Genomic DNA, 142,996 nt, shown 5'->3' on the forward strand with positions numbered 1-142,996 from the left:
CATTGTAATCATTTTTTTGTATTTCACATAAAAAAACATCTCTTGCCAAACACACTAAATCAAGAACTGAAACTAATTAAACTGGAAGCAGCATGCTCTGTTCAGCACATTTACACAGAGGATGTACACGAATCATCATGTTCCAGTGAGTCATCTGTGACCATAAATGACCTCATAGGAAACGCGAACTATAATTACTGAATGCATACAGAAAAGTCAAACTCAAGATAAATGAGTGATATATGTGTTAGAAAATCCAGTCCTCTGGCTGTAAATCAGTCGTGCCTGGTATACATCTTCCACCGGCACCGGTGGTGGCAGATCTTGCAACATATGCAGCTGCCAAGGGTGCCACCCAGACTGGGGCCCCCAATAGGAGCAAACCAAAAAAAAATCAAACAAGAGGAAAATAAAGGAGTGGAGTGTGCAGGGAGAGCAATGAAGTAAGAGAAAATAAAAAGGCAACAGCCACACATTGTACTGCATATACCTTTTTTTAAATTACTTATTATTTACAGTGGTGGATGAAGTACCCAGAAGCAATACTTAAAGTAGATGTCTTGATAAATAACAAACAAACAACAACAACAACAACAACAACAACAACAATAATAATAATAATAATAATAATAATAATAATAATAATAATAATAATAATGACAATAATTATATAATAATAATAATAATAATAATAATAATAATGATAATAATAACGATAATAATAATGATAATAAAAGGGAGGTCAAGGGAAAGTTGCCTAGGTCACTGAATCACTGAATGTGCTTGATCTGGCACTGTGCACCTGCTGATGTTACAGATTTCAGTGAGTTATAGAAGAAAAATTTCACTTCCTCCATGTCTAACTTAATCTATCCTCCCTGCTCATCTTTAATCACTCAATTCACTCCCTGTCCTCTGTGTTTTTTTTTCTCCATTTTACTCCAGAACCCACTCCCTCTTGGCCCTTACAACATCAAATCCCACTCTAAAACAGAAGTCCTGACGGTAGTGAATATATAATTCATCCCTGTGACCACACATTGCTGAATATTTCACTCTGACAGTCATGTATAATTATAGTTGACTCTATGTCAGGCTGTCAGTCCAGTGCCCCCCACTGTGGTAGGTTTTCCACACAACCCTTCAGGCTTTTAAAAAAGAAAGAAAGAAAAAAAAAACATTTCCTTGGCAGTGTGGGCTGCCTTTTCGGAGGCAGTGGATTGCTCAATTACTGTCAATCGTTGACTGGCAAACCACCATTCACACCTGGTCCCGCCTCCAATGAAACACATAACGGCTCCTAATTACTGACAAAAATTGTGTTGCACCAGGCAGACATTTACAGAATGCATACTGTGGTGTTTAGGAAATGAGATAAAGCAAGCGGTAACGATCCTCACGAGGGTAATAATGAGACTTAATGGGAGTTAATGGGGTTACAGTGATTGGGAGAGCAGAGAGACCCCAGGTTAATACAGCTACTAACAGGACAGAGACTGAGTGAGGGGGGTTTAACATACACACGCACATGCACAGAGCCAATATAAAAGCCTATCTCAGTGCTCGTGCAGTAGCCTGAAATCATTAGATCGCTATAACTATCCTCAGTTTAAGAATTATACATGAGTCTTCTGGAAGGTTCCTGTCTTTGATTCTCTTGTCCTATGCTACCGTTAGGGTTATACAAGTGTGTGTGTCTGCTTCTGTGTGTGTCTGTGCAAGTTTGAGACAGTGTGTTCTTTCAAGTCTTCTGCGCTTAGCAGCAGTTAATGAGATCAGGGTGAGTGTTACCTGTGAGGAGGCCTTTGATGAAATATGTTCAGAAAGAGAGGGGGTCGAAGAGAATGAGATGGGAGGAGAGAGCCAGGAGGAGTGAGGAGGAAAGAAAAGTGTCAGACTATGTGTGCATGTGTGTGGGGAGAGGGGGGTGATATATAGAGATGGTTTGAAGAAAATAGAGAGGATATAGAGCGGATAACAGTAAAAAAAAAAAAAAAAAGAGGGAGCCGGAGCAGAAAAAGCGACAGAAGTGAAGAAACGTGACAGAGAGCAGAAGGGGGGACATTCATTTTTAATCGAGAGGAAAAGTCAGCTTCACTGCAAAGATGAAGGCAGATAGATGAGGCCCATTCACTTACATGCACCCGTGCCCAATACACACACACACCTGTGAACACCATTACTTGCTTAAAGCAAACACACACGTTCACAGCTTCAAACAGTTAACAGCAAATACTGTTTAGTCTGTCTGTTTAGCGTATTGTGTATTTGAGAGAGTGTACTGCACTGAAATTTTAGAAAACCCACAAGGGAGTATTTGGATTATAGTTTTTCCTTCATCATAATCAGACTCAAATCCTCCTTTTTAACTCTAATACTTTAATTCTAATTACTCCACACAGGCTTCAGTGAGCTGAAGACTGGGAGGGTCGTTATCCCCTGGGAGAGAAAGAGGGAGAGAGTGTAGGAGACAAAAGCAGACAGACGTAGCCAGAAAGCAAGGAAAAGAAAGTAAGTAACACAGAGTTGAAAGTAGAAAGAGGAAGGTAACATGGAAGTAAGGATAACAGTATTGCCTTGCTCAACACTATTTCACTCATGGCTAGCTTTAAAATGTTTTGTTTTCTAAGTGACAGGAGCAGACAAGCACACAAAGCCCCAACAACAAGATGAAAGGCACAATTTATTTCACAAAGTACACAGCAGCAAAATGACAAACATGCATTTTAAAAACCAGCAGGTTGAGTTGGGCTGGGGAGGCCAAGCACTAAACCAAAGGTCACATTTGCAGACCTTGCTAAAAAGCACTGCTCTGTACTAGTTTTGCCACAATACTGGAATACATAACTTCGATACAATACCTTTAAATTTATCTAAAATTGTTATAATTTTTTATGCCATTGTGAAAGAGGGCAAACACTTAAACACATTAGTAATAATGCATTAACAGTTAAAGAGAGCAAGAAAGCTCAGCTGGTATCAATGTATCAGTACTTTGGAAAATAAATATTGAAATTGTTTCAAATATTCAGAATCAATATCCATCATCAATATTTTGACAACAATGCTCTGAACTGCTGAGACACATACCTGCCATATTAATGTGTAACTGTTGACAAACCACCCAAAAATCTATATTTATATGTATTAAGATATGCGGAACAAAATGATCTGTTATTCATTCCCAAAGCATTGCCTCAAGACAATTTTCTTCTGCAGGGTTTTGTACTTTTTGCATTTTTTAGCTGCTCCTTTAAACCCTTTTCTGCCATATTGATGGCATTTTTTGGGTATGTATGTCCCAAGAGGGTGTAGTCATGTCTGCCAAACAGAAATAATTTAACACAATAGTTATTCTTGGTCCAAAAAGGTGGGAGGGAGAAGGAAAAAAGTGAATTTTTGAATACTGCCTGATTTTGAAATAATGTTTTTAAATGAGTATTGGTAAAGCTGAGCAGAATTAAATCAATTTTTTATAGTAATTGTTAAGAAGTAGCAGAAGGTAGATTTGCATTTATGTGGCATTGCCACCGTGACAACATTCTCCTACACCCAAAGGATGATTCTTTTTTTTTTTTTTCTTTTCCTTTGTCTCTTCACAAAGGCACCATTTGAATGACCCACACGTGTCCCATTGGTGCCAGAAATGGGAAAACACATGCTAAATACCTAACACATTTACAGCTATGTCTTTCGTACCTTTAGTGGGAACAGTCTTTAAATGATTACCCCCAGGTATTGCCAACCTGTGCAGAACACAGACAGATGCTCAGCGGGATCTAATAACACTTTACTGACCACTGGCCCAGTGGGAATCGAGTTCAAACCAGACCTGAACATAAAAAAATGATACAGGAAGGATGTTTCATTTTCCCCAGAGGGCTCTCTCTCTCTCTCTCTCTCACACACACACACACACACGCACACACACACACACACACACAGAGGTATATATATACAGACACAGTGGGCCCTATTTCAGGATGCTGTCAGCAGGGGGACAGAGGCTAGAGGAAACACAGGATGAATTCTCCCCTGCCTCATTCCATCACACTGCCATGACACCCCTATTTACCTCCCCCATCTATCTCCACACCGACTGTCTACCACCTTGTCTTGCCTGTGTGTGTGTGTCTGTTACTGTGTGTGTGTGTATGCGTAAAAGGCGCGTGCATGCCGTGTGGGTGTCTCTGCCCATGTGCAAGCCTAAGTGTATCAGCGGATTCACAGTGATGGAGTGAGGTGAGGTGGACACTGCGTATTGTGCTTGATGGTGTTAGAACATGCTGTGTTGCCCATCAGCGTTTGACAGAATTTTGTTTAGATGGTTGTAATGCAGGCTCTCAGTCCCCCATAGGAGAGACTCTGGGAAGTTTCTTCATTAAAGTTTACAGTGGCGCCAGACCAGAGGTTTCCCAAGTAATCTTCTCGAATGATTCCCCCTTAACTCAGTTTCAGGGCTTTTTTCCCCCTTGTCATCTCTTCAGGCTCGCAAGCATTCCTCTCCCCCTGTCGTCATCCAATGGCTTTGCTTCACACCCCATATGTTCTCCCGCGAATATGAGAGAGGCACTTTCATTGGGGGGAACGAAAGTGTTCTATCCAATTCCCCAACCTCATTTTGGCTCTGAGAGAAATGGTCTCTTTCTTTATGTCTCTCACACATGTACACACCCACCCACACACACACCCACACACACACAAATGTTCGCTACCGTGCTGTCCTTCTCCTCCCCAAGGCTACGGTCATGCATTTTCGCTTCATATTAAAAAATTTTTGTTTGCTCTCCCTGGCCTTCTATGATCCATGACCAAAAAAAGAGAGTGAACACACAGCGAGAGCAAATAAAATGAATATTAGCTGGACAGACATGCCGTACTGAGCTGTCCGATGGCTTTATCCCTCACTGAAATACAAGCACGTACTTCTAAAGGCAAACAAATAAAAACAATTTAATTTCTGCTCTTTTGTGCTTGCTCAGTATTTTTGTAGACATGTACATTCGCTCTTTAACTTAAAGGTGTAGTGCAGGACTTTTGTCTCCCCCCTCTGACAGTGAGTTACTATACAAACACCATCAGTGTGTGCTTTCATTTATGCCTGCAAGTCTCATTCCCAACTTGTCAAATACTGACGCTTGGGCAGTGACCCTCTTAATCAGATACCAAGGCATAGAGGCACCCATAGAGTCTGTATGAGATGCACTTAGTGTCTGCTGTAGTATAAAGAGCCTATAGGTCAAACAAACATTTGACTTTCATCTAAGACACCACTGTGTGTTTCCCTTTAGTAACAATTGTTACTAATGTTTCCCATTAGTAACAATTGTACTTATTTTAAGCCAAACCGTGATATGTTTTCTAAACCTAACTATGCACTTTTGTTGCCTAAGCCTAGCAAGTTAAAAAAACTAAGTTTTGTTTTTTAAATATGATTTAATTTGATTTGATAAACTTTATTAATGCCCAAGGGAAAATTAAATTTTTCACTCTGTTTTCATACATGCACAGTCCTGAAATACACACACATGCAGAAACAGGACCTAGACATGCATTAAATGGAGAGATGAGCCCCCTCAGAGAGAGGGTGCTGCCCATGAACAGGAGCCCCAGGCAGTTGGGGGTGTGGTGCCTTGCTCAAGGCACCTAAGATGTGAACATAAGGTGAACTGGCACCTCTCTAGCTATCAGTTTGTGCTCCATACTTTATCCAGACTTGATCCAGCGACCCTCTGATTCCTTAGCCAAGTCTGTATGGACGAACTACTGCCGCCCTTTTACCCACATTTTAAGTTTATTCTGAAAGGAAACTGCATGCAACAAGCGTAAATTGATACCCCACCCCTAAGTGTCCAGAACTGATGCTTAGGGGTACCTAGGGTGTCATAGTTTGATGTGTAGGGCCACTGTCCAAGCATCAGTGTTTGATAAGGTAGGAGTTAGAATGTGATCGCAGTTAAAGTTGATGCATCTTCCCCACCCCCGGATGCGCTCTTTTTTCTTACTTTAGTTGTTGTTTTTTTTTGTTTTTTTGTTTTTTTTTTAAATTTTGATCTGGAGCGTTCTCTACAGAGACTAAGGATTTTCTACCATACCAGGCAGTGCAAGAAAATCACCACAGATACCAGACACCAAGACTCCTGTGAGATACAGAGAGCTTTCCCTAGCAGCAATGGGCTCAACCAGTATTGTGTAAACTCATACGACAAGGTTTTGAATGTACCAGATTCAGTAATGGATCATTTCTGTGTTAAAGTACGGCACTCAAGATTTAATTGTCCTTATAAATACACACTTATACGCTTATACTGAAGGGCATATTGTGAGCTGCATGACTCTCCTGTTCCCTTTATTTATACCTTATAACGTTCACATTTATCCACTTGTAAAGCCTCCTAAGGCTGAATGAGTCTAAGACAGTTCATTGGAGTCAAATGTACAATACATCTCTGTAGAAAATGGCCTATAGGGTAGAGAGAAATGAAGCTGCAATAGCCAGGTGTCACTAACTCCAATCATCAGTGAGAGCCCACAGTGATAGACACGTCTTTATATCTGTTGAGAGGTGGCATGATAGTGCCAAAGATCACATCCTCCCAGAGATGACTGCAATTATTGTGTAAATGACATCAGCAAGCTGTTAATTCAGCAACTTTCTCCGCCTATTTAATCCGCTTCAGAGCCATGAGGAGGCTGTCACTCAAACAGAGTAAAGCATAGATATGGTTTCACATTTACTGAGTAAGATCATCATTTCCTTCCAGTCACCAGAGTAAGATATTTCCTTAAATGAGTAGCGAAATTTCAGAGGTTACTATTTTCATCATTAAAAATTCATTAACATGTTATATTCAAATACCTCAAGGACATATGTATGAATTTTCCAAAAGTGCTTACTAGCTGTAACATGGTTTAAGCTGTGGTTCCTGCTGGGTATGCAGCAGCTGATATGATTAAATTCAGTGCACTAACCCAGTTCATAATATTCACGCTGTTCATCTCGACAGCTTAAACACCGCACAGTGACAAATTGTTGCTCATGTGACAAGACTTACTGTACACAATGGTATATGCATTCTTGAATATGCATGCATGCTGGTGGATGCAACAGACCAGTGGCAGAAAATACCTTTCTTATCTCCATCTCTGTATGAGTCAGTAGTTGATGGCTGTATTTCATTCTTGTGTGTGTGTCTGTGCATGAAAATGTGCGTGTGGTGTGTGTGTGTGTGTGTGTGTGTGTGTGTGTGTGTGTGTGAGGATGGTCTAAAGCCTGCTGATGGGCTAACACATTTTTCCCAGACAGCCTATTCTCTTGTATTGTCACGTCAGAGCAATGGAGTCCTCCCCAGCATGGTAAACAAAGCGCACAAAGGCATACACACCCACACATATTCATGAGCTCAATCATGCAGTTCTTATTTAACAGATAGCTTCATTATATGTTGACCCAAAGCAGCAGCTTAGAAGTCCCAAGGATAGGTCAGAAAATATTACTTAAAGGAACAGTATGAAAAATTTAGAGGGATTTAGGGGGACTCAGTGGCATCTAGCGGTGAGGATTGCAGATTGTGACCAGCTTAACTTTCTTCCACTAAGAATACCTTCAGTGTTAATGTGTTAGGAGTTTTATAGCCAGAGCTGAATTGGTTGCAGAGGTCCCCTCATCTCCAATACAAAAAAAAAAAACAGTAAAAACACTGAGTAAAGCCATTTTATGTTTAAAAAAGTCAATTTCTGACGCTCTGTACGTCGATGGGCTGCCAACTACAGTGGCCACCGTAAAAGTAGAAACATGGCGCTGCAACGTGGCGATCTCCATAGGCAAGGACTCACTCCCTATGTAGACATGATGATACAACAATTTTTATTTTCAGGTGATTATAGACTAAAGAAAAACATATATTGTATTCCATTAGTGCCAATATATCCTCTTAAATCCACAATGAACCTTGAACAATACAAACACAGCAAAAATAGACCAAAAAAGGCACCATCCAGAAATACTAATTTAGCTTGCTGCCCAGTCCAACAACAGAAGCCATCCCAGATGCTGAGAAAAGCTCCACCAGGGGCCCATGCATAACGCTTAAGGGTGGTTAGTTATTTTCAGAAGCAATAATTAGCATCCATAGTGTCAAAATTTCTCTCTGGCTCTGCAAATAACATTTTGTATGACAACTATTAAACAGCATTAAATCAGCTCAAAGACCTTATTAGTTACACTACTTGGACATAGCTATTTAAATTTGAATATACACTACGCAGAGTAAGAAGGGAAGAAGATTTGAGGAAACAAGCAGCAGATCCAAATGTAAGTAAGAACTGAAGGACCTATGTAAACAAATGAGAGAGAAGAGGAAAATTAAAATGATGAAAGAGTGCAAGGAAATTCTGAAATGTTTTAATGTTCTTACTATTTTGGGGATTTTGTACAGATCACAGGGAAATAAAATAAAGAGTTACCACCTCGCGATTGTATGCCGCCGCCAACCACTCAGGTTACAGTTTTATTGCATGTCTGTTCAGACTCATGTAATATATGTTGTGAAAACTTTGAAGGAATTTCTTTAAAAAAATGAATGTTTGTTTTTTGCAAAATGTAAATGTATATCACTATATTGTCATGTATAATTCCAGTGAAAGATTTCCAGTGAGAAACATGTTGTTTTCACTCAGAGACCATTTTTACAGATGACACAGGAGTGAGCTTTGTCACATGGTGCAACTACAGTCACCTGAAGCTCAACATCAGCAAAAGCAATGACCCTGTGGTGGACTCCCAAAAGACCAGGAGAGGACACAAAGTGCCATGTAGCCACAACAGTTGACAGTGCTTCAAAGATGGATGTTGCTGAAAAGAAGCTACAAATAACTCTAACATGTGATTACTTCACACATGTCTCCAGTTCAACAGTGCAGAAAATATACATTTAGCACAGTTTCAGGAGACACAGATATGCCCAATTCAGTATCTGACTAAATGTCTCCACTTCTGTTCCTAGGCTATGGTGTTCAGCAATGACCTGAAAACATTATGATGTCACAATGAAGTTGAGCTTTGTCCTTTTGGATATAAAATGTCATCACTTTACCATTTTATTCCATGAGACATTTCTTTGAAATTTAATTGTAAGTAATGTTTTAATTCATGACCAAAATCTTGATTTATGAGGTCACAGTCACCTTTGACCACTAAAATCGAATCAGTTCATTAGTGAGTCCAAGTGGATGTTTGTGCCAGATTTAAAGAAACACCCTCAAGCATTCCTGTGATATTGCATAGAATAAGATGGACCAAAGGATACGTGGACAATCCATGAACATAATACCTGCAGCCATGGCTGTTGCCATCACAGAAACATAGATCAAGTGGAGTTGTGTTAAGCTGCTAAGTTCAAGACAAATTTTCTTGAGAGGAATGCCCTTTTTGAACCTAAATAGACATACTTTCTTTGTTTATCTACTACTGGAAATTTATACGCATCAATGTTGATTTGCTTGCCTGTCTGGGGACCAATTGAATACTGTCTCCCCAGAATTTGTCGGACTAAAAGACATTACTTCTTTGACCTAATTCTTACGCGTCAGTTCTTTTCTAAGAAATATAGGAAACTATAGGACCCTTCAAATTAAGTGCAACTAAGAGATCTAACAGAGAGGAGAGACCACTGACTCCGTCAGAGAATCGCTCATTTGTCCTCAAATGGATTCATGGAAACCTGCAGTATGACTGACATGAAAACAGCCACCAAAACATAACACGTCAATCAATCTCAAGCTTAAACAATACTGCAGTTCACTAGTGCTGAGATCCCACATCATTATCGATATTTTATCATTTATTTTGTCAGGATACAGTTCAACTAATATGTTATGTGAACATGCATGAGTTTATGCTTGCATGAGTGTGTGTGTGTTTAACTATGTGTATGTGTGTCTGTATTCGAATGAGGATGTGAGGATAATTTAATTATGGACCAGATAGAGCGGGTTACTGAGGTTAATATCCTGTATGCACTCTGCTCCTCTCCGGACACAGTAATTGCTTTAAGCACATTAGGAACTTTATTGACTGCGATGGCCTTTTAAGACATTACGTTTCTGCTGCTTAGTGTCAGACAGGAGTCGTCCGGCTCTGCTTACTGTCTCTGTCTTCCTCTATCTCTGTCTTTCTTCCTTTTCAACCCTCCCAGCTTGCCCTCTGCTCGCCCTGTCACTCGCTCCTCTCTGCATGCCCTGCTTGTCTGTTTCTGCTTAATTGAAGGCTCCGTAAATATGATGAGATTTGTACAGAGCCTCATCCGTAGAGGCGGCTTGATGAGGTTTGATTGGCAGGTGATTAACTCCTCTTAACCCGCAGAATCATTTGTCCTCGGTGGAACAGTTACACTAATGACACCATAAAAGACTTCTTGATGTGTCAAATTCTGGAGCAGAGCTCTGGAGAGAGAGCTTCCAACAACTCCTTCGAAAAAGTACAGCCCCCTCACTTTTCTTTCTCTCAGTTGAGATCAATCCTCTCAACACCCCCCTCCCCCATTTTCACTCAACTAGACCTCTTAATGAGGATAGAGGTGAATGGAAGGAGTTATTAAAAAGTCCTCACCTTCCTCCTGGGACCGCTAAAGAGGAATTATATGCAACGAAGTGCACTTACAGCCCCAGTTAGAGTTATTTCACATTTCTGTTGCCATAAATCCACATCCACTTCAGTCATGACAGGAGTGGAAAATTATTTCTGGCCCAGAAAGAATTTTGTGTTCCTTTCTTTTTATAAGGGATCTGCTGGAAGATTTTCATTAGGGGCTTCAGGTAAAGAAAAAATGAAAATTACAGATTGGATGGAAGGCTGGGAGGGGACGAGAGACAGAAGAAAAGTGATGGGGAGGAGAGGAGAAGCGAAGGAAGAATGTCGCAGCTGACAGGGAGGGGAGCCAAGCAATAAGTACAGCAGATATAGCCAATGTGCAGAGATAAATGATGTAATATCTGCATGGATCGATGTCTGTACTGTCCCTCTAAAAGGGGCTCTCTCTATAAATCACATCACCATCCCTCCGACTGCATGTGCACACACGCGCACTCAAATACACATCTTCACACTGCAGATACACACAAATACACACACTCCGCAATTATTTCAATTAGTATGAATTAAGATGTATGACTGTAAAGTCTCAGTGTCTCAAGACCACTATGTAAATGTCTTCTTCCAGCTGTCCAGTCCCATCACTATGCAGATGGTAGGAGGAACCAAGGAGGAAATCAATTTGTTAAGATAGCACTATCCAGCTAATGAGAAATCAAGTGGCTTGACTTTTCACATGAATCCCATCATGTCCTCTCATATTATGAAACTAAGATGTCATTAGTTGCACTTAGTGTGACTAATAGTCAAACCACATCCTTGTTCAGTGTCTTTGCTAACAGTCCCATCTTGTGGCATTCTCAATAATTACACTTAAAAGGATCACAGGCAGGAGGTCAGGCAGACAAACACCTCACAATGCAAAACAAATTTTCAAAAAATGAAGCTCATAATGTTTGTTTCTTTTATTGAAGTGGAGTGGATTAAAACCAGTGGTTGACCCCATGGGAAATATTTGTCTCACTCCCATTTGCCCCTTAGATGATGTATGTACTGTACCTCTACACAGTGTTACCCACATATGAAGTCTTTTTAATCCAGAGTGGCACACACATTCCCAATGTACTTAATGTTATGTTAAAAAAAAGGTGCTTTAAATGATGATGCATTAATTAGTCTTGCTTAATCTCAGAATAGACTTTTACTCATCTTAATATTACTTCTGACGTTCAGCCAAAAAAAAAAAAGGAAAGGGAAAGCTTCTTTTAAGCTACTAATAAAGTATAAATGAATATTTAACACCCAGGAATGAATGTATATGTGGGCCGATGACTGACATGCTGCTTTTTTTAGACACTTCCTTCCTTCTTGCAACACTGTGGTGTTGTGGTGCAGTGATGCATCAGCATCAGACAGTGATTATATGCTGTCTTTGTGGGGGGTTTAAGTTGCCTTATGATGACTTAAGAAATCACATATAAAAGCAATGATTGTTGGACCTCTTATAAAGCTGACACATATACTGCATACTGGCATCCAGCTTATAATGACTCATTTATGAGGCTGTCTTTGAAATTATGATTTCCTGTGTTCACAGCATGAATAGCTGCATCTGTTGCCAAGAAAGCAAAATTACAAATGTGGTATAAGGGGAAAAGACACAACAAGACTGAGAGTTTACAGCCATGGTAAATGGTGTAATGCCTTGCATCTAGGGTGTTAGCATGCAAAGAATAAAGGAAGATGATGGAAATGTAATATTGGTAGTCTATGTTATTGTAGACCAAAGTACTGGACAAAGTGAGATTTTGAACTGATTATTGATATCTCTACAAAATGTCATGAGATATTTCAGTCTGGACCATAGTGGTAGCCATTCTAGCATAGCTATGCAATGTGATCATGTCTCTTCTAGTCATATTCTTCCACTTCAGCTGAAGCCCTGGATATTGCTTAAATGATGCCGGGGGCAACCTCTTGCGTTGTAGCTTGACAAAGAAGATGCCAGCAGTAACAAGAGGTCAAGGGTCAGGTTATGGCCACAAAACTTGGTTATGGTACAGAAAAGCCAGCAGATGTCGCTACAAATCTCCAGCTTTTGTTGCTACAAAACACGTCTTTGAGTGGCACAAATTCAGCTGGAAAGGCAGCGGTGTGTCATTGAAAAACACCCGTCTTTTTAGAAGCAAAAATGCAGCCGGAATGGCAACGGCATATTACCAACAAACTCCTAGCTTTGGTTGCAAAAATGCATCCGGAAAGATAGTAACGTGTCTCTAAAAAAATGCTGACTTTTGAGTAGCACAAAAGCAACTGGAAAGGCAGTGGCGTGTCACTAAAAAACACAAGACGTTCAGTGTCACAACCACAGCTGAATGTATGTCAGTGGACTTTCATGCGCTTTAAACAGTGTTTGAGTGTCCAGTAATGACGCGGATGGGTTTTCATTGGAGTTAGTATAAAGCCCATTACAGTGGCGTTGGTGGCACTGCCTAAGAAGCGGCATATTTTGACAGCCTGAGAGTGAGACCGGGCTGTGCTACAAATCATTGCCTAGCTGTAGTATCTAGTGTGTGTGTTTACTGACCTTAAATTTATTCAACCCTAACAAAGTGTTGATAAAGTCACATTCACAACTGAGAGATTAGCAATCAACATTGTGCTACACATTAAGTAGTTTCCTCACAGCACTTTGGTGCTGACACAATAAAGTCCTATTGATTTAGAAGGTGTAAGAAAGGGACATTTTTCCAAAGGAATCAGTCTTTATACAATCTGTACTCTGAACAAAAAGTGGAGGGACAATTTCAGGAGCTGAGTTATGAGATGTACAGTAAAATATGAAGTAATCCATTTTGAGCTTTTGTTTCACACCATCCCTCCCTTTGTTAAATCAGGTGTCTTTTTTTTTTTAGATGATAGATATCCCAGTTCAGAAATACCATTAAAGCACAGAGGGAAGCATACCTCATACAGACAAAACAAATAGTAGAAACCTGTTCTGCAGCATGATGAATGGTGATTCTGCCTCTCCCCGTGTGTCAACTGCAGTACGCGAATTATTCAATCATTGCTTATTCATCCCAAGTGGAGGAATCACTCATTTACAATAACTTTGCTAGGGGTAACTTATAGATCCAGGCGTTACTGAAGAAACAGAGGGATGGATGTGGAGAGTTTCCTGTAAAGTTTTAAAGAACCTTGAAGCTATCAGCATTTGTGAAAGTGTGTTTTGAAAAAGTGTGAAATGTCAGTTCAGAAATAACAGAGAGCATCATGAACACTGTGCACTGTGTGGGCTGTCTCAAAGTTTTCTATTGTCTTCAGTGGCCCAGCACAATGCTGCATCATGACAGCGTGGATTGTGAGGAAAGCCACTGTCTGGGTAACAGTTGCTAAGAGTAACATTCTCTTGTCCATGGCGACTAAGTTCCAGAATACAAGAATGCCAGAGCCATATATGGGCATGTGTCTCACAGAGATGATGTCACTAACGTCTGCATGGGCTCCCCTTTCAGTTGTGGGAATGTAAAGACACAGTGTGGGTGTGTGCTTCTCTGACACATAAAGATAGACGTAGGGCATGCAGATTAGTCGGGTGTGTGGCTTCAAGAGAGACAGGCAGGTTTAGTTGAAAGAAGTGAAAGAAAACTTGAGGAAGAAGCATGTTACGTAATGATCTTTAAAGACGAACTCTGCACGACTGCTGTAAATTCGTGGTGGAGTGAGACAGGAATTGAAGGAAAGGCCCAAAAAAATAAAGGCAGCTGTTTGAAAGCCTCAGTGGTAGATAGACAGCACTAAAGAAAGAGAGAGAGAGGGAGCAGCAGAGAAAGAGAACAGGAACAGAAAACAAGACTGGAGAGAGGCTGCTTTCGTTGAGTGCTAAGCCTGTTACTGATCTCACTGAAGGCTTCCTGTGTCAGCACCATGGGAAAGTCAGGTAAGTGGAAACTGGACCCTGAGGATATTAACTCTGATTCCCCCAATTTGGCCTGAATTAGAACTTTGCCCCCAAGAAACTGTGTGTGTGCAGGCTTGCTTGTTTACTGTAAGTGTTTGGGCTTTGCTATCAAAGTGTGATAGAGGAAATACAAAATTGCACAAGAAATAACTAATTTAATAGTGTCAAAATGGCTTGTACTGATCCTTTGTTAAGATTCATCCTGCAGCACGCTGAGTCGATGCTGGCTGTTAGGGCAGCATTGGTAGTTGTATTGTTTGTGTGTGGCTACTTCAATGTGCCTATTGTGTGAGCACTCGAGAGATTGTGGGATTTATGAAAAGACCTGTGAGTGATAGGCACCGGGCAGAGTAGGGGTGATGTGGATGACGTTTTCTACTCCATCATCTGTCATCAAGTTGCACTCGCTATCTGAGGTCAGTCAGTCTTCAGGTGGTGAACTCACATTTCAGTCTGTATTCTGCAGCCATGTATGAATGTTCATATTGCATCATCACATCTCCTCTGTCAGATTTCTCTCTCTGGCTGCCCATTAACCCTTCCTGTCTCTCTCATCCCTGTCTATCAGCCTCGAAGCAGTTTTCTGAGGAGGTGCTGCAATGCCATAATGAGTACAGGAGGAAGCACCAGGCTCCTCCACTGAAGCTGAGCAGCAAGTTGAGCAGAGAGGCTACCCGGTGGGTTAATGCACACACAGATTAAATTAGAAACCTAATTAGCGAGGACTATGCATACCAGTCATTGTCAGCCTGCTCTGGATAACCCTGACAGTTCCAGCCTAGCCTGTCACATGAAATAACCACAAAATATAATAAGATATTGACGGCCTTGGTTTGTTTTCATTGTGATTACAAGTTGTGTTGATAATTTATTGTGTTGAGTGAATGCAAACTTGATCAGTGCTATCAGGGAGGACAGAGGCAACTAACTGTCTGGGATAACAGACTTCCAATTCATTTCCTCGAGTATTTTTGGTGGTACAATAGCAACAGCATCATTAATTTGCTGATAACCTTAAATTTTATTACCCCTTATATGTAAATGTGCACAATATAGTGTTGGGGGAAAAGTTAATTCCTCTGATATGTTTATAACATTTATTTAAAAGAAGAGACCAAAAGCTATAGTATGTCATAACTTAAATGATGAACATCTACACGTCTGGTTGTGTGGGTGCCATTCAAATAATATGTATGCTGTTAATATCCATGATGGTAAATATTTGGGTTTGAATTTCACAGTAATTTGGAGCTTGATGAATGGTGCTTTCACCTATTCCTCTATATTAACTGGCATTTAAAAATGCTTACCAGTGGTTATGGGCAGACCAAATCTTTTCACAGTATCGGTTCCTTCAAGTTGATACATGTAAACGTATCAAACCTTTTGAACCATTTTAATACTTTTTGCTAATATGGCATCAATGTCTTTGTGACATTGCAGCCATACCATCCAGCTTGTATGTAGGAGGGCTGTGCAAAATCGATATGATGTTACAGAAATGTGACTGATCAATGATTTGTTGGTCATTGAGTGGCAAGTAGCAGTCCATAGCCTTTTGTTGCATTCATGTGGTGTGGGAATAATCTGAAAAATGACTTCCTGATCATATTTTATGGCTCACCTGATTGGTTTCCGTTGCTCATCCTTATCAAAATGTTGTTTAAATGCTCTGAGCAATAAAATACAACACATCTTCTCTGCAGCATCAATATTACAACTTAAAGCTCATGAACACACCAAAGTCAGATGAACAACCATCTGAGGAGTATATGAATATTGACGTTGGCTGGTGGAGGTGGGACTCAAGTCGGATTCAATCACTTCTGGTTCACTCACTGTAGACAGTGTGATCAGTGCCATACGTTACTTGCAAGAGCAGAGTTGGGGATTTATGAGCACTTGGACAATTGACAGGCTGTCCAGACACTTAAAGGAGTCATTCAACAAGACTAGGTTAAAACCTAGTACATGGCTGGACTGTGTACAGTGGTTACATTTTCTCTTTTCCCCCCTCTGCAACTCTGGTTGGAATCCAGGGATGAGCGTCCCTGTGTGACCAACTGAGGCTGTGTTGCCTTTGGCTGCTATCACAGCCAAGCTCTGCTGATTACAACAGATTGTGAACCGTCCTTTCGCTGCTGATTACCAAACAGAGAATTCTGTCATTGCAGCGCCTCCCGGTCCAACATGTAATATTCACTTCAGTTTCAATCAGTGTCTTATTTTCTTCTTCTCTTTATAACGTCAGCGGCACGCATTTTGACATTGTAGCACGTATTTATTTATCACTATTAAATAAATGTAGGGCTCATGTCATGCAAATACAGCTCCTCCAGCAAACTGAGGTGATCCTTTCTCTCCTCTCTCCAGAACTAACATAAGGACTGCAGAGGCAAGTTAGCTGTTTAGCTTGCAATTTCTACCATGCCACCATGTTACAGAGAATGAGCAATACAGCAATGCAGGACTGTCAGCATTTGTCAGCATGTCCACCGGGTCAGCGCCTATTTATTTTGAAATAACAACAGCCAATGGGAAAACGGCAATGTCACATCATCAGTCACACTGACCAGTGCTGCAACTTCATCACTCAGTCAGTCAGTCAGTCACTCACTCACTCACTCACCCACTGACAGAGTTTCGCATTTATGGGCTGGCCTCACATACTGCAGTCCAGCAACAGATTCATTGGTCTACTTTTACCCATCACTGTTTATCAGAATTATGCAAATGCTTCACTCTTGATCAAGAGGACCGTTAAGGCATCATTTGCTCATTAACAGCTGCATGTTTTCGGGAATAATTTGCAGATTTAGAACATAATACAACCAAATAAGTAACAAAGCTTCCTGGATGTCTAACTGCAGAGCTAAATTTTGACTTTCATCCAACAAAAAGCATCATTAATTCTTGTGATGGGGGACACCTCAAGCATTTGACATCTGCATTTTTTTCCAGGGTAACATGGCAGGCACATGACTGCCAATAGTCTTTCAAATAAAGACATGAACAAGTTAATACCAGGCCAATTTGTTGAACCTTGTCTCCGTACAACAATTGGAGCAAACACCATGTTGATAAAACCAACAGGCTATCATATTCCAATGGTTTCTGTGACTGCTGTGCATATTTACACTTAGTTAAACAAATTTATTCACTGTTTGTCTTAGTGGGTGGAGGCCACTACAGTGCAGCAATTTTTTAACAACTGAGAGATTTGGGAAGCCTAAATCTGAAGAAATTATGTGCTTTTGTGGGGTTCTTTTTGGGGAGTTTTTTCTTGGGTGATGTGAGGGTCTAAGGGCAGAGGGATGTCGTACACTGTAAAGCCCTCTGAGGCAAACCATGTTTTGTGATAATGGGCTATATAAATAAAACTGACTTGACTTGACTTTAAAGCACAAGGCACTCATAATTGCAATCTCTCAAGTGCAGGAGTGGATTTATTTGCAGGACATAAAGAAGACAATTTCAGCAGTGCTATCCACAACTTTGTCTCTTTTTGCAGTTATGCTGAAAGTTTGGCCAGCACACGGATCCTTAAACACAGCCAGGAGTCCAGTAGAGGGAGCTGTGGAGAGAACCTGGCATGGGCCTCCTATGACCAATCAGGTACATAAATGTGTATATACATATATATATATATATGATTACTAAGAATATAACTGATTATTGTGTATATAGTCCCTTTTTGTGGTCCTCCAGAGATACACATCCCTCCATGCATACAATAGTTTAGTCTATGGGGCTTGAAGTAGACTGTCCTCCCCTGAACGTGAACAGCTGGGATCTATTTCCCCTCCACTTTGTACTGTGTTTGAGACCTCAGACACCATGACTCACTGCAGAAATATGTCAGCGCAGGACGGTGTGATTCATAAAACATCTCCCACAGTGCAGCGCTGGGTGTCAAAAAGTGCAGCATTGTAAACATGTGCCAAAAAGAGATTTGCAGCTCCAGGGTGCAGTCTTCTTAAATCTCTGTTATTTTAATCAATATGTACGACATACGGCTGATTTAATTGTCCTTGAAGTTGAGGTTACAATTTGTCCCATGCACACACAGGAAAGGATGTTGCAGACCGCTGGTATGATGAAGTGAAACAGTACAACTTCAACCGTCCTGGATTCTCCTCTGGCACTGGTGAGAATTACATGAAAATGTCTGTCCATCTCTCTCACTTTCTTTCTTATCTTAGTCAGTGGCAAACCTCTTCTAACCTACACTATAATAACATCTGGCTGGGTTAAATTCAATTTCAGGATAATTATAAGTAATCATTAGAACTTTTCTGATGTTAAAGGAGCTATACGATGCTCAGAACATTAGAAGAAGCAAGCACCTATTAGCTGTGTAAAGATATAATGGAATAAATGCATCCTGAGCAGAAAATGAAGTCACACTGCCTCTGTGTGTTGTAATCCGAGCTCCTCTGTTCTTTGTTTCGGTAGACGGTCTGGCTGCTCATACATTTTTGTGCCTGTGAGCCTGTGTGTGTGTATTCCTCTGGCTAGTTTATCGCTGTGGCACTGGCCTTATACAGTGATTAGTGCTGATATTAGCATTAACCCTCCATTGCATGTGACGGTACTTTATTCATTAATGCCAATTGTGTACTTTCACACACCAAAGTGCATTGTAGCCTCACATCTATGTCTGAGTGAGAATGTGAACTAAGTCAGTCAAAGGAACAGGCTTAACACATTTTGCACGCAGAGAAATTGCTTGTCAAATGAGAACGCTGCAGTGCTGCGTATGTTTTTTGTACTCTAATCCGATTGTACTTTAAAGGTGATGATTGTCAGAAAGGAATTTTGCATCTGTCTGGGCACGCCTGTTTCATCTGTGTCATCTGTTGAGTGTCATTATAAGAGGGTAGAAATGGACCATAATGGGAGTTTTACATCATAATGACACATCCACCTTTTTTTCTAGTACAGTCTAGTACAGTGCTGGCAAACACCATGTAGTGGGAACATTTTAGACAATGTAAACACAGTTAGCTTTGTCAGCACTGATGGCTGATTAATAATTTATCATTACAAAAATTACCCAACTTTTGTGCATATCTTTGAGGTTTGGAATGAAACAAGTCTGGCTTTAAGAATTGTGATTTGTAGCAATTTTCTGATGCTTAATTTTGCAGATACAAATCAATTAATCAAGGGAGAAAAATCAGTTAATACTGAGAATAATCATTGCCAGAAACCCTGACTTGAAAAATTTCAAAAGTGACATTTTCAGTCTAACCTGATTGTACAAACATTGATTTAAACATCAGTATTTCATATCAAAAGTAGAATTTTCCTTTTTGCCCTGCCATATTATATCAAACACTTTCCTTCTCATGTGTTTTCATGTCTTATCTCATCTCATTTCTCCTCACTTTTTTTTATCAGTGCATTCATTTCAATGTATTTATTTCTTGCTCTGTCTCTCTTTGTCATTTTCTGTTCACTCATTGTCAGTTTCTCTGTCTCGGTGTCATGTTTACCCAGGCATGGGCAAGGTTGTTGTCATTCCCCTGCTGATGTCACACCTCAGTCAGTGTGTGACTGTCTGAGTCAGTGACCAGCCATGGGGAAACTGAGGGGAAATCACAGTCCTCTGTATCACTCCTCGGCCTGCATGTCATTTTCAGTCTGGCCTAATTCCTCCAGATGGTTTTCTATAGCCTCAGACCCCAAGTATGCATGAGTCTGTTAAACTTAATCACACATAAAACAAATCATTCCTTGGAGCTCATCACAGTGATTCACACTGATTCATATAAAGTTGCCTGATAGAGAAAGAAAGAAAGAAAGAAAGAAAGTGTGCAGGGAGGTTTGGGGCCAATGAGTTAGAGGAATTAAGATTCCTTCATCTGTAAATATTTAGAGGAACTGCACTCAGCCATGTCCTAACACTCTGGTTTTACTCTGCTTTTTGTGCCATTAATTCTTTCTCTTTTTTATTTCTCACACTCACCACCTAGGCCATTTCACAGCAATGGTGTGGAAGAGCACTAATAAGCTGGGTGTCGGCAAGGCCATCGCATCAGACGGCTCTTCCTTCGTGGTTGCCAGATACTTCCCTGCTGGGAACATCACTAACCAGGGACACTTTGAGAACAACGTCCTACCGGCTAAAGTCTCCACCTAATGATGTCTAGATTCCCAACACTTGACTCAAGCCCAAAGGCATTTTTTAAATTTTTTCCAGGAGAGTCTGAAGTTATCCACCTGCACTTCTTCGAATGATACTCAGGAGAGCGCCACTTCTTGCCTTGCAAAAACTCATACTGCTATCTTGTATGGATTTTAAAAGATGAAATGCACTTAGAGTCCTATGTTTGTCATTTGAAAGGAGACCCCTGTATGAAGCACCACTGTTTTACACTGTTAACAAAAACACTTCCAGTGATCATTTAGATTGTTTAATCTATATTTTTGATGGTTGTTTATATTGTTTGTGACAGTATTTCAGTCATTAATGCCAATACTTTTTATATATTCACACACTGAAATACATCATTGCCTCAGATCTACATTTGAGTAAGAATGGGAACTAAGTCAGTTACAGGGACAGGCTTTATGCTTTTGCATGTGAAGTTATGAAAAAGTCATTTTAAGGTGCTGACTCAACATGTCTTTTATAAGTTCCTGTTCTTGCCAACAAATGTCAAAGCAGAACTCTGACATCCCGTTTATGTGTTATTGAATCTGTCTTGTACATTTTAGGTGGACTGTTTAGCATCTGTCTGGGCACGCTTGTCATCCGTATTGAGTGACATTATAAGAGAGTGAGAAACAGAGCAGAATGGAAGTTTGAGTTTAAGTTTTTAATTTCATAATGACACATCTGTCATATCTGAGTCTGACATAGTGTTGTAATTCTGAGTATAATTACTATAGGAACATTTGTGAGGTTTACATTAATAAGCTTTTCACTCCAGGGTTGGTATTAAAGGTCTAAATATTTATGAGACTTGCAAAAATTTTCTGGCCACCAAGTTTTTTTTTTTAAATATCTGCAGACTACTTCTGCCAAACACAAAAAATATATGCAATTTTAAAATGCAGCATATATGCATTGTTTCCTTTAAAAAAACATTACCAGGACCCATTTTTGCCTTGCCTATATTTCACCCAGCCCTTGGTGTTTGCCACACATGAACAGCATGTGATGATATAGTATGTCTTTCACATTAAAGGTCCAGAGTGTAGGATTTATGGGGATATATAAATATAAAACTATGTTTTTATTAGTTTATAACCAGGTGAAAATAAGAATAGTTGTTCTTTTGTTACCTTGAATTGAGCCATTTACATCTACATACAGAGTGGATCCTCTTTCACAGAGTCTGTGATTTTGTTTCCACGGTAGCCCGGAATAGACAAATCACACACTGTCTCTCGATAGGGCCAATTGCTTTTTCACCTTGGTGCTGCTGGTGTTGTTCTCTAAATGCTGAGCAGCAATCAGCTTATAGTCTGCAACTTCACCACTAGATGCCACTGAAGCCTATACACCAGACATTTAAATACCTAATAAGAATATATCATGACCAGATAAATAACCTTTTTCACATAAAGAGCTTGGAATATGGATAAATAATAAGCCTTCTGTGTGTTTTTCAGTTAGGCATGCTTGAATAAATATATATTCCTGTTGGCTCTTAACATCAGCATAAAAAAACATTTTTTTCAAAATATATTGTTGTCAGTTTGTTTGAGTGGTAGCAGGCTCCAATTCTGTGTTGAATGTTGGTTTTGTTTATCTGGATCACATATCCACCTGTCATGTCAAAACATTTGAAGCAACATAGATTTATGTATCTTATGATTACTGAAAGATCAAAAACAATTTGAAAAGGTGAGGGGTTATTTGGTCGATACAAACAAAAGTAACAAAAAATTTTAATAGGAGCCTTGTATTTGCAGAATTTGAGGGACTATGCTCCTCCTATAATTTTAAAAACAAGTTAGACTGTATTCACACCAAATCAAGCATTGGGGCGATTAGCTGCAGGGATGTGCATCAGTTTGTGAGGGTTGTGCGGCAGTTTGTGAGTGTCACTTACATCTAAACATCTTTAAACTTTTCAGTAAAGTCAATCTTACAAGGCAGTCAAAGCCCACATTGGAACAGACTTTATTTAGCAGATATTGGGGATGCAACATACAGTAGCAGCGATACAGAAGAGTCAGTGGCGTTTAGGCTTTATAGGCTGGAGGAGGGGGTCAGGAGTCAAGTTTTCCTCACCACTCACATGGTCAACTCCTACATGGAGCAGGAAGAGAAAGACAGAGAACACAGAGAGAGAAGAGATTAAAAAAAGAATACCATAGTCAGTAAAAATTAAACAGTGAAAACAGTCATGATGAATAATTAAAATGCAGTTGAATCCAAAACAAAAACAACTGACTACAACTGGTTTCCTTCATTAAATCATAAGATAAAACATAATATTGAAAAGAAGACACTCTAGATGTCATACTGCTTGTATAAATAACATTTACTAGGACTACCAGTAGGCTATGAGAGGCTTTACACAGCCTAGTTTTGCTCGGGATCTAAAGGCAGCTTCATCGTGCTTTCCACCCCATTAGAGAAAAATCAACTGCGTCACTCTAACAACTCTGATATCTCAGTGTGAGCTGCTGCTGCCACCTAGTGGGTATCAAACAGCACTGATGACCTACAGGACTGTAGAGGTTGCTCAGTTACTGGGGAGAAACTCTACTTGTCATTTGTCCTCTGCTTTTTCTCCTTTACTCCACCCTCTCCTCCTCCATGCACTCCCGCTTGCCGGCTATGACTCATTATTTTGTTCACCATCTGCCCTCCCTCTACCCTTTTGCTCTTCCTCTCTCACTCCCTCCTTCCCCCCGCTCCTTCCTCCTCACCATGATAGCATTCACAATGTCATTCTTGTTGTGTTTCAGTGCACGGACGGCCTTGGCTCGTGACACATTGGCTTGAGCCATCACCAGCTCGATATCTCTCTGCTCGAGACCTCCCTCATCAACCTGATGTCAAGAAAAAAAAAGGGAAAGAGAGAGAGAGAGAGAGACATGAAATTAAAGAGACAGTTCGCCCCAAAATCAAAATACATGTTTTTCCTTTACCTGTTGTGCTGTGTATCAATCTAGATTGTTTTGGTGTAAATTGCAGTATCGGAGTTAAGGGCCATAGAGATGTCTGCCTTCTCTCCAATATAGTGGAACTACATGGCCGTTGGCTTGTGGTGCTTAAAGAGCCAAAAACAAACATTTGAAAAACTCAACTGCAATGTCTCTTTCCCAGAAATCATGACGTGGTCACTGAACATAATCCACAGACCTTGTTGTAAGCAGTTTCATGTAGGACCTATTTTCTTTCTACCAAACTACACCAGCCAACTGCATCACTACCCAGAAGGAAGCGTGCATACATGTAGATCACATTGCACCACTGAGCTAACATTACAGCTTAGTCGAGGTTTGGTAAAAAGTAACAGTCTCTACATGAAACTGCTCAGAACAAAATCTGTGGATTATTATTTTAGTCACAGGGTCATGATTTCTGGACAGACATTGCTACTGATTTTTTCAAGTGTATCTATATGTCGCTTTGAGCACCAGAAGCCGAATGCCATCTAGTTCCATTAAAATCAAGAAAGGGCAGACATCGCTGCCGATATGTCAAACACTTAAACACTTAACCCCATAACAATCTAAATAAATAAATATTACAACGGGTAAGAGGAAAAATATGTGTTTTGATTTGGGAGTTGACTTTCCCTTTAAAAACAGAATATAAGATTTTACAGAATGCTACAGTCAAGACAGTAAGTACCTCTTCTTCCTCTTCTTCACTCTCCTCTTTGATGGTGAGACTGGGTGGGACAGGTGGGGCCAAGGGAGACGAGGTCACGGGAACCTTGAATTTCTCTGCAGCTGCTTTGTGAGCCTGCTGAGACAGATCCTCAATCTGACAGAAGAGGAGAAGTTGAGAGGCAATACAATAAATGAACTTAAGCTTGAATAAGAAAGAAAGAAGGAAAGTCAGAAAAAAGGTAGGTAAGAAAGAAAGTATTACCTTGGCCTCTCCAAACACAATGTAAATGTCTGATGCAGGGCTTTTGAAAACATCTGGTCTGCTTATGACAAACAAGATACTCTTGGACTTCCTAATGGTGATTCTGGTCACACCATGGACTGGCTTCAGGCCGAGTTTAGACATGGCCTACATAACACAAACAAAAGCATAGACATAGAGAAAAAAATAACACAAATTAAACCATGACATGTCGTACACAATCTACATGATGGATTGATTTATTTTTATACAGCCGGTAGTCTGACCTTGCGGGCTTTCTTCTCGCTGCGACTCTGTTTCGGTCTGTTTAGCCCTTCATCTGCAAAGGAGATAGACTGAAGAAAGAAAAAAATAAATATCAATTACTTTACTGTAATTATCTAACTATGCTAATTTGCCATATGTCCCTTTTGCATATATCACCAAATGTGACTCATCTTTGTACACAGTTAGGTTTTCACAGATATTTTGTTGATGTCAGTTGCGCTCTCCTATACACACACAGGAAGCAATGTATTTTACGTTTATAGCAACAGCAGTAACAGCAGTTTGCTGAAAGTACAAAAAACATACATCTATCATGACTAGCGTTAGCCACTATAGTTAAATAAAGAGACCCACACATAAAATTCCTTTAACTAAATACAACATGCGAGTGGTTATTTCATATGTTTCATACTCTCCATGCAGTCCTTTGAGCTTGTAATGTCAAGATCTCCACATAACACAGTTTATAATTTTCAGGCTTTCAGTGCAGCCAAGTTGCCAAGTCGTTGGTAACGTACATGTCTGAAAACCACAAATATATTAAACTTGTATTTTAGTGTTTCTTTCTCTGTTAAATCTGTTTCTTTGTTTCATGCATTCATTCATATTTTATTTGTTTCCTGTTTTATTTTGCAGATTCACTCCTCGTGTCATCTCTGGTTTTACTTCCTGTCTTTGTGTGTTTTCCCGCCTTACGTGATTAGTTTCACCTGTCCTTACTTCTTCCTGCTTTTGACTTTTTCCCGCCTGTTTTCTGTCACACCAGTCCTACATCAGCCTCATTAGTCCTTCCCTGCTCCTCAGTTATTCCCCGTCAATCAGTTCACTGCCTGTTCTTCTGCCTAATCACCTTATTTCCCTCATCCGTGTTTCTCCAGTCTTTTTCTCCACCTGCACTTCATTCCCTCATCAGTCCAGTTTGTATTTAAATCCTGATTTTCAGTTCAGTCTTGGTTTGATCATGGTTTTGGTGTGATGCTGTATTTGCTGTTTCCTTTTTCCAACCTGGCATGGAGATCTGTTTGAGTTTTAATTGTCTGCACTCTCCTGCTTTTTGGTCCAACTACTCTGCATCACATGACTTTTTTTTCTGGGGTCTGGGTTGTTTAGTGTGCAAGCAAGCAAGCAAAATGTATTTATATAGAACCTTTTACAGACACCAGTCTCAAAGTGCTACAAAAGGGGTTAAAAAAAAGATATGGGTAACTCAGTACAGGGATAGAGGGTGTCATAAAAAGCAGCATGAACAGACTCACCTGGGGCTCTGATGGTCTCAGTGGCTCTGGCTCCTCTAGCTCAGGCACTGATCCCTCACTCTCAGACTCATTACAGGAAGCCAGTATGGAACCTACACAAGCACATATTCAACACACATCCAAGTACATGTGAGTGAAGGGTATCATATCTTTTATCTTCAGTTGCCATACAAACTAATCACCATAGTAGAAGTAATAAGGGCATTTGTGAATCTATCACATTAGTGTACTGCTGATGGAGAGTACTCATTAAAAAAGCTAATCTAACCAACACAAGGGAATTTAATTAGCCAATGGAAAATAAACTGTGAACTGTATGATGCAGAGAATTTACTTCTCCAGTGATATCATCTATAAAAGCAGATCCACTCTAAGCTCTTGTCATTTTAAGTTTGTTTAAACACATATGAATGTAACAGAATAACAGTAGCTGCAGGTTTTATTTTAGTAACAGAAAGAGAAATGGAAAGGGACAGAAAGAGAAAAGGGTGAAGCGTATGAGGAGATTCCTGATGCTGAATTGTATTCCCCACCAGTCAGAAACAACTCACAATTGTTTTTGAAGGGTAGGTCGAGCTCCTCTGCAATCTTGTGGCTGTGGTTGATTGGACAGCCTGACTGTCTGTCAGATATTTGGTGGGCAGAGAAAGGCTGTATTTCCCGCTGACTGGATGAACCAGACTCTCTCTGTATGGCTCCATTTCTGTTTCCTGCCACTCCTCTGGCCTGGGATCTGTGACCACGTCGAGGCAGCCCATCATCATCCTCACTGTCTGTCTCCTCCTCGGCCAAACTGGGACCTTATAGAGCACATATTTATTGATCATATTTGCATTAGGAAGTTCACATTTGACTTTGTTTTCACAAACTTTCTGCTTCTTATTGCTTAAAACCAACAGATTTGAGGGATATAACAGCCATTTTTCTTTTTGATAACAATCCCAATTTGCAAAGCATCCATTTACTGATGTCAAAACTGAGATTAACAAAAAAGGATAGGGGATTCCATTACTATCAATCAAAAAAATCATCATTTCTATATTCACCTCTGCACCTGTCTTGTGTGCTCCACGTGCAGCCTTGCTTGATTTGTTTGTGAGGCTGGATGATGAGATTGGGCTGAGGCTGGGGACCGGAAATAGAGTCGGGGACACAAGCTGAGTCTACAGTTCCAGGAGAAGATGACTCCTGGGTAGGCTGGGACAGGCTTAAGGGCATGGCAGTGGAGAATGAGGGTGAAGAAACACTTGTGGTAGATGTAGTTGATGTCGAAAGGACAATGGTCATCTCTTTGATGTTGTTGTTAGGAAGAAATTGGGAATCTGAGGCTTGCTGTGTTGTGGGGGAGGTAGAGCGAAGCGTAGGGGTAGAGTGACATATGGACAGTGAAGGCTGTTCCTGGGCTGAGTAGACAGGTTGGGATTCCTGCACAGGTGTGGGAAGATCATCCTCTGGCTCTGTTGAGGCACATGGTAGAGGGGAGGAAGAGGAAACAGGAGATGGTGAGGAAGACAGTGGAGTTAAGGAGTATGATATGGTATCATGGATAGGTGGGCTGTGGCCAGTATCTATGTTATTGTCATTAATATCCACTGTGATTCCTCTCTGACTATCAGAAAGTGGTCTGTTATCAAGCACTTCCTGTTTCTCATGTAATTCTTGGTTCGCTGTCATCACAACATTTAGGTTGTCTGGGGTATGAATGGTAGAATAACAGTATCCATGGCTAGGACTTTTGACATCAGGACTGGGACTGTTGCCCCTCTGCATCGGTGAACCAGACTGATCTTTGTCTGTCCCAGATGTCCTATGTTGACAGTCTGATGATGAAGCTTTGTTGTCTGCCTTTCTGCTCGTCTTAGTTGCAGAACTGTCTGAGACCTCCTTTGACAATTCATCTGCTGTGGCATTCAATGGAACAGAAGGTTTCTTTGGATCATCAGCAGATTCAGGGCTAGAGTCCACACGACTGCTTGTCTGGGATGCCCTGTGTTTGTTCTGCTTCCCTCTCCTCCCTTTCTTAGTAGCAATTGGTTTTTCTGTGCAAAGTTCCCCTTTAGGAGTGTGACATGCAAAGTGCTCTGGGCTATTATGTGCAGGAGAGGTTTTTCTTTCCTTTTTGTTCTTATCTTCCTCTTCATCTCTATTTTTTGCTTTGTCCTTTGCCTTTTCTTCTCCATCTTCTTCCCCTGAGCTACAAACAACATGCTGCTGTCCTCTAAAGGCATCTTTATTCTTTGGTTCATCAACAAGTCTGTCAGTCACAAGACTGTCATCACCTTTTCTTTGACTTTCAGAGTGAGGCTGCATTATCTCTGGTTCCAACTGAGAACCAATATTTTCCACCTTATATTGACAAGCTCTACTTGGTCTGGATTCATTTGATCTACATTTAGGAGTAAAGGAACCAAAGGATCCGTGTAGCAAAGAAAAGGCTGTATTACTCTCTGGAGTGATTGTCTGGCACTCTGGACCAGTGTGACATCCTGGCTTGGCTTTATCTGTTGAACTGAGATGCTGGTTTGTTACAACTTTGTCCACATGAGTTTCAACTAATGGCACTGAGACGCTACATGCATCGTTCTTTGAAGGTGTTGCCTGTGTTGTGTCTGATGCCTGGTTTATGGAGCTGTCTTTTTGTTCCCCTTTATCTGCAATTGTGTCCGAAACTTGTGGTGGCATCTCTTCAAGTGGAATATTAGACACAGACTCTCTAACACTGGCACTCACACTTTGGGGTCTCACTTCCTCTGATAGAGCATTCAGACTTCCACACATGGCCTCTTCCAAGGAGTTAAAGGCAGAGTCATTGTTATTGTTAGAATTTTTCCAAGTGTTATCGCCATCATTGTCTGGATTTAGATTACTGACATCATCCTCTGGGAATCTGGAGCTTCCATCTTCTCCTCCTCCTGCTTCAGATATCTCCTCAATTGATCTCCAACAAGCCAAGTTGGACTCAGAAGATCCTCCTCCTACCAATTCTTCATCTGCCATCTGATCCCTTTTTCCACACAGACTGTTGTTGTCTTCTTCATCCAGTACAGAACCCAGAACATTGTCATAATTTTCGCACACTTCACTGCTCATGTTGGGAACCACAGCCGTCTGTGTGCTTTGGCCCTCTGTGTCACACATGAGCAGACCTTCTGCCTCTAACTCAAAGCCCTTCCCCAGAGACAGGGAGAGAGACTCCCCTGCTCCCCAGACACCAAAGTCAGCCCCTGATCCCAATCCTAGACCAAACCCCAGCCTCATTCTTTCATCACACCATGCCCCAGATCCTGGACGCATAACGCTGCTTTCACCCCTGCTGTCTGTTTCAGAGTTTTCCCGTTTGGGTGAAATGGCAAGGGGGGAGGGTGGGGATCCCACAGCTCCCAACACCCCCTCATCAGTAGTCAGGGTGTTTTCTCTCAGATTCTCTTGGGCGGAGTCACCAGGGCAGTGGTCAGGAGTCAGGGCAAGATTGTCAGCAAGTTCTGAGATTACCTCTGGAGAGGCAGAAACAGGGATATTACTGGGGTTGGGACTAGGTTCTTTGGGACAGGAAAGAAGAAGAACACCTTTATTCAAGTCATTGGTGGCAGAATCAGTGCTACTGCACTCCATACTCATCGACTCAGCTGAAGCATTCCCATTCCTTTGGTCAAGCTCAATGTCAGATTCCCTGTGAATACTCATCTTACATATGCCCTTTGCCCCTCCAGACACATCTGATTTGTTGGAGAACGACTTTGATAATACACGTCTACTTGCACCTACAGTCCTGTGGCTTTCTGGCTGATAATGACGAGGTTTGATGAGCAACTTGAAAGAGTCTCTTTCTGGTTCTTCTGTGGGTTCCTCCCCCGAATAATCATTGCTCTCTTGCAAATCATTATCTTTTATCTGGGGATTTTCTCCAGGCAATGTTTCCAGAATACCTGAACTCTTGAGGTCTTCCATCTCCTGTGCAGAAGCAGCAGTAGGTGGAGAGGTGTGGAACTCAGAAGCTGGGTCAGGTGGAGCATGAATGACAACAGGAGTGGTGGAGAGGTTAAAATAAGGGCCATCTTTGGGCTGCTCAAGAGGGTTGGAAGAACCAGAAATATCCATCATCTCACTTTCACTCCCATTCTCATCCAGATTGCAGGAGGACTCTGGTTCATCAGAAATTGCTTCTGAAGGATCAATTGGTTTGTCTGTGCTCACTTGCATGTCCAAAGGTTTTGTCTGACCTAATCCACTGGTAGATTCCAGTTCAGGGCCGGACTGGGATTCAGGGCATGGAGGGTCATCCAGAGGTTCTGGGTCTGTATTGTTTTCTTGTGGATGGCTAACAATGGCTTCAGAAAGACAGGTGGTTTGGGGATGATCCACAAGTTTGTCTGTGCTCGGTTGTGTGTGCATAGGTTCAGTTTGACCTGTTTTAATAGTAGACCCCAGTTCAGGTTCTGTTTGGATTCCAGTTAGATCAAGTGCATCCACTGGTGTGGGTTCCAGTGATTGTGCATGCCTCTCAGTGCTGTAAAGACGTTCATCTTCCTCCCCATTATAGGAGGCAGAATCTAATGAGTCATCTGTATCGTCTTGGAAACAGAAGGATTCGTCCAGCCCCTCATTGATGGATGTATCTGAAAGTGAATGAAGGAAGGATGCTGAGCTATCCTCATCTGTTGGATCCTCCACTGCTTTGCTATCGCATTCCTCATCATCCTCTTCCTGTTCATCCTCTTCCACCTTTTCCTCCTCTTCTACCACTTCCACCTCTACCTTAGCTTCCTCATGTGCCTCATCATGCTCATCATTATCATCTTCATTATTTTCAGCAACAGCAGCACCATTAGAATTGCCATCACCATCATCATCATCATAATCATAATCATCATCATCATCATCATCCTCATCCTCCTCTTCATCTTCATCATCATCATCATCGTCATCATCATCATCATCATCATCATCTTCGACATCTGCCTCTTCCTCTCCTGCTGCGTAAGCATTAACATCCTTTCCTTCATTTCTGTCATTATCCTCTCCTATATCATTCTCGTCCTCTGTGGGGAAGAGGGTGATTTCCATTGAGTCAGCCTTAAAAATAAGGCTAGTGTGGAGGGGAAAGGAGATAAGGGAAGCAGGGATCATCCTTTCCTCCTCTGGTATGTCATCAGTGCAGGCTGCCTGAGAGAGCATGAATGAACTGTGGCCGAGCCTACCAAAGGCTCCAGAACAGAAGGCATCCAGGGGGCTGACAGGTGAATCAGGGCTAAGGCTAGATGAGGCCATGGTCATGCTCTCTGTGTCGGGAGTCAAGGCAGTGGAGGGTAGTTCAGGGTGGTCATCCATCTGTCCATAATGTTCCTCTGATATACATGCCTCCAGCTGAAGTTTCAGACTTGTCTGCATGGGTCTAGAGTACCCTGCTCTCCCTGCAACAGCCTCTTCCAGTGGGCAGAGTGAACTTTCAGACTCTCCCCCATCCTCCTGGGAATCACTGCTACGGCTGCTACTGCTCCTTATGGGAGATGTATCCTCAGTCACCCAGCAAGGACGACAACTTTCTCTGGAAATCTTGATCTCTTCTCCTTTTAGAGCCTCTTCCTCCTCGAGGATCACTGTCCCTGTTATACCCATCCTCGAATTCATGACAAAGTCCTCAGGACGATACAAGCAGAAGTCTCCTGTTCTATCATCCTCCCGTTCTGGACCTGCTCGTCCCTTTTCTTCCCCAACTTCATCTCCAATCTCTGATAAGGAACCCACAAAGCAAGCAGGGGCCTCCTGTGCTTCTTCTGTGAGGAGCAGGTTGGGAGAAGTGGAGGGGGAGGTGGAGGATGTATAGGAGGAGGTCCAGCTGCCTCCCTCTGCTGTGATATAAGAGCCAGAGGGAGAGGTAAGAGGGGAACAGAGGTCCTCACTGTCTGAGGGAGAGCCAGGGGAGAGTGGGCAGGCTGGAGAGCCAGGATATGAATGATGTTTAAGGTGCAAAGAACGGGTGGCCATCTTGATTGGGGTGGATGGGGCAGTATAGTACAGGTCAGGGTCAAGAGATGAGGGTACACCCACTCGTAGTGGGTCAACAGCATAGGCTGGCTCAGAGAAGGACAAAGCAACTGGACAGGCTAGCTCAGAAAAAGAAAGGGAAGGCACTTCATCATGAGTCTGATTCTCTTCTTGGTTGTCTTTCAAATTGTCATCTGCTGTGATTAGCTCTTGGGAGGAGGAGGGAGGGAATAGGGGGCTCTGAAATAGGGAAGGGAGTGTGGTTGGAGGCTGTACAGGGTCCCTTTGCTGATCCTGATTTGTTTTAGGGCTTTGGGCTTGGCTTTCCTCTTTGCTGGTTTCCAGCTGGGTCTCTTTTGCTTGTGGTTGAGGACCTGAAAAGCTTGAAATAGCTGGCAAGGGGATAGCCTGACTACTTGGCTCAACCAGGGGATTCCTTTTCCGAATCTCTGTTGCTTTGAGCAATGTCTCTTGACCCATCACCACCCTTGCATCAATGGTCTGTGGCTCTTGATAGTCACTCTCAACCTCCGAACCAGTCAGGACCTGGGAATAGGACATTATAAATAATAGTTAATATCAGTATACCAATAAAATGCGCCTGGTTGCGAATCTGCTGTAAAATTATAAACACGCTGATACACTTAAAACACACACCTTGATTCTCTCCATCTTAACGGGGACATGGCGGCCACATGGTCCATGACCACCTAACTTTCCAGACAGTCTGGGTGTGTTGTTGCGATGGTCAGAGCCTTCAGGTTGAGGTCTTGGAGTACCAGAGGAGCTGGGTGTTGCATGAAATAGTCGTGGTCCAAATGGAGAGGTGCATGCTGGGAGTAGTTTCTGAGGCGTACTGGGCGAAGGGCTAGAGCCGCTGTCACTAGGGGAGGAACCACTGTCACTAGGGGTGGAGTCAGTAGACGGGTGTCTGGTCATGTCTGGAAAAAAAAAAACAGAAAAAGCAATGCAAGGAAGCAGTTTAAATAAAAGTAAGGAGCAGTTGCATAAAAATCTTAGATTAAATAAAGCACCTACTGCGGCAGATTTCTGGGAAATTTTATCTGTAGAATTAACAAAGGAGTGAGACCAATCAAGCTGACTGAATGATCTCAGCACCATGTCACTAGACATGATGTAGAAGGCTCCACCTCCTTTATTGTACAATAATATACTTTTTATATCTTCGGTTGAACTTTACTTTTCTTCTCCCACACACTCAGAGAGCTCCAAAAAATGTCACCAAAATGCCAGTCAGTAGATTACTCAAATAGCACACAGCTCTGTGTTACTCTGACACTGAAAATGGTTTTGAAAAGCAAACAGTCATAAAGACTGAAAACATAGACCAGCAGGCTGGGTTTTATTGTTGTTTTTAGTTTTTGAAACTGTTAAATATTGCCTATAGTTTTCCACAATAAGGCTTGACTCAAAACATGAAGGTGGAAAACAATGCTTCTCTACAAACACTCTAGTATCTTTTACTCCTCAAGTTTCTCTGTCTCTTTGTCTGTCCGTATCAACATGCACAATTGCACAATTAGCCAGAGGCAAAGGAACTGTCACTGAATAACAGTGTTCTCTGTCCTCTTGTCCTTCTAGACCATGCCATAATCTTCATAACTGTCATCAGGAATGGAGAAATCACTTAGATGAAATGCCAGGATAAATCAAAGAAACAGGGTCAGGGGTGGAGGGAGTCTTGTGTATGAGCAAGGAAATGAAGTCGAATGGAGGGAAAAGACGGGGTAAAAGGTTATAATTTTCATTTGTTTCAGTTCCACGTATGTCGGATTGATTGCCATAACACAAAGCTATACATTCATTGACATATACCCTAAGGATGTGATATAAACCCTTTTCTCTGTACCACACATGGAGGGAAGAGAAACTTCATTTGCTCTCTAAACTGGGCCATTGCCACGGTGACCTCAATCCACATGCTGATTGGCCATTATAACACACAAGTGGCTCAGCTCTGTGCCAGCCACAAACACACACGCCCTCACACACACATGCACACACACTTGCTCTGCCAGGAACCCAGATATCACTTACAAATTCACTCTCTGTTCTGTATCTCATCCTTTGTCTCACTCCCTCAAAGTTCCTCTCTAAACCATTTTTGTATCTAATCCTCTCTGCAGAGATGCATGTAGCTGCCTCCCTTCTTTCATTTTAGTTATGACTCCTAGATCCCTTCTCTCGCCTCCATGTTCTTTTTTCTCTGCACATAGTATATCTCCTCCCTCGCTGCTCTCCTGCCCTGCCTGTGGTGGTGGCAGATGCACTCATCAGCACTTAGCAGCCCTGCCCCAATAATAAGCTCTAGGTGTGTTTGTGTGCGTGCTGAGTCATGTATCAGAGACTAAAACCTGCCACTAATCATAAAGATGCAGAGGTAAGCATACACAAAAGCCAACATGTGCTCTACACTTACATGTACAGTACAATCTAATATAGTTAATGTGATTGCTTCTTCCTTTGGGCCTAATAAAAAGGCGCCTAGCTTCAGTCAGCTTATTCACAGGAAAACAAAAAACAATAATTTATCAAAACCTGACTTATAGATAATCAAGCAAAACAACAACATTGAAGACATTCAGAAATATCGTATCTTTCTCCCTTATATGCTACTCACTGGAGTCACATGTAAGAACTGCACACTGTTTGGAGCTCTGTTTTGCTAGGCTGCTAAATGAGCCAGTGACATATTATTTCTGCGAGCATAACTGCCAGTCTCCGTCTCATAAGCTGCAGATTTGCTGCTGAAAATAGTCTGTGGATGTCTGCTTCTCTTCCCCTTCCTGGCTTGGCCTGCGAGTCTCCTCCTGGGAGGATGCAGTGAAATCCAGCACCCGGCTTGCCGGACAGCCACAGGCCGCAGCAAGCTGAGCTGACTGGAGCTGCGTCACAGAGGCTGCAGCGCTGGCCTGTCAACCCCAAGGGGAGCCTCTATTTCATCTGCTCAGACTGAGGAAGAGACATCCCAATAATCTCATGCGCTTCTTTCTCCATAACCCCTCTGTCTAGTCGTAATCAATCCTTTAACCTTTGGTTTTACATCAAGTATGTTCTACAATACAACTACAACAGTGTAACTAGAGCATCCGACAATTATATCTCCTCCCTCCCCTCCAAAGATTCAGGACAAGAAAGCTTAAAATAAGTCCAAGCCTAAGAACAGATCAGGGCAATGATGAAGTTAAAGCCGGAAAATTTCCAAAATAGCAAACCCTTCTAAATTAATCTCAGCAGAGAGGAGGCAGAGAGTTTCGGTGATGGCCATTAAGGTTATCCATCACAACTGTCAGGTGTTAACAACAGTGTACACTGTTCTCAAGCTATATTGTGTGCAATAACTGCAAGAAACACAGTAATCACAAGAGCTTGTTACATTGACAACATTCTCACACTGACCATTATGGCCTCACTGCAATTAAGGGGGCATTAATAAAATCTTGACCCTCCCAATCTCTAATCTGCACTGACACAGCATCACCTATCTCTCTCTCCTTATTCTCACTTTTCTTTAAATACTTGTTTCATTATTTCATTAGACAGTAGAAAAATTAGCAATAATTTGACAAGATTTGTTACAAAAGCTCTCGTGCTTGTGTTTGTGTGTTGCTACAGAGTGCTGCCATGCTGCTGTGTCATGTTCCTGCTGAGGCTGGGGGAAGGGAGGATCCACTCTACACTGCCCTTACAGCTTGCAAAATTGCTGGGGAAATGTGGATGCAGATGGAATGGTATCAGGGGCCAAGGATACAGGATAAGGGGTGAGGAGGCAAGGATTAGGGTGGAGGAAGATGAGACTGGGTGCCGAAGGAAAGGCAATAACACTAAGATTTTGGAAGTCAGTCATTTAGATGAGACATTGTTTGTTAATAGGGATTTAGTGATAAGGAGGGCTGGGAGTTGACAGGTCTGGGGTGGAGGCTAATAGCTGGGAGCTGAATGGGGAGACAACATGCGGTTTAGTGAGGAGGCTAATATGCAGTAATCACAGTTTACTGCACATGTCAACAGATAGAAATGACCCCAAATTGCAGTTTCAGGCAAATAGTATTTACCTAACAGTCTGACACTTCCATCAGTTGTCTCTATGTATCTGCTACGCTTTCTATCCTGCTAACTCGCCCATCCTTCCTAAAACACTACTTTCTCTACACTATCATCATCCTCTCCCCTTGATTATGTCCTTTTTTCTGTCTTCCATCACATCTACCTTCTTAATATGCTCATTCTCCCACCTCCATCCCTATCCCCAGATGTCCTACCTGGTCCAGGGAGCCCTGTCTCCTCAGCTCCCTGCTCTGGATGTTTCTCGGCGGGGACAGATCTGTGAGTGCTCTCCCCCGGCATGCTTCTTGCTGGCTCTCTGTGGCTCTGACGCAACAATAAACCATGCAGCCGGAACAGACAAGGTGAACAGAGAGAGAGGGAGTGAGAGAGTGAGTGGAGAGGGGGATAGAAGAAGAAGAAGAAAGGGAGGGAGGGAGGGGATCTGAATGCTCAGCGACCCAACACTCAGATCTTCCCTGCAGCACGTGTCTGTCTATGTGTGTGTGCGTTTGTGTATGAGACAGAATGAGACATACAGAGAGAGAAGAGTGAGAGATGGGAGTGAATGCTGGTCTCTCTCTGTGGTGCAGCACTGTGATGCTGCTGCTGTGGGCGTCTGTTTTAGAGCCTCATGATCCAGTTCATCTGAATGTGTGTGTGTGTGTGTGTGTGTGTGTGTGTGTGTGTGTGTGTGTGTGTTTGTGTGTGTGTGTAGATTCTGAGAGTGAGCTGCAGTATCCTTTCTTAATGCCCAATTCCTGCTTCCCTCCCTCCCTTCCTTCCATCCTTCCTCACTGTATCTCTCTCTCTCTCTCTTCTCTGCCCCTCCTTCTCCCTCAGCCAAGCTATGACTGGATCTTGGGGGATGATGTCAGCAGATTTCCACTGCTCTCTCTCAGTGCTGCCCTCAACCTTGAAGGAAAGGACCAGTACTGCAAAAACAAGAGGAGGAAATAAAGCAAAGGAGGGGGAATTCAAGAAAAACAAAACCAACAGGGGGGAAACAAAACAGAAAACACAGAGAATTAAAATGGTCAAAACAAAATCTAAAAGTATACAGATAATGACGTAACATCTGCCTCCTGCTCTGCATCCCCAGGGAATCACCAAGGAGACATTCCCCCCGAGGGCAAAATGTAGCATCTGTTTCTGCTCTCCATTTTAGCCACTTCTCCAGAAATGTTGCTCATTCTCCTGTTTTTCTTTACTTTTATAGATAAAAAAGTAAGTAGTGTAAAAGACACAAGGAAAGCAAGAGGGGGCGGCAGCGCTGAGCCAAATTATCAGCAGTGGTAGTTCCCATGGCAACCGAAAAATTCCTGTGATAGATTGTTAGCTCAGCAGAAGTGCTGCTTTACTGGATAATGTCTAATAGCCTCCATGCAACCCAGTTGACCTCAACAAACAAAGCTGCTGATAGACTCACAGCTTTTTTTAAAAAAAGAAAAGGTGTGTTTGTGAGATCTGAGCTGACATTATTGCCTTGACTGTAGGTGGAGCTTTGGCCCCAACCTTGCAGGTGTCAAAAAATAAGCAATAGACATTCTGCATGCCACATTTCTCAAGTCATCAAGGAACACTGAAACATGTTGGTGTATCATGGCTATAATAAAGTCAGGTGCAAATAGATGACATACCCCCAACCCTTTTCACCACACATGTGTAGTTCCAGCAAGCACAGGCCCTGAAAAGGAGCCCAGTGTGCAACTTGCCATTGCTAAGGAGAAAGAGATGTCTCATAGCACATATTCCAGTATGTGAATGCGTGTTCATGATTGGAGAACCCATATAGTCCAGTAGAGGCCATGTTTTGCCAATATGTTTCACATTAAATACTCTTTATCTGATGTATTAATTAGCAATAGAGCTTTATGTCATTGTGTCATTCTGGCCATCAGCCTCGCCTGAACACATGCGACAGGCTGCACATTGCCAACCACACAGACAGGAGACACTACGACCAAGGAGTTCAATACTGGAAGTGCTAGCAGGGCTCTTTGTCATCAGTCCATCTATCGATCCATTAATCCAAGTATATTGGGAAAAATGTGGTAGACACCATGGCCCCAGATCACATGATGGTTTATCAGAGTAACAATTAATTTCCCTGTTTGTTGTTTCCTGTAACCTCATTTGCCGTACTGGCTTTGTGCTGTTCCTTCTCAGCTGAACTCATCTGCTCTCTGCTGCCCTGGCTTGCATTTGTCAGTCTTCTTCCCCTGCCATTTAACAGCCTCTGATGTCAGAGTGCGGCTGCTGCCCATGATGTTGATGTTGTGTAAGCAGTTTCAGTTTCGGAGGGGGGGGGGGCTAAATGTTTATCTTTGAGTTTTACCTTCTCTCTCTCTCTCTCTCTTAATCATAATGCTGTTGCTCTTTTAACAAACAGGACAGGTTCAGAATGAATTTTAAAAATATCCTAATTACTTTGAGAGGAACCAAAAAAAAAATTAACATATATAGCCAAACTTACTAACTCTCCACTGATAAAATTACTTTTGCACTGGATGAACTAAATAAACTGGTTGTCATTTTTGTAAGCAAAACTGTAGGAAGACTCCTCATCAACCCTGCTGCAAAAAATGCTTGCTAATAATACTGATGCACTCACACACACAGTATGCCACAGAGTTGTGCCACTAGCTGTTTTGTGTGAAATTAAACATGTCCTATCTGAATACCAAACCAGATACAACTGACTGCAATAGACCCTGACCTGTACTTTGCCTTTAGGAAATGTGCACATCACACAAGTGCCCCAGCATCCTGGTTCTGAATCCAACAAGGCATATCTTGTGAAAATAAAAAGACAAAATAGGGAAAATGACAATAAAATTATTTATTCCATTACAAGACACACATTCACAGAACTAATTGATTCCAATCTTTTCACATGTTGATCTATAAGCCAACATTTTGGCCATGATTACAAATGACCTGGGTGCTTCTGCAAAAACTTATATCAATTCTACAGAAGGACTCACTGTTGTGTTTATTTCTGTCTCTTTTTCTGGCTCATCATCACCATGGAAACAGGGAAAGCCCCACACGTTGCCAAGGGAACCAGAGTGAAAATATGATTTTTTTTTTTTTTTTTAAATCCTGACAAAGTATGAGAGAGCTTTTCTGCAATGCTGCTCAGTTCTGAGTGTTAACGTGGGTGTGCATGTGTATTCCCCGCGGTCTCATTTGGTTGGGAAAGCTCTGATATAGCTGAGTCTGCAAATCTGACTGATGGCTTCACTTGGCCATGTCCTCGGCCACAGCCTTCCTAATTTTGTCCTTCAGGTACGCCAACTTCTGCCGGTCAACCTTCAGATCCAGCCACTCAAAATATGGCACCTGAGTAAGGACAAAAAGAATGGATTTGAAAACATTTCTTAAAATAGCTTACAAGGACTTAAGTGCTTATATCTGTGCTCACGAAAATACACTTTTAAAACACATATTATTATAGTAATATCTATATTCAGACACACAATAATAGGTTTCAGTCTCAGGGAGAGACAGTTGCCCAGTTAACACATCCTGCAGCAATGAAAACCTGAGAGGCAAGTGATGCTACTATTGGCTAAGGAGAGTGTCCTAGATGAGAGAGCGCTTGGATTGGCCTCGATGAGACAGAGCTGCGGCAGGAGCTCTATTTATACCACAGACTGCAGCGGAACCCACCTGACTCTCAGCTCTACCAAAATATTGGGTCCATTGTTTGCATGGCCTAAGACTGTTGGATACAGCCAGCTGCAGCAGTGCTGCTTCTCTGCCTCATTGATTGAAATATTCCACACTATCACATCAAACACAACACCAAAAAACTCCTATTGTAATTATTGAGGGTGCAATGAAAATCTGATATGAAGAACAAGCAGCTTAGTACACCCTGTCTACAGGGATAGAAAAAATAACTGTTTAATAAAAGCTTTTATTCTGAAGTGACTAAACTACAGCCACAAACTCTGCCACAAAGATGGGTTATCCCATTCTCTTGCCTCTTCCTACCTCCACTGTGATGAAGCCAGCCAACTGGAGATGTCGTTTCATCATGGCAAACCTTCCAAGAAGGTCTCTGCTCTTAGAGCCGAAGTTTGGAAATTCCCAAGCCACGAAAGCAAGCCTAAAAAACAGATGGAGATAAGTGGAACACAAAGTTAAATAGCTTCAGACAGCTAAAGCAAAAGGAAAACTGATGCAACATTCAAAAAGAGAGAAAAGCAAAAATAAACCTTTAACAACAAAAGCCAAAAGTATTATCCTCTATGACTCACCGCTGTGCCCCTGCAGGTAAAGCCTGGTCTCCTCCTCCACTGGAAAGATGAGGGGCTTTCAGCTTCGATATGTCAACTGGTTTGTTGTCATAATCCACTACCAGCTCACCATCTGATCAGAGAAGGGCAAGTCAGTTGTAAAAAAGCTCTCTGACTGAATGGATACTCCTTCACCTTTACAGAGATGCAGTAAATGTTGCGTTCAGTGTGAAAGTCTTGTAAAACTGCAGTAATAAAAGGAAGTATGACATCCATATAGCAACTCTTACCAATGGTCCATCCATAAACAGTGTCAACCCCAGTGCGAAGGGCATCTGTCCTCCCTCCCACCAGACTCAGTAAGGCACCTCTTAGACTGCTCTGTGTAGGGGAGAGAGGGGAGCTGCTGGTTGGAAAAGACACGCCACTTGGGAAGGGTGGAGTATTTGGGGAACCTGGATGCTCTAAGTGGAGCGTAGCAGCGATGTGCAGCAGCTTCAGTTGATAGTTCTCCACTTGAACTGGATTGCCCACTAAAGACAGAAAAAAAACCACAAAGAAAATGAGTGGTGCACTGACATCACTGCCTTTCAAAACCACTTCAAGAATGTTTTAGAAATCAGCGTTAACCTTTATATCTGTGAGACACTTGGATTAAAGTGCCTGTTTAACCAGAAATCTATTGGTGCTACACTGCCATCTGCTGAGACAGTATGATTTTTCAGGAGTCAGTTGCAAGAAAACAACACAGGATATCTGAATGTTAAAAACATATTAACAAGTAATATCATTTCTATGGTCCCAAACAAAAACTTAAAAACAAAAGAATTATGATGGCATGGGAGTAATAGTGCTCAACGAAAGAACAGGCTAATTCAACCAAGCTGACTGAAGTCTAATATCAATGTGGCATTTATGGCTTGGTGAGAAAAGTGGAAAGAGCAGTGGGAATGTAAATTCATCCTCAAATGTGTACATGCTCATTTGAATTAATTTCTTGTTATTATTAGTATTGAATTCTAATCTGTCATTTTTTGTTTTAAATTACGTCAACACGGTATGTACATGTCATATAAAATGATCTTTGGGATGGAGCAATTACTCAGATAAGATGTATTTTGACAATACAGAAAAACATATTGTCTGGATTTCTGAATACCCTGGTAAAATAAAATACTGTAATACCACCCAAGCCTAACACCTTTTTTTTTTTTTTAAAAAAAAAGGAGAGTAGAGGAAGAATGATCGCCCAGAGCATAGTGTCTTACCTGACAGTTTCTTGATGTGAGACTGTTTTAAGAGGGGCATGAGATAGTTGGGCTTGGCCTGCTCCAGCACACACAGAGCCCAAACAACATCTGTCTTCAAGAGGGGCTTCAGGTCTGAGAGAGAGCCCCCCAGCGCAGCATGAACCTTCACACAAAATGGCACACATCAAGAACACATTTGGGGCAGGAATTAAAAGTAAACGTGGTGGAATCAAAAGATGGCCTAAAATATGATTAGTACCTTGCTGTAGAACTCTTCTCTTTTGCTGGGCTGAAAGTTCAGTCTGGCAAAAGTCATGACCAGATTACAGAGCTGAGGAGTACTGTATTTGTGACTCTTTGCTATGTAGTGCTGGTGAAAAAATGTACATTATATGGTTAGAAAAAAAATTGTTCAAATTATTAATTGTTGAAAGATTTAGCAATTAACTGAAATAGAGTAAGTGTTTGGTGTATGACTGACCTCAGCAAAGGCCTCAAAGAGAGGGATGTGGAGCCATTTGAGGAAGCCGAGTGATTTGGCTCCACGTGTGACATCACCAGAGGTGAGCTCAGGGACTCTAGGTAACAACTCAGAGGCTATCCGCTGAAATACCTGAGAGTGGTTGAAATTCAACTTCCCTATGGAGGGACAAAGACAAGTTTGTTACTATTGGCATTAGACAGTGTTTTACTGAACATAAAGTGCCTAAATCTGTTCTGACTTGCACCAGACATTAAGATGCTTGTCGATGAGCATTTTTGTCACCTGCTTGGCATAAATAATGAAATATTCAAGTTGAACAATTTTAAAATTCAATGAACAGTATTTCTGAGTCTATAGTTTCAAGGCAGGATCAAACTAAACACATTACTCAGAGATGGTCCTTTGCCTATGGTCTTATTTCTCTCAACAGCTTTTATTTCCCTGCCTGCTTTGAACCTTTTAATAATTTAAAAGGTAATACTTAAAGCCAGCCATTGTCAATGTGGGCCTCAGAGACACATCTAGTGGGCTTAGATTCAATTAAACCTAATTCTTTTTTGTTAATTTACAAAGCTAGTTATTTTATATCTAAATGTGCTAAATGCTTTAAAATTTTAACATCACACATCAAATTAAAATGCATTATTTCAGTGACCAGTTATGTTTGAATATCACTATGCCACACATATCATCAGGTACAGACATGTGTTTCACCACTGGTAGCTAGCTAACGCTCCCTCTGATGCAATAACAGAAAATGCATCCATTTCCTGGATATGTAACAGTCATCAGTGTTATTACCGTATGCAAAAGCCAGGTCCATTATCAGTGGAGTGGTGAACTCTGACGACGGCTTCTGGAGAACTTGGTAAGAGAAAGCTCTGAGCAGCGGGACGGATCTGCGGTTCAGAGCTGCCATAGCTACAAAGACTCTGCGGATGTCTTCAGATGAAAAACTCTCTGCGAGCTCCAAAGCCTGCAACACAGAAGTCATTCAGTCAATATGTGATCAATGTGTGAATATTCATTTTACTTATATTATCAGATTCCCTCTCCAGGAGAAATCAGTTTCAGGCTTTTGGAAACCAAAATTCACATTCTGTTTTCCACTAACCTGGTCTGGTACTGTGTATACAGTGAGGTTAAGGCAAGGTTAACATGTTTAACTGAGCCATTATATTTTTTTCTGAATGCTCAGACACTAACGACGACTTGAAGCGCTATTTCTGAAACCATTAACACTTGTAGCCCATGCGTTTATTAAGTGTGCCAAACTGAGTCCACATTTTCTGCTTTACACCCAGTCAGCAATTTGATGACACAGTTCTAGCAAAACTGTAGACTTCGGCTTCTACTTTGCTACACTATTTTTTCCTATTGCTTTTTCACAACGACAGATGTGAAAACATTTTTAGATGATGAGTTCACTTACATATCAGAGCTTGGGCACTTTACTTAGGTCACAGGTAAACATTTGGTTTTGATAACAATGTGGGCCAGTACTGGACAGAGATACAGATGAAGTCTTATGACCACACCCACAAAAAAGGGAGGATTTCGTTGGTGCTTCTTATAATGGTGTGTAAGTGCTGTATTGATGCAAGAGTTTTGCAACAAGAAATGTATGATGTTTCACTGATTTGGTGTGAGGTTTTGTGGTTAGTGTGTCGAGCTCAGCAAAATTAGCCTACAGTATCAAAGATAGTGCCTTCGCATCCAGAAAAAAACTGTAACACTGTGTTAACAGGTGACAGATGTTATCTGATGTCTGATACCTTGTCTTCAAGTCTGTCTATCAAGGTGGGTGACATGTGTTGTCCTTTGTTCATCAGAGTACTGATAGTTTTAGCGTCAGAGATTTCAGTCCAGCGCAGTTCCAGCTGTTTTAATGCAGCATTCACTACTGCCACGTTGTTCTCTCCTTCCCTGCCTGCTCCCCAATCTACCAGGATGCTCAGCTGCTTGTAGGGTAGCTTACGGACTCGCCACAGGACCTCAGTCTGGATGGAAACGAGTACCGGATCAGTAGAGGGCACATCCATAATCCAGAGAGTTCGCAAGACAGACATAAGATTGCTGTTCCAAATTGAAGGAACCTGAAAAAAAACACCCACCCACACACAAACACACACACACACACACACACACACACACACACACACACACACACACACACAATAACAGGTAAGCAAAAGAACTTGGATTAAATGTCAATTACCAGACATAATAATAGTGCCTCTGTATTTGGCGTCCTTACCGCCTGAGATATGGTGTTTATTATATCCTGCACTCTTGAATCCTTCATCAGATTTAGTGTCAGATTTGGTGCGTCTCCGTTAAACTTGCCCTTTGTCTTTAGCACTAACAGAGTCAACTGCTTCAGGGCATGAGCAGCTTCATTGGCAGTCTGTCCATGCTCTGCCCAGGCCAGCAGGATGTCCTCTGGCACAGTTGCTTTTTCCACCAAATCAGCTAGCTGGGTGACTTTAGGTATGTGTTTAACAGATTCCTCCTTGGTCATTGTCTGTCCTTCACACATATACCTTTCTACAACCTGCGGCCAGCACTGAGCCCTCTGCAGCTCTGCAGACCCAGCCACAGGCGGAGGGAGGCGGGTGGCAGCAGCTGCAGTTTGGGAGGAGGCCCTGCCCAGCAGACGGGCGTATCTGACCAGGAGACGGCTGGCCATTGGGTCTGAGAGGCGAAACAGTGGTCGCTGGGAGGAAAGATGTGTCTTACAATTGAGCAGCTGGCGTCACCATCCCACCACGAACCTGAAGGGGCAGTGATCAAAGGAAAACAATTAAACAATGAGCTGATGCTTCATTTGATCAGTTTAGGCCTTTGTAATCTGAGAAAACTGGCTTGATTTCTTGCAAAAACACGGTAATGAGTTACAATAATTACCTGAAAATTATCAAAAATAGAAAGGAAAAAATGTTTTGTTTATAAAGGTAAACAAACAAACAACAAACCCAGACTGTGAATACACACATAGATAAAATTATTATTATTACTATTAATAATAATAATAATAATAATAATAATAATAATAATATTTTTCCAGATTCAGACTGTTTTCGTTTTCTGATTTATTGCAATTTGTGGGACACCTCTTGCCAGGTTGTTAAATGCCTTTCTGATCGTGTCTTCCAAAGAAATCACACAGACTTGCTCATGTTTCAAAGGTTAAAACGCATGCAACAGCTGTCTGAGCAACTGATGTTGCTCCAGGTTTCAGAGGTTTTAATTTAACAATAGTCACATAATTCAAATATTCACATTCATGTTGACCAAACCATCTTTCCCTGGGCAGTTTGGACAGACACAGAGCTCCTGAGCAGTGTGACGTTACCAAACGATGGACGTTGTGTAACCCATAATGCAGGCTGTTACGTGAGGCGCACAATACTATAATGTAGCTGGGTTGACATTAGCCATCTATCTGATATTGTAACTGTGTTTACACAACATTTCTCGCATTGTTTTGGTAATCTTACCGGAACACGGACAGTCCCTCCTGTCATGTATCGTTAAATTCTGACCTTGTCGCGAAAAGGAAGAGACGCCGTGAAACACCGCTGACCGGCGGCAGCGCTTTATAACGTCTCCGCTCATAAAACTGAGCTTTAGTCACAAAGGCAGGAAGCAGACAGAGCTCACGGCACCATCAGCTCTCAGATTGATCAATTACTTACCTGTGATCAACGATGACTTAAGTTGAAGCTGTTCACATGGAGCTAACTGTTAGTGGGTGTCGCAGGGAGATGACGTTGCGGACGGTATCACGTGATCATTGGACGCAGCTGTTATTGGCTGATGTTGGACCACACACAAACCAAACACACAATTTCCTACTACTACTAATACTATTATTATTATTATTAGTAGTAGTAGTAGTAGTAGTAGTAGTCGTAGTAGTAGTATGATTAGTATTATTATTTTTTTAATATTGTTGCTGATGTCCATCAGTATGTTCAGCTTACACTAGATAATGTTGAAGACTAATCTTCTTTCTTGTAGTTTCTTTGTTTTTCTTTGTACATTGTAGCATCACACACATAGTTTATAATTGTACACACTACTTTTATATATTGCATTGTTGCATAGGGCACAACGTTTTTTATTATTGCACATTTTACACTACGCATGTTATTCATATTTATAATTTTAAATACTCACATAGCAGTGTTAGTTTTTTATCATTACTGTATTTCTATTTTCTGTTTTTACACACTTTACATACTAAAATTAAAAAATATTTACATACTAATGCTAATTATTTTTTGTTATTACTGTATTTCTATTTTGTGTTTTTACATATTTTGCGCTGGTACTTATTTCTACTTTCTATAATCATCTATGCTGTAGCTGCTGATTGTGAAATATTGTTTGAAGGAGCCATAATGTGTATTGAGCCTTGATGTTTACTATTTTTGTAGGCTGCACACGTTCTTTTAATTACTTTCACTTCCGGTAGTTGTAATTGACACATGGGGGGTGTGGTTTTACATTATTTACCTGTTCATTCACCGGCGTGTCGGCGACACTCAGACAAAGAGGGTGAGTTTGGCTCTGATCATTTCTGTTGACCGTCATAAATATCACGTTTCATCTCGTTTTCTTCAGTTATTCAAGTTTCCAGTCTGTCGTTAATAGACCACCATGAAACGCATCTCTGGACTTAAGCATGAATTTCTTCGGACGAGTCGCACATCAGCTATGAGCCCAATTATAATACCAGTAGCTGTAGCCTCTCGATTTTGGTGTACTTTGTCATTATCATTATAGTTATTGATAATTGTCAAAGTAAAGTGTTGTATATACTTTTTTTNTCTTCGGACGAGTCGCACATCAGCTATGAGCCCAATTATAATACCAGTAGCTGTAGCCTCTCGATTTTGGTGTACTTTGTCATTATCATTATAGTTATTGATAATTGTCAAAGTAAAGTGTTGTATATACTTTTTTTAACAACAGCAACAATAAAAAGCCAACAGGGGTGGGCTAGGGGAATAATAATCAAATTTTAAACATTACATTAAACATTAAATTTACCTTTTAAGTAGTGATGATATTCTTTTATGTATCATTATTCTATGTTGATTGCTTTAGTTTCAATTGCTAAACTGAGTTTACCATTAACAAAACGTACTTACATGACTTGCCCGTATTCATATCCCTATGTAAAAGTAACAGCAACAACAACAACAATACTACTACTACTACTACTACTAACAATAATAATAATAATAATAATAATAATAATAATAATAATATTATTATTATTATTATTGTTAGTAGTAGTAGTAGTAGTAGTAGTAGTAGTAGTAGTAGTAGTAGTAGTAGTAGTACTATTATTGTTATTATTATTGCTAATAATGTATTATTCCCACTGATAAAGATGGAGCTGTAACCTCTACAGTGACCAACAGACGATAAGAAACTTGACAATGCGGTGATTTCTTTAAATTTATTTCTGATACCTCATTATTTTGATAGCATCTACCGGAAGTAGTAGCACACGGTCATTGCTGCATCAGCGTTAACTTGACAAATTTTATGTTGCAGTTCCGCAGTGTGACCACAGGAGGGCAGTAAACAGCCGTGTTCTGTATTACATACAGGTTATGATGCTAAATTGCTATTAATGCTAAATCAATATTATTACAGGGACAGACTGGTCCCAGCATCAGTAAACTGTTGATAAAATGTTAAAACTGTTATTTACAATAATCACACTAATATTAATTGCACACATTAATATAAAAAATGATAAACATTGACCGTTGTTTTTTTAGACTTATTTCTTCTCCTATCAAGGATAGCATTTCTTGGCTACACATATGAATACTTTCTTAAAAGGCAGTAAATTAGTTGCTGCACTTGAAATAAAGTATCTGATAAAAGGTGTAAAACATGTAGACCGTTTATGCACAATCTTCATTCGCACACAACACAAATATAGCGACTTCCTGTAATACATCTTTGGGGCTAACTTGATGAATTTAGGGTGTAATTGACCACAAGAGGGCAGTAATCAACCGTGAACATAAATACATTCCGGTCTCCGTTTATAATGACCGTTGCTTTGAATAGTTAATTATTTTATTGTCATGGCATTTCTTTGATTCATATATAAAAAACACATTTTGAGTTGTCAATTTTGCTTTTCATTTTTAAAAAAAAACGATGCTGTTCTCATTTGTGCATATACGAAACATACTCTACATTTCATGATGATAATAATAATAATAATAATGATAATGATAATGATAATATAATAATAATAATTTATTATTATGATATTATTATTATTATTATTATATTATTATTATATATATATATTATATTATATTATATAATAATATAATAATAATAATAACAATAATAACAATAATAACAATAATAATAATAATAATTATTATTATTATTATTATTATTAATTGTATTTTATTTTTATTATTATAGTAAGTGTGTTGCCACTGATGAATGAAGTAGAAGATGAGGAACTTCAAAATTTGTCATTTCTGTTCATTGCTTTCTGAGACTTCAGTTTGGTCCCTTTATTTTGAAAATATTTACCAGAAGTAGTAGCCCACTCTTATTTTCGCATTAGCGCTAACTTGATTAATATTATGTTGCAGTTTCTCACTTTTACCACAAGAGGGCAGTAAATTACCGTGATCCTAGATACATTTAGGTCTCTTCCATTAGCATTGGCGCTACCTGGCGCATGACTCAGTTAATCTGTTTATGGAGAATTCATTTTCAAAATATCTCGTTGACATTCCAATCCTCTAAAATACTTTTTGGCAAACGAAAATATATATCGATTTATTGAGATATAAGTGTAAAATCACATGATGGTACGCTCTCTTGAACAGTAGGTGGCGGTATGCGCCTTACACTTGTTTGCGCTTCGCCAGTAAATCGAGAGACGAAGAAGAAGCAGAACATGGAGGACGTCGTAGCTGTAGAAAAGAGCCCGGTATGAATCGCTCAGATTGTCTCCCGTTTTCATTTAAAAGTGTCAGAGTTTCTGTTGTGTGCTTTTGTAAACGTACGCGTTGAAGTGTTGCTGTCCGTGAGTGATTGTTGCAGTATTTTACCATTCGTTATCTTGTTAGCGCAGCCAAAACCTAAACCTGCCAATTCATTCTGTACTCGGGGTAGTTGCTATGTCACGCAAGTTAGCTGCTAGCGTTAGCATGCTGTTTGTAGTGTTCGAGAAAAAATATTTGATTCGAAGTAAATAAGACTTTTATAATGAAATAGTTACTAAATACCGGTGATAGATTATGTTTTAGATATTGACCCGTGCTTAGCAAAAGACTTTAAATAGCCAGTTTTTGCTTTGGTGAGTCGTTTAAGTTAGCTAGCTGTCAATGAGCTAACGTTAAATTTAGCCTAGCTAGTGTTTGTTTCCGTCGGGTGTGAAGCGATAATTAAGCGTACAGTTATTTTATCGACGAGTTTCTGAAAAAAATATATTTTTGTTTCTTCTCACTCCGACATGAAAGTATTCTCTCTTTTTTCCATTTTGTATGGGTATTATATAATACCGGCTCTCTAGTAATGTGCGATGTTGAAGTTTATTCATGATAAATGTTTTTTTTTGTGTGTTTGTTTGTTCTTTGACATTCACAGGACGACATGCCGGCAATACTGACATCCAGGCCTCAGACAGGTCTGTCCTTCCTGGCACCAGAACCAGAAGATCTCGAGGATCTTTACAGCAGATACAAGGTCTGATATCTGTAAATACATTTATTATTTACCATCATTAAGTCCAGTGTTTTTACAAGGTGGTTCAAACATCACTCTACTTAAATTCTGTGTACACAAGATTCCAGTAAAGACAAATGTAAATCATGAACTCTTAATTAGAAACAGCTTTGTTTACAAATCCTTGTATTGATTTTACCTGGGTGTATTCTGTTGCCTCCATGATTTTATCCTCATGATCAGACTGAGAGCTGACATTTTAAGTAACTTAATAATATCACTTGAAACACTGAAAATTAGATACAGGCAGCATATCTGAGGACTAAAACTACTGTAATATACATGAAAGTATTTTTTTACAAGTTTTCTTTATTGTAAACACCTGTAAATTAAACTAGACTAAACTGCCCTTCAAGAGTGACAAAAGAAACCTGAATATTTACCAAGATTTTTTTCCTTAGTTATATTTAGTGCTGCCTCACAGAAAGAATCAGATACAATGTGGTTCATTCAGTATGAGGAGCTGCCCAATACATAATGTTTCATCAAAGCATATTTATGTATTTTAAAGGTGGAATTTTGCAAAGGGCCCATGGATTCATAATTTTCCATATATGCAACTGCTACTTGTAAAATAACAAAAATCATGTCAGACTGTTTTCATGTTTTAGGCCTTGATAGTGATTATAGTTTCCACTCTTTCCTTTTTCTCTGTATGGGTTTTAAAAATGTTTGTTTTTTTAATAACGTTTGTTCTTAATTTGCATTTATTTATTTTCAGTTGTTCTTTAACTGTGTATATCCACACACACACTTCCATCTTTGGTCTGTGATTTGCAACAACAGATGAATAGCTCTTTAAGCTCCTTAGTTTCTCACCCTTTTTTTCTTCTTCTCTTTTTGTTCTATGTGTTTGCAGAAGCTGCAGCAGGAGCTGGAGTTCTTGGAGGTGCAGGAGGAGTACATCAAAGATGAACAGAAGAACCTGAAGAAAGAGTTCCTCCATGCCCAGGAGGAGGTGAAGAGGATACAGAGCATTCCACTTGTCATTGGCCAGTTTCTGGAAGCTGTTGACCAGAACACAGCTATTGTTGGCTCAACTACAGGTAACATTAAAATGTATAACCAGCCTAATTTAAAATACGTGGTTAAATTAAATAATGATGTGCTGCCAATATTAGTTTTAAGAAATGCAGACACAGCCAGTTGTGCTCAAACAGTGATCTATTAGTCTCCTTAAAACTTATGATACATTTCAGACAGAGAATATGTCAACAGCAAAATTAGTTTTGGGGCTTTACAGCATTTAAATATGTGCCACATTTGCAGCAGGGCTGGACTGTTCCTCAAGGTTTTTCAAGGGTAGAAGTGAGAAGTTGCTCCTGCCTCCCAGTTAGTGCTAAAACACTGAAATAACATCTGTTTCATTTGGTGTTTTGTCCTTTTCCATACATTTTATATTTTAAGGATGATTTTGGTCCAAGTCACAACTTTCAAGCTCAATGTTAAGGGGGTGGAGTAATTTCCTGCTTTAAGGAACAATTCGTTTCGAGCGTTAAAATTCCAAGATATGAATACAAAACAAAATGGTATGCATTAAAAAAAAGACTATGAGAATAAATAAATAACTAGATAAAGCTGAGAATTAAAAATGAATGAAATGGCAAATGATGCATACATCCTGTATATTTGAATGTTTTATCATGTTCAGGCTTTCAGAGTCTTGAGAGAGAATGTAGCAGAGATGTACTGTGTGCTGTCTAATTTTAATTATTTAGTGTGAAGTACATGTTTTAAATGTGTAATGAGTTCTGTTCCTGTGTGTTTTTTCCCTTTTATTCATCTTTGTTCTGTTCTCAGGGTCCAACTACTATGTGCGCATCCTGAGCACCATCGACAGAGAGCTGCTGAAGCCCAACGCCTCGGTGGCCTTGCACAAGCACAGCAACGCCCTGGTGGATGTACTCCCTCCTGAAGCTGACAGCAGCATCATGATGCTGACGTCAGGTAAAACACTCAGTACTACTCGCTCCCAGAGGTTTTCTGGGTCTGAGACGTCCATGGTCATTTTTGGAGACATTTATTGTACGAGTGTCACAGAAGATTGTATTCATTCTTATCAAGCAGTCAAATTTCTGGAATCTGGATCAGTCGGCCATTTATTTTATCTCTAAAAAATACATTGATGCCATTTTCTTGAAGCAGTTAAAAAAGCTTGGAGATCTTTACAGTTTGAATAGAAAAGCTAACTTTCCTTTTCACTGTGCTCCCAGACCAAAAGCCAGATGTGATGTATGCAGACATCGGTGGTATGGACATTCAAAAACAGGAAGTCAGAGAAGCTGTAGAGCTGCCACTCACGCACTTTGAGCTCTACAAACAGGTCAGACACTCCACAGAAATGTGACATTTTTACACGGACAATGTATTTTTATGGATTTTACACTCCTTGTAAGATTTGTTCTCTCAAAAGTGTTGAAAACCTGCAGTAGACAATTAATGACCTCGCTCTTCGTCCTCTCTCAGATTGGCATTGACCCACCCAGGGGTGTCCTTATGTACGGACCTCCAGGTTGTGGTAAGACCATGTTGGCCAAAGCTGTGGCACACCACACTACAGGTAAGTCCCACTCATCAGAGACCTGTGTTGTTTATTGTGGTGAGATAAATTGTTTCACACCAAATTAGACAAAAGTAATTCTCCCTTTTAATGTTGATAATGCAATACGGATTCAAACACAATTAAACATAAGCCATGTCAATACTTTAAATACCAATTGTGATTGACTTCAAGTGATATCCCGGGTTCCCTTGGACCTGAAATGAAAAAAAAATAAATTTTAGGCCTTGAAATGGTCTGGAATTAACAGAATGTTTGGGGAAAAAAGAGGATACATTAATTAGGCTGTTGTATAAAATATTTTCATGAAAAAGTCAAAGCATGTCTGCACAAAATATGCTCCTTGTATTGCTAATTTAAATCTAATGCTGCACTGCATGATGAACAATTATCAGGCGTGTCCATAAAACAAATCTTTGTGTAATATGCAGCTAGTTAGCGATGGGGATATCTAATGATGGAATAAAGTTAGCAGGTGCTAGCATTTTTCTTATCTGCAAATGCCTGGCAAGTGCGTGCTTAAAAACGAATAGCTGTATTGGTATACAGACCTACCTAACCTTAATGTGTCCGATATATCTTTAAGGGCTGTAACAGGTCGTGTGCCCAGTGTTATACAATACACAGCACGTAGACTGGTGCGCGACGGGGAAGTTCCTCCTGGAAACTTTAAGCTGTTTTTGTTCATTATATATACTTTATTTAGGATCCCCAATAGCTGCAGCAAAGCTGCCGCTTCTCTTCCTGAGGCCCCGGGACGTTAGCGTCATGCACTGAGGTTAGCAAAACAATCTGAGTGGCGTGTGCGAGTTAGTCACACTAGGCGCAAATGAAATTGCGAATACAAAATACGCCTAATGGCCTAAATGTGTATTTCGCAAAACTGCAATGGAAACACTTTCTTTGCTTTTATAGCTCATATGGTGTGAAATACTGTGTGGCAGTAATGCGACTTTATGGATGCCAACTGCCATTAAACCCAAAGAAGACAAAAAGTACAACAAAGTCAAATGACATCCTAAACATGACTCGGTATGTGTGGATGAATGAAGAGACCGAGATCTTCTTAACTCTGATATGAGACAAATATATGTGGGCTTTATTGAGTGGCTGCAATAGAAATAAACATTCCAATGTTTTGGACGTCCATCGCCATAATTACTGGAACGTCATCGTGAGAGGTCGCGTTACATCATGAGAGAAGTCGCATAATATCACTAATGGAAACGCTGTCCTCTCACAATTGTGTTTTATCGAAATTTCGAAAATATCACTTAAGTTTTGTGCAAACCTGTAATGGAAACTCAGCTACGGTGTCAATCACAAATAAAAGGCCGGAGTAGAAAGCGCCACCTGCAGGTTCCCACTCAAGCTGCAACCGCAATGTAAAAAACAAGAATGATCTGTTGACATTGCTCCAATGTTGTAGGGGATGTAAATGGAAACACCTGTTACCCTTTGGAAACGTGTTTATTATGGTATAATTCAGAGGTGTTTGAAATGTTCCTTATTTTTCTAATGTAAACAGTTTAACCTAGTTGTCAGTGGGGAAGATGTTACCTCAGTTCACAGCAAGAGGATTTTGTCTGTGTTTGACATTTGCTCTATTGTCTGTTCAAAATAAAAGAAGAAACGCTTCCTTGCGGGTTTTTCTGTTGCACCAAACTCACAACGAACTGTGACTTCTGTGTACAGTTACACCCCTATTTTCTACAGTAGATACTGTGTTGTAGTTATGGATTATTGATAATGTGTATTTACAGGGAATAGAAGAATTAATCTTTGTTCGATCTCTCTGTCACCAGCGGCGTTCATCCGTGTGGTGGGCTCTGAGTTTGTTCAGAAGTATTTGGGTGAAGGCCCTCGTATGGTGCGTGATGTCTTTCGGCTGGCGAAGGAAAATGCTCCAGCCATCATCTTTATTGATGAGATCGATGCCATCGCCACTAAGCGTTTTGATGCACAGACTGGAGGTATGAACTTATGTGGCTAACATGTAATTTGCTGTATACAAACTGCTGCAGATCTCAATATTTTAGGGCAAAAATTACTCAGGCTCTTCTTATTGGAATCAAGGTTTCCATTTTAAGATATGGTTGTTTCTGATCACTTCTTTGTAAATGCAGGAACATCAAATGTACCATCTGACCTTGTTTTTCTTCTTCTGCAGCTGATAGGGAGGTGCAGAGAATTTTACTTGAGCTGCTCAATCAAATGGATGGCTTTGACCAGAACGTCAATGTCAAGGTCAGCAAAGTCCACCTGTCTGAAGAAGCTCTTAACTTTCCCCTTGTGACTGCACCATCTCCACATGAACTGACTGGTGGTGTCAGTGATGGCGCTTCAGCACTGTCAAAGCCAGCCATTCATTCACTAAGCCATTTCACTATGTCCATCCATGCAGCTTAGCAAGTACCATTTTTTTTTCTCAGCCTTCAAAACTTTAAATTGACATTTTTCTGATAAGCAAATACAGCTCAGACTCGCACAAAGAAAGCTTTCAGTATATAAAGAGGTCGGTCATTTACTTCAAGGAACTGTTTTCTTCTGTGAAGAACTGAATTTCCCAAGGTTTTGGGGGGCAGACACTTTACAAATTTCATTGACAAATCCTGTTAAGTGAACAGCTGTAGCTTTGTATCCTTCCAGTTACACCATAAACAAAGTAAGGGCAGTTCTCTGTTTGCTGTTTATTGGTAAAAATATTCAGTTTCTACTGGTAAAATGGCAATGGTGATGCAGAATAACATTTCAATTAAGAAGTATTATTATTGTATTATTATTATTATTATTGCTTCTAAAAGTTGTATGTGGCACATACCTTTGTTTACTTTACCACCCATTGCCAGGTGATCTGGATAAAATAAACACTATGCAGTGATTAACTGAAGCCTTTTCCTGTGAGGTTCAAACTTTTAGGTCACTAGTTTCAAAGGTTCAGCAAAACCATTGTCTGAGTTTAGCTCATTCATCTTACCATCAGTCAGCCAGAAGCAAACATTTCACGTGTAACCAAATGCACCCCATATCACGATATGTTTACTATTTACCTTCATGCTCGCTTTTGAACTCATCGTAGGTGATCATGGCCACCAACAGAGCGGACACCCTGGACCCGGCCCTGTTACGTCCTGGTCGTCTGGACAGAAAGATTGAGTTCCCCTTGCCCGACCGCAGGCAGAAACGTCTCATTTTCTCCACCATCACCAGTAAAATGAACCTCTCTGAGGAGGTTGACCTGGAGGACTGTATCCTTTTGGTTCAATAGCAGTGCTGTGTGTGTGTGTGTGTGTGTGTGCGTACGTGCATACGTGTGTGTGTGTCTCACATTTGCACAGTACAAAACAAATCATTTGCTTCGCATACAGTAAATGCAGCTTCAATGTGTGCCAACAAGATAAGTTTGAACTTGTTTTCCACATGGGATATTGCAGTTGTTTGAAGGGGGTAATCATTTTCTTTTACTGCTGCCAATGCTTCCTTTTTTCCTCTGGCTGTTGTGTAATATTCAAAAATCTGTCATACCAACATTTTTTTTTAAGGACACTATTGCCCCAAACTTGCTTTTTTAGCCTTTTCTGACCCTGGTTTACATGCACACATTGTATGCAGTATTCTGTGTGGTACAGTTTTTTAGTGTAGTACTTAGTCTATTCAAGTAGATAGATGATTAGGTAAGTAGATATTAAGCTCATGATGGGAAGTCTCAATTGTATCGTTGCCACTGTAAACCATAGAACAGGTTAGAGCTTGTGTTAAAATATAGGCAGATTGTACAGTACAAAATGGTAAATTCACAATTCAAAATATCTCAGTCATAGTCAGTTATAACAGTGTGGACTTGCACACTATTGTGTTTTTTATTCAAATCACAGGGTCAAACAGCAGGAGCTCATCAATCCCATTCCTGTTTTTGTTCTTCTCTGCTGCTGTCCAGATGTTTGGCGTCAGTTGTGCTGTTGCATTCCTATCACATTTAACGCATGGCTCTGACTTTTGTGACTTTCTTTTAATCATAAAACTGTGAAGAAGTCGTCATCTTATCTTCGGTAGAGGCAAAACTGGGGTTATGCGATGATGTTAACATCCCACCTGAATGATAACAGCATTCTGTGGATGCAGCCAGACTCACTTTATACAGGGCAGTGCACAAAAACAAAACTTTGTGAAACCTCTATTAAAAACATGCAACAGCTGGTTTGTGTGCAGTTTAAACACTGTTGATGGTGAGAGTCTGCAACCTGTTTACACGACATCATTCCAATATTTCTTTATGCTTAAACACATTTTGGGAACTCTGAGGATTTGTTATATTTTGGCATCGCTGTGTTGTTCAGCTGTCCTTAACTGATGTCCAGATGTGGCCAGACCAGACAAGATCTCTGGAGCCGATATCAACTCTATCTGCCAGGAGGTAAGATAGAGCTTTAATTGTCTGTTAATTTACCTATAAACATGTATTTTCCTTTTTGAGCTTTGCAAAATTGAAACCAATGGAAAAAATCTCTAAAATCTTTCATAAAACAGCTAAATATATACATATTGGTTTTTTTTTTAAATTTTGTCCCTCTGTTTATTTCTCCCTCTGCTTTCAGGCGGGCATGTTGGCAGTGCGTGAGAATAGATATATCGTCCTGGCCAAAGACTTCGAAAAAGCTTACAAGACCGTCATCAAAAAGGACGAGCAGGAGCACGAGTTCTACAAGTAAAGAGAGAAAAAATACATCCCTGGAAAAACAAAAGGTGTCCAGACACACAAGTTTGTTATTGATTTACGTCTGTGTGTCTGTATCTACAGTATCTCTTTTGTGGATTTGCAGTCCCTGACTTGCATTGATTTTTTGGGACTAAATTTACTCACGGCGGCACAAGGCCTAATGTCGGATTAGCCCTGTGTCTCCAGCCTTGAGAAGACACACCGCCATTTGAGGGATTGTTTTTTGTGCCAGCACTCTACTGGCTCCCTAAAAATATTTGGCCCTGACTGTAGCTAAGATAGAACATTTGTATCTATATGTACTCACATAAGAAAACATAAAGAAATCCATTAAAGATGTTTTCCATAAAAAGAAATTGTGGTCATTGTTTTTCTGTCTTTAAAAAAAGTTTTTTAGTTGAACATCATTATTAAACTATCATCACTGTCTTATAATCTTCTTTATTAGCTCAATGTTGTGATTCGAGCTGCAACAAATAGTTAATTTTTCAATTTGTTGATCAACAGAAAATTAATTGGCAACTATTTTCATTGATCATTAATCTCTTATGTTGTTTATTCTTTTAATCAAGAACGTCTGTGGTACCAGTTTCTCAAACAGGAATATTGGCTGATTTTGATTTTGATCTTCTATGATCATTATTTATTTAATTATCTTACTATTTTTAAATTAAATATGTTTACAATTATAGGTAGAAGCTCTGCCTGTAGTTAGTGTGAGGGAACTATAGTCTTGCATTGCCTGACCTTTATCCAAACAATTTTTGCACTGTTCAATAGTGTTACTGTTTCTTGCCAGCAAGATGTTCACCGGCTCAGACACTGTTGCCAAACATTTTGAGGCAAGTTAGATGGGATATGTTGCCCAAAAGGGTGGAATTGAATATTTGGACAAAATCAGTGTGACAAAAACAGGTTTTGACCAAAGAATGAAAGAATTAAATGTGTTATTTGTCATATCAAACGTCAGACACAGGCCCAACATTCACTTCTGCTGTAAGACCGATTTTGGTAACAACTGTGAGTCAACAACTTGAGGTTGTTGGCGGTTAGCAGCGGTAGCCATACATCAAATAAATATACTGTTCTGTGGACATACTCCTGCCAGTGTTACGATCTTGGAGTTGACAGAGTAGACTCAAGTGCATGCCAGTGCTGGGCCGTGCCTCTCGGTTAGTGCTTGCTCCATGCTGCACTTTGGCCCTGCGCCTCTCTCGCTGTAAGTCTGCCCATGAGCTGAAGCACTGCAGCCTGAGGTTGCAGTTCTCCCTTCAGGCCACAAGTGGGGGGAAGATCATTAAGCATTCAAGCTGTACTGTCACTACAACAAATACCAAGCTAAGCAGGAAAAATGACCACCAATGTTATGGATTTACACAGACAGGCTGAGGCCCAAAGTCTCTTGAGGAATAGCTCAGATTTTTCTGTAGTACAATTAACTGAAGTTAAATAAGGACATAATCTAAAAATGGTTCAGAAGTGTCTGTGTAACCTGTTGTTACACCACAAACTACAAAGTAGATTAAAAACCAATGTCTGGAATATTAGTTAAAGTTTGGGGTCCCCCTTGATAGGACTTGATAAAGAAGTTACAGTGGAAATCAGAGTAATGGTACCCACATGTGTTTCACTTGGTCCTTAGTAGGAAGGCTGTAAGTGACCTGGTCAAAATAGTAGGGACAGAGCTGCAGGGTTGCCATCTCTGGCCAGGACATCCTGGCAAAGAGTTGATCCAGCCTGAGGTTTTGTCCATAGTACTGTCCAGAGAAAAGTAGATGCCACAAGGCTGACACCAAAGCGTCCACGCTGGTTTGAGCAGCTGAGGGCCTCAGATTAAATAACTGGTACAGAGGGGGTTGGACAGCCATTTTGTTAACTCTGTCCCAACAAAATATAGACAAGATCAAACTCTGTGTAATGACAGTTGCAAAATTGGATTTTAATATAATAAAAGACTTTAAATTTGCTTTTGAAATAAAGCAAGTGTATGAGTATGAATATATAATAATCAGAGGTGGGAGAAGCACACAGATCTTTCAAGTAACAGAAGCAAAAAAGGTAGTAAAGGTAATTACTTCCCACCACTTATTATGAGCAATGAAATTACTGATCAAAAGCAAATTACCGTACCTACCTCAACATTGAGATTTCGTCTACCCTATGAAATGTGGATTATTTGTTTTCTTTTAATTTTTTTTGTCCAGTTCTAGAACATAAGACTTTATTCAAACAATGACCCAAGACAACCATCACTCAATTTTGATGAATGCATAAATGCACAAATACAAGTGCCATATATATATTTATGCACTGGGGAGGAACTTTTTTTTTACTCTGACTTAGGGAGTGCCATGCAACTTTAAATTGTTGTTATTTTGTTATGTATTTACCTCAAACTTCTAAAAAAGCAAACATGGGTTCCAAACCTGGCATTTGACATGGCATATATCACCAAAATTAAACAATTTCTTAATCGTTTGATTTTTTTTTCTTCAAATTTCCAGCAGTCAAAATCACTTTATCCTTCGTGTCATTAGTTTTTTTTTTTTTTTTTTTACCAAAAAACAAACTGCACAAAATAACCAGCATGAACAACAACTCCAGGATTATGTCTTAAACTTTTCACTATCAAACATTAAAGGGTAAGTTTTTAGAATTGAACAACTAATTTATATTATTAAGTAGGCTCAAGGAAACATATATGTAGCTTAGGGGAGGGACAAATAAAAAACTCAGCCACCCCCTCTGATGAGTAAAAAAAAAAAAAAAAAAACAGTTTGTGTAGGCTATTAACCAACTTTACTCTTAAATACTTCATTTTATGACTCTTTAGTTGTTTTTGCAGAGCACTCTTTATCTAATGGGTGTTGTACATTAGTAGCCAGTGGTGTAATGATATTAGAAAAGGTGGTTGCCGATAAGTAGGTTTTCAAGAAGGAAGTACTCCTAAAATATTCCGTTGTCTTTTTGGCTAATTAGTGGGTATACTGTTACAGCCAGAAATACAGGTGAGTATGCTCAGTATACTTACATATACCTTCCTCTAAACAACAGTTTATAATTTTTGTGCAGCATTTTTCACGTCAATCGTAACTGAAGAATATATAAGCCTCACATTAACTGCTGCCTTATACACGGAAGTTACACGACTTATAAAACAGTACCACTACATCTGAGCCCATAGAAATAGATAGCCCAGCCACTAATACTGCAGTTATTATGAGAATACGAATACGAATGATGCCGTCTTAACAGTTTTCTCGTGGAAAAAAAAGCGAAATCAGAGCTTTTTATAGGCACATAATGTAATTTGGGGTTTCCAGTGAAGGGGAGGGGAAACAGCGGTGCGACACTGCCTGAGCTCATTCGCTCTCTCAGACCACAGAGCATCAACTTCCAAACATATCAGAAATACGGAGGAGGGAGGGTACTGCCAGAGATATCGACGGCTAACACCTACTCAGCCTGCTAACGGATAAATTAGTCTCTCTGGTAAGCATAAAACACTTAAATATATGACTAAAGGAACCCAAAAACAGCACCGTGCGTGTGACTGCTAGCTAGCTACTCAGCTAACTAATGTCCGTTAACCCGCAGCAGCTAGCTCAGCCTGGTTTGGCTCTTGTTCCCCGACACAGCTGGCGAGGATCAGTCATGGTAGGAGTTTTGTTGAGAACAGTTTCCTCTGCTGCTTTTAAAGGATTACGTGTCTTAATAGTGTGGTTTGTTTTAATTTGCTTTGGCTAAACGTGTTTACGTCGGCCACGCGACAGTTGAAAGATAGTTAGCTCCACTTAAAAGTAAGACTGGTAACGGTAACGATCACAAATGCAGCGGTTTATAGCGTTAACAAGGCTGTTTGAACGTGTGGCAGAAACAATGGAAGTCGCGTTTTATCTGTTTTTATTTATTCTAAAGTGTGCGTTAGTAGTTGGCTAATTAGGTACCTACACAGGCAACGTTATTTAAGGTAATTTTAGTTAAGGTCAGCTCAGTTTACGATACTCTCCAAAATGCTTGCACAACTTTTGGCTAACGTGGACGATAGTTATTAGTCCACTGGGAAGTTTGCTCGTCTCTCAGGTTAACTAGTTCCCGTTTCACTGCTACAGCACAATGACGACACAATCAAAAGTGCCTCAACAACCTCACTGACAACTGGCACTGGCAACTCTCTTGGGTTATTAATAGCTAACTAACATTACTCGTGACTTAGCCAAAGCTGGTGGCGGTCACTATTTACACATCAGAGAGTGCTGAAAGTACGCCATTTCACGCTACGTTCACGCTGGCTTCCAGGGGAAATAAGTTTCATATCCTGAATATCCTATTCATATATTTTCATGTGTACCTCCCTCAGGAGAACAAAAGGCTCTGCATGGCGACCCCCTCCCCCTCTAAACTGTCAGATTGATTAAGTCAGTAGTTAAGAAATTAGAAGACCAGTGTGGTAAAAAGAAACGACTATTCTTGTATTGTCCGTGAGAACAGTGTCCAATAGTTTAACCTGTTGAGCACTGTGATGTTATCTTTATCGTTATGTTAAGCACTCTCAGTGTGGGCAGGGTGATTTACTCTGCACACACGGTCCTCTTTGCTTTTGTCTCAGTGTACACGTATGTGTCAAGAAGTTTCACACTGCACATGGATTTTTGCACCTGTTACACAACTGATAGGCTAAGCTATTCTTAAGGATTCAATCTACAGACTGTATCTATGCCACTGGTGTGTTTTTTAATCACGAACATATCTTTTTGTCAAAGTACAAGTGCACACAGTATCAGACAAAGTAATAGTGGTATAAATCTAAGTAACAATAGCTTCCGTGTAAAAGCAAATATGGTGGCCCATTTTAATGGGAAACTGCTTAGTTAGCTGTATTTGCATTTAACTATTTTGCATCTCCACTTCAGACATTTGTACTTTTTTTGTTTCTGTTACATAATGTGGCAGAGAAAAAAAAGGTCCCTTTCTGCACATGATCAATGTCAGTTTTTGCAGGTTATTACTATTTTGAGCTTGGTTGTGATAATATAATCCTGTTGTGTAATATCAACATTTTTGTAATCATAAAACTGTTTTTTCATTTGTCGTCTTACACACATTACAGCAATAGATGTTTTTTGTTTTAACAACCACCATAATATAATGCCTTAAAATGACTGGCTAAAAATGATTAATTTTAAATATATATGTAACGTGTGTATCACAGAAAAAAAGTTGTTTCTAGATCACAAAACACCAAATTATCTTTTTTTGTGTTGTGCAGTGTAGTTAGGCAAAATGTTGTATATTTGTTGTCAATGGGATTTTCAGCTTAAAATTACTTCTGTTAAATAATACTTTTTAAAAAGTTCTAGACTCTTATATGATTTTTGCTAGCTTTTCTTCTTTGTCATCTATCTAAAGTGGATAACAGCTATTCTGGCATCATGGTAGGCATTGTACTTTTTAGTACTAGACAGTTATATTTTGTTTAAATAGGCTTTTGGTGTAAAGTGTCCTCTTGTATAACTTGCTGCTCCAGTTTTGTTATGGGTTTTCTGGCCACGTGGGGGTTTACTTATTTCCATGGTTGCCATTGCTAAGTTTGCAACCCCCTGCAAGTTACCATGATTGGTTAAGTGGCTGTCCCTGTTGGGTTGGCTATAGCAAGAGGTGAACACTACACTATGGAAACAGCATGAGCAGCTTAAGGTAGAGAGATGAGAAGAAAAAGTGAAAGGAAGGCTGGTGATGATGTGTTGTTTCCACCCTCTCCTGAGCAGTCTGTCCCAGCAGAGTCAGACTCGAGGGAGCAGCCATAGAGACATGTACCAGCTGTACCCGCAATGAATGGCTAGGGCTCAGGATGGGTTGCCATGACAAGGAGGCTGGCACGCTTTTTTATGTAGACACCTCCTTTCTCAGGGCATGTTTGCACATTATTTCATTGCCTGGCCTTGCTTGATTGGTGCTTGGGAGAAAAAGGCCTGCTTGCATATACAGATTGTGAAAAGCGTTTTTACCCAGAGTCTGTTGCATTTTGAAGACTTACTGTGGTTTGTTTAAAGAATATTTTCCCAATGTCCTGGCAGCCTAGTAAAGAAAAATTATGCTGTTGTGTAAGAGCTATTTGCGGTCTGCTGACCACAACTGTCCAGATCAGATTCACTCCTACGTTTAGTCTTAAACACCAGTACCTAAAACTGTTAAAACATTGCTGTTAATTAGCTTATGCTCACAGACCCCCAATGTGAGTTTTGAATAAAGGCATAGACCAGCTGTTCAGCTGTTTGAATACAGCCAACATTATTTCCTGTATAACTTTTTCTCTAAATGTAGCCCCAAAACAGGAGCCCTATCAGTGCTCCTTTACAATCCAACATAAGGAATTTAGCCCTGTAGTCCAGAGGCAAGGTCTGGACATCTCACTAATCTTAGTTTTTAAGAATGAGGAAATGATGACATAATGCAGTCATTAATTCCTAATTAATGATTACTTAACTATCCATTTCTGTGCACATTCCTAAGGGGGCGTTTAGTATCTTTATACCTCAAAATTCAATCACAAAGTCTTTAATATGTTCACTATGTGTTTTTACAATCTGCAGCAGACATTGTTGTGAAGAGTGTGACACAGTGATTACGGTTGCCAGTAAAAAAAAAAAAAAAAAGGTACACTGAGGACAAGGTTAAATCTTTAGGGGGAGTATATCAATGCTTTCATTTCACACTTTTTACCACACTAATGCACTGATGCCTAAAGAATGCCAAACATGATTCTGAAGGCTAGAGTTGTGTCGATTTCCAATTTGCTAGACCATTGTATGAGCTTAAACCGGCTAAACCAGCATTTGTCAATGTGACGTGTTCTGACCATCAAAAAGTAGCCCACATCAACAAACTGTGCTGATGGCTTCATAATATTATGTGAACAAATTAACAGAGCTGCAAGTGTCTGACAGATTGTGTGCAATTGACTGTTAAGCAAAGCATGGCAACATGAAGGGGATAAAATTTCAGTAGAGGTAGGAAAGAGGAAAGAGTGCTGAACATTGTGTTTGTGTACTCGAAAGTCCATATGTTAGTTGTTTTTTTTTTGGGCGGGAGTTAGTCTCTTAAGTAGACTAATTCTGCACCAATGACATTTTGGTTTTGAAGTTGAGGAAAGAGTTGTCCTAAATGGCTGAATTGAGTTGAACTTTTGTTGGATGCCCTGTTTCTATTCATTCCCTAATGCTGGCTTTAAATAGCACTGCATTAGACGAGCAAGAGCTGATTCGCAATTTTGAAACCAGGAATTATCTTTACGCTACCTCTTTATATCAAAATATTACACTTATTGTAAGATCCATTCAAAATCACAAATCACTTTTTCCATAACTGAATCCTATTTTAAATGTCGCTGGAATGGATGGCACTTTGCACTGCGCATTATGAACATTGCTCTGCAATACATGACAACTACTTCACAAATAACAGTTATTCAAAATAATATTCTTTAAGAAGATACATTTGATGGGCCTGATTGCTCAAATGCATTTTCAGTGGGTGAAAGCAATCACATAAAATGATAACAAATATTAATAATAATGAGTTTAAATTAAACCATTTTATGAGGACAACAAAATGTTTGTAGTAAACAATCAGCTCTGGCACTGCGAGTTTGCTAATTTGTTGGTATCAGGGTTTGTATGATAACTCTGACAACCTAGAGTGAGGTAAAATTGTAGGCTTGTCTTGAGTCAATATGTATTGATGGGTCATTGAGATCTTAAGAAGTCAGGTGAAAGGGACACACTTACTGAAAACTTGTTCCCTTGCAGAGTAGGCTGAATTGTAGAAGAATCCGCTCTACCTCACCTTCCCAAGCGTCATTAAATCTGCGTACTGTAAGCAGAATTTGGTTTAAGCTCAAGAAGTTATGTTTTAAATGTTTGACACAAAATTGTTACAAATGATGAAAAACAGTTATGTGAGCACTTTTCTTTTCAAAAGTAAAATGGCAATAGGACTACAGTAGTTACTACCTGTATTTAAACCTTTTTCCATTTCTGCTATTCTTTTACTCAATAAGCGCAGATTTTAGGTTGTATTCACAAATAATCTGACAATAGTCTGAGAGCTCATAACTTGCCCTAAAAAGTTCCTATCTTAATAGTGATTTAGGAAAATCTCTTGAATAAAGTAGGGTCAGAAACTTGAACCTAAGGGAGGAGGTGTGGTTGACCCTGCTAGGTATGATACATTCTTTCAGCTTTGTAAATACAACCCCTGAGGCCATGTTGTCAAAGCTTCAGAGTACAAAGAGTTGCTCAAAGTGATGAAATTCTAGGAAAATCTGTAGAGTTATGATTTTTTTCTAAGAATTTACTATTAAGACCAGATCCTGTTAAAGATAAGTTATTCACAAGACATTGAAGCCCCTAAGAGAACTACTACGGTGAAAAACTGTAAGGAGTAGGGAACAGGACTTTTAAGAGGCTTAAGCATTTCTTAAGCAGAGGAAATTTGGCAGAAAGACAAAGAGGTTGGAGAAAAGCTGAATGACAGTGAGTTAATGAGGTGCTACAGGTCAGATTGTGCAGCACAGCCTGCTGGGTATGTTTTCCCCTTGTCTGTGTGTCTGTGGGTGCACAACATCACCATGCTGGTGTACACTTATGGTGCGCTGAGTAGGTGGAGTCTGCGGACCGTTTGACCGGCATAGTAACCAGCAGATACGCCAGCTCCTCCGCTAAATTTACACACAAATAAAGAAAGAAAGACTGATAAATCACCAATCTGTTAAATGTCATTCAGGCTTAGATAAAATGATACTCAGAGCACTACTGTCCATGCAAGGATTTATTTATCAACTAGGAAAGGCTTTTTTCTTGTCAACTGACATTGTTTTGTCAAATGACAGTTAACGTGGTTGCTGCTGCTGGCTGACAGATTTCACTCCATCTTAACAGCTTTCCTGGCCCTCGCTGTTTCATGTTGAGCAGTGTACTGGCGCACTGAATGGAGCAGACCTTGTGTTGTCTTGCGGGTCCCTGGTAGGTGGGGTAAATAAGTGCATCTTGGAGCACCTGGCCAATCTCCCAGAGGTAGCTTATTCAAGACCTGGCTGCTCCAGTCCACTCTCTCTCCCCATGCTTTCGCCACCATGTTCTTGTTTGGTTGGCTTCAGCCTTAATAGAAGATTGAGTGATACTCTGTGTAACAAATTTTTGTTCATCACTCATCCACTCATGCATCTGCTGGCACAGACACACACACATACCTCATGACTTAAGACATTTTTTGGGGTTATGTCATTCCAAATAATAACACACCTCTTAGTTTAAAACCATGCGTCCCCTGTCCTGTCTTTTGTCATGGCTCATGAACTGAGTTATGGCATGCATTCATTAAAAGGTGTGACTAGTTGCCCTTTTGTGAGCCAGCTAGGTGTGGACAGCCAGTTCAAATGACATGAACTCTGTCACTTTATGAGACTGTGGAAACGCTGTAATTGTTGGTGTGATCATTCTATTATTGCAAGTGTAATCACACTGCTGATGGACGGTTGAGACAGAACCAAGTCATCACTGCTTCAGTGTTAACAAAATTAAATTTCTGGCCTTATTGCTCTGGGTGGGAGATGTGAGTGCGTCTCTAATGAGATCAACCACAAACATTATTCCTGCATGTCTCTCTTATCTGTAGCCTCTCAATGACTCAATGTCATTCAACAATTGGAGAATACTCCTCTTACCTGCTTCTTTTCACTGTAGCAGTCCTCATTTTAGGATTTTGTCACTAAGAGGAACTTTTTGTACAGGGAAGCTTTGTGAATACAGGCTGAGAACACTGAGGTATTTAGCAACTGGAAGAACACAAATGCAGCATGGATGACTTAGGTTTGTCTAAACCTTCCATCAGCAGAGTGATCACACTAACATATACAGCGCTGTCACAGTCTTATTGTGATACTGGTCATTTCCTTTCAACACCTTTCAGGCTCACAAAAGGACATGCCTGTGACAACAAATCACACCTTTAAAAAATGCACCATACCTAGCAATGTAGTCAAACACATCTCCTAAATAAGGTCAAAGTCTCTGTTCCTTTCTTACGCAGAGCTGCTCTGATTGTTTTTCCTAAATCACTCTGAACCCAAGATTCCTTGCGAGAGTTTTAAGGCAGACTTAGGAGCTCTCTGAGAGTATATTCAGAATATTTATGAAAAAACATTGACTGGATATTATTATTACCACAGTATATACAGATTTGTCTTTATGCACTAATCTCATTTTACTGATTAGTTTTTCTCTGTTAGTACATGCACATTAATTAAATCAGTTGCAATTGTATGGGTCTGAACCTAGTGACTTGTAAGCAACTGCCTTTTTTAGGGCACATGAAATTCTAAAAGTTCACAAGTGGGGTGTTTACTCAAAAATGTTATGTCGTAGAACAAAACATGAACATTTACGAGTTTTAGGACTCAGTCCTGGGGTGCTCTGTAAAAACATTTGTAGGTTTTTTTCTCATCTAAATGTGAAATCAACATAAACACCTTAATTAAACTTAATTTCCAAAATTGTTTTGACAAATGCACTTTGTAAGGGCACCTGTTTTTCTGCCATGCAATCTTTTTCCTGATGAAAGAGGCCCAGGAGACTGTGCTTTTAAGTAACTTCTTCCTTTGACTGTCAGTTTTAATGCTTGCTCTTTTGTCATATTATTGTTAGATGTGCATAAATGTTTGCTGTGCTTCCCTCATCTGGTTTCCATAGTTAGATCTATGATTCAAAGAGAGATGGAGAATAGGTCTTCGCAGCATCCAGGAGTCTTAAGCTGTATCCCTGAATTAAAGTGTGAAGTGAATTTCTGTATAAAAGCAAGTGGTATTTGATGGACTTTCCCCCCACTAATAGTCGTAGGGGTTTTGCAGATTTAACAGAAAGGTCACACATTTAAGGCTGGAAAGCCCTCGCTCATCCTAAATAGGCCAGCACATATATATCTGATGACACACTCAGGCAGATGTGAAAGCTTCATCCTCTAATGCAGAACCTTGCAATATGCTTCAATGAGGTGAAGAGGTTAAGGCCCTTATCAGGCAGGACAGTCTCATCCAGGTTTTGTAGCAAGCTTTTCTATCCTCTTTGTAAGCAATATTTGAAGCACAAGAGATGAGCATTTTTATCTTTCTTTCAGTATTTTCTTCAACAACAATGGTGCTTTATCGCTTTATATGCACTGGCTCTTGCTTCTGAGGACCTAAAAAATCAATAGCCAGTACTGGGTAGCTTTTCTTGCAACAGCCCTTAAGCAGAACTGCTGCGCTGAAATCATTTGCAGCCAATTTTCAATAGTAACATAGCCAAGCATGGATAGGCCATATCTCTACTCTGTACTCAGCACATTTGATGTGAATCAGCTATGCCTCGAATTTCTGGCTCAAGCAAGTACCAACTCTAAAATGACCCTCAATAGGTAATAAATGACTCTTAGTGTTGAAAATATGAATTGTGGTTAAGTGTCGCTGATCAGTTTGAGTTTAAGGATTGGGCCGCCTTGACAGTTGGAGAGGAATAAAAGGGGAAATAAAGAAGAAAAGTGACAGGTATTTGTGTCAGTAAAGCCACAGTAGGAATGTCTGGTTTGGGTAAACCTCTCCTGTGGTTACCCCCACTGTGACTCGGTTTGGCTGCTTGTTCATGTCCCTCTGGGGCTGCTATGGCTGCCAATGGGCTGTGCATGAGTGTTGCGCTCTCCCTTTAGGATTTGAACAGCAGTGCATAAGCTATTAATCCCTAGATGATGATGTATATATAAAAAACTCCCATTCTCGATACCCCCACCCCCTTTTATTTTCTTGTTGGCTCTCTATTCAAACCCACATGCTTGCTCTGTTGGCTCCTCTTGCATTCACTTGTGTGTGCAAGCATCCATGTGGACATACCATATATATGCAATATTAATGCTCCAGGGGCAGAGAAGAAAATGTCCCATTTGTCGGCTGTTATGTGCCATCACTCTTTAAAGCACACATTGTGGGTTAAAAAAATAAAAATAAAATAAGAGGAGAACAGGGGTGCTGGGGAAAAAAAAAACAGAAAAGGCTCGCTTTGGTGTACTGAAGTATGTTACATCATGCCAAACCTGTCTCTTTTTAAATTCTAAATGTAGAAAGGAAGGATATCTGTGCAGGAGAGACAATGAAGTCAAAAGAACATAGTGTAACCAGACTGTTGGCTGCTTTCCCTCTCCCCCTCCAGCTCCTCTTAGTTTGCTATGTCCTCTCTGTTTGGTTCACCCCTCAGCCTTTTAGCTAACACAGAAAGATTCGTCTCCATCTAGTCACTGGATCTCTTTTATATGCGTGTTAAGTCAGTGCCTGAGCTTTGTTGAAGGAGGTGCCTGCTGCCAAGTTCTCTCACTGTATGAGCCAACTGAAGCACAATATGGCCCCCAAGCATTAGAGCAAACCAGACCCATCAGTTTCCCCTTTGTAAGGACATGCATATATCTCATTACAGATGAATGTGATACTGGAATATGGGAGAGTAGGAAGGGGGTGTCATAGAAAGTTTAAATTCAGCCCCTGGGGGCTTTCCTGATTCCATGTAGCAGCTCAAACTTGCATACCCTATCAACCATTATTGTTCCTGAAAACCTGAGAGGTTTAATCATTGATATTTATCTGGGGACATTACTGTTTTCCGGGTCGCTTTTTTGTGTGTGTTCATGATCACAGGTCTGAGTAGTGGAGTTAAATTTCCCTGATGTGGGTTAAGTCTTTATGGCATGATCTTTATAAACCATATCCATAATCTATGGGGTTATTTAAGAGGTCAGGCAAAGGGAGAGAGATCAGTCTCCCATCTGCTCACATTTTCCTGTGCAGATAAAAATCATCTGCAGCGGCAAGCAGAGGCTTTCCTCTCCTTTTTGATCCACATATCCCCTCAGAGGAAAACCTTTATTATCCTTGAACTGAAAATCCTCACAGTCAGCTGTCAAAGCAAAATGCGGAAATACATAAACATCACAGTTCAGTAAGCATGAGTGTGTCAGATGTCATCAGTGTATCTGCGTAGTTGAACAAGTGGGCTGTATGTTTCAGTTGTAGTTTGCGTAAAAAAAGAAAACATGATTTGTAGACCATGTCCTGTCAGTTATGATAACATTCATTGTTTACTCACCATCTTCACTGGGGAAACACAGGGACGTGATGACATTCTTTGACTCTGCTTTTCAACATATAGCAGTCTATCATTCATGTGATCTTTTATGAAACTATGAAGCATTGCAGATGTAGCTTTAAAAAATAGACATCAACATAAAATGCAATAGCAGAAAAAGGTGATGTATTTTCATGTTTGTAATCACTTGTGTTTTGAAAACATAATGCAATATAACAAAAAGTCGACAGTCATCGTTCTCTCACCATATCTTGTCAAAGCACCCGGTCTGTTTTTCAGTTTTTCCTGTCTTTAGCTGTCTCTCCTTTCTTTTTCCCCTGTCTCTCACTTAAAAAGCTGCATGTGCATTATGCACAAGAAAGTGACTGACAGACTACTTCAACCTAAGGCATTGTTTTCCCCTCATGTAATTAGCAAGACAGGCTCTAGGGGCTAAAGATGTCAACACCATACTAATGACTCAGTAGGAGTAAACTTAACTGTCATTAAAACTGAGCACTTTGGGATTACAAAGCAAACATTAGCCAAGCAAAAAAAATATATAAATAAAATAAATTGTGGGGGAACAAGCCTTCTGTCACAGCTGAAATGATAGGCCTGTTATGACTTCAAGCATTAGTTGTTAAATTCAAGTGCATTGGGAGGCATTTACAGTTGTATTTGGGTTTAGACCTTCATTCTGTGCAAAGAAACAGACCTTATCAAATCTTGACTTTGGGGGATTAAATCTAAACTATAAATTCAGTAATGGTAATATTTAGAGGAGATGCCTTGAAAGTACCTCTACTATTTTTTCTATCCCTCTCTCTCAGTCTCTCTACCAGTCTGGTAGCATTCAGTGGGATTAGGATTAGTGGTCTGAGGCAGGCTTCTTTAACAAGCACTAATTGATTTGCGACTGAGGATGTGTTGGACATTGTAGTAGACAGCACCAGAGCAGGTTAAGGGCTTATGCAAGGCCAGCAAACACCACATTGCAGCAGCCTGCAGCAACAGAGACACTGAATTTGTTGGCTTTAGACTTGGGAAGTTTGGTCGGTACATGGCTTCTAGTGTGCTATCTGCCATGGGCAGCAGGCCTCTCTCTGGAGAGGCATCTTGCACTGGAGCCCACGCTGGGCCTGATTAATCAAGGCTATCCAACTGTGTTGTTGAGTCTCCATGTAAACAAACACAAACCATTTGTTGGGCCTGTACTGCACACAATCAGTCATTGTTTGTATGGGAAAAAGCATGCTGCTGTAAGTACAAAATCGCTGATGTCAACAGTTTGAACCAAAAGGGTTTAGTTGGTGTAACTGTCCCTCCTCCTCTTCTGTGTTTTGTCTTTCAGAGCTGTGCTGGAGTGACTGGTCTGTTCCCTGTCCATCCAGTGAGCCGAGCCGAGTGGCTGAGCTGCTTGAAGTGTTTCAGAGCTGTGGATTGCATCATTATAGGACAATAGCAATTGGAATCAAAGCTGTCCCTCCTCCTCTTCCTCCATCTCCTCCCCCATTTCTTTTTCTCTCAGCCTGGTTCTCCACACACACAGCCCTGTGACCACTCCTCCCACGCTGGCCATGGTCCACTCCCCCTGTCTCTCCAGCCAGTCAGCCAGTGAGTCGATGGAAGCTGTGTAATCCTCTGTAAAGTATAGGGCCTATACGGCTGCATATGCTCCCCTTTGTTATGGCGGCTGTTGTTGTTGTTGAGGCCTCCCTCAGGAGAGCACATGAGGGACAACAGAAGGCAGCATAAAGCTCACAAAGGGAGGAAGAGAGAAAGCGAGCAAGCCAGTGACTGAGAGACACTGACGCTGCCATTTATTTGACGGGAAGAGAATGAGCTTTGCCAGGCAATGGATGGAATTCAATGGGGGTGAAACTACATGATGTGGGACTGGCCTTGCCACCCCACGCCAATCACAAATTGGACCAACAGTCAACTTTAGAGATTTTTGCCACATAGTGTCCTGCAGCAAGGAATGCAGTGAAACAGAGAAAAGTAGCAAAGACTTTTTTCTTGGTATTGAATATTTTTCTATTTTTCCTCTCCTTGGTGGGTTTTTTTCAATAACAGCCTACCAAAAGTGCCTTTTTGTTTTACTTTTTGTCTTTTTAATTATCTTACTCTATATTCATACTCCATACTGCCACAAATTACTGCATGTAACATGCAATAACTGTCACATTCAGTGTGTGTTTACATATCTTAGAGAAGGTACATAGTGCATTTGTATGTGGATGTTAACAGCCACTCCACAAGTCTCCATCAAATACACAGTTGACAATCATCACTTTTCTGAACTTTGTTCCTGATTGGGGAGACCTTATATAGTCCTGCCATTAAATCACAGAGTTGGGCTGTGCCAGACCAGTGTGACTTTCTGCACTGCCTTTTCTGAACCTTTGTTACTTTGACGACGCATAGCCGTCGCCATGGTCAGTATCCAATCCAAATGGCGCTACCTTTTTATGTTCCTGGGCATCCAGCTGGTGGTCATGGCACTGCTGTCCCGAGAGGGATACCAGAAGAGGGTCTCCTACTTCATTCGCATCTTCCGCAAGCCAGACACCACTGGCCTATCAGGCCGCAACCACACAACAGCAGGCATCACTGGAGGGGACGTATATGCCAACCTCTCTCACCTATCCAAAGCTCATAGCCATGCAAATGACATGCCCTACTGCCCCAAGACGTCCCCTTTGATAGGTGAGTGGTCTTGCCTACTTTCCATGTCATTCCATTGTACCTGATGTGATTGTGTTTGTGAAGGTAGATCACTGTCTCCTTCACACATGTAAATCTCTAAATACAACACTGATTTATGAACATACCTTTTTCTTTTTCTGTAATTCCACATTGTTGTCATTCATCAAATTTTGACAATTCACCCTTGTTAAAATTTACTGAAAGAAGCTGATGGGTCTACCTGCAAATTAATTGCCCCTCTATCCATCAACATTATTTCATAATTTAAAAGCAAATTTCAATTGATTATGAAACTAATTTCTGTTGATTTGAAGGTTGGAGTTCTCAATGTCTCCACTTCAATAGTTGTGTATCCGCTGTTGTATAGTGTTGGGGATGAAGAGATGCGGAAATATATATATATACAGATAGAGACGACTATTAAGTTCAGGTTATGCAGGTTGGGCACATTGGAATTCGGCAAGTTTTAAACTACATGCTGTACTAAGCCAAAGGGCATTGGCTTTTGTATTAAATGTTACTACAAAGAAAAAAATGCAGAAGCCATCTGGAGTTTCTCGTGAACAGGTTTAGCAAGCAGAGTATGACAGTTGAACGCATCGATCATCTTTATGAGCTGAATGGGACTTTTCAGTCTGACTTGGTTTGTGTCTCATTTAATTTTTTTTTTTTTTGTCAGCATTTATTTTAAAAAGGCAAGGTAAATTAAAAACTCAGCAAATAGGCAATGGCAAACATATTGGGGATTCATGCACAATATAACAGTGTGCTAACAATAAGACAGCAGGGAAACATATTGTACTGCCCTGTAGAGCATTGTAGACAGTGATGAAGTGTCAAATTAGCAATCATGCAAGGAAATTACAAGCAAGCAGATACATCAAATGGTACATTATTACTACAATTATCATTCAAGATACACAGTTTGGATGTCCCTTTTAAATTCGATTTGGGTCATCTTTCGTATAGTTTTTAGATTTATTGTAAATCTGTCAGTTGAAATATCAGTTGGGTTGTTTTATAAACATATATTTTTTCATACATGATTTTTTTATATACCATTGCACAATCATAGTTACAGGTTACAAAACATTATCAGCATAAAGATCACTTTTAACTGCTTGAGCCATTTTTTCCATATGGTTAACTGGTTTTTTTAGACAGCCATTTGTTTTGTTTACTTAAACACAGAATGAGTGAAAACTTTCAGAGAGCTTAAATTAAACCCAAAGGTATCTACAAACTAGACCTTGGAAATGAGATTACTAATTCAGTAGTAAGTGAATCTTGTTACATGTCCTCAGTTCGTGGTTTGGCATTCATTAGACTAGACAAGCTGTTCCTGTGTAATGTTTATTCATTATACTTAGGATGCATTGTCAAAGCAGGCTTAGATTTCTGTTTTCCGGGCTCTGCCCTCTGCCTCTTTGCTCCCACGTTACGTCCAGTAATTTGAAACTACATGGTGATAACTGTGCCAGAGGGCTTTAACTGCTATCCTAAAAAACATAATGGATAAGGTCACTGAGGTATTACTGAGCTTCGTATCATATAGCTGGAAGTGAACAGCAACGACAGCGAGGTTCACAGAAACAGGTTTGACGAGGGGACAATGTTATTTTTTGTGTAGCAACAGTTCAAACGCCATATTCTATCTATACGCTATCTATCTTGGTCCAGGTCGCATTAATTTAATCAATTATATCATTTGGAATTATTGTTTTGCACTGCTGGGAAGTACTGAACAAAGTGGTATCATAATAAATAATTCATATCCCCAGATTGTCCATACTGGTTTCCCATCATACTTTTAATAGCTGGTATGAACACGAAAACTATTAATTGCATTCTGTGTCGTATTAAAAAGTACTTAAAAGGTCCTAAATTTAACTTTGTGAACCCCACAGAAACCCTGATTGAGAAAACCTGAAAAACTTTTTGTTTGAGAAACTGGAACAACAACTGTTTATTGAAATAATTATTTGATTATTAAAATGGTTGTTCATTCATTTTCCATTAATCTGCTAATTGATTAATCACTTTTGCAAACTGTGCTAGCTAGTTAACGCCTGTCATATCTCGTTTAGCTAGACCTACCTTGTTTTCACATTCTCAGTCAATGCTTTGGTGGGGGGGCTCAGCTTTGTAAAACGAAAATTTATTGACAGCGTTTAACACACTGTATTTACCCAGAAAAACTGCAGATTGGAAGCAGAAAATGACAGCCTTGTACTCCTAAAGCTAGCTTAATTGTCAATGTAGAGGTATTAGAAACATGTCTGTGCGTATGTACAGATTGTTATCCAAAAATAACTGAAAGGCTTTGAAAATTAAAAAAAAAAAAGTTGAATTCTTAGAGGGAAAACAGTGTTTTGTTTGTGGGCATTTTCAGGCATCTATGCACAAAGTATACTTTTTGTATGCTCAGATTTATTGTGTTGTTTAAATCCAACAAAGATCAAGTGTCAGAGTTTGTATCGGTGCATTTAAAAACACATGCAGTCCTGTGCCAGCTTCCGTGATTTTCTTTCCAGGAATAAGTCCAGTTCAGCATGGCAGGTCATTTAAATCTAAACTTTCAATCACACGCTCTCAGACTCTAACCATATTATTTGCCTTTATTCTATTAAATGTATCCTGTTTCCTACTGGTAATAACAGCAAACCATCCTCTGCTCACAGGTGGGCCAATTCACGTCAGCTTTCCATCAGGGCTCACTCTGTCAGAGGTTCAGAGGAAAAATCCACTTGTGGTGCGTGGAGGACGTTACAGGCCACCAGACTGTGAGGCCAGGCATCGAACAGCCATCATCATTCCCCACAGACACAGAGAACACCATCTTAAGTTCTTGCTGTATTACCTGCATCCTTTTCTGCAGCGACAGCAGCTCAACTATGGGATTTACGTAATTCACCAGGTGAAACACACAACCATGGCTTAAGTTATTTCACTAAAGGTAGAGGCAAAGGGTAAATAAGGGATTTAAGTTACGTTTTACTTAGTTTTTTGGTTAATATAGATTTCACATTTGGTAGGAACATGAGGTAGTTCTTTTTTGGGGATATTTACAGATATCATCTCTTTTATTTGATCTGTGTGCATAACAGATTCTTCCTTTGGTATCCACCACAGTTAGGAGTGGATGAAGAGTGCCCTCTAGTGTGCTGTCACAAGACTTGCATGTTGAGGGATCAGAAAGTGGCTCAGAGGGTTTTATCTCCTCAGCTGCGTGTAACAGTTCATTCATGTTTACTCCTCAGCACTTAACCTCTTACACCTCTTGAGCTGGTTTTGTCATGGCACAGTCACATGGTGGAATCTTGTTTATAATGATTTGTCTTGTGTCTGCTTTTTTACCCTGATTCAGGAAATTAACCAAATAAAGCTTAAAAAATAAGATGCAGTATTAATGTTGGGGTAGATGAGCATTATATCTGTGTTTACCTATGGTTAGTGTTAAAATCATAATAAGAATATGTTGAGGTTTTAGTTCTTCCAGGATTGATATTTAGTAATGTTATAGTGTATTTTGACAACCGAGTAAGATCTGCTAGTTACTTCATTTAGTTAGTAGTTAGGGACGGGAATTGAGAATTTGAGTCCAGTTGAGAGCTGTTTTCCAATTTGTTCAAATCATTAGAACTGTATGCCTCCAGCTCCAAGCTTATGAATGGCAGCACATTTTTCTGACAGTTGCACACTGCAAAACAATGACATCAAACTCATGTGTCTACTGCTCTAGATGCACGAGTGACATGTATATATACTGCAAAATAGGCTTAAATTCCTGGAATGCTGTGTATTTGACACTCTACGCACTGATTGGTTGTTTGGTGACAATAGCTGCCACCAGATCAGCCAATAGAAAAATAACATTGCAAGAGCCAGGTTCCAACCAGTATAGGGCAATCACCATGCCGTTTCACAACACTATATGTAGAATTTAAATACTTACAAAAAAAATGTCAAAATTTGTACCTGAGTTCATCAGTAACAGTCTTTAATAGCCAAATACAGTTTTAGGGCTTCACTTTCTATCTTTAAGAAGACCGGTTTGTGAGGTACGTTTGTTGTAACACACTGAGTGCTCTGACATCTTTGTTTACTCCACAGGCTGGAAACTACACTTTCAACAGGGCCAAGCTGATGAATGTGGGTTTCCGTGAAGCCATGAAGGAGGAAGACTGGGATTGTCTCTTTTTCCATGATGTCGACCTCATCCCAGAGGATGATCGTAACACATACGTCTGCGACTCCAACCCCAAGCATGCAGCCATTGCCATGGACAAGTTTGGCTACAAGTATGTCCTTTCATGTCTGTGAATACCCATTAAATGGTTCACTTTTTTCAGACAGATGCATTCTATGCTCAACATGTATTTGAAATACCATCATCTCCAGGCTTCCGTATAAGATGTACTTTGGAGGAGTGTCAGCTCTGACGCCACTGCACTACCTCAAAATGAATGGCTTTCCCAACAACTACTGGGGCTGGGGTGGAGAGGACGATGATATTGGAGTCAGGTAAGAATAATTTGGGTCAGATGCTCTCAAGAATACCAGGTTTTACTATGGTAAATATGCATCTGTAGGCTTCCAGCATCCAAGCTCTGTTAAGATAATGTCCCAACTTTGAATTTATTAGATCTTTAACATGACATTGGTACTTAACACTAACCAAATACAATCCTGAGTTGACAGACTCAACATGTTTGGGATCCAGCTGGACTATAGAAGACTTACATTTGTTTATTGTTCTCACAGAGTGTCTCTGGGGGGGATGTATATCACTCGCCCATCGCTGAAGGTCGGTCGTTACAAGATGATTAAACACAAGCTGGACAAAGGCAATGATGTTAACCCAAAGAGGTAAACAAGTTGATGCATGTGGTTTCATGTGGAAAGTTATGAACAGATCTGAATTTAGTTTGCATGCAGACTCAAGTACTCTGAAATGCATCAAAGTTAAGGGGACAAACAAAAAACTATTTGCTTTTGTTTTTACAGTACAAGTTAAATGTAAATGTATGCAGCCTTCAGTATTCACTGCTCTGTCTTTGCTTTCCATGTAAAGGTTCAACATGCTGGCCAAAACGCGTCAGACCTGGAAGTTGGATGGGATGAACACAATTGAATATGAGATCATCTCGCGGCAATACCTGCCCCTCTACACCAACATCACTGTCAACATTGGCACTGAGGCCGGTCTACATCCACCTCCCCAAACACCACCTCCTCCTGCCAAGGCTGCAGGCAAACCTGCAGTCAAAGCACCTGCCGAAGTCCCAGCTAAAGGCCCAGCCAAACTCAAAGAGGGCCACTCAGAGGAGTAGTCTAAGAGACTGCTAATCAAGTTTAATTCTGCCATAACTTCATTGGGATAATCCTATCAGTACATGCTGTACGTTGGTGATTGACCTTGTCAATCACCTGCAGCTTTTTGCCCATTTTAAGCTTTTTCGCCAATTTGTGGAGAATAGACATCGTATTGCCTGCAGACAGTGCGGCACTCATCTGGGTGATTAAAACACCTGATTTATTAAAGATAATAAAAACTGACCTGAATTTTTCAACCCTTAGGTGACGGCTCTCCACCTTGGTTCCTATTGATTCTTGATTGATTCTTCTTCCAAGGAGCCATAATGAAGAGTGAAGGGTAATAGATTGACTCTATGAGTTTATATATTTACAGCACTGTGGTCGCTGGTTAAACCTTGTGATGCCTTAGGAGCTTGTTTATTTTTGTCTTCACACATACCTTACAATATATAGAATATTGGGTTAAATAGAGCAGTTGCTGCGATTTCCAGCAGTCACACTAATTTTTTGTCTCAACACCAATGAATGCGAGTGAAGGAGAAAGTGTCTTGTTTCGAGTTGAGTGTGAGAAGCTGCTATATTGAGTACTGAATGAAGGAACTTGACAGATTTTTGTGTTACTGTTAGTACTATTACTACTTGTTGCATAACAGCAAACATATCCTATTTGTCTGCAAATATCCGGGGTCTAATTTAGAAAAGGTTCCAACTATATCCATTTGGTGAGTGTGTCAAAAGATTGTCTAAATATTTCAGATGTTATGGATGCTAGAGAAAATAATTTTGTCTCCTGTCATGTTCCGCAGACTTAGCAAAGCAGATGAGAGTTAAGTAAAAACATTTTATTTCTGTATGGCAAGATCGGTCCCTCTGTGTAGCATGTATCTCAGTACATCCAGTTCAGCCTTTCAAATTGCAGCATATCCAATATCTACATTTGATTGAGTTTTCTTTTTGTGTTTTTGTGCATTTGCCTTTATCCAATAGAGCAGGTCTTGGTGACGGTGATCAGTGTTCTTCCTTCCGATGAGCTTGAGATTCACATCAAAATGGAGTCTATTTTGCTTAACTTTTCTTGATATATATGTTGACTATGTGCAGTGTGTTACATATGTCCTTGTGTAAGTGTGTCCCTCAAGAGTGCTGGCTTCCTCTCATAACACTTTATATGCAGTCATCGTGTTTTGCCCATTTCCTGGTCCTAATCTATACATATAATTGAGAAATTAATGAGAAAAGGTATTTTGCCTCCACAGAAAAAGAGAAAGAAATGAGAGACCATCTTGTGATGGATGTCACACTAGCTGACTTAAAGTAAACGTGGACAAGGGTTATCCTCTCTTGGATCTCACTGGTCTTCCGCCTTCATTGTGATCTTAATTACACACCTGTTAAGTTTCATGACTGCATCTTCACAGTTGTGATGCTATTGTGTCGGCAAAATCTGGTTACAGACAGACATATAAACACCAGGCAAGGTACTCAAAATGGCTCCTGTGGTAGTTCCTGCTACAACAGGTGTCTCTACCTTTGTTAAATTTAACTCAAAATAATGTCACCATATATTTGTCATTACTCGTCAGTGAGGAAACACACCTTTTCTCTTTTTTCCTTTTATTGTTAAAATCTTTTCATTTCAAACTCAAACGATTCCTCGATATTGATCCGGTGTGTTAGCAATGTAGCTGGTGTGAAAAGCAGTTCTTTAACAAGTCATCACATGCAGACATCTGCCGTAATCATCCATTAGTGCCCGTGTACTGCATGTCAACTCTTTGCCCTCCTCTTTACTTCTTCCACTCTGACAGATTTGATTGTAAACACAAGAAAAAGAAACAGTATGTTCATCCAGTGAAGGTGGCTTTACTGGCAGGTGAACAGGCTGAAACCAAAGATGACTGCTTGGAAAGCGGTGATGCTGGAGTGTGTGTGTTTGTGTGTGTGTGTGTGTGTGTGTGTTTGTGTGTGTATGAATGAATGATTTCTGTAACTCTGCATTATTCTTATCATAGTGGACAGGCCCATCATCTCTTATCAATATCTGTAGCATTTTTCAGTTTGGGGTTAAAAGAATCTCCAAACCAACACATATTTGTATTTCTCATAATTTACAAACCACAGATGAAGAAAACTTTTTAGTGAAGGAATGAGAAGCGTTCACGATTATGAGTGGGTTTGTTTGTTTGCTTGTTTATTGTTTTCTCCTCAAACCCACTGAAACTTACTTTTAATCTTGTTGTGGTATTTGTCTGCTGAAGTAGACAAGACGAGCTCTGAGAGTGGTTGCCTGTGATTTTCATAAATAGATGATTATATACTGTATTATCATTTTGATGTGAATTCATATTCAATTCCTATGGCCTTAGCAGCACACACAATACTAGTATTTAAATACTTGATCACTAATACAATAGCATCCTATATCAAGACTAGATATGCATGGCTACAAACCTATTAGTGAGGGAATGTACTGAGCACAATGTGGAGATGATACATATCAGTGCTTATCTAGGAAATATGAAGCATGCTGAAGTGTCTATATGTTGTGAACTGGAAACTGTATAGTCACAGAGGATGCAAGTTTCCATCTGCTGATTCCTTGCTGTTGAATTTGAGGACGAAAAAGTACAAAGCAGGCTTATATTTCCAAAGTCTCAAAGTACATTCTCCATCATTTAGGTTTTGGGGTTTTTCTTTGAAGCTGCTTTACGTTTGATTTGACTCCGTTCTGATGTGGATAAGCTCAGCAGCAATAGAAAGCAGTTGTCAAAGGGTAGTGCCGAGGCAACCAAGGTCAATGTGACTTTGTAAGTTATTTCTGCTCTCTTTATGAATTCTGCACAGTCCAGAGTGGCCTTAAATTCATTAATAAACGATTATTCAAAAGATTATTGTTTGTTTTGTATCTTTAATGAAGTAAATACATACATAAAAAATGCCAAGTAAATGTCATTTAAGTATTGGAGATAATTAATTGAACAAATCTACATAGTTCTAGATGAAAATTGCTGTTGGCATGCAAATGGTTCTTCGACCTGAAAGAGATTTTTTGATTCAGATTTTTTTTTCATCAGCTGTTTGCCACAGTCTCTGTTAATAAGTTTTATTTTTATGTTATTATTTTAAGTGACTTGACAATTTTGTAGATAAAGATCAGAGTTTATGTGGAGAAAGAAAAATTATAAGCAGAATGAAAACATATCTAGGCAGGAAAATTAAAAAAAAAAAAAACTAAAGAGTATATTGAATATTATATTACCATTTCAGTTACAAAAATGACTATAAGCACAGAGCTATGTCATTGGTAGACACATTGTATATTGATGTATTGTCACATAACATACTTTATATGCTGTATGTTTTAAAAGTAACATGTGTTATGTCCCAAACACCCAAATTACTATTTCCATGGTATTATTTTGGTACATTCAGCATGACTGTAGACTGTGGTTTTGTTTCACAGAATCTTTAAAATAAAATTCTAACTTACTACTACTTTTGTATCATATTGTCCCATCAGCTAATATTAAGTTCAACAGTGGAAATCTATTGTATAGCTGGGATAGGTGTGCTGCAGCTGTATCTGAAATGCTGCATGGTGACAAATTCTCACATAGCACTTCCTTTTCTGTAATGTTAGCACTTTTTATTTACCAAGAACCAGGACGCTCTATAATTTCTGCTAGTTTCACCAGCCCCACATGTATAACCACAAGTGTATAACCACACAAAAGTTTAGTGACTGCGATTGTTCAACCACTACAGTTGCTAACATTGTTATACACCCCCTGAAACTTCTCCTGTGTGCCAAGTGTGTGTTGGAGAGCTACAGAGGTCGATGTGAAAACATGAATGGCCCTATATAGAGCCAATGTTTGGTTTGTCTGTAGAAAAAACATGACAGACTCTATGGCAAAGAATTTACTGTGTGTATAGATATAAATGGCTCATTCTAAGGTAATATAAAGACAACAATTCCTATTTTCAGGTGATTATACACTTAAGAAAATCTAGTTTTTATTATATACCGATAGATGCCCCAAAATCCTACAGGACCTTAAAGCATGTTAGCATTGTTTGCCAAGTACACCCTCAAAGAGGTACTGAACAAAGGAACTGCTACTGCTTAGAACTGTAGAGGAAACCACATATCCCACATCCTTTCAATCTGTGGCTTAGATAGACTGAAGACTGAAAAAGTCCACAGATAACTGAGAAAAAAGTTCTCACAAGCTGCACTTGCTGAAAATTATGCTTATTCTCATATCCTCATATTTCTCAAAGGCTCAAATTACTTCTCATACGTAAGAGCTGATGCTTTAACTTTCAGTATCATTGGTTTGGATGAAAAGGCACCATGTGCAATGGTTTTAAAAACTCATCGCTATGCCAAAGACAAAGCATACATTTTGGATTATGCAAAAGCAAAAAAACAGATTTGAAATATGCCACTTTCAGCATAGTCAGCACATTGACCTGAGTTCAGTACAGTCAACAGTGTTGAGACACCTTGTGCAGATAAGTAGATGGTGCAGTAAGATGGAGATCATTACTGCAGCAGTTATATACAGAACAGTTATACAAAAATAAAGTGGTGATCTGTAAAACAAGCTTTTCTATCTTTTCAAGGGGTCCGCAATTAAAAAAACAGTGCTTCTTGTTTTGTGTGCCTGAGCTCTAATCAGTAAGCTGAAACCAGTTGTTGATTAATTGGTATCTATCTTGACATTCTTACTATCTTGTTGCATTTCCTTGTTTTCCATTGTATTGAATCAAAAGCCTTTAGTTTTTATACTGTAAGACAAAAAAGAATATTGAAGACATCACTTTGCGTGTTAATAAATTTCACTTGGAAGTTTTCAGTATTTTCTGATGCAAATTGAAAAATAATTTGTGTGTCCACCCTATGATTAAGAAATGTGATGGGTTCTTTCTCAGCCCATTTCTCACCCTTCAACCAAGTTTAGAGAAAATCGAGTCAGTAGTTTTTCCATAATCCTGTTGACAAACTGCACCAAAAACATAATCTCCATGGCAGAGTCGCTGCAGCCCTTTTTGCATCCCCTGAAAAGACAGCAGTTACCATTTGTAGTTTAATTATTATAGTATAGACAAAAAACCCCAAATTTTCCCTTTTTTTTTTAAAGTTTACATTTGACTGTCCCATCTCTCACTTTACTTTAGTGACTGATCAAAACATGCTGTTGGAAATAGAACCAATGTACATACACCTGCCAAAGTTGCAAAGAACATCAAATGTGTTATTTTATTAATGTACATATATTTAAAATAGTACACAGTGTGATGAAAACATACTGGCTGATAGCAGCCCAGTTGCCAGAAGAAAATGTAACATCTGTAAGTATCAATGCTTCGAAGGTGACATTGTTCTGATTGCATATAGAGTATATGAGCTGTCTTTGTCTTAGGGGGTTTGAGGGGATGATAAATGGCGTGCCACTAGAGATGAAATGGTTACTGGTTATACAATAATCTGTGGTGAAATTCCAGACAATTAGTATCACCATTTCAAAATGAACTGTTATTAAAACAATGTTTTATTACGGCCCTTTGAAACACTCAAGGTAAAAACTGTCCAACATCAACAATTAACTGAAGTTGGCAATAATAGTCTCCCAGACGTTGGCACAGCATGCAACATGGGTTTGCTTTGCTTTTCTCTTGTTTACAGAGTGGGCGTGCAGCAGGCAAACCCTGTGATGCTACTGGTCCCTTGTCTGTATTTACAGTGACAGGCACTTGAGCAAGCATTTCATTTTAAAGACAGGCTCTCTTTAATGTTAATGCACATTTGATATGGTTTTCACGTTTAGCTTCTAAAAGGTACTGGAAGGTAGGAATTTGTCATTTTACCACAAAATCAAAATGTCAGAAAATCTGTTTACCAATCTCAACGAAAGTGTTCAAGTTTTTTTTTTTTTTTTGGTCACAGCTAAGGAGCTAATGGTTTAACAGTCACATGCTTTACAAATTACCAAAAAAGTGACTTTGCCCATTACCCAACTTTCCACCAAGTTTTAACAGGGTAAAATATCCTGTTCACTAACAAACAAACAACATAAATTAAATGCATTTGGGAATAACATATAGTTTCTTGTCATTGTCCATTGTTTAATTGACAGTGACAATGAATTGGTGTGAGACTTTCATAGCTCCTTAGACAAGCCTGGGACCTGTAAGTTCAGCCATAAGAGTCACCAATACTGGGGCAAATGAAAAGTTAAAAATGAAAATGTTATATCAGATTTTGTCTGTCGTATGTTACTGACCTATATTCCCTGAATTAATGTATAATGGCTACAGAAAGGTAACCACTTTTGTTTTGTTTCTTTTCACAACCTGCTCATATAAGCACAATCAAACTGCAAATCATCACAAAATCCATTCCTGCAACTGAAAATTCAGAATTTATTTATAAACATAAACATAATGTATGAGCCATGTTCACAGTCTTATGAATTCAAAAGCTGAAAAACATTCACAGATTATCGTTCATGCCTGCAGATGTATTTTTCTCTTGGCAAGTAGGCTTGAATGACATGAATGAATATCACATTACAGCGTAACTTAAGCCGTTTCAAGATGTCCTCTTGTTACTGCTTCAGACTGCCACGCTGTATTTCTAAGTTTGCATTGGGTTTCAAATCCATTTTCATGTGTGAGAAAAACTAATGTTTTTTTCCACAGATTCTTTTATTATAGCCTTTTATTACAGTGCACTAACATACATTTCTAAAGACATTTTTTTTTCCAACAACTAGGCAATAAAGTCAATGAATCTTGGTTCATAGAAAGAGAGATAGAGAGAGAGGGGGAGAGAGATGGAGGTTGACCGCTCTCAATCTGCTGCATTTGGAAAACTTGGTGCAAACTAGATATTATTAAATTTGGAGGACTGTTGGAATATACTGTTTGGTTCATTCAAATCACCACACTTTCAGAACAGCAGAGCACCAAGTGAAGTGAATGTGTAATTCATTTAATGGTTTGTTCATTCATGCAGAAATAGAACGCTCTGTTTCTTTGAACAACAGCATTCTCGTTTAAGTGCGTTGGATTTACAAATGCACCCTCGGTGTGTGTGATGGCAGGCATATGAAAATAAATGAACAATGTCTTGTTTGAGCAACGGCCAGCAAAAATCCTCAGCATGAGGTATATGAGCAGGTAAGATAAAGGGAAGTTCACCACAGTTCATTTACACATACTACCCACAGTTTTATGATACAGAGCTGACTGTATCCCGTTGATAGCAGTACACTCTTTACTCATTGAATACATGCTCTCCTAAGAAGATACACAAAGTAGGGTGACCCAGAATTAATCATTCAACCAGCACATGCAATCCATTTGGAGGAGACAAGGTCCCAAAACTCTGATTCTTACTTGCTATTAAACTTGACGTCATCAAACTTGACTATCCGCCCATCACGAGTCACCACCTCCTTTTGCTCCCATGTTCCAACTTCCCCGTCTTTCTCCACAAAGCGGCGTACAACCACCCTCCCTGTTGTGGGCAGGTTGCAGGGCAGGTCCTTGGCAGCCTCTTGGTACAACCTCATTTTCATGAAGTCTTGTGTGAGATCAGATCCGCATTTTGGCACCAGAGCATGGTTTTTGTTCTTGTCCTCTGTCCTCTGAGGAGAAGGAGAGTTGTGCTTTATGGCTTGTGCACGCACAGCTTTGAACTCTGGTCTGGGTGAGCGCTCCCATTGCAGTGGCGATGGAGAGATGTTGTTTTGCGCTGGATCTCTGTTAAATGGTGATGGAGCTCTGTTCATGGGTGAGGGATCCCTTTTAAAAGGGGATCGAGCCCTGTTCATTGGTGATAAATCCCTATTAAAAGCTGGCGGGGCCCTGTTCATTGGCAATGGATCTCTGTTCATTGGAGATGCACCTCTGTTCCCAGGTGACGGAGACTGATTTCTGACATTTGTATTAGATGAAGGTGGCTTGAGGTGCACTTTCTGAGCAGGTGCATTGGTGACGATGCCTGCACCCCCTGCCCTTTGTATCTCACTCATGACCCCACCCATGGAGGCCCTCAGAGTAGGGTCAGGATCCACCATCCTACATATGGCTTGGCAGTATGGTGACTCCTTCAGGATGTCCTTGATCTTGGCAGGGCAGACACTTGGTGTATACAGCCGAATCCGGGCACAAAGCTCAGCAATGATCTTACCCATGGCCCACACGTCTGAGCGCTGGTCCCTCTGGCTGCCTCTCTGCAGCACCTCAGGGGCTGAGTAGGCCTCATTTCCCATGTCCACTGCAGAGTTGAGACCAAAACGGAAGAACTTAGCCAGTCCCAGGTCAATGATGACTGCTCTGTTTGTGTTATGCTCCACCTAGAGGAAAAATTATGTTTAGTTTAAATCTGTTTAAAATGTCGTCTTTTACAAAATTAAAAATAACAATTGACAGCTTTAAAAGCAGGATCATATATAACAAGGAATCCCTTCAGCTTCAGCTACTGTCTAGATATTTTAAGTTTCATGGAAGAGTCTATAGCCATGCTGGCAGTAAAAAATGTTTATTATTACCACTTGTATCCTGTGTGCCAAATTGTATGTTGTACAACCCAATCACCAGAATAAATTCTGGCATCGTACATTTCTGCAACTATGGATACATTACATTTGTACATTAATATGTTGCTGATGGTTAATGTGTGGGTTCAGGGCACAGAATCCACTTAGTTATGGCTGGTAAAAGATCAAGTTTTGGCTCAAAAAAAGGCCACACAGTTTTGGTTGCACATTCTCTACTGAAACACAGCAATGTCTCACTAAAAATACCTGGTGTTGTTTGTTGGTCTTTTCTCCAAATCAGAAGTCAGCTCATATACTGCATCAGCTTAGAAACACTGATGTGGTATACGTGGTTTGCAGAAATTTACAATGTCAACATTTTCTCCAGGCAACTGGGCTCATCTTTTACAATTTTCAAGACTTTTCACACTTTTGACTTTAACCCTTCATACAGTATGCAGACAGTCAGTGCAAGCCTGCACTCACCATGATGTTTTCAGGCTTGAGGTCTTGATGGACAATATCTCTGGAGTGGAGGTGACACAGCCCTTCACACATGCCAATGATGATAGTGCCTTTAACAGACGGTGTCAGCTGCAGATGGAAAGTTGAGAACAAGTTTAGCTTGACTGGCATCAAGTATCACCCAAAAAATATTCAATCCACCTTCCTGATAATAAGTTGCACACCTTTTTTTCTTCAGGCTAAAATGAAAATGTTTATCTGAAGCAGGCCTGAAGTGAAAAGGTGTGACATGAACTACTTAACAAACTCACATTTAGATTTGCGCGTATTTCAGTTCTAAAATTCAACAGATGATATCATGGCGATGGTATAATAAGGAGATTCTTTAACCAATGCACACTACGAAAACAGGATGTGTCCCAAATGGCTTGTCTTGTTTTGTTAAACCATGCAGACATACAAACGTCATATCACCAAACTGCTCATACTGAAACAATGAATCATGTAATGTGTTCCTGCATTTACAACATTTAGTAAAAAAGCAAATGTGGTTTTACTTTGTTTTTTCGTATTCTAGATACTACTGTCATTAACTGCTTCTTTTCACCTTCACCGTAAAAGAAAACTATTTGTTTTAACTTTACAAAGTTAGTGTCTAGGGGCTGTCTTAAATTTTTAAGTTGACTGAAATTCAGTTGACAAGTTGAATCCTTAATCATTACCTCAACGTCTCAAATTCATTCAACTAAAAATTTTAAGGCAGCCCCCAGACTAACTTTTTGTAAGTGAAAACAAATAGTTAGTTTTAACAGTATTAAATGATGTGCCTTTTGTCACCGTAACTTCACCTGTATTTTAGACTGTGATGCTTTAAAGATGGTTGTCTCTAAGTCTTCTCCGAAGATAAACTCTAGAGGAATAATCCATTTTCCGTCTTTGAGACTTATGTCGCCAAGAAGCTTCACTATGTTGGGATGGTTAGCTTTGCTGCAGATTGGTGGTAAGAAGTCATGGAGAAAAAGAGAAATAGACAAATTAGAATACAATAAAATGAAAGAATTGTTTATTGGCTGGAATATTTGAAATAATCATGTCCCAAAATATATGTCACTATTAAAAACCCTGCTTCTCAGATTTAGTTAAATTCCATGTTTTTGCCTCACCTAAAAGAAAGTCATTTAATGTACTCATGTCCACTGAACATGCTTGAATTTTCCAAGGAATTTGTGATTTAATTGTCTTAAAAATTATATACTGTTTACCTAAAATGTTGTGGAAGCCAGTGTCACCTCATAATAATTATAATGGAGATTACTAAGCTGTGTTTCTTCCTCTGACATTTTGGGGACTTTTGTGTTTTACCATATAGCCTTTTATAAAATCAGCTTCTTATTAACCATCCTATCACCTATTCAGCCATTTATAGACAATAAACATCAAAATAACCATTTGCACTTACTTATACACTTTACACTCTCTCTCCAGGTCTTTCCTACTGATGAGCTGTTGGGGGACCCTCTTTATAGCAGCCCAGGTATCATTGTATTTCTCCTTGTACACCTTCCCAAAACAGCCCTTTGCGATAGTGCCAGTGGAGTACGCCATCTAAGCCACTCTGTGACGACTGGAGAGTGAAGGTGAGATCATTTTAATAAAAATAAAATAATCACGTAAAGGCTCAGACCAAACAATAAATTACAGGTGACAAAACAACAAAGGGAACTTGTTTCTTGCAGTAAACGGCAGTTTGGTGATGACCAGAATGTTTATTTATTGTTTGAGAAGATGTTGAATTAGCATATTTTAGCTGTTGTGCTCTTGCCAATTTGTAAATGTTGCTGGGTTTTTTAAGGACTTTCCTCTTTTTCACTTTGCATAAAAGCCTATGAGGTTTTGTGGCTGTTGAGCAGGAACAATTCAGACAGGAGCTACCACACAAGTGACTCATGCTAAAGTCATTTTGAGAGCTACAAAACTGAATCAAAATAATTTTCAGTGTTGGAAAGTACTGAGCATTTTGACTGCATGCACCTTTATACTTTATCTATAAATTTCAGGTGTTACTATTATAATTTTTACACTGCAACATTTATTTGAGAGCTAGTTTCTGTGAATACATACGTTTAACTATAAATAAAATATATGAGAAGCTAACAGATTGCATGTTCTTGTAGATGAAACTATTCAACAGAAGTTATTATTAACTTTATTTGAGTAGTATCAGTAGTCTTATACTATAATATAACACTGGCTTCTGCCATTCTGTAGCCAAATAATACTTTTGATATTTAAGTAGTCTGTATTTTGCTGCTAATACCCATTCAGATCCCCTGCCAATTCCAATGGACATAACTCTAAATCACTGTCATCTGACTTCACGCTTAAGGACAGACTTGTGATTGGATGTCTATCACTATGTTTCACATCATCAAAAGTGGACTGAAGCTGAGCCACATTCTTTTTCCTCTTTAACAAGCATGGCTGAGGCCAGGATGAAGAAAAGGCACATATTAATCTATTAATCACTGTCAAAGTCATGGGTGATACCTGAACAGACCTCCCATGCTCAGGGGTCCAAGGGCTCAGGTGCGTCTACGCCATAGCCTTTGTGTGAAGTTACTGTTTGTCTTGTTAAAGGGCTTAGTGGTTTGTCAATTACATAGTCCCTCTTTAAAAGACACTTTGGAGATATCACAAGAAAGTAACCATCATGACACATGGGTGAGTGTTTCTATACCCACAGTTTGTCTAGAGGACTTTAGCTGGGCTGAGGAGTCTATGCATTATGGGCCCTTCAAGAAACATGTTGACCTGACGGGCCCTTTCTGGGCCCAAGGGCCTAATTGTGTCACAATCCGCCTATGGTCAAAGTGCAAAATTAAGACAGTTTTAAAAGGAAACAAGACATGTTTTTTTGCTTTAACATGTCAGAATGTGTGAAAAAATTCGAGATGAAGCCACAGATTAAAGAAAAAAAACCCCAGACAGGAGATCGGAATGTCACCAGGAAATAATGGGAAAACCCCTTTCTTATTTTGATTTTCTGAGTTTTTGAACACACTGTTCTCTGGAGGCACTTCAAAAATTTAGGATATTTTAAGCAGTCGTGACAAATACAATATAAAATATAAATCAATTTGAGATAAAACATCCCTTTTCTTTGATATGAGCTTAATGTTCATGAAAAATAAATCAACTAATGGTTTTGTTTTAACCATTTAAAAAATGGTAATGATGTAATTGTGGATTTAGAGTATAAATCCACCATAAAGTATTTTTTGTATGTTTGGCACGTAGTCGGATCCTGAATGGGTTACGTAAAACAGCTGGATACTTCGTCCAACACTCAATGAAATCATGAAATCAAACATCAATTAATATGAGATTCATCTAATTTGTACTTATCCACAGATTTGCTGTGTTTGATCATCAAATATTTCTAAATGTATTGTTCACCTTAGCTTTTTATCTACATCAGTGAACCTGTAAAAAGTCTGTCAGAGCAAAAAGGATTCTCAGAAAGGGAGTGTCACCTGAGTTGAGTCAGACTGAGTCAGTGTTGCACGTTAAAAAGCCTGATAGTCAGAATGAAATGTAATTTAGTTCTACTTTACTCAAATCAACCATCAAAGCAAATAGCCTACCAAAAAATAGAGATACGTTGTGGGCAAAGATTCAAAAAGCTTTGAACCAGGATATCCTGAATCCTTAAGTAACAAACAAAAAAAAACCCGAACATGAATAAATAATTCAAAAAAAGCCGCTCACCTCAGTGGCCGTATAAATGAACCATAACTGAGACTGTTGTGTGTAAATAACAGCTCTCATGACTTGATCTAATCAGACATGTTTATCTTTTTAAAAACTTTTACAGGAGAGTGGGCTCCAGTCAGCATTCTGCAGCACATTTTGCACACACTTGTAAGTGTTTGTTGTATAACAGGGGATAAAAAAGCTGACAAACTGGTAAGTCCACAAGAGAAAACATCGTTTTCCTTAGCATTGGCTGGAGCACAAAGTTAACAGCACCTTAAAAAAACATACTAATGTTTTATTTCCTGCCAGTAGCTTTAGAATGAATAACCCACTCACAGTATCTGAAAGACTACAGTTAGTCACCTTACAGCAAATAATATTCACAAAGTACAAACTAAGGATATTATAAAAAAATGTATAATAAACAGTGAACAGGCTTGTCAGTAAACACATTCTGTTCACCAAAGAAATTTTTAGGTTTTTCTAAAATGTTCTGAAAGTGGATAAATCAATGTTGTCCTATGTGTTTCTACAGAAAGCCTCTCAAGTGCCTACCTTTTTGCCGTACTGGAAAAGCAGCTGCGTCAGGTCTGAACATGAGCTGACATAGTTTGCTCTCTTTATACCTGTTCCACGCCTTCTTGGATCCAGTCCATGGCCTTCAGCGATGCCGGCACGCCTGAGCACTGCAGGTCAGACATGAGAAACACACCGTAATTTGAACCAGCAAGAAAATGTCTGATAAACAGAGGGACATGTGACTATGTGGATGAGGATATGCTGTCAGGATGATGGGGAGGAGGTATTAACATGCAAATGACCAGGTGGAAAATACAGGAGCCACATAGAGCTATAATATGATCTAAAAATAGTAGCTTAGCATATAGTATAGTAGGTTTAGTTAGACTGTGTACAGGAAAAAAAGTCTAGCAGGGTGTACATCCAAAAGCAGTTAAGTACTAGGTGCTGGACAGAACAAAAGTAGAGTCTGCACACTTGATGATCCTCCCATGAACATTTATTTCCTCCAAGTGTGATGATTTAGTTCAAAGCCCTTCTTCAGAAATGAAAAAAGTGCAGAGATACACCACATTAGTACCTGTATGAACCTCTCACCTGACAGTCATGTGAGTCTAAAATCCAAAGTGGCTTACAAATAAACATGTGACATACTACGTACACGAGGTACCAAATACTATATATGAGTGCCATGAGACGAAATAGTGTGAAGACTGTATATAGTAGCCATTGACAGTTTAACAAACAATGGGTCCGTGGGCTTGCATACATACTCAACGACTCACTCAGGGCTCATGTTCATCACTGAACATGCAATCATTCACTCACTAAGTCTGTGCTCGCAACTGACTGACAGCTGAACCGAAATGTGAATAATGTATGGATTGTTATAAGAAGTGACTCACTTATGTTGGTACTTTTGTACAAAATGTTTGCAAAGCACACAACACTATATGCTAGAATGTAGATCATCATCATGTGCATAGCCTACTGCACAGGCCTTAACACTTGAGCTTCAACACAAATTGACAAACGGACCCTCTACAACACAACAATAATCTATAATTAATTATACATAAAGATATTAACCCGTCATTGCACGCTAACTTGCTATATAAGCTAACTGCAGGCTAACTTAAGTCATTTGGTGACCACCTTTGAGCATTTGCTGATTCATTTGGTGAATTGCCATGAAATTTTGCAGTTTACAAAACTGGTACCCAGAGGATGATTCTTACCTTTACTTTACTTACCTTTACCTTTACATTCCTTTAGTGCCACAGTAAGGTTGACATTTGTGGTTTTGGGTGAAATGTTTAAAAAACCATTTCTATAATTTTTTGGTGATAACTGAATGCTAAGTGAGCCTGCTGCTACTGTGACAAGCTGGTAAGGCACCAAGGCATGTCTAAAAGATTCTTGTTCTAATGGTGCAGTTCATCACATCAAAAAACTGGTGAGATGACTTTCTGTGTTAAACACACATTTAAATATTTTCTTTGATAGTGAAATCCACTCCAAAGCTAGACACTTCTTGTTTTCCATAATCATTTATCTGTTCTAACATGTTCATATACGAGCTTTGATGTCATATTACCAAGCCAATAACTAATACCAAACAAAACATACTCTTTTTAAAGTTTCACTGTCCTGTTTCACTTAGTGACAGCAGCGATAGCAGGATCTTGAAATGGCATCACATCAAAATTATTGTTAGTTTTTTTTCCTTTTAAACATTATTTAATAAAGGTTTGTCAAGGTTGACTATAGACTGATGGTATTCTGAACAAGAAAGTAAACATGTTAATCCTTTTAGACAGTTTTTTGCTTTAGGAGTGCATTACGGGGGACTTTGAATCAGCCCTTTTCATTACCCTTTCTTCCCTTTTTATTATTTATTCATTTTTATTAATTCATAAGTGTTTTTACTTGACCTCTGGTTACTACCCTGCTAGGCAGAACAGTTTCAGTATCATCATGAGTTTAAAAACTTGAAATAGACAACTCTACAGACATATGTGATCAGGAAATAGCATCAAATTCAGCAAGATTACTGATAAGAGGGAGTTATTATGACTGGCATTTTTCAAGGGTGAGAAAAAAATGCACATGCAGAGAAAACAACTGAGCCAAAATGAAAGGCATCAACAAAAGTAGGCCCTGACAGTGCAGAAAGAGGAAGTGCTAAAGTCAGGCTGACTCACATGATGCTTCTTCAGTGCAGCTGGGGACATGTTTGAGATCAAACGACAATAAAAATGTGCACAAATAATGATGATAATGAAAGTTATATTTATATGTGTATTTAGAGCAGTCTGTATATTATCACCTAAGTACAAATTGGGCCTCACTATTTTCCCTGAGTTGTTTACACATTATCAAACATGATCATCTGTAGTAACCTGTGTTGTAGATGGTCATTACATAAAAAAAGCTAAAAAGTAAAAACTTGCAAAATTCCTCTTCTCTGAGGAACTATAATCCCTGAAAAGGTGAAAGAACCAAATAAAACACAATTTCTCCCAGGTTTAAGGTATTCTTTACATCAAACTGCATCTGCATGGGCGGAGTGGATATTATTGAAGATTAACGTTTTTTTCCACCAGATGGAGATATTGTATTAGTCAGTTCAAAAGATGCAACACAAGTCATTTCCTGTAAACCACACTCCAACAACTATCATCTTCTTTGCAGTTGCTCATTTCGACAAAAATGACCCAACCAACGGATAATTCTTTCCAACCTCAACCACAAAGTAAGTTAGTTTATTTTAATTTTGTTTTCTGATTGCTTTAGGTGGGCAGTAGAAAAGCTGTTTCATTTTTATAGGCATACAGCATGCTTTATTCTTTTTAGCCATTCAAACCGGCTGAAACAGGTTGTCACTTTGTGCTCTCTGTGGACTAAACTCTCATAGATTTAGTTCAAACTGATTTTTAAAATTTCAATGACCCTAAGAAATTATTTTGATCATATTTTCAAATGTAAAATTGTATCTGTAACAAACTAACAGTTAATTAACAACATGAGAGGCAGCTGTATCGCAGATGCAGTTACATTCCTATACACGGAGTACTTCTGTTGTCCTAACCTATTTTTTAGGGATCAACAATAGAATGTAAACTTTTTCATCAGCTGAAGGGATTATTTTAAAAAGTAAATAAAAAATAAGGCTGGCTATTTTTTTCTTTCTTGTTATTGAATCTGACAAAAAACAGAATAGTTTTTAAATAATAACTGTTTTTATTAATTTGTACTGTTCTAATGTTTTACACTTTAAGGTGGGCAGGGCCTACACACCCAGGAAAGTGGGTATGTTCTTCCTCTTAATTTGTTTGAATCTGAATGTTTTGTAATCCACTTCTCAACCAGTCACGGCTGGAGTCATTTTTATGTACTATTGTATTTGTTTCATGAATGTGGCTAAATCTTGAAAATTAATTTAAATTAGTTTTAATATATTTAATTTTTTTTTTTATGACAGAGATGCTGGCCTCTCTTCCAATATGAAGCACAGGTTCAGTGATAATTACTATGAAAATACTTTGCCTGTGACAGCAAAAGGCTGCTTCGTGACGCCCATTCCTAAGGGGGAACTGAACATCATTTATCGCCCTGCAATGGGGGGAAAGATCTGGTCACGCCCATTGATGTTTGAGTATGCTGCTGGTCCAAAGTCACACGATGTGTCTGCTGAGGAAGGATTCATTAAACCGCCCACTCTAGCAAAAGCAGAGTCAGAGAGCAGCCCAAAAGAGGCAACTGTCAAGGTTTCAACCAGAACAACGGCCATTTTAGAGGGGCAGACAGATGTAGAAGTAGCAGGGAAAGAAAGCTGCATCAAGATGGATGCCAGAGGAAACCCAGCAAAACCAAAAGGTCCACCACTGGTTCCTGGAGACAGGAGAAGCAATAACCATCAAAGGAAAAGAGCTGCCAGGAACTACAAGAAATGTAATTATATTTATATTTGAAATTATTTTAATGTTTGTTTTTTTTTTTTTAATCACATTTTCATTATTAAAAATACAGGAGTTATAGATAAATACATATATGCAATATCATTAATGCAATTACCACTCAGAAGCCACTTTATTAGATTCACCAATTGTAAAATATATTGCAATTCAATACAGATCAGCCTTAAATTCTGCCTTTATGAAATGAATGTCTAAATTCACTTACATGTTAAAGTTGGAGTTGCACTGGACTACATAATACCTAGAAGTGTTTACTTTTGTCTTTTCCATTTACGAGGGCAGAATAAAAGAAAAACCTCTCAATATAATGCAGTCCCGTACAGCACCACAAACAACCTAAATATTTAAACATTTAATTGAAATAACAACTCTACAACAGTGGAGAAAAAAATCATGTATAGGCATCATAAAAGTAGACTTTATGATAAAACGGTTGTCTAATAATGTGGCCACTGAGTGTATATTTTGTGTCTCGTTTAAAAATATACAGCAGTCGGTCCTATTTTTTAGTATAATATGATTACTTCATGAGGAGAATACATTTTTAATTAGATTTGTCTGTATTTTCAGTGTTCCTTCTAGTATGTTTGATGGCACTGCTCCCTGTCTCTGAGGGCTTTCCTGGTATGTCATGAAAAGTCTGAATTTAGTTCAGTGTCACACTATTTGTGCAGTGCATCCATGTATTTATTTCCTTTAGTCGGGCTCAACTGCCTCAAGTAGGAACTAAAAATGACTCCAATATATTAGACTCTTCATGCTTTATTGAGAAATAATGTACAGTAATTTTTAAATGACTTGATATTTTCCACATATTATCTGCCATAGGTGCTCAACCTGCAACAGACAAAAAACGTAAGACATATTGTAAAACCTTTTCACTAAATCAAGTATTTTTTAACATTTCAAATGATTTAATAGCAAGAACCCCTACTTACTTATCAGTTACTCATCAGTGTTTTTCTCTGTTTTGAATCCAGCTAGGTGTTTTACCTGCATGGACAAGGCAAGATGTCCAAAGTTGATGACCATATATGAGAGTGATCGCAACAAAATTTTGTTCAGAAGAGACCTCAATCAGACATTGCCAGATTGCTCTGCAATCTCTCCACCTGGTCCTCAGAGATGTGATGTGTGCTTGAACCATCACAATACCACCATCTTCTGCTCAGAGGACATCAGCAAATTTGATGTGGAAGATAATGACGGAGGACAAATTGTGGACATCTCTCCAGACTGTGGGGTGAAGTCAGGTAATTTGCAACACTTCTTAAAAGATAAGCAAACTCAGAATACTAAGTATTACTTGTAGAACTTGTTATGGATCCCTGCTATATTTTTATAAGGAAAACATGTTGCTCAGTAAAATAGTTTAGAAATTTTGGACCTCCAAACACAGAGAACCTCAACGTCACTCTGATGACATGCTCAGGTAAAATGGTACAGTCATGTTTTTCTGTTTTTTAAATTATTAAATTAATTAATCAGTTCAGTCATAAATTCAATAAATTATTCATGTGGCTACTCATTAAAAAATATTGGCATGCTTTCTCTGTTTTTTTGCTGCCTGTTTCTTTGGTGCCAAATTGTCTACAATGGATGGAAATGGACTGTTGTTGCAGAGATGGACTCTCTGGATATTTTTTAAGTGACAAAAATGCTACAAATGTCTGTAATATTACAGGGTGACACACAATAGCATAACCTACCTATCCTACAACCTTTTTTGTTTTCCCCCATATCGTAGCTGCAGTACTCCTATTAACAAAATGAAAAAAAAATCAACATGCAACATGTCCTTCATGGAAGCTCTGGGATCACTGTTTTTTTTACTCTTTCTGCCATGTGTATATTTGTTTTGCCCGTGGTCAGCTGGTTGGGAAAGTGTGGGGTCTAAACAAAGCAATTATTGTGGTTTTTGGTGTGCATTTATGTGCCTTTAGACAATGAGTTGGGTCATTCTGCTGTTTATTGTGTCACCTTAGACAGTGCTGCTGGTCGTGCTATACAGTTCTTTATTTGTGCTCATTTCTGAGCCTTTACGCCGCACTACTGCTCATGCAATTATGCTGGTTTGTGCATATTTCCTTGCAGCATGCATCTTTACTTAAAAATGTCGCTGATTATTAGTCATGCTCAGCTGTTTTTTACAGGTATTTGAGCCACGCATATTAAATTGTATGCTGGCTTCCAGCAAAGAATGCACTTGCTGCTGCTGTTATGTTTAATGTGTGCATCTGTCGTGATACTTTTGTGGGCCCTCTCATTTAAATCACATCCCTCCTTTACAAATATGCCCTGGTGCTGGGGCTGCATAGTAGTTATCTCAGACCGATCATAATAATTGTTTAATGTAAAGCACACCTGCAGTTTCAAACACAAATCTGTTTTTGCTTTGTCCAACACCTAGTCTTTACTACTTTTGAATGTGTGCGCTGCAAGAACTTTTTTCAAGCACACTTGCAGTAACAATGGTATAACATGTTGGTGACTGGCTGTATTAAACTTGAATCTCTATAGGTTTTTTTTTTTAGACATCTGGGTTGAAACTGAGATAACTTTGGGGTTAAAGAGAATATTTCAGATATTAGGGCTGTAATTGTTTTTTCGACAAAAATAAAACTTTTTGTCCGTCACCATGAAATCATTGTAAAAGGTCAGTGTTTATATAACAAATAAAATGTGTCAATGCATTAAAACATAAAAAGTTAACAGGGGGGTTAATACTGTTATTAATCCTAATGATATTTGAATTTTTCTTTCCTTTTCAGGTGCACAGAAGAATGGCTGTGCACATGTTGGATCCTCTGTGAGCACTGGTATGTATTTAACACAGGCTGACATTTAAAAAATGTCATTGGTAAACTCCATGACCTGATATGAAAGTAATGTCTTGACAGTTTTGTGTTTCATTTTGCAGCCCTCTTTTTGATTGTGGTGGTAGCACTTGCGATCTAAATGTAAGTGTTACTCAATTATCACACAACTTGTTAAATTACGAAACAGAACTATCTCAAATCAGGTTCCTGCAAGAGTCACTTGAGTAATTATATTTTAGGTCTCACATATTGACAGATAGAATCTATAAAGTGCCATTCTATAGATAACACAATTGTATGTTTTGGATATGGCAGGTCACATTTTACTGTTTAAAAAAATGTATTCAAATTATGTCCTTTTAGCACTGCCAGGAAACATAAGAGGTAGGTTCAGTCCATTTCTATAAGGAGCACATTTATCAGGTTTTATACAAAATCTGACTCAAATTTGAATCTGAGTCACTGCAAAATACAAATATTGATTCCAAAAATACAGGAGGCCCTCTAGTGGACTATGGATATTTAAAACTCCATTGATTCACAGTAGCAACTCAAAGCATGTTTTTTTATTTTATTTTTTGAAATAGGACTGAAAGTGATCAGCTGTGAAGAACACTGAAGAAGAAAGACAGCAGTGTTTCATCCAATAATTCCTATCTTTAGTTGTCATAGATGCCTTGAAGAAAATTGATGTGTAGTGTAGTTATCTATTGACTGTTTTCTTGATTATCAAATTAATCTTTCAGCCTATATAATGTCCAAAAATGCTGTCATCAAATTGCTTGTTTTTTCCAGTCAACATGAAAAAAAATTGTGACGAAAAAGCGAAAAGAAGTAAATCTTTATGACTTAGAGGCTGGAAATAGAGAGCTTTTGGCCTATTTGTCTAGTTAATAATGCTTAATAGGCCATTAAAATAGCTGCAGATTATTTCTCTGTCAATCAACTAATCGCTTATGTAGTGAATCAGCATTCAGTTCTTGATAGCTGACAATAATGTTAGAAGTTTTTAGCTGTTAGCAAAATTATGTATATGTGTACTTGCTCTTAATTAAAAAAAATATTGCTTTAAACAGCATTCTGTCATTATTTAAAGGCAATATTGTGTTTTTAGTGAATAATCATTGGTCGATGGAATAATCAGATCTGTAGCTAAGAGTAGCAATACCAAAGTGTAGACATTTTAGGTCCTGCATGTATTTTTATTCACCAAAGTAAAATTACAAATGTAGGCCTACAATATGTAAATGAACCTAAAATACCAAAAGTGAATGTACTCGTGATACAGAGCCCATTCCTCAGTATACTAAATTAAAATGATTAATTAATGTGTAAGCATAAGGCAAGTGCAGAACAGTCATGGCTTTTGTTTTCTTTTTCTTTGTAAATGTCTGCCCATTGCCCTTATCAATAAAAAAAAAACAGTTAATGTCACACGACTTTTCACATGCAGCAGGGGAAATGTCATCTGTGACTTGCCCCAGTAGGTTATGCTATTCTTTGCAGCTGCAACCCGGGACGCAGCAGACAGACGCTCAGCGGTGGCGTTAGATGGTGAGTATCATTTGTGTAATTATTGTGATCTTTATAGTATTAGAGTTACACAGCATCACATTTAAATCGTGCATCAGTGATGCAATATAAGTTTACCAGTGGACCCGACTGCTTTCACAGCGCAGTTTTTGAGAAATTAAGAGGGAAAGTCACCTCAAGTTATATTGATTTCCTCATATTAGACACTTTATTCAAAAATCCTTGATAGGTTATATGAAATTTTAAAAGGTGTCCTATTCAAGAAGACCCTACCTTGTGCATGAAAATATCATGACTGTAGTGTTCAGTTGTCAGTGCAGTTGTGAGGAATTTAAAGGGAAAGTCAGCACAAATGGCATAACACCTTCATAATTTACTAATATTATTGTAGTATCATTGTTATGTTGCAGTTGGTAAATTTTGATCTAGGGTTACTCTATTAACTGCCAGTTATTTTAATCTATAATAATGTATGTTTGAATGTGTCGATTGGGCCTATATTTTGTAATAATCTGAATCTGCAAAGTAGCTGAGATGTAGAGAAGTAAATAAACATGAAATAATTACTAAAGTAAAGTTCGGGTAGTAGCCTAAAGCTCACTGTTGTTGAGCACTACTTGAGCAAATGTACCTAAATCATTTTTTCACCACTGTGTAAATAATAATACTTGTGCAATAAAATGTGGCACTACTGAGTCAGTGGCAGTGGTAAGGTTACAAAGTGACACACCAACAGGAACTGGGCCCTACTTGGGTCTCTCTCTATCTCTCTCTCACACACACACACACACACACACACACACACACACACACACACACACACACACACACAGAGTCGAGTTGAATATTAACAAACAGTGGTTAGTGACTAGAATTGTGCTCTGATATCTAATCAGTGTCCGGGTCGTACCAACTGGCGGGGAGGTCAGTCATAAGTCCTTGGTCAAATTACTATCTTAGCGAACAAAAACATGTCGACAAAAATGGTTTACTGTTTACACTGTGTCGTGCTCTCATCACCAGGTTTTTGAAGCCCAATGAATCCACCGCCTTCACAAAAATTAATTCAAATCCAATTACACACCGCAACCTGTCCCTTGAAGCTCACCTGTTGGCTGCGCGGCTGACGCTGGGCGTTCAGGTACTCCCCCTCGCCCTCAACGAAGACACAAAATGGAGCCGAAAGTACCTGGCTGAGGGAAAGTACACTTGCTCTCGATATTATGCCTGCGATCAAGTTTTGTCTCTGTGTTTGAGGAAATAATAATAAGATAAGTCAACTAAGACGTCGAGGAAAGAGGCTTTAACATGTTATGGGTGTTAATCATCGCCGCCTTAATGGCAACAGGTAAGTTGGCCTGTTTTTTTTGTTTTTTTTTAAAGCCAGACAGGGTGGGCCCTCTTCCGTGAAAAGTCCGCTGAAAATTTCTGCTTCTGTTGCTGCTCGAGTCTTTCTCGTTTTGACTAATTTTTGTGGCAGTTTTACTTTTGTGGTGCTATTTATATTCAAGTAAGGCACTATTTCGTGTGGCTGTTGTATTGAATTTTCAACAATAGTTTATCAAACGACACATTTGAACCTTTAAAACAACCTGTTTGACACAGGATACTCGAACTTTACTGGAGTATTTTCATTTTACTTTATAGTTCTCCACTGCATTTATTGTGCTTTTTTTTTTTTTTACTCCACTACATGTACACATGGTGCAGTACTTTGATACTTATCTACCCAGTAGCATACAAACTATCTAAAACTGGCTATGTTGACCAACTACATGAAAATACACTTAATGTGTTCGCTAATTATTTTAAAAACACTCAATAATATTTACGGGAGCCACTCTGCAGATTAAGCACTTAGATTTTTGAAACATAAAGTAGATGTTGTTGATAAAACTTTAATGTTTGAATAGCTTTTTAGACTTTTGCTTGTAATACAATATTTTTAGACTGGTATTAAATGATCCAAGTACTTCTTCCACTAGTGGTTATTTCATCTTGTGGATTGTTGTTATCAGTGGTGGATGAAGTACTGAAAGCCATACATAAGTAAAACGTCAGATTTTTTTTGCCAGAAAATGACATTGGTAGAGGTTAAAGTCAACTATTAAAATATTACTTGAGTAAAAGTTTTAACACATCTGATATTTACTGTGCTTAAGTATCAAAAGTAGCAAAATTATGTTAAATGTCCTGGAGTACAAGTAAATGTTAATGAAAAAACAAGTGGCCAGAATCTTTGATGATTATGCACAAAATATTTAAAGAAAAAACATTTTTTTTCTGTCCTTTCCTTCATTAGTCCACCCCTTCCTTCCTTCCTTCCTCCCTCCCACCCTTCCCTATTTTATAGTAAGTTACAAAGATGAAGATACATTTTATTTATTAAATGTAGTAGTGTAAATGGAAAGTTGACATAAATATAACAATTCAAGCATTGATACTCCCAAAAAATACTCAAATACTTTAACAAAGTATTATTACTTTGTTAAATTACACCCTTGGTTGTATTCTTACACATAAATTGTTTCCTTACAATAAAACTGGTCATAACTTTATAGTCTGTCATTATATGTATTTTATAGCAGAAAATAATACCTGCTAATACCTGATATATAACAGTTTTAGCTTTGCCTTGAAAGTTTTCAGTCTGGGCTTGTCGAACCTCATCTGGGAGTCTATTCCAGGTTTGTGTTGCATGATAACAAAATGCTGCTTCACCATGATAAGTTCTGACTCTTTGGATGCTCAGTAGGCCGGGCCCTGATGTCCTGAGGTTCCTTGAAGGTTCATATGACACAAGCATGTCAGAGATATATTTTGGCTCTGAGCCACAGATTGATTTGACGACAAGCAGCGAGATTTTAAAATCAATTCTCAGAGTGACAGGTAGCCGGTGTAAGGATTTTTAGAACTGGAGTAATTTGGTCATATTTCCTAGTTTTTTTCAGGACTCTCACAGCAGCATTCTGAATAAGCTGAAGTTGCCGAAAAGCTTGTTTTGAAAGGTCTACAAACAGACCATTGCAGTAATCTATCCTACTTGAAGAAAGGCGTGGGTGAGCCTTTAAGGTCTGCTGTGACATTATTGCTCTGACTCTGGCTATGTTTTTTTTAAATGATAGTGGGTAGATGAAGTTACTGATTTGATGTGACTGTGGAAATTTAAATCAGAGTCCAGGACAACCCCGAGGTTTCAAGACAAAATGTTGGTGGAGAGTTCTCGCCTGGAAAAGTTTAGGCTGAATGTACCATCTGGAAATGACACATTTTTGGTGCTGTCTTGGCTGGTTTCAGTAGGGCCTTTATATCTTAGCAAACCACTGGATGAAAGGAAATTTGAGTCAGAGCCGAGTGGGCTGGGGGTGGAGGAAATATTTAACAGAGGCCTCATCCAGTGCAGTTCAGTTTGAAGGCATCACATGTCTTTATGTCGCCAGTGACATACAGTTAAATCAACCACGTCCTCAGAGAACCTCCAGTAAGCATAACTATCATAAATAAGTGAACTGATGCTGCAGAAGATTCAAACAAAACACTTGAAGCTTGGAGTAACTTGTATTAGTATTTTTTTCAATTTGGGTTTCTTTACTACTCCACTGACTATGATTTTGTGTCCTTGGACATATGTTTTAATGGGAGAAATTGTAGTTACATGTTTTAATGTCTGCAAACAAAACCTAAATGCAAAACATGCAATTGTGTGGTTTTGAAAGCAATCATCAAACTATGTATGACTTAAAAAATGTGCCATATTACAGTGATTCTTTGATTTAAAAAAACCTCAATGTTGCTATGAAAATTTGATGCTGAATGTGCCATCTAGAACCCTAATCCACATTTTGTGGTTTTGTATTTTATGGTATGCCTCTAAGTTTTAACACTAGTAATATGGTAAAAGTTGCAGCTGAAGTTCTCAGACTGTCTTAATTATGCATAGCTGTCATGCTTCACTCTGCTGTAATGGTCAGGCTGAAAAACAGCTCGTCTGAGGTGACTCATCACACCCACTCTCAGTGATACTTGCAGTGAGGACTTACTGTTTGTCATGTACCACACCTCAGGGGTATTATGGCGTAATTAGAAAACTGTTACCCAACATTATCAAATGTGAGCCACTTTTTGATAAAAACACAAATATTTTTTAAAAATATTTTTTCCAGAGTCCACCATGGCCATCTCGGTCCAGTGTCCCACCAAGAGGTACATCGTCATCCTCTTCCAGCCCGTCACACTCACCTGTAACTACCAGACAACTGCCACTCAGCCTCCTGTTGTCACATGGAGATACAAGTCCTATTGCAGGGACCCCATCCAGGCTGCCTTGAATCCCAGCAGTGCAGAGAATATTCTCTCTCAAAACAATCCCAACTACGATCCCAACATCGAGTGTGCCGACTCCCAGAGAACAGTACGCATAGTGGCTTCCAAGCAAGGCAATTCTGTTACCCTCGGAACGGATTACCAGGGTCGCAAGATCAGCGTCCTAAACAGTGAGTTGACCAACACTTACACATTGAAATCCCATTCAGATGAACAGTAGAGACAGTATATGTTTGTTTTTTGTGTTGTTTTTTTTTTTTTTAAACTTGCCTGGTAAATAAATATATGTAAAAAAAAATATGTCATTATGAAATCAGTAAAAGTAATCATCAGTATTTTGACAGAGCTGCAAAGATAAGATGATAAACAGAATCATTCTGCAACTTATTTGAGGAATCAGTTAATAATTGAAGTCAGTTTTAAAGCGAAAATGCAAAGTATTTGATTGACAACAGATCAGGAATGTGCAAAAAAAAAAAAAAAAATTTGAAGCCACAGTCTGTATCATATTAATTTGTTATGGGCTGTAAATTCACCACTTCTGAGTAGAAGGCAATAGATAACACTGACCAAGCAAAGTCTCTCGCTCTCTGGGAAGCTTCCTCTGTTTCACTCAGACTCACCTTGGGCCTGGGTCAGCATCTGCCTATACCAGCAGTGAAACCAGTGTGAAAGCAAAGAGCTCTCACTGCACGCTGATGTACCAAAAAAATCCCCAACCAAACAAATAAAAAAAAATGTGTGACTCAAAAGAATCTTTGTACCCTTACTGAACTCCCATTCGTGATTCTACAATTTGACTTTCACGGGGTAGCCCTAGTATCGATACAGTGATACGGCTTCGCTTTCTCTCTCTCTATTATTGTTAATGTTTACCACAGTCATTCTGCTGTTCTCTCCTAACCAAGAACAGAAGTCATTGCCATCCAATAGCCTTGTTATATTTATCTTTTAATAAAGGCTTTAAATGTATTACCCTCAAAAAATACAGACTCCTGTTTTGAAACCTTGAGTTTGGCATTTTGGCCATCACCATCTTGTTTTTTTTTTTTTTTTTCATCTAGAAGTGACCATATTTGGACAAGAGAGTGGGGCTGTGGTGAAGCGAGGGTTAAAGCTGACTGAGAAACTGAGGCGACGACTTGCAAACAATCTGTATCTTGAAGCGGTTAGGCCCATTATTACACATAAGTGTAGGAAGTAATACATTTTTAACAAGTTGTTTATAAAAAAAAAAAAATCAATCTGCCTAAAGTTGCCATCACAGTAACCGCAGTTTTTGGCACTTTTGCATTTGCCTCATTTTTCAGCCGTGGGGGTTGCTGCTTGGTTAAACCACAGAAAACAAAAAGGAAGTCAAAGTTCCAGCACCTGTCATGACTCAAGGAGATACACTATTTTAATGACAGATTACATTAAATGTCAAGGTTTACTTGTCTCATTGTCATATTTTCAATAAATGCAGTTAAATGTGGGGGTGACATACTGGAGAGGAACATAAAAAGAGAAGAGAGAATCCTGATACGCGTGGATTTATTACAGGCTTTTTTTTAATGCTTATGTCGCTGTCAGCGAAACACGGCTGGGCTGAATAGTAATTTATTTAGAAGACAGAAATACCCCCCAACACTACTACTAACAGCGGAGCTTCAAACTGAAATACTTAAGTTTGAATTTTAAAACTGCCTTTCTCCAGAGCAGAGATGTATCAACACATTAGAAAAGCATGCACACACACTGCTGTGCAATGCTGTACAGTAATCCTGACCGCCTCTGTCAACTGCATACCAGTCTTTTGCCAAACACCAATTTATTTCTGTCATTAATGATTGACCGGATCAGCCTAGCAACAAAAACATTTCTTTTTCAATTTCCCCTATTAAAAATGTAGGAAACTTTAATTTTCAGCGTTCACCTCCTAGGTATCAATAAAACAAAATGCATGGTCGTCAACTGGAACATACCACAAGTCGCTTGTCACCTCAAAATCTGCTCCCATGATGGGTCACAACTCGTGTTCATTAGCTCCTATAAAAACCTAGGTATCTGGCTGAACAGTTAACGCTGCTTTCAAACACACATCAACAAACTGCGCTCCAAAGTGTGTTTTACCCACCCTGCAAAGCACATCTTGGTTAAAATGACAATTTTACCCATCCTGGATTATGGCGACTCAATCTACAGGTTTGCCTCCAAAAATATTTTCAGTAAAACTGGACATCATCAACCATACCGCCATTCATTTTGTTGTCAGTGCCCCTTTAAACACTCATCATCGTAAACTGTATTCTTTACAGGCCATCACTGCAAGCCAGGTTACAGATCCATTGGTATCAGTTCATTCATAAATCTATAATTGGCAAAACCGTTCCCTGTCTCTGTCGCTGTCTCTGCTTGATGTCTCCAACAGTAACCACAATTAACACTCCAGCAAAGTCATTAGTATGGTCTTTGCTCAAGGCTGCTCCGCATTTCTTTAGCTGTTACTCATTACAGTTTGCTGCTCTTAGTGACTGAAATTAGTTGCAAAAGATGCTAGAGCCCAACACCTTCATTCTGTTACCTTTCTTTCATAATTCATTACAAACCACAGTTTCTAATCACTGCACCTGCTTTGAATTTGCTTGTCTGGAAGACAGTACAGAGATCTCTGTTTTTGTATATAATGTATATATTGTGATGCTTTCCTTTTGTTTTACTGCACTATCTGTATCTATGTTTTAATTAAGCAAGTTTAATTCAATTGTTATTTACGACATCTATTGCACATCTGTCCATCGTGGAAGAGTGATCCCTCATCATCCTCTGCTGCTCTTCCTGAGGTTCCTTACTCCCGCCCGTTGAAGGGGTTCTTTTCGGGAGTTTTTCCTTGGGTGATGTGGGAGCCTAAGGGCAGAGGGATGTCATGCTGTAAAGCCCTATTAGGCAAAAAGTGTTTTGTGATAGTGGGCTTTATAAACTTGATTGACTTATTCAAGATGGAGTGCTTTAGGAGCTGTGTCCACCAAGGCTTTTTTTTCTGAGGCCAACATTTTAATGCTTTGCAATGGGAATGCTGTGTATTTATGTATTTGTGACATGCTGCAAACATCAGCAGCGTGATGAGGCACTAGATGTTAAACTCTGGGTAAAAAAAACAACACTTCAGCCTTTCAGTTACAGTGGAGGAGAGACAGACAGCCAGCTGCAAAGACAAACCATCACATCTGAAATGTACAAGTGCTGAACAACAACAACAACAACAACAACAACAACAACAACAGTAGAGGAGAAATTGGTTCATGTAAAATATATATGTTTCCTTTGATGAATCCGTACAGAATAGTGGGTTATTCCATATTATAGCAACTAGACACAACCAAAGCCTTTATGCTGAAAAAACACTAGACCTCTAAAACACTTTCAGATGTCTCAGGTGGTAGTTCTTGACAAGCACCTGGTGCTTTCAGATGGAAAAAAAAATGCTTTGGTGGACACTGGGCCCTACTGTCATTATTGGCATGACAGTAGTATGGCAGGACCGAGGCTCTTGCAAGTTTGCTTCTGCAATTATAGAAGTAAAAAAATAAATAAAACCAAACAAAAAAAAAACAATAATGGAAAATGGTATATTACGAATTGAACTAGGCAAAGTACCTTGTTTAAAACAAGTCATTTGGATCTGTGCATCATTCATCGTTGTTTATTTAGTCAAAATAAAGACAGGCTGAGAAAAAGGCCTTGAAGACAATATTTTCCATAACTTATTTTATAGTAGTAAAGATATGGTGAGGCAAAGAGTGCAAAAACATTGCAGAAATATTTGCTGAGTTGTTTTTTGGGGGGGTTTTCTTTACGACGTGAAAATGCAGCAATTTAACGAGGATTGTTATCAAATCCCACTATTATATGATTGGAATAACAGTAAATAATACTATGGCCACTGTAAAACAAATTTGGCTCTATTGTTTCTCACAGATGCAGACCTGAACATAGCGCAGACGGCATGGGGCGACAGCGGTGTCTATGTCTGCTCTGTGGTCTCTTCCCAGGACCTTTCAGGAAACGGTGAAGACTACACAGAACTAATTGTGCTTGGTGAGTTGCATTGGTTGGTGTTTGCAGTCACGCATACATACAGAGCTTGTTTTTTTCTTTTCAACTCTGTGCTTCCCCTTTTCTTCATTTTTCTCTTTCCATTTGCATGTTATTACACATACGGTTTACAAATAATTAAGAGTCCCAGATAAACCTGGCCTGATTTTACACGTGGCTGAACTAGTTTGTGGGCAGATGTAAAGTGAACAGAGAGGATACTTACCACCAGTCTTTGGAGGCATTCAGTGTAGGCAGTAGAGTTAGACCGATACCACTTTAAAGTAATTGTGACTTTATCTTTCTTTCACAGAGAGAAAGTCAAATACTACTGACCTCCTGCCTGGCATTGACTTACTGGTTATGGAAGGTAGTACAAGCCCCTTGATATAGTTTGGTCATGTTTTAATCCCAAAGTAGAGGTGTTTGAGGGAGGATTAGGCTTAGTTGTAAGGAGATGAGACTGGTAAACATTTGTTACATGTTACACAACATTCCACCTGTACTGTGTGTTTAAAACAAAAACAAATTATTTTTCTTTGCCATGCAATTTAAAGAATTTAGTCATCGACATGCAATAAATTTTAGTTAATACTCAAATTGAAAAACTACAGACAGAATACCACTATGGCTCATCTTGAAACAAGGCCCCTGAATACATATAAACATGCTGTTGCGATTTTCAGTGTTGCAATTGCTAACTCTCTCTACCTTACACTCTCTCCCTGTCTACCTCTGTTTTTCTTTATTTAATATGGCTCAGCTCCCATGTGTGACTTTCTGTAGTCTGTGGTGCAACAATAAAGCACACTCTTCCTTATCACTGTACACCAAATAATGATTTATACTCTAACAATCTAGTTTGGTTGGTTCATTTAAACTGACATTTTCTCCCCTCTCGTTGCTGTTTTTGTCTATGATAAGTAGTAGTGCTGCCTGAACTGACATGCAGAGTGAAATCATGCACAGGGTACAAGGTCGAACCGGCTATACCGGTTTGACAAAACCTTGAAAGATACCCAAATTACCACTGTAGTCTACATGCTTCGTTGATCAACATGCTTTGTCTGTCTGAACATTCAATAAATAAATGAAATCTGAGAGTTGTTTGCACTTATAAACATAAAGCTGCACTGCCTATAAATAGACCAACACAAACTTTAGCTTCTTTTTGTTTGACTGTGTTCCAGATGTGCATTAACATGTGACTAGCCGTAGATTTTCTGTTCATAGAGAAAATGTAACCAAAACTCCAGTTTTTTATTACCTCATATAGCTACATATACTGTAGACAAATGTATCTGTAGTTCTAGACCACAAACTAACTTAGGCTTGGTGTCTATATCTCCTTATTGTATAAATATGAAAAATGCCTCCTTACTTTCTGGACTTACTTAACATGTAAAGCTGTAGCTGGTAGCTTTAATGCAAATAACTTTGTTTTATTTGCTGAAACTGTCACAATATCCACATAGTAGTAATGAGACAGATAATTAGTGAAGAAAAGTCATGGTGTTCTCTGATCATCTGCCTCTGAACAAAAACAACCAGTCAGAGTCGAAGAGCCTCTAACCCAGCTTTCGATCATGCCAACTACTGCTTGTGAGGTGTGCTTAAACTTTAAAATAAGGCAGCCCTGATCATATGAATCGAGATTCTGTTACTGCATTACCTCTTTCTTGCCTCAAATATTTTCACAAACTTATTTTTTGTGAACTGTATTGGCAGCCCAATCGCAAACCTTCTCATCAAAACAGCACACTAAAATATGTTTCTGAAAACATTTGAGGTGAGAAATAAGGCAGTAACATAATCTTCATTTACATTTGATCAGCACTGCCTTGATTCACAGTGTGACTGTAGTTCAGGAGCAGTGACACGATTGACAGCTGCAATACGGGACTTTATAAAAAGGTAGCGACCAGGTGCAAGACTGTAGCTACGAAAGTCACAGACACAGCACTGAAAAGTACACAAATGTACGAAGTAAGTAAGAAATTAACTACATGTGACAACACAGATCTCCTGTTTATTTTTGTAAGCTGAAAACCATTTTCCTCAGTGTAAACAAAGCGTTTTTTTACTTTCATTCCACAGATAAACAAGAAATTGTGAAGACAGTAAAGCCCCCACACATCAGCACTTGAAGTGTTGCGTGGGATTTTTCATGGCTTATAGACTCCTTGGCTGTAGTGATTGGTTTCAATCACTCTAGCAAATGCCATTAGAAGCACTACACAGAGGAGGAGGAACCTTTTCACAGATTATTTGTCTCATGTACTTTTGTCTGGATATGGTGACAGTTTCAGCAAATAAAAAAACATTACTTTAAAAAGATACCAACCATAGTTTTAAAAGACGAAAACCAAGTCTTGTGGATTTTTAATGTAATAAAAACAATAGATATAAATGTTTCTCATGCACTTTTTGCTGGTCCACAGACTGGCTCCTGGTTGTTATGGTGGTTTTTGGCTTCCTGTTGCTGCTGCTCCTGATTGGTATCTGCTGGTGTCAGTGCTGCCCACATACCTGTTGTTGCTACATCAGCTGCCCGTGCTGCCCCGACCGCTGCTGCTGCCCACGAGCATGTAAGTACCAAAGAAGAAGCCAATTGTTGTCTTTCTTTTACTGCAAATTGAACAAATATGAAACACTTTAAACTATGCAAAATTTGTCTCCTAATGTATAAAATATTGTCTTGCTGTTAGTACAAATGAGTTTTACACAATGTCACAGCCAGCTCAACTGTAACGTTAAAGAAGAGAAAGATCCCAAATGTTGCTGCACTTATTCATATGTACTGCTTTATTCTTGCCTTATGTGCAAAGACAAATAATTGAAACACACACTGAATTTACCTACATTTCCCTTTTACATTTAACTCTGGATTGTTTAAGCAAAATTGCCACACAAATTGGATTCCGATTGTTGTTAAAGCAGCAGTTTGACATCTAAGGAAATATGGTTATTTGCCCTATGGTAGAGAGTTGGATGAGAAGATTGATATCTGTAAACAGTATCAACATTCTCATGTAACTTAAAGCATGAAACTATTCTTTTAAATTTAACCTCAAATTTGCATTAGCCCTTAGCAGTTGATAAGTTTTTTTTCCTGATCTGCATACGAGGACAAAGAGAGCATTTCTTTTCCACAAAAACATGTTTTCCCTCCACTTGAACCAGCTGTCTCCTGTTATTTCACAGTGTACGAGGCAGGAAAAGCAGTGAAGAAAGGTGGTGTGCCAATGAGTCAGTATGCTCCCACCATCTACGCTCCCAGTATGTATGCTCAGCCAGCATACGGTGGTTCACTAAACCAGCCTGTTATGCCTCTGCTTCCTTTACCCAATGGAGCTGGACCCCCACCTCCCGTGAATGGTTACAGTCGTGACTATGATGGGGCCAGCTCAGGTGAGAGTTGTTTTTCAGTCCATTGAAGTGCAGCTGATTAGTCATTTCTGTAGCAGTTTTCATAATGTGTTCAACCTCTGTGTGGAGTACATCAGCAGCAACCAAAACCATGAGTTTCATGATGACATAAAATTCACATCTAATTTGTTTAATGTAGAACTTTGTTGTTTAAAGTTGCTTAATTTTGTCTATGCAGTCGGACAGGGCTCCCAGGTGCCTCTGCTGCATGACCAGGACGGTGGTGGAGACAACAGTGAGTAAAATGAGAAAAAACACCTAAAACACTAAAAAGAATTGCAGTGTTTGTATTTATATAAACTGGCCCCATAAAAAAACAAATGAACAAACAAAAAAGCCCAGCTCTCCACACTTCAAAAGCTACAATATAAATATCCAAGTTTCCATGTTTCCAGTATAGCTTCTCAGTAGTAGAACTCTTTTAGTGGGTTGCATCCAGTTGTAAGACTACTGTCCTTTTTTAAAGAAAAGATTAAGTGACTTATTAAAACAGATATTTTCTGCAGTGTCATTATGTTCAAATATCACTCTATGCCACCTCAGTGGGCGACCTGTGTAGACTCTGCATAGGCCATACACACAACTATAAATCAGCCTTAACACCAGTGTACAATCATGGAGTATTTTTGTAGTTGCAGTCACAGGCTATATAAAATAGGTTTCGACAACTCTGATGGAGTGATATTCTCCAGTTCAAAAATATATCAATAATTGAAGTTTATTAACTGGTTAACAGTATTGTTACCCGGGATCTTCAGTTTCTGAATCATGTAGCTCGTGAACAAAAAAGTTGGTGTATCAGATTAGAAGGTTACACCTGTTATTTCAGTGTGTCACATATAATAAATCAGTATTTAGGTAAATAAAAGTATTGGACAGGACTTAGGTAGTCCATGACAGTCAAAATCAGTAGATACTCAATGCCAAGTGACTCCGATCTAGATCAGGGCCAGTTCTACCAAAATTAAAGTGGCCTATGATTTAGTGTGTGGGTACCCCTTGTACTGCAAGTTTTTTTTAAAAAAGCATTGATTCAGTGAACTTGTATGAAGCATAAGTCTGACTTCCCCATCTGTCCAGCTCGCAGTGGGTTTCGTATCAAGGTGGACCCCAGTGGGAATGCCACGCGTGCCATTTACTATATGGAGCAGGAACTGGCCAACATGGACCCATCCAGACCTGGCAACTACAACCGCTGTGAGTGACAGATTACTTCCTGCTATTCTGGTTACAGTTATTGCGCCCCAGACTACTGTGGAAGAAAATAAATCAACTTTGGGTAAAAAGATGTCAAGAGTTAAGAGACCGCCATACTTAATGGTATTTAAAGTTACTGTGCACCCTTATCAAAGCTATCAACACAGTGTCACTCTTACTGAAATACGATTGTTAACATTCGGCTGTGAAAAGGAGGGAGGTTTATTGACAAATGGCCTTGCCTCAACACTTCCCAACCCCATATAACCGTTCACCACCAATGACTGGAGTAAATACAACAATGTGGAAGTAAAATTAGTTTGAAATGCATAGCTCACGGTCAAAAGAAACTAAAACATACGAAATGAACAAAAAAGTGTATTAAAAAATTTTTAAAGTTGAGTGTTTAAACTTGCCTATAGTGTTTCCCCTTTCTTTATGGGATGCCTCCTATTTCACTATCCTGTGCCCTCCTGTGGAAGTTTTATCATGTTTGATGTTTAATGCAGGGGTGCCCAAACTTTTTCCTTTGGAGGGCCAGAACTAAAACTTAATGGTAGGCCACAGGCAAAAAGCAAGCAAATGTTGTATTGTATTGTTAAGATGCAAAATTGCACTAGGATCTCATGTTCCCTTGATATGAAATGCCTTTTGTCCATGAGCTGCTGTGTCTTCGTCAACCTCATCTCACCATACCAGACCGACTTTGTCGCAACCTGTCACTTTGCCCACCATGCTGAGATGATAACAAATAATTGATAATAAGGGATCCTTCATTTTTAAAGAGCATTTTACCTAACAAAAAACAAAATAAAACAGTGCTTTATATTAAAATTTAGAAATATATCATTTTAATTTGTTTTTCGCTAGAAACATCCGGTGGGCATATCAAACCTTATGACTGTCCAACCAAAACGAGGAGTTAAATTACTGAAGGAGCAAAATGAATTTTTAATTCCACCCTTCACTGTGATTTTAATATTGTTTTAATGGTACTTTAGTTTGCATGTCTTTTTTTTTTTCCACACAGCATTTTATTTCCTCTGTTCGACTTATCGTCTGTTTCCCCTCCTCAGTGGATAATATGACTGAAGTCAGTTCGCTACATGATAGCATGGACGCTCGGGGTCGTGGTGGTCGTTCTCAGCCGCCACCTCTGGCCACAGTCTACGACAGGGATGAGGCCATGAGCACCATAAGCAGTGTCTCCCAGCAAGGCCGCCACCGTGATGACTACCCACGCCGTGGTGGAGGGTACATGGGGGATCGTGTACGCGCCCGCTCCATGGACAACCTTGACGACATTGGACGGCGCTACGGCCGAGATGATTACGCACCTTACCGGCACCGAGATGAGCCCAGAGGCAGGAGAGGGTGAGTCTTATTTACCTGAGTAAGACTTCAGTATAACCTCTATTACCCCATTTGGCAGTGGCGGCTGGTGATTATTTACCTGGGCGGAGCTACAGGCACAGAGAGCTACTAACACACTAACAGTGTTGTTGTCTGTTGCCCAACACCTTCAGTCCAAGTACAGAAAACTGTTCACATCTACTCAACAATAGAATATGGAAAGCAAAACAAATTCCATACAGCAGATCAGCTTGGCTACTTAATTTATCTCTCTGTTTTCTCACCAAGGTGAATGGTCTTTAGGAAAACAAAATAACATTTAAAGTTTGGATTTGAAGTTATTTAAATGGTTTTGGGTGCAATAGCTGATGACTCCAAAATATAGCGTGTGGTAAAATTTCTGCGTCTCTAAAGAAAAGCTACAGTTGTTTGGTTTTAGGGTGCTATCCTGACACCCATTTACCTGTATTAGATGGAAACTGGATAAGGAAAAGCCAGATGTTGAATTACTGTGTTTTGTACAGCAGGATTAGAAGAAAGATTACAAATTAGATTTCTTCCACTACTTGTTAATATCAAAATGCATAAAAAATAAGAAATCATCTGCTAATTTCAAATGTTTAAACATAATTTATTTAGCCTGCTAACTCTAAATTCTGCTTTGTAGATACCTACATCAGTGTTTCCCATTAATAACAAGGACTATGGGGGCCGCCATTGTCTAATATGTCCTGCCATAGTATCAATGGAGCAGTAATAAGGAGCAGTATTAAAGAGCAGTATTAAATTATATACACCATTGGGGTTATTTATTGCACAGTAGTGCGAGAGAGAGGAGAAACAGAAAATCTGGCGCATTAAAAGTGAGACTAAACAGTTAATTCTGCTGGGCCTAAAACTCTTTCATCACCATGAGTTTTTTTCCTTAGCAGCAGTTTGTCTCTCACAGGATGTATAATTAACCTGTTGATCTTTTCACAACTGATCTGATCAGATACACGGATGAGAACAGTTGTTCTGAGTGAATGTAAACATACAAACCCAGCAGAACGAATGGTTTCACGAAAGTTTCACTTTCAGTGTGACTGAAGTTCTGCTCTGTGTTTGCCCTGCGACAGTGTGGTGCTGTAAATAACCAAATGGTATGTAAAGTATACTCTAATAGCACCCCCAATGACCTCCAAAAATAGAAAATCAATTTGTAGTGGCAGGTGTTCTAGTTGTGGCAGCCCACCGTGAATGTGTGAGAAAACCCTGATATTTCCCACCCCCCCTTGTATGAATATATAATATTATTTTGCTATTTGTTTATATATAGTATATTTATATCCTGTATGTATATACAGTATATTAGGAAGCATATATTCATTATATGAATATATATATTAGGAAGCATATATTCATTTTGCAATGGGCACAGAAATTTAACTTCTGTTTCCTCTCATCTCATCACATGATGCTTCACAATGGTGTGTTATGACTTGAGTCGCTTGGTGAGGGGGGATTCCCAAAAGCCTCAGTGTTGCTCTGTTTTCCTCTGAACAGTATATAATTTGAAACAGCTGTGGTGCTTTCCCTAATTCATGGGCTTCATCATATGAGTAATGACCATTTAACTTACCGCTTAACTGTTGACCCTCAACATTCGAATTACTAATAGTGATATCAGGCAGCTCTTTTATTTTGTTTTATTTTATTTTATTTTACATAACTCGTGTTTAGCCAGGTAAGTCCTGTTCAGATCAAGGATCTCATTTTCAAGGGAGACCTGGCCAACACAATATATATGCAGGTCATTGTCCTAAAAGCACTCTACCCCTATACACTACAACTATTTTGTGTGTAAAGATGTATTTTATTTTTTATGTTTTGCCTCAGTTGTCAAAATGGTTTGCCACACCTGTTGTGGCATTTCCATTTTTCCAAATATGTTTGCTAATTTTGCTGTGGCTTTTCAGAGTATGGTCAGTAAAGTTAAGGGGGCCATATTTTGACCCAGATAGCATTCAGCATCCTCCAAATGTTCCTGTTTCCCCTCAACGTGCTGCTTTCTGTCTCTTCAGCTCGGATGACGGGTGGAGCAGTAGTGCTCGCAGTGGTAATGACCGCGACTTTGACGACCGCAGGCGTCGTGACTACTCCCCTGATGATCGTCGGAGAGGAGACGGAGGGCGCTATGGTGGCCTCCCGGGGCGACGCAGCCGCAGCCGAGATGATCTGATGGACCTGGAGAGGGATCGAAGGCCTGGCGGTGGTCCCAGGGGTGGGCGAGATGATTACGATGACAGCTTCCTGCGAGAAGCAATGGAGAGGAAGAGGTTGGGTGAACAGCAGAGGGCACGCAGCAGGGAGCGATTGGACAGCGAGAGCGACCGCTCGGATCGAAGCAGGGCGCCACGTGGGCCTCCACCACTTCCTCAGATCCCACCTTCTGGAAACCCAGGTCGCCGTGACGACTTTCCACCTCCTCCACCTCCACCGTACAGTGAAGATGAAAGTGTGTCATCTTCAAAGAAAAGCAACCTTCGCAAGGTGAGTCACCACAAAACTGTCCTTTCACAAAACCGAAAGGACTTAAAAGTAGCACAATGAGGTGTAAATTCCAGGGAGTCCCCAGAAACGAATAGCAACAAAAACTACTTGCCTTAACCATTCATTGTCTATTGGCTATTGTAAATGAAGTATTGTGGACAAATGATTCAAATCAGTCAGTCATTTTTTCCTTTTACATCTATCTTATATTCCCTTTACACCTATCTGTTTTTCAAATCACATACATTTCATCTTTTTCAATTGTTTTTCTTTTTTTTTTAATTACCTACATCCTTTAGGTAATTTTTTTTAAGTGATATATGGCAATTTTGTGTTGTGAATGATGAATATTGAGGGGAAATTATCAAACACTCCTGTTTTTATCATAGCAGGACTGCTTTAAACAAATCAGTTTTAAATTAATTAGATTTCATTTGACATAAAGTTTTACTGCTCCGATTTTCAAGATTAGATAAGATTACATTACAGGTTAAGTCTACTGATACTGTATCGTTTCCATATTGTTAATAAATCCTACAAATCTACTAGGAGCCACAGTGTTGCAATGGCTAACATTACATTGAACATGTGCCCAAGCATGCACACACACACACACACACACACACACACACACACACACACACACACACACACACACAGAGTTAATTTAATTCAATCAAACATACACCATCCTAAACACTCAACAGTGCACCAAAGGTGTATTAATACATGTGTGAAAAAAGGCTCCTTTAAAAGTAATTTTACTCCTATTTGAGGGATGTGTGTAAAACAAAAAAAAAAGTTGTTTTTTTTCCTTAAAATGATAACTCAAATAGTAAAACAATGAATGTGTGACCTGTTTTTTGCCTCCTTGCAAAGTATGCATTTCCAATCCCCCCTAGCTATTTGGGGTCAGTAGGACCTGCTAAGTATAGAAAAACATTTTCTTTGAACAGTAATTAGTTTTGGAAAAAAAAATCAGTGTTCTCATTTGGTGACAGTGGGCTTAATTTTAATTTTCAGAATTGCGTAATAAAGTAGAGAAAACTGTTCATTGTTTACAAAAACAAGATTGCAAACATTGTAATATTTGTTTAGTGTTTTGTACCTCTGTGGGTTAAGGATCCCTGTTCAAGTTTAAAACTGTTAAAAACTACGTAACAATGCCTGGATGGAGTTGTGCAAAAGCAATATTGCAAATAATGCAACATATCTAAAAGGCCTTGGGATTTGTTTCTTTTTGTTTTTTGTTTTTTTAACTCTGAAGAGTCAAAGAGTTTTTAGGAAGAGTGTCATACAGGGCTGGAGGAAGTCAAGTCAAGTCAGTTTTATTTATAGAGCCCATTATCACAAAACATGGTTTGCCTCAGAGGGCTTTACAGGAAGATAAGCTTTAAGTCTTCAGTATGAGCTTGAGCTGAGATATAAACAGTGTAGGGAAGTAGGAAAAGATTGACTAAGCTTTGTTGATTTTGATCTTTTTACTAGATTCATTGACAATGAGAAAAATATAGATCACCGGCATTGTCCTTGTAGTCTAATGGAGGCACTTAACCAGGTCAAATGAGGATTTATGTTTTTTTTTTTTCCTTCTGTAGTTCAAGTAGAAGTTGAATCTTTTTTTGTCTTTCAGAATGGAGCTGTGAGTCGGGAGAGCCTGGTGGTGTAAAACCAGCTATGACATGAGCAACATGTCTAATAATGCAGCTCTGGACCAGATGATTTCTAAGACTGTAAATATTAGTCACACCACTGATCTGCTGTGCTGATTTTTATGCATAATTTACTGAAAACTTACCAAGAATTGATGCTGAATGTGTATGTATACTTTTCTAAACAGGAAAGAGGTGCACAGATGAGGTGTTATGTGCCTTTTCATGTATAAAACTTTGTGGCTGCCACAAGTGCCTTATAGAGTGTACAGAATTTTACTTGTAGGTGTGAAAGTCAAGTTGATAAATAATTCTCTGTAACGGTATTTACATCTTGATGAGTAAAGATGTTTAGATTTGTATTAACTTTTATGTAGTTTGAGTTAGCTTATATAGGTACTGATGTAGATTTGTGGGGGTCTATAGATTTTTCTTACTTTTTTACTTGTGAAAAAAATGTTTTTATGAGAAAAACTGCATACATTTATATTGACATTTTATCTCTGCTTTTTGCTTTTAGTTGTGTTTTAGTGGGCGCAGTGTTTTTAGAAACTGGGTGAACAAAACAGTCTTGATGAGAGTTTGTGTCTGAATACTAATTTTTTCTCCTTCTGTTTTACACAAAATTTCTGTTTTAACCTGCAGTATGTTGTACAGCTAACCAACAATACACTCAAATAATACTCAGTAATGCAAAATGCTAATGTGATGCTATGATGTGACGAAACCTAATTTTACAATAAAAGTTTCTATTGTCAGGCAATTTATTTTAGGTGCAGAGTTTTGCCACTAGATGGTGCCATCATGTTAGTCTGTAATTTAGTGTCAGTAGATGTGTTCCTCTGGATCTTTGGGCATATTAATCACAACAGTTTGTTTTTTGCTGATGGACTTTGAACAGCACGTTAACGACTAAAACCAACGTTGTTTACTGATTAATCAGACGTGAGTTCTGATCTCCTATTGGAAGTTTAGCTTTTTGGTTCCTATGTTTCTGCCACAGTCAGACCCTTAAAAAACAAATTCCTACTTATTAGAAGTTGCAGTAGCACTTACGTTTGGTGTCACTGTTGACATTCAGGGGATGCAAACAAGAAAAAGAACAATAATATAATATAACATAATCTAATGTAAGAAATATGCGATAAATACTTCATTTGTAAAGTTTTAAATATAAAAAGAGATATTGACTCAAGAACATGTGTCTGTGCAGGACTATTATATTTAAACAATAACACAAATTACAGTCTTAAAAATTAATCTAGAGATAGAGGGATATGTTTCAGCCTTTTAACCAGTTTTTGGTCATAACAATGAAGTCAGTATTTGTAAATGAACTGTGGTAAACTTATCTCCATCTTACCTGTGCCCAGATCTCCCTGCTTCTCTTCCAGGTCAGTGACGTTGATGATGCCAAATTTCTTTCAAACTCAGACCTGAAAGAAACTGAGATCAAACTGTGAAACTCTTCAGTGCAGATCAAAGTATAAACCAAGATGATGTTACCATTGCTTATTTCAAAAACATACTATAGTGCACTTTTTGGCTGCAGTATGAGAATTGGTAAATGGGAAATTGGAACCATACTGTTTCCTGTTTTTAGGATGAAAAATCTCAAATTGTAAAATTAAGCAGTGCTGATAAAATATTAACCAGGATTCACAAACACAACCCCTTTAGCACCAGTTTTAGAAGTATTTGTTTCTTTCTACTGCATAGACAGCCTAGTTTTATAAAATGCCATTGTTCAAGCAGTGAAATACCTATTGAAGTCAACACCTCTTTCACATAAAAATTGGAAGTTTAAACTTTAACCAAAGGTTGGATTCATCACAAAGGTATTGTTGTACAAATGGTATGTTTTCAGTCCTACCTCTACTGTATGTTTACAGTTTACCATAAGTTACTTAACAAGTAATAATAAATTGGCAAGTAATTTATGCCAACTTGTTCAACTATCAGTCAGAATTTATCTATGTAAAATGTCAGTATTTTACTTTCAGCACACCCATGATCCTCTGCTCCAGGTGTGCTGATTACTGGCAGTTTGTGTGTCTTTCTCCACAGCAGCTGTCTCCTCCCACCGTATGTCCTTCCTGCTGTCAATCAACACCCAGGGGTCTCTGAAGGATGGTTAGTAACTGAGGTTTGTGCTGATCATTTTCATACACAATGTGTCTTTTGTCAGTGTTTACATGTATGTTGCACAAGTGAAGTAATGTTGAAATGTGTCAAAATGGCAACTTCAGTCCCTAAAGTCTTTTGTTTTTTACACTGAATGATGCATTTCTGTCCGATTCATATTAATGCAAGTGTTTGAGTACATCATTATTGCCCAGATGAGACAGAAAGGGGTTAATAAGTTAATAGTAAATAACTAACTTTATGTGTGTGTCCAGTAAGACTGTCTTCATGATGTAACTTCTCAGGTCTACAAATGAAAAACAAGTACCAGCTTCATATATAATGCCTGATTTCACAAATTTAAAGTGGTAAGTAATAATCTCAAATATTTTTCTTGAAGTAAATGTATGTTTAAATCACTACCAAATGCTGACTGAGGTGTATGTGGCATTTGCAATGTGTTAATGGCCACAAATATTTATCCTATTTTATTCTTTCCCCATCTTTCAATTTGTTATTCTCAAAATTAGTTAAGTTTTTATATGAAAGTCCACATTTTTAATTGAACCTAATACTTTAACTTGAAACTTGCACACTTACCTGATAGCAAAAATGTAGATTAACCTAAGTCACTCTAATAACCATATAACTGAAACATTTTTAATAGGTTTTATGTAGAAAAATGTGTCTAACTTTCTATCTCTCTGGTCTCTTTGGTCTTTCTGTGGTCTCTCTCTCTCTTTTGCTGTAGTAACTTATTCGTCAATTCTGTCTGCTGACAAACACACAGCTTTTTCTGCTGATTGCCATAGTGCTACCAAAGACAACAAAATTGGAAATTCATGATATCTACATCATGAGTTGTGCAGGCATCCTAGTTAATGTTTATTTTAAAATAAACACAAATAGTTAACTGATATTGGAAAAAAATAACATGTTCAGTGTGTATGTATTGTTTGACAAAGGCTACTATTGCAGCCAACAGTTCAAAGTTGCTTGTACAGAGAAGATCCTATTTCACAAACCTATTAAGCAGTGCTGCTCAGTGGTGAACTGATCAGGCTGCAGCCTATGTAGAACAAAGTCTAGGATAATACCAAAAAAGAGAGTATTGCATTTCCTGAATGTATTTGGGTTATAAATAGAATAAATGCAGGGGATATTTACTAAAATGAACATCCTGCTCAGACATTTTGGTCATCTGCACAGCAGGATTTGTTTCGACTTTACCTACCTAAACAGAAACAGTGATCACTTGTTCAGCATGTTAGATGCTGATCTGAGATCTGGTGCATCCACCAACTCAGATTTCCAACTTTTTTTTGAAGGACCTCTATTATAAGCACACCTAAACCCATGATTTTGTGACATTTCCATAGTGATATTGAATATAGCCTATTTAATCTGTAAACATGAGGCAGCAAGGACACATATTACCAGTTGTGTCAGTGCAATAATAATTGTATTTTGTTGTATTTTCCTGGGTACACTGTCACCCTCTGAGATACTCTTAATGGTCCTCAGACCCCACTTCAGGAACCGCAGATTGGAACACTCAAGTGCACACCTATTGAACAACTGTCAAGCAAGGCTACTGATATCATGAACCTTATTACAGTTTATAGTGTTACTTCAAGCTTCATTACACCTCTGAGATCCATCAACTTTCTGAAAAGAAAAGCACATTTACCTGTACATGTGAGGATGGGACTTCAATTTCTTCTTGAGGAGGTACCTCAGAGATTTAGTGTTGCACTTCTTTAAAGTTTGAGGCCTCATAAGAGTTGGATTTAAATCAGAACAATCAGAATCAATAAAACAGGCAGTTTATAGTCAGTAGAATTGGTCAGGTTCCAAAAATGCTGCATCCTGTGTTTCCAGAGTGCCACCAACTACCACAAATTTGTCATTTCTAAGCCCAAACTTACATAACCCCACTGACATAGCATCATTAGGCTTTATTGTGTTCCGGATTCACATCACCACAGACTGTATCTGTTGTAGCAATTGTGGTAGTTGGCCAATCACATATCACTCATTTCTTTTGTCATTGGCTGCAAGCAAAACCATAAAAATTGTCTTTTTTGGGGGGGATCTGAGTACTGAAACAATCAAATGTAGTTATCATTTGAAGTTTACTTTCTACTAGGTTATGTTGATCAGTACCTTATGTATCAAGTATTGATACCCCAGTCTATCTACCACACCGACCTCCACACAATTACAATGTCTACCTTGTCAATGGTGGACCATTTTAAAAAAACGCAGGAAAAGTGCCCTCATAGATGCCTCAATAGTAGATACCCTCTGTGGTGGTCCAAAATGCAACCAAACATGATGAAGCACCCTCTAGGGTTTCCACCCAGTGCAGGAAACATATAATAATAATAAGATAATAACATTTGGAATAACGTTTACCATACAGTTCTGGTTGTGTTAAACATTGTAAATGGTCATGGTTATATTATTATGGGTCTTTGAAAAGTCATGGAAAAATTTTTGAATTTTTGAAAAATTTTGAAATTTTATCCATAAAAAAGTATGGAAACGTTATTTCTAGTTCAGTTGGACGACTGCACTTGACGTTATCAGATGATGATGTTAACATGCACACACACAGTTTTCTTGTGCAATGAGGAATTATTACACACATTTAGAATGTGCTTCTTTTCATTTTCCTCCATATATAGTGGTTTAGATAACATGGCTAAACTGTCAGTTTGTCTGACTGATCATGTGTCTTGCCGTGTTTGACTTCCCCGTAGTGATGTTGCCATGTACCCAGATCTCAGCAATCACTTCGAGTACAGTGTTATCATAAAGACAGAAATTATGGACAAATACTGATAAAATATGACTGGAGTTATTGGAAAAAAACCCCCAAATGATCCTTTAATTTAATGAAAAAAATAATGTATGAATCTAAAACCTGAAAGCTGCCCCCACCCTTCCAATCACAGGTTCTGTATGCCAAAGACCCAATCTGCTGACAGAGAGAGAGAGGAGGGAGGAGGGAGAGCAGTGGAGAAAGCAAATACTAAAGGAGTGAAGACGACTCTCTGAGCTCCTCACTGGCTTCAGATCAGCTTTAAAGGTAAGAGCTCTGCTGCTCTTTAATCTACAATTATTATCTATTACTTTTAGTTTTCTGCATGTCCTCAATATGCTGCTGAGTTTCGCTCCACTCTGAGTCATAACTCTGTTTTTCTTTTCTCTTATGGGTTTAAATCTCTCACTTTCAAATGTGAGTGGACCAATGTGATGATCATTTACTGGCAGCACTACAGGGACAGATATCTCACAGCAGTGTGGCATACATGCACAGTTAATTATGTAGCCATTCCACATCATTGTATTATTACAATATGTCTGTATTTGGTGCTGTAACATATATAATGGATTGCAACCAGGAATGATGCACAGAAATAAGTAACTGGCTATCTTTTCTATTTGATGACTATGCATTATGCATTTTTCTGAGTATTGGAAAACTGGAGACTGGTGACTGGAAAACCTTTATTTTCAGGACACGTTCAGATGTTTAGGACTAAAGAACAAAAAAAGGGCTTTGTATTGTTCTTGCCATGATAACTTATCACCTAATTATTATGTTAACATATTTTGTTATCACAGCCACATTAAGTATAATTTTGTGCAAATACATTACTCTCATTGCTTTAGATCTCAGTGGTGTTTCCTCATTTCACCGTCTTTCATCCACTGGACACATACTGCTGAAATAAAATCAAAATACAGACAACTTTTTCAGACTAATAGTGATATCTTTTGAGATGAGTATTGAATTTTTACAAAATGGCTGTCAGCAATCTCTGTGATAAAAAAGAAAATAGAGAAAATGTAAAAAAAAAAAAAAAATTAGAGAGAGAGACCTACACATCAAACACTCCAAATCCAAGCTGCATAGTAACAGTTGGAGCAAAATACAGGAACTTAGGCCAAGTGGGACACGTTTGCGATTAGTTGCACCTTTGGGAATAAAATGCGATGTAACACTGGGACAGCAGCATGGCACGGCTGTGGATATTAAGTCCTGAATTGGGTCAATAATTCCTCATGGAGATATACAGTACATTTAAAGTTTTATCCCCAAACTTCTGTACACATGGTCAATGAGAGAAACAGTTTTAGTGCAATTTTGAAATGTATTATACAAACTGCACCCCTTTAACCAACACCTTGCACTAAAATGCATTTTGGGTGATCAGAACTCAATTAGATCGCGCTTGACCACATATTTTTTGCAGGTGCAAATGCACCCAAAACCCTTTGAGGACTAGAGTAGGGGATTATTTGAGAAATTACAATACCAGTTACCGTTAACGGTTCCCTAATCTGATTCTAATACCAACAGAGTTCTTCATTTGATACCCATAATGTAATTGAAGTTGGGTGTAGTATAGTCATACTTTTGAATATTTTGCTGGTACCCCAGCATGCTGAACTGCTAACTGTGAAATTCACAGCACTCGACTTCAGCACACCATAGACAATATGGTTTGTAACTGCTACTGTGGGAGTGTGAGTTGTGGGAGTTCGCCCAGCTGCACACAAACACTCACCAACCTTACCTTAAGGTTATAAATGGGTTTAACCACAGAGAAGCACCATTTTGGTGTCTGTGTGAGTTTGTTGGGACCGTTCAACAGCTCAGCGATGAATGTTCACTGATGCTGCTCTATTAGCTCATGCTAACTGGGCAGACACACTAACCATTTGCCGCCAGGACAGTGGCTCCATAGACAGAAGTGAGAGAAGTGTTAATGTTATTTGGGACAGTCTGGGATCAGACCCTCAGAACACAAAGGATCAAATGCAGGTATTTTTTGACGGTAATTTTTGAAACTAACAGGTTATTTCAGTTTTACTTAGTCCTTAGCCCTACTTAGTCCAACTGACTGTGATCCAATCGGCCAAACTACCTCTGGATCACATTAAAATATGTATTTTATTATGTCATCCCACATATATCAACTATGTGCGGAAATGCTTCATTGCAAATGACTGTTTCAAACCAACAAGGTAGCAACCATAGTAACCAAGTAGCAAGCTATGCTATTAGCAAGAGAGAAGTAAGAAAGCTTATGGATATTCAAGACACATGAAATGGGGCGCCCATCAGTTTACCTGCTAAAGCCGATGCCCCATGTATATATGCCCTTGCTGTAGTGGCCACAGGTTAGGTTTCAATCCGTGGCCCATTGCTGTGTGTCATACCCTCTCTTCCCCCCTCTCAGTTGGAACCTGACAAAAAAAATCTTAAAAAATGAAGACACACTTGAAGTCAAGATGAGACAAATTGCCTATTTTTAGTTTGTTCTGAGAATGACTCGATCTCCATTGGATCACGATGTGGACACTGGAGACACCTATTAGTACCAGATGAGGTTTTAAATCTGTATACAAACACATTTCAATGCAAGGTGTAAATGGGGTCAATGAGTTAGTAAGTATTAACTTCATTCTGAAAGAAAAGAAAGAACAAATTTAATTTAATAATTTGATCAAGTCTCAACTTGAATCTGGGTCAAACTTGGTGGGACCTTGGAAATGTCTCAATTTAACTGTTTGAGTACTGAAACTGGAATTTAACTTGAGACTTTGACTTATTAAAATATTTAACTTTTTTTGGTCAAAACTTGAAAAACCACAGCATTATAATACTTGGGTCACAGGCACATTGTCTTTTAAAACAATGTAGGTTTTAAGCCTGATGTTGGTTATTTATTGTCCATATTTCTATGTGTCCAATAAAAGACTAAAATGTAAAATGATGTAGGTGGAGCAATGACAACACTAAAAGCAATCGTTTCTAGCAGTTTTGCAAATGGCATCCATCCACTGCTTCTGCACAGTAAAGTTGACAGAGGGACAATGGATCCATTCTCAGTGTGTTGTTCCGTCACCATCCAGCACAATCCCAACAACCCCCCTTCACCCATCCACACACCGTCTCTCCCCCACACCACCTTCCATGTCTACGCCGTAATACTGTAAAAGCATGTATTGTGTATGTTTACACTGTGTGGATTCTGGTGTGTGTTTAACTCCTAATACAGCAGCAAGAACTGTTTCCAGCTGTTAATGAAGCAAGTGTGTGTATTTGGCAGATAACACTGTCTTCCAGTGTCCCCAAAAAGCAGTGGTGGAAAATAACTAAGTGCATTTACTCAACTACTATACTTAAGTACAATTTTGACTTTTTTAAAATTTTATTTCCAATTTCTGTTAATTTAGTATTGATACTTAACTACATATTGGGGGAAAAATGTACCTTTTACTATACTACAAATGTTGATTTTAGCTAATTTTTAGATTGTTGTTTGTTGCCTGTAGAGGGCATATTTTTCCTCTTGTATTGCAATTTATCAATTTAGATTTTTTTGGTGTGAGTGTTAAATACATCTCTTGTTGTGGTGATACAGATGGCAATATAAATGCGCAGGTCAGGGTTTTTAAAATCCTGCACCAACTCAGCCTGTTCAATTTCATTCAATCCACCATGCCCGGCCTGTAAACACATGCGTTAATAAATGACCCGAACCTGAGCTGCATATCTGCAAACCAGAGCTGAAAGTTTCTGGTAATTACCATCGCTAATAACAACCTTCTTACTGTTGGCTATATTGTATGTTATTTCCAGTAATTATAATAACATCATATGTGTGTTTTTGGTTTTAAAAAGTACAAACATAGGAAGACAGCAAGTAGTTACATTTTTCGAATGATCTGGAGCACACAGCTGATAACGTGGTTTGTTTACATGATGTTACAGAAGTCTATATTTAACAGAAAGATACTCCCTTGCTGTTAGGTCTACATATTTACAGAAGGAAATATGTTTAGCGGGCATTATGGTAGGAGAGATTTAAATATGGGGAACTTCAATAGATTTACCTGGTAATGAGCCGAATAACAGCCCTGAGTGCTGAGTGGATTAGTAATGACGATAAAGCTGCTTGTTGTGTGAGAGAAAGATGGAGAGAGAGGGGAAGAGAAGGGGGAAGTTGTATTATTGCATGTTTCTGTAAGTTATTAATAACTTGAATACTGCTTTGTCACTTTGTAACCGGCCCACCTGAAACCTGCAAGATTTTCCAACAAGCTTAAACAGAGGCCCGTGCATCACGTGGGTGGGTGTAGTTTGGTAGACAAGCTCACAACGAGGTCTGATGGTTAACATGAGTAACTGGGTTGTGATTTCTGCTAAGAGACATTGCTGCTGAATTTCTTTGAATGTGTTTTTTTTGGTGCTTTGAGCACCACAAGCCGAGTGCCATCTAGTTCCATTATATTTGAGAGAAGACAGACATCTTTACGGTCGATATCTCCAACACTTGACACCTCACACCAACACAACCTAGACTGATAAACAGCACTGCAGGTTAGAGGAAGCATATATATATTTGTGATTTGGGGGTAAACTTTCCTTTTTAAAGTCAAACACTTGGTATTACCAATCCCCTCATGCTGTTTTGCTGGTCTGTTAAAGACAGGATGTGCATGTTGTCTCGCCATGTCTGAAGGCAAAAGTTTTTCTAGCTGTTCTCAACGGCTCTAGTTGAAGGCAGGGTGATATTGTTTAGTTTGGGATACACACACACTTTTCATGGTGCAGTGGCTGGAAAATGTGAACATAAAGTGTTTTAAGTATTTGAACAAAAAACGGATGATGCTGTTTTTCTTAAGGTAGCCTCTATGATAGAGGTATTGTGTTTAGACAAAGTAGAACTGAGCATCCTCTAACAAAATGGTTATATCACTAACATCAAAAGCCACAACTGTCTTCAATCAGCACTGAGCTTGAAAACTGATTTGTAAACTAGTGTGTCGGGTGTGTTTTAATTGCAGACAAAATAGATTTAATAACAGTATCTTGAACCTCTTGTATGGGAACCACTTTCCTAGTTCCGTCCCTTTTTCCTTCACAATAGTCATGGCTCACAAGCTCAATGTGGCCGGTCGAAACTTGCTAAAAGCCACAAGAGTTACAACCAAGACAGAAAGGTCGAACAAGAGACAGAAACAAACGAGCAAGGCCAGAGAAAAGGGGATTGTTGTGATTAAAAGACAATTATCTGTGCACATCGACTTCCCAGTGTTGTGCGGTGTCAGGCTCGAGCTGAGCTGCTCTGTCCCAGAAGGCCTTGGGAGACAATGGCTACTGTGTCAGGAGGAGGGAGGGGGTGTGTTAACAAGTCTTGGGGTTTCATGACACTGTCACAGCACCATGCAACTGTGTGAACACTCTTAATGCCACATTTAGCCTTAATAATGTGTTGTATTTTTATTAATGGTAGTCATAGGAAAGATTAGTCGGCAGGTTTATTCATTTCCCAATTTAATGTATTATTGACCTAAAACAAGCCAATGACAATGTGGAGTTGTTAAAAGACCTTTACAGGAGGATTTTGGTGAACCTCACCAGTTGAAAAAAACTCTGTACCATAATCTAAATTAAATTATCCAGATTACCTTTAAATCTCTGGCATTTGTGTGTTGAATATCAGGCGGGTTTCAAAGTGGAACTCCCACACAGAATGGATGTGTTAAAAAGCAGCTTCAGAGTGACCTCAGCTCACTGTGTGGTTCAATCAAAGGGCATCAAGGAGGAGTTTGTACTGTCTTGAATCAGAGAGACAGTAGAGGTGTTTCTCATATACAAATATTATGTGCCAGCTTCACCTTAATATTAAGGTGGAGTAAAACCCAGTCATCCAGTCAGTGCAAAAATCATGACAGTTACTTTTATAAACACTGAACTGTATTAAATAAGGGACAAAGCCATCATGACCTCACCCACTGGTTGGTGGACTGAAGCCTCCGGTTTGTCATTTTGGCTCTCGCCATTCTGGACCATTTTTAGATGAGAGGGTGGAGCTAACCCTACTTCTAGTTGCTAGTTTGGATAGCGTGGCGCATTTACAGCTGTGCTTAACTGTTTTAATGATAATTATTTTCACCAGTGAAATACAGGCTCAAAACCATTTAAACAAGTACTAGAAAAACTGAACATTGGACTCCATGTAGAGTCCTAAACTACAACTGAACGCCAGACAAGATTTTTGGTGCCAAAATATGTAATCAAGGGCAGAAAAGACAAAGTGCCTGTAACTCACTAAAATCATTAGATACCAGTATGTCAGAAGTTTTATTGTACAGACAAGGAGGCACCTTAATGCCATACAAAGTCAAGGAGATCGATGGAGTGATTTACCCTCCAGTCAGGGTGGGATGTGAATGCGCTCTGTCTCTATAGTAATTGTCTGCCTTTTGGAGCCAGCCTCAAGTGGTCAATAGAGGAATGGCAGATTTTGGCACTTCTGAATTGGCTTTATTTTTCAGCCCAGGAGATTGCCTCTTGTCTAAAACAAGACACAGCTGTCTCCTATTGACACTATTGCTGCATTCATATCACTTCAGCTATTGTAATTTCTAGTTTCCACTTTTGCTGTCCAGTTCAACATGCAGTTGTAATTATGCTTGGCAAGCGTTCATTTTTGCATTATTACAGATGCACCTCTCATCAGCTTAAAGTATGTCAGATTCAATGAGTATTGCTTTATATTGTCAAATGCATGATATTTCTAATCCTCACACAACTCTGCAACCATTAAACCCTATTGAGACAAACGTGGGAATCTTTCTCATCTCTACCATCCACTACATGTGACACATAGGAGCAGGTGATGTTCTTTTATTAGGTGCTGTTTTTTAGTCATATTATTATTATTAATAATATAGTTATTAAATAGTAGTGATAGTATTGTTGTATTGACAATTGAACTCAGCGTGATGTTAGAGTTTCAGCATTTTTTAGCCCATTTATACACAACATACTTTACTGTGTATTCCTGCTTGTCAGTCATGGCATAGCATAGATGTTTTATAAGCCACCAGAGTGCCCATTTGACTTGCAGACACTTGTGAAAATCTGTGACATAGCTCCATCCATGGGCAGATTATAAAATGAACAAATGTGCAAAGGGCCTGCAGACACACAGGCTTTGTGGTGATTCTGCATTTCTTTGTAGTCACACGTTTTTTTGTGGTTTTGTGTGTCCTTGTTGGTATGTGTTTTTGTACATGTGAGTCAGGTCAGTACGTGCTTTGACACTATGCAAGTGAAGGTCAGGGGGCTCCACTGAAACTTGTGTCTGATAGTCCTTTTCAGTAATCCATCCATTTCTCCATAATGTGTTTCTTTCCTGTCCAGCTTCATTTTTTGCCATGAAATGTAGTGCAGATTTTCTTTTAAAAAAGAATGAAAATCATTACATGATTTTGCTAAAATTAAAAGCCAAGTGTCTGAAAACTTATTTTGTCTTTGGTGTTGAAATGGTTGGAAACCCTTGGCTGCCTGAAAAGTAAACACATACAAAAATATTAACTACTACGTCGTGCTCTGAAAGCAGATTTTTGGTCACTGGGATAAAAAACATGCAAAACACTTCTCAGGTTCTTTCGTTTGTCAAGCTTCTGAAGCATTAACATTGGTTTTTAGATTCAAATCAGTGACGGATTTGACTAAGTGGCTCCCTTACTACATTCCTTCATACCCCTCCCAGTCTCACTGCTTGTCTTTTGTTACAATGACCTAAAACAGTTGATGTGCTCTCTAGCAGTCCAAAATGATCAAATATGCTTGGTTCCATCCAACGTACAGCAACTGGCCGTGTTGGATAGAAGGGCCTCGGAGCTTAAAGCCTCACCCATATTTGTTGGGGCGAGGGGGAACAGTGTGGCCCTTTGTGGCCCTGTGTATATTTATGAATGGCTGAGCCTCGGGGCGAAGCCTCGAACAATGCTGCTACACTGAGGGGTTGATTTTCATATGGGAGGGGTGATGGCGATGGTGATGATGGTGGCAGCAGTGATGGTGGTGGTGGGGCGGGCAGTTTATTCCCCACCGTTGGGGCTTGGTACAGAGAGCGGCGAGAGGTCTTGTTGGCAACGGGCTGGTGTGACGCTTTGCATGTGAGGTTCAGAAGGAAGGCTGCTCATACAGGAGCTCCTGAATGCTTGGAGGTCACCTACACAGGTGAGCAGCTGCAGTATATTCTTATGTTACTTTCTTATGCCCTGGGGAGCTTTTGGAATCAGAGATTTTTTGGTAAAAAAGAAGGAAGGGGATGCAGATGAAGGCAAATGGAGGACGGAAATAATTGGAAACCAGTGATCAATACAGTAACTTCTAAATCATGTTCTACGCTTTCTTCACACAAGTTGAGCAACAGCAATGGGGTGTTTATGATGCTTTGGTATTAATTCATATCCTTGGGAATCTATCTTTATTTCTCTCTGTTAATCATTTTGTTATTTTTGTTCTTTAAGGTCAAACACCTACAGCTGAGGTGAGTGTTTGCTTGTTTGCGTGAGCGTTCATAGATTAGGTGACGAGTGAGCGATTGAAAAGACTGAGCGTTGGATGAGTCACAAGTTAGACCGAGTTAGGTAATGAATAAGTGTGTGTGTGTGTGTGTGTGTGTGTGTGTGTGTGTGTGTGTGTGTGTGCGTGCGCATGCCTTAATGAATTCGTGCATGAGTGAACGTGTTTTGTGATGATGTGTAAGCATGGACACATGAGTGAGTGAGTGAGTGAGTGGTATTCTTTGTGTGTGTGTGGTGTAAGTGGGGGCTGATGAAAGCCCAGCCAATCATTACTGGACAGATTTTGCTCCCTGTGCCATTAGCGATGAACCGTTCCTGTAATTACAAGAGCGTATTACCACGTCCAAACAGACATTTGATGCTAGGCAGAAGAGCCTCTGATTACACCGTCAACTAAAACAGTTTTACAAGTAATTTAGCAGCAGTGGTCTGCATTATAAAAACGAGTGAAAGATTCGTATTTTTTAATGACTCTGCCAAAAGCAACAGTGTTTCACTGCATCTGCAAATAGAAGATTTATAGAGAAAGAAGTTGCAGGCTTGCAGTTTTTTTAAGGGAAACACAAGTGTTTTACAAAATTCATATCAGTGGTGGTGGAGCTGTGTAATTTTAATTCCTAATTATTTCCAAATTGATGAATTTTACACTTAGATTGAGGGCGAAGAAGCACAAACCCTCCAGTTTAGGCCAAATCACATTGGTGCTGACACATTTTAGTTTCAGAATTTGACCTTTAATTAAAGCTTCTCCTTTAGGCTCATTAAGCATTTTGTGAGAATCAGTGGACATGTGTTTTAAGTTTCTCCTTCCAATTAGACTCTCAGTGTAAGAATTAGGATATTTTAAGACTTTTGATAATACATTGAGTTTTTGTAATGCAACAGTTTCTTGTACCATTCCATCCAGAGTGATAAAGCCTCACTCCATTATTTTTTCAGTACAAAGATGTGTCATCCTCCCAAATTTCATCAAAATCAGATGGCAGATTTTTACTCACCACCCGATTTGGGACAGCGAGTCAAGTGAAGGGTTTTAGTGAGCACTGGGATGGAGCCACACTTGTGGCCAAACAGGTGACGGCTCTGTTTGTCGCCCCCTTTTGTTCGGAGCGGAAGGGAGTGTGCTCTAATGAGAGAGGAGGCCTGTGGCTAACCATCTGCCCACTGGGCCTGGGGATTGCCAGAGTCAGTAGGTTTGCCAGGTAGATGATGATGGAAGATGGAAATAAGCTATTGGTGTTCCTGGTCTCTTGTTATTTTGGTGGTCTGCCAACTGAAGCTTACTCTGTTTACAAGCTCACTTTATGTACTCTTGGTAAAATACTCCTAAAATGCAATCTTTATATTTAGGTTTTATTTTGAAATAGAAAAAAAAGCATGCTTATTTGAAAATCAAACCTATCAGAAAAAAACAGAGTACAAAATGGAAAATGTGCAATTACATGCAGCAGGAGTGAGACACACTGAACCCTTTGAAACCTGAGTTGCTGTCACTTTTTTTGCACTGTGTTCATGCTTTTCAGAAGTATTTAAACCTCTGAAACCTGAGCAATTTTGTTTGCTGCCTTTTGAAAATGATTATATTTATATATATGCTAAATATGTTAAAGAAATATTAGAATTTTTGAGCACTTTTCATAGGTTATTTCCTTGTGTTTTTTTCTATATATATTTTTTTCTGTTCTTCTTTCTTTCTTGCCCATTTTCAGATAATTGTCTTGTAACTTTTCACTAATTTCTTGCTAGTTTGGGGGTCATTTCTTGTTAAGTTGCCCATCTCACCTTTTCCATGTTTTCTGGAAAAAAAAGCCTGTTTGCTCAGGTTTTAGCGAGTTACAGACCCATGTAAATAGGCAAAAAAACCTCTTGACATCCCAAAGTCATATTTGGTGATTCTGACTGTCTATTGAGAAAGAATACTCTCAAAAAAATGAGTCCTCAGATAATAAAAAGGAAAAATTGTCACAGCAGCAAAATTAGATTTTTAAACAGATGCATACTATAGATAAAAAGTATCCTTAAACTCTAAAATGCCACATGTATTGTGGACAAGAAAAATGAAATAGAGGTACTTTATGTACCTTACATACACATTAAATTATCTACTTTAAGAGGCAAGCAGCAACATATTTATTTTCTTTGATTACTTCAAAGTCCGGTCTGAATCTTTTATTTATGCCAGCACTCTCTGAAGTACCTTGGACAGACTGTGTGACTGGATATTGGCATATCTCCGTGTTTATGTTTGCATCTTGTGTGCACGAGTGTGTGTGTGTGTGTGTGTGTGTGTGTGTGTGTGCGAGTGTGCGTGTGCGCGTGTGTTGCGCTGTGCTCATCACAGCTCAGTGCGGCATGTGTGGGAGGGGGAGCAGTCATGTTTTAAGACCATCTGCTCCTCTGGGTATTTTAGTGGGGGCCTTAGCTTGTGGTGGACCAACGCGCGTCACAGGCAAACAGCAAAGCACAAGCTGTGAGCGGGCCTGTTCCGGAAAAAATTCCTCCAGTTTGTGCCTCGCACAATGGGCAGTGTTCGACATACAACGTTCCCATTCTTTTTTCCCCCCTCTGTCCAAGAGCCATGGCGAAGCTCTTCTACATGGGCCGCAGACGATATTCACAATGAAAATTTTCTTCTTGGCACAGTTGATTGTTTGTGCAAGCCTTTTGGTGTGTGTGTGTGTATGTGTGTGTGAGCAATTTCAATATTGTAAAATGACTCATAAAAGGTGCCGTGGCCTGATTTAGCAGAGCTGATTGTTCAGATAGCTTCTGTATCCCTGAAGCGTGAGGTGGAATAAACGATCATGATGAGTTTTGATTACTTTAGATATTAGAAGGAGGTTATTAGGAGGTTATTAGGAGGTTCAGCAGACAGCAGAAAGAAGATGTCCTGTTTTTCCACGTTAGGTCTTGTCCATTCTTTTGTCCTTTTTACTTTTTTTGTGAGAGAAACAAACATAACACGATTCTGTTCAAGTGGACGCTTGCTTAGACATACTGTCTATACAGTGACTATAGTCCCAGCAGGACAATGAAGCAATCTGAGCTTACAAACAGCACATAGGGGATGCAGAAGAAGGTCACATATCTGCACACCCCACACTGAGGAGTCTGTTGGCTTGCCTTATGCTGCATGTGTGTGTAGGGGGGGTATGGCATGCCGCGTATTCATTTGTACACGGCTCCAGAGCGTCAATGCAGCATTCTCCTCCTCAGCTTTTCTCCAGACTGTTTACGGAGGGATTCCCTTGAGGTTATCCACAGGCTCGGTCGATGCCTTCACTTGGCCGATGGCCTAAAGGCTTTTGGACACAGTGACTCACCCTACATGTAACAATGAGTGTGTGTGTGGGGGGGGGGGGTAAAAGTGCCTCTTGGAAAGACAAGTTGCCTTTGTTGCTCTTATATGTAAACGGTTTCTGAGTGGATCCATGCTTGTGCCCCCGCCTACAGACGTTCTTCAGCAGGGAAAATATTTGATCTGCATATGGCTGGAAAGATCAATGACCATGCCCCTAAGCCTTTTTTTTTTTCATGTCTGAAATTTAAATTCATCAAGGCATGGCTTCAGATTCAAACATTTACTGTAGTTTAACTGATGAACTGTGATTTTGGTTGGTTTTATGTAGTGAATTTAAACAAACAGACCTCATAAACAACAAAATCTCTATCAAACTAATGTAAATCTGTATTTTACATAACCACATTCATCTCACAAGTTCCATGTTCCTCCCACTCTCAGTATGTTGTTCTAATGCAGCCTTACTCAAAGTGATATTGAGTCATCATTCCTTTCCACTGCAGCGTGCCCTTGCGTATTGGGCACCACTAGCACAAAACAGTTCAACTAATGTCAACATACTTTGACCTCAGAGGGAAGTACGATCAAGACCCAGATTTCAAGGCAAAGAGACACACAGGACAGATCAGGGAAATGGTAGAACCGAGGAAAGGAATGCTGAGTGGGCCAAAGAACGGCTCCAGAAATGCCTGAACGCATATTCAGAGCTGCCCACGACAGATGTAAACCAGCAGTCACACAGACTCCCTCTCTTCCCCTTGTCTCCCTCTAACATCTCCCTTTATCTTCAAATTTCTATCTTTTCCCACAGAAATTGACATTGAGGATTCAGAGCAGGACAACCAACTCAGGGAGAACAAACACAACTGGAAGAAGAAGTCAGGACTGTGAGGGAGCAGGAGCCTGGTGCTGAAGCTGGTATGAGGCAAGTGTTTCGTGTCGCGTGTCTAAGTGTGCACACGTATGCTGTGTGCTCTGTGCCAGCCGTTTGTCTGCCCCATCAATGTGGCCGTTGTTGTAGGGGGTTGGTGTTGGTGTCAGTGGCCCTGCCTGGCTGCTCAGCTCCATTCTCTCCTGCCACTGCTGATGCAGGGCCTCTCTGCCTGGACGCACTTGCCCAGTGCTCAGCCTTTTGTTGCAGTGCAGATGGTGGAGCTTGACGCAACACTGGAAAAAAGTTAGGACTGTCAGAATCAACAGTTGTGTCATTATGGCCCAAGACGTCTCTACATGTGACCTATTTCAGTGTGACATGCTTATATTTAAAGAAGCTGTAAACGATACTTTTGTACTGCAGAGATTTATCACCTGAATCTACAGATCTCTTTGGCTTTACGGAGCTTAATTCTAATTTTTGTTCATTCTGTATATCGGTTACTGTTTGGATCCACTCTCACCACTGTCTTGGCATTGTTTTCAGCCACAGCAGCCCTAATAACCCACCTTAGCAGCACCATAAAGCAGATAAACACAGTTAGAGACTAGCTGGTGAACATAATGGAGCATTTAGCTGCTAAAAAGCCAGATATTTCCCTCAGGATTTGGCAGAGACCAAAAATAGAGCTAAAAGCATGGGTGTTTTGTTGCCAAAGTGCACTGGGATAATGCTCTGCTACTTTATTTCTCCAAGTGAGGACATAAAATATTTGCAGTTTGCAAAATCTGGTGGAAATTCAGACACCTTTTCTTAAGTGCTTCATCTAATCATCACTAAAGCGTATGTCATGCAAGAGAGACGGTAAAAACAAATGCACAGTCAAGATGTAATACTGACTTCTAAGTTGCATTGAATGATTCATGACATCAACTCTTGCATTGAATAACATGCAAGAAAACATCTCACCCTAAAAGTTGCCAGTTGCTGCTAGGGGTGTAATGTACAAGTGTCATCAAGAAACAATATGATATCGATTCTTTGGACAACGTTACACTATTAGTTGATTTCACAAAGTCTGCCCTGATACAGTTTCAGTTCAATTTAATGAGCTTGTGATCAGTAGTATCAGTAAATACTCTTATTGTAATTTTCTGGGCTGCTTTCCATTGTCAGCTTGTTGCCAGGCTGCAAGCATTGTTCGAATGTTTGAGAAAAAGGTGTGCTTGGACCAAAATAGTGACACAGACATGCCAGGCAATTTCAAAATAAAGGCGTAGCTTAAAGATGACAATATTTATCCATGTTACTATTACTATTGATTTATTAATTGACTTATCGATTATGATTAATATATTGTTATACTCATTGATGCCGACGGTAGCCATTGAACAGCAGCACAGTGAATATATATATATATATATATATATATATATATATTATATTTTTTATCAGTCTATAGGTGATGACTTAAATGGTAATGTCACTCTGTAACTGCTGGATTTCTGAACAGCTATTTGCTAGCAAGTTCACCATATCAAATGAAAAAAGTGATGATATATCAATGTTGAGTGCACAACTTCTTCCTGCTGCTCCCAATAGACCCTCACAAAAAAAAATTGCACTTTTAAAAGAGAATAGCAAAAGGGAAAGAAGAGGCAGCTTTGAGTATTTAAATATCTATGAATTTGTGACCGTTTGGTGCATGATTAGAAGCATGACAAATCCATGGCCTCTTGCAATGTCGAAAACAACAGCATTTTTCCACTTCTCTCAAACCAACAAGGCTAATATTGGTCATGGATTCTCTGGGGGATGTTGGGACGTGTTAATCACGAAGCTCTAATACACAATCCACTCTCAGGCCTACCATCTGTACACACCGGCTGCTGCAGCATGAGGCTAAATCCTCTGCTTCTACTGCTGCATGTATTAATTCTACACTCAATGCACAAGAAACAGTCATCATGATAATAGTATACACAATAATTTACATAGAATTTAAACAGTTTCACATTTCTTTAAAAGCATTAAAAATAAAAGTCAATGCTGGGTAGCATGTTGAAAATATAAATCCTAAAAAATAATAGAAGGGATGACATTGAGTGTAAATAGATTATTTAAAATATTTGCTGGTGTTGCATTAATATCTTCCTCAGACTGCAGAGTATTGCAAATCTGCTTTGTTACCAGCCTGCAGATGTTTAATGCACCACAACACAAACCATCTCACCCATGAACATCTAAACATTTTTGTAAATGAACAGCCCTAAATATAACTGTGTGAGCAGTCAATGGCAAGTAAATGACCAAAGTATAAAGGAAATATCAGTTGCAGAAAGTGATGATGTTGTTAGTCATCATTAGTTATTAGTTATGAGTCAGAAGGCACAGCAGTTTGATTTGGCTGCAGAGGTTTATTTATTAAGATGCCAAATAGCTTTTTCATTCCAGCAACATTTCTTCCTGAGGTCTACACAACATGGCAACAATTCAAAAATATGCATATTCATGCTACAAAACATAATACGCTGACAGATCACATCAGAATTCATGTCTACTGTATATAAAACAATAATTACTGATACAGTTTAAATACATTATGAATATTATTATATTTCTGTTATTATCATTATTTCCTGGGATGTATGTAAAAAAATCTATAAATATGTCTTATGTCAATAAGAGTTTTATTGTACCATATACTGTCTATACACACTACTATATATTTATTTATTTAAGAGTTTATTATGCAATGCATGCAAAATTGGCAAACATCGTGTAAAAATTATTTTATTCATTCTTCCTTCATCATTTTCAACAAGTGTAAGAAGGCTATGTAGCCACTAAACTTTCACTGACACAGCAGCAGAGCCAGCTAGTCATAGTCAAACTCAAAGTTGACTAATTTCACTACCTGTTGAAGTTAAATATGGAAGTTGTTTGTTCATTTTGAAATAATTATAATTAGGGGTACATTTAGTCAATTTCGGGGAAAAAATGTTTCTTAGTGCATATGTAGAGTTTTTTTTATTTTATTCCTTTATTTTAAATGAATTTAGTCATTTACAGGTGCAACTGGTTTTAAGACCCATAAAGCCAAGAACTTTTGCCTTCACAGTGTTTATATAAATTATTATATTATTTAAATTATTAAATGATTATAAATGAACAATTATTTAATTCAATAAAAGGCAGTGGCATCAGAGAAGTCTTTAGCCTTGATTTAAAATCATACAAAAGCAGCTGGTCTGCTGTGATATGGAGACCTGCACAAAGTAGAAAGCTAGTGTGCAGCAATGTTTGTGTGTTGCTCAACAGTGCAGTATTTGTTGTCGCTGATTACTGGTCAAGGTCCAGTGTGTAGGATTTAGGGGTTACTATGTTTTCTTTATTGTATAATTACATGGGAATTAGAATTGTCATGTTTTTGTTTTCTTTAAATGAACTGCTTATATATACACAGGGAGCAGGTTCTTGTTTATGGAGATTGCATGTTTCTACTGTAGCCCAGCATGGACAAACCAAACAGTGGATCTAGATAGGGCCATTCAGCATCTGCCTTCGTAGTCAGAAGCCCATTTCCACCAACCAATGTTGGAAAAACATTGATTTATAGGATGAAACTGTTTATTTAGGGGTTTTAACTGGTTTAAATCACTAAAATAATTTACTTTGGGGAGGAAGAGACATCTGTTGTTAATTCGGTTCCCAATAAAAACCTCCTGAATAATGAACACTGAAGGAATTCTGACCAGGAGAGGAGATACCACTAAATCCCACTAAATCTTACATGCTGGACATTTTAACTAATAAATGTTGTTTTTAGAACTGTTGTATAAAAGCAATATCACACTTGAGATTGTGTTGTTGTACTAAGTTTCAAATCCCAGCTGTGCTGATACTCAGTACAACGGCTCTCCTTCTTGTGGAATCTTGCTTAAATGGCTAATTCTATTTACATAGGGACATCAACGTATCATTATATCACTCTGCATTACTTACATTTATAGAAACTGTTTAAAAGCTGTTGATATACTAGTTTGACTGAAAACAGCTCAGAGTGAGCAGAACATGTACAAACTCAAGGAATTTGACTCCAGTTTCAATTTGCTCCAAGTTTACTCAATTCCAATAACAATTAACAGGATAGAAAAAAGACACTTAGCTAAAAACATAGACATTAAAGCTGAACAAAGACAGGTACGGAAATAAACAGAGACCAAAGAGTAAAAATAGGTAAATTATAGTAGATAAAAATAAATCCAAAAACTGAAAGTAATTAAAAAATGTATTGCAGCTGTGATAAAAATGATCCTCGTGTCTGTTCTGGTGCTTTTTGTTTTTTTTTTAATAAATGCCATTGGATTTGTTTTGTCATCACTTAATTCCATTATCTTTCCCTCCTTATCCCCTGATTCATACAGCACAGATAGTGTCATTAATCTGCTGATGAGATGATGTGTGGTGGCTGGAGTTGGGTGTTGTGTCAGAGCTCAGTCAACAGTGACTTTGATTCATTGGATGGGCTTACGTATGGCGGCCGTAATGAGTGACTCCACTGAGGGGGAGCAAACAGGTGCTAGCTGACGCTGAGTTTGTGTCTCTTACTACGGTTCTGTGAGAGTGAGGGGACTGTGAGTGATGTCATCGCCTGATGATGCTGATGTCACTAGATGGTGTTTTCTTTTTTTCTTTTTTTCTACAGAGAAGAAGGCAATCGAGCTGTCTGGGTGTGAGTGAGCACCCTCTAGTGGAGCTGCTGACAAGCTGTCCTGCAGAGCTACTGTCTGCTTCCAACCATCAGCATTTCAAGGTGAAAATGCAGTCACAGGTCACAGCACAGTTTATTTATTTATTTTTAAAATTATTTTGTCAGATTACTTATAGAAAATAAAATGTTTTGTATTTACAGTACAGTGTTTTATATTATTATCCACAGAGTTCTCTTTCTCTCAAAAACAAACAGACTGTTAGCCCAGCACCTGTTAATTTGTGCTCAGCTTTTTTCTCTGATAACTTCAGATTCAGATGTTAACGAGGTTTTTACCACGAGGTCTCTGCCTCTCTAAAACAAACAGACCAGCTGAAACTGGTTGAAACACTGAATAATGCAGTTTCAAAATAAAAAATAAGTGTTTTTCGAAACTACTCATCATGGAGGGGCTGCTAATTACGTAGATTACTAAAAAAAGCTAAAACATGAATGGCCCTATCAAGAGCAATGTTTGGTTTTTCTGTTCTGGGCTACTGTAGAAACATGGCAGACTCTGTGGACAAGGACCCCCTCTCTATGTAGATATATATACATTTATATATATATATATACTCCATTTCTGCCAATATATACCCCTAAATACTACACACTGGACCTTTAACACAAAAATACTAATGCAAGTCCAGAATACAGGTAGCCACCTAAGGATATGACAATACATTTGAGGCCTTTTCATATTTTAAAGGAAAAATGTGTACAAATAGCTCATATAAGCTGTGAATGGTAACTATCATATCTAATTCCCATCTCAGTGAAGAACATCTGATTTATAAAGAATTTAGTTTCTTCATCATCTGTAACAACGGGGCATCTCTGAGGTGGGTTTTTTTTGTTTGTTTTTTTTTTAATTTGGCATTGCAACATGCAGCATTTTTGTCACTTCATCAATTTGTTTAGTACATAATGTGGTCCATAATGTGCTTCTGAACGTGGGGTGGAAAAATGTACTTTTTAAATTTCATTTCTACTTCTGCTAATAATAACAACGTAAGACAAAAGAATTGAACAGGAAAAAAAGACCGACATAACATGATTTGTCTGCTGTTTTTGTCATTGTTGTTGTGGTCATTGCTAGAAAACTAGCGTATCGTGATTTTTTGTGGATAAATTTATCTTTGACTCACAGCTGGGGTGTCATATCAGTTTTGTTTTATCAGGGGCATAAAATGAGCTCGAGAAATACTGATATAGGGCCATCTGTGATGAGTTATAAAAATATGAAGTTGGAATTGCTTGGTGGCAATTTAAAAAAAGTTTCATTTTGCAGAAGTACATATTGCCTTTTGTCATATAAACAAAGCCTGACTCCAGTCGTGGTGATCAGTGACTCAGTGAAAAGGCTAGATTTCTGTCTGTGGGCCTGAGCAAATTTAACAGTCTTTGGGATTTTTAAACCTTGTAAAGTGTATAGTCCTGAACAAAACTATTTTGATATCTTTGTGTTTTTTGTCTAGAAAATTCTACTCGGAAAAAGGCTTTCTTAATCTGTGTAGTTTGGACACAGTGATGTTGCCTACTCAAGACTCAGAAACTGTTAATTCTCAGAAACATTCTGAGTATTTGTGTGATTCTGAGGTATATGTAGTGTCTGAGTCACGAAGCAGCACCAAAGCTGTAAACAAGACATTTCAGGGTTTTTTTTTCTCTTGGTGATGCATGTGCTGTCACTGACAGGATGTTATGTGTTGCAGAGGTCTATGGTCCAGCGTTGAGCAGAGACCATGTGGTGTTTGGAGCTGCTCTTACCACTGCTGTTGATCATCAATGGTAATAAATCCCTGTAACTCTTCCACGTTTAATAGTAGATATATTATTCCATCTTTACGCTGTACATTAGTAAACTCACACTCTGTCTGTGATGTTTTCTCAGATGCCAGTTGCCAGTGGAATGTTTGGGTACCTCGGGACATTTCG

At 39.2% G+C, this 142,996-nt stretch overlaps 9 protein-coding genes across 20 annotated transcripts in view; 6 read left to right on the forward strand and 3 right to left on the reverse strand.

Annotated features, from left to right (window-relative positions):
* Positions 1–14,129: 14,129 nt before the first annotated feature.
* Positions 14,130–21,520, forward strand: glipr2l (GLI pathogenesis-related 2, like). The gene is made up of 5 exons (XM_042489601.1): positions 14,130–14,534; positions 15,124–15,232; positions 18,067–18,170; positions 18,625–18,702; positions 20,534–21,520. The coding sequence occupies exons 1-5, from the start codon at positions 14,522–14,524 to the stop codon at positions 20,698–20,700; spliced, it is 471 nt and encodes a 156-aa protein (XP_042345535.1). The 5' UTR covers positions 14,130–14,521; the 3' UTR covers positions 20,701–21,520.
* Positions 21,521–21,688: 168 nt separating this feature from the next.
* Positions 21,689–31,006, reverse strand: nacad (NAC alpha domain containing). The gene is made up of 8 exons (XM_042489600.1): positions 27,191–31,006; positions 26,696–26,944; positions 26,145–26,236; positions 24,888–24,956; positions 24,622–24,768; positions 24,379–24,513; positions 23,448–23,570; positions 21,689–22,821 (listed from the first exon to the last, which is right to left on the reverse strand). Exons 1-8 carry the CDS (start codon positions 30,534–30,536, stop codon positions 22,807–22,809), a joined length of 4,176 nt encoding a protein of 1,391 aa, XP_042345534.1. The 5' UTR covers positions 30,537–31,006; the 3' UTR covers positions 21,689–22,806.
* An 8,015-nt stretch (positions 31,007–39,021) lies between these two features.
* On the reverse strand, positions 39,022–45,973 carry tbrg4 (transforming growth factor beta regulator 4). 2 transcript variants are annotated; one of them, XM_042489954.1, is made up of 11 exons: positions 45,874–45,973; positions 44,433–44,949; positions 43,951–44,271; positions 42,977–43,151; positions 42,173–42,330; positions 41,951–42,061; positions 41,710–41,854; positions 40,732–40,974; positions 40,463–40,574; positions 40,197–40,311; positions 39,022–39,539 (listed from the first exon to the last, which is right to left on the reverse strand). In XM_042489954.1, exons 2-11 carry the CDS (start codon positions 44,862–44,864, stop codon positions 39,438–39,440), a joined length of 1,914 nt encoding a protein of 637 aa, XP_042345888.1. In that variant the 5' UTR covers positions 44,865–44,949; positions 45,874–45,973; the 3' UTR covers positions 39,022–39,437. The 2 variants fall into 2 exon arrangements, with proteins under 2 accessions (XP_042345888.1, XP_042345889.1); XM_042489955.1 differs by lacking the exon at positions 45,874–45,973 and adding an exon at positions 45,676–45,848.
* A 740-nt stretch (positions 45,974–46,713) lies between these two features.
* Positions 46,714–57,596, forward strand: psmc4 (proteasome 26S subunit, ATPase 4). Of its 2 annotated transcripts, none has more exons than XM_042490356.1 (11): positions 46,714–46,738; positions 49,826–49,924; positions 50,823–51,009; positions 51,764–51,910; positions 52,177–52,286; positions 52,430–52,523; positions 54,329–54,496; positions 54,694–54,770; positions 55,603–55,771; positions 56,882–56,937; positions 57,119–57,596. In XM_042490356.1, the coding sequence occupies exons 2-11, from the start codon at positions 49,832–49,834 to the stop codon at positions 57,230–57,232; spliced, it is 1,215 nt and encodes a 404-aa protein (XP_042346290.1). In that variant the 5' UTR covers positions 46,714–46,738; positions 49,826–49,831; the 3' UTR covers positions 57,233–57,596. The 2 variants fall into 2 exon arrangements, with proteins under 2 accessions (XP_042346290.1, XP_042346289.1); XM_042490355.1 differs by lacking the exon at positions 46,714–46,738 and adding an exon at positions 49,053–49,166.
* A 2,481-nt stretch (positions 57,597–60,077) lies between these two features.
* Positions 60,078–81,302, forward strand: si:dkey-199f5.8 (beta-1,4-galactosyltransferase 3). Of its 2 annotated transcripts, none has more exons than XM_042490937.1 (7): positions 60,078–60,248; positions 71,737–73,094; positions 75,776–76,011; positions 77,208–77,395; positions 77,496–77,618; positions 77,859–77,963; positions 78,169–81,302. In XM_042490937.1, exons 2-7 carry the CDS (start codon positions 72,821–72,823, stop codon positions 78,425–78,427), a joined length of 1,185 nt encoding a protein of 394 aa, XP_042346871.1. In that variant the 5' UTR covers positions 60,078–60,248; positions 71,737–72,820; the 3' UTR covers positions 78,428–81,302. The 2 variants fall into 2 exon arrangements, with proteins under 2 accessions (XP_042346871.1, XP_042346870.1); XM_042490936.1 differs by lacking the exon at positions 60,078–60,248 and adding an exon at positions 60,608–60,732.
* Positions 81,303–84,818: 3,516 nt separating this feature from the next.
* Positions 84,819–91,770, reverse strand: zmp:0000000881 (CBL-interacting serine/threonine-protein kinase 21). The gene is made up of 5 exons (XM_042490935.1): positions 91,742–91,770; positions 88,890–89,054; positions 88,279–88,417; positions 87,452–87,559; positions 84,819–86,782 (listed from the first exon to the last, which is right to left on the reverse strand). Exons 2-5 carry the CDS (start codon positions 89,033–89,035, stop codon positions 85,817–85,819), a joined length of 1,359 nt encoding a protein of 452 aa, XP_042346869.1. The 5' UTR covers positions 89,036–89,054; positions 91,742–91,770; the 3' UTR covers positions 84,819–85,816.
* A 42-nt stretch (positions 91,771–91,812) lies between these two features.
* On the forward strand, positions 91,813–101,139 carry LOC121945595. 7 transcript variants are annotated; one of them, XR_006105967.1, is made up of 11 exons: positions 91,813–91,878; positions 94,400–94,460; positions 94,987–95,017; positions 95,190–95,659; positions 96,256–96,309; positions 96,514–96,540; positions 96,666–96,938; positions 98,457–98,504; positions 98,606–98,645; positions 100,011–100,058; positions 101,061–101,139. XR_006105967.1 is itself a non-coding variant. In XM_042489846.1 (11 exons), the coding sequence occupies exons 2-9, from the start codon at positions 94,418–94,420 to the stop codon at positions 98,641–98,643; spliced, it is 984 nt and encodes a 327-aa protein (XP_042345780.1). In that variant the 5' UTR covers positions 91,813–91,878; positions 94,400–94,417; the 3' UTR covers positions 98,644–98,645; positions 98,868–98,888; positions 99,092–99,577. The 7 variants fall into 7 exon arrangements, 6 of the variants coding, with proteins under 6 accessions (XP_042345780.1, XP_042345781.1, XP_042345782.1 ...); XM_042489846.1 differs by lacking the exons at positions 100,011–100,058; positions 101,061–101,139 and adding exons at positions 98,868–98,888; positions 99,092–99,577; XM_042489847.1 differs by lacking the exons at positions 100,011–100,058; positions 101,061–101,139 and adding an exon at positions 99,092–99,577.
* A 57-nt stretch (positions 101,140–101,196) lies between these two features.
* Positions 101,197–119,360, forward strand: lsr (lipolysis stimulated lipoprotein receptor). Of its 2 annotated transcripts, XM_042489844.1 has the most exons (11): positions 101,197–101,385; positions 104,201–104,530; positions 108,318–108,437; positions 108,748–108,804; positions 110,876–111,022; positions 111,639–111,845; positions 112,042–112,098; positions 112,944–113,060; positions 114,137–114,434; positions 116,477–116,945; positions 118,579–119,360. In XM_042489844.1, exons 1-11 carry the CDS (start codon positions 101,346–101,348, stop codon positions 118,612–118,614), a joined length of 1,878 nt encoding a protein of 625 aa, XP_042345778.1. In that variant the 5' UTR covers positions 101,197–101,345; the 3' UTR covers positions 118,615–119,360. The 2 variants fall into 2 exon arrangements, with proteins under 2 accessions (XP_042345778.1, XP_042345779.1); XM_042489845.1 differs by lacking the exon at positions 108,748–108,804 and having other exon boundaries at positions 101,198–101,385.
* Positions 119,361–140,878: 21,518 nt separating this feature from the next.
* The window catches only part of mag (myelin associated glycoprotein), a 16,475-nt gene continuing 14,357 nt past the window's right edge, over positions 140,879–142,996 (forward strand). Inside the window, exons 1-3 of one of the 2 annotated variants that reach the window (XM_042490446.1) lie at positions 140,879–141,121; positions 142,774–142,849; positions 142,953–142,996. The exon at positions 142,953–142,996 is cut by the window's right edge and continues 325 nt beyond it. In XM_042490446.1, the coding sequence (XP_042346380.1) occupies positions 142,804–142,849; positions 142,953–142,996 (90 nt within the window). In that variant the 5' untranslated portion in view covers positions 140,879–141,121; positions 142,774–142,803. The remainder of the gene's footprint in view (positions 141,122–142,773; positions 142,850–142,952) is intronic. The other variant, XM_042490445.1, reaches the window with a different exon arrangement.

Source organism: Plectropomus leopardus, chromosome 7 (assembly GCF_008729295.1).
Source record: "Plectropomus leopardus isolate mb chromosome 7, YSFRI_Pleo_2.0, whole genome shotgun sequence".
In the NCBI taxonomy this organism is placed as follows: domain Eukaryota; kingdom Metazoa; phylum Chordata; class Actinopteri; order Perciformes; family Serranidae; genus Plectropomus; species Plectropomus leopardus.

Excerpts from the sequence above, each read along its gene's own strand:
- psmc4 (XM_042490355.1), top strand. The coding sequence starts at position 49,074 with ATGCGCCTTACACTTGTTTGCGCTTCGCCAGTAAATCGAGAGACGAAG. Across the intron at positions 49,167-49,825 it reads TAGCTGTAGAAAAGAGCCCG|GACGACATGCCGGCAATACT; the intron begins GTATGAATCGCT and ends TGACATTCACAG. Across the intron at positions 52,287-52,429 it reads ACTTTGAGCTCTACAAACAG|ATTGGCATTGACCCACCCAG; the intron begins GTCAGACACTCC and ends GTCCTCTCTCAG.
- nacad (XM_042489600.1), bottom strand. The coding sequence starts at position 30,536 with ATGCACACACAACCGAGCACAGACAAACTTGTGGATCATCCCCAAACC. Across the intron at positions 24,769-24,887 it reads GCGAGAAGAAAGCCCGCAAG|GCCATGTCTAAACTCGGCCT; the intron begins GTCAGACTACCG and ends TGTGTTATGTAG. Across the intron at positions 24,514-24,621 it reads TTGTGTTTGGAGAGGCCAAG|ATTGAGGATCTGTCTCAGCA; the intron begins GTAATACTTTCT and ends CTCTTCTGTCAG.
- LOC121945595 (XM_042489846.1), top strand. The coding sequence starts at position 94,418 with ATGACCCAACCAACGGATAATTCTTTCCAACCTCAACCACAAA. Across the intron at positions 95,660-96,255 it reads TGCCAGGAACTACAAGAAAT|TGTTCCTTCTAGTATGTTTG; the intron begins GTAATTATATTT and ends CTGTATTTTCAG. Across the intron at positions 96,541-96,665 it reads ACCTGCAACAGACAAAAAAC|CTAGGTGTTTTACCTGCATG; the intron begins GTAAGACATATT and ends TTTTGAATCCAG.
- si:dkey-199f5.8 (XM_042490937.1), top strand. The coding sequence starts at position 72,821 with ATGGTCAGTATCCAATCCAAATGGCGCTACCTTTTTATGTTCCTGGGC. Across the intron at positions 76,012-77,207 it reads GGATTTACGTAATTCACCAG|GCTGGAAACTACACTTTCAA; the intron begins GTGAAACACACA and ends TTTACTCCACAG. Across the intron at positions 77,396-77,495 it reads ATGGACAAGTTTGGCTACAA|GCTTCCGTATAAGATGTACT; the intron begins GTATGTCCTTTC and ends CATCATCTCCAG.
- lsr (XM_042489844.1), top strand. The coding sequence starts at position 101,346 with ATGTTATGGGTGTTAATCATCGCCGCCTTAATGGCAACAG. Across the intron at positions 111,846-112,041 it reads CTATGATGGGGCCAGCTCAG|TCGGACAGGGCTCCCAGGTG; the intron begins GTGAGAGTTGTT and ends TTGTCTATGCAG. Across the intron at positions 114,435-116,476 it reads GAGCCCAGAGGCAGGAGAGG|CTCGGATGACGGGTGGAGCA; the intron begins GTGAGTCTTATT and ends CTGTCTCTTCAG.
- tbrg4 (XM_042489954.1), bottom strand. The coding sequence starts at position 44,864 with ATGGCCAGCCGTCTCCTGGTCAGATACGCCCGTCTGCTGGGCAGGGCC. Across the intron at positions 40,975-41,709 it reads TCACATCAAGAAACTGTCAG|TGGGCAATCCAGTTCAAGTG; the intron begins GTAAGACACTAT and ends TTCTGTCTTTAG. Across the intron at positions 39,540-40,196 it reads CTGGCTTCATCACAGTGGAG|GTGCCATATTTTGAGTGGCT; the intron begins GTAGGAAGAGGC and ends GTCCTTACTCAG.
- zmp:0000000881 (XM_042490935.1), bottom strand. The coding sequence starts at position 89,035 with ATGGCGTACTCCACTGGCACTATCGCAAAGGGCTGTTTTGGGAAGGTG. Across the intron at positions 87,560-88,278 it reads CATCACAGTCTAAAATACAG|CTGACACCGTCTGTTAAAGG; the intron begins GTGAAGTTACGG and ends TTCCATCTGCAG. Across the intron at positions 86,783-87,451 it reads TCAAGCCTGAAAACATCATG|GTGGAGCATAACACAAACAG; the intron begins GTGAGTGCAGGC and ends TTTTTCCTCTAG.
- glipr2l (XM_042489601.1), top strand. Across the intron at positions 15,233-18,066 it reads TTGAGCAGAGAGGCTACCCG|TTATGCTGAAAGTTTGGCCA; the intron begins GTGGGTTAATGC and ends CTCTTTTTGCAG. Across the intron at positions 18,171-18,624 it reads GGCCTCCTATGACCAATCAG|GAAAGGATGTTGCAGACCGC; the intron begins GTACATAAATGT and ends ATGCACACACAG.